Source organism: Podarcis bocagei (assembly GCF_964188305.1).
Source record: "Podarcis bocagei genome assembly, chromosome: 4".
NCBI lineage: Eukaryota > Metazoa > Chordata > Lepidosauria > Squamata > Lacertidae > Podarcis > Podarcis bocagei.
The window spans coordinates 1,547,807-1,688,807 of NC_138128.1; the positions used below are offsets into that span (position 1 = coordinate 1,547,807).

Below are 141,001 nucleotides of genomic sequence, written 5' to 3' on the forward strand. Positions count from 1 at the left end.
TACGACAGGACTCCTACCTGCCACCAGGTGAAACAAAATGGAAGCCCAGAACAAAAGAAGACCCCAACTTTTATTAATTACTAATCCCCCAAAATACACCCCTAAGACTACATCACAACTACATCACAAAAAGGAGGGGTTGAGGGAGGCGTTGTGGCGGTAACCTGAGTGTCCTGTCACCTGGCTGGTTCCTCCTTTCCCCCCTCCCCATGAGTACTTTCCAGGTGACAGAGGGGAGTTTGCAGTTTCCTGCCCCCAGAGGGAAGATCTGATCATTGTCCTTTGTTCCAGTCCGTGCTGAATCCACTCCCATATGCAAGTTCTTTGTGATCTTGATGGTCTTCTGTCTGGGACCATCAGGGTTGGCATAGCAACTGGGCAGGGCTCCTGTGGATGTGCTGGTGTGCTCAAGGGATTATGACTGCCCTGTATCAAACCTTACCCATTTTGTAGTCCTTCCTTCATGGAGTAAAATAAAAGTGGAACGGTGCAGATCCGATGTATGGTTGTTTTTCTATGAATTTATAACAGAAGCGTAGCGTATGTAGTGTGTGAGTGTGTGTGAAGTTTGTACAAACTGAATGATTGGGGGGGGGGGGCTTCCTGCGACAAAATCAAACTTTGAAAGGCTGATATTGTGGGATCAAGTTCATGAATTTTGCTGAATTAGACTAAATAGTTTTAATTGGATTTTGAATCAATTGTTCCTGAATTTCCCTTTGAATTGTGCTGTTGTCTTCCTTAGTGAGACTTGAAACCCACTATTTTGAATAATGCTTCTTATGCAGTAGGGGGCACTGGGGTTGAGCTTATGGAACCAAGGGGGCAGAAACCATACCCTGGTCTGGGGATTTTTTTTGCTCCTGCATTTAGAAAGAAAGAAAAAAGAAAACACACACACAGGAGGCCAAAAGAAAGAACAGCTCCGACACGTCAAAGATGGCACACAAGAAGGAAGTCACCCACGTTCTTGCAGTTCTGGGTCTGGTGACCAGATGGGCAGCTTCTGCAGTCAAGGGCTGCAGAATGGGCGCTTTCAGACTTACATCCCAGGATGTCTGCAATTGTCACTTAATGGAGGGCCTCAGAAGGTGGCAGGCTCCACTTTGTTAAGGAAACAATTCCGGGGTGAGAGACTACTCAAGAGCCTAGCTCAACGGGGTGCAAGTCCCCCGCGGGTCCATAAAGTCAGTAAAAGAAGGAAGCTCCAGCCAAGTAATTTGGAGCAAAACAGCAGTCAGTAGACCACGATGCTTATTGTTGCACAACAGGTCCCCCCAGGAGTAAGAACCCCGAGCAGGGGGCGTGTTGTAAACAAAAAATTGCCTTTTTCCCTTATGGGGTATCCAAGAGCCCATATAGAGTCCTTACATAGGTTCCCTATTGGTAGGAGAAGATAACAGAGGCCAACATAGAATATTGAGAAGCAAAGTAGCTAGTAAGCTTGATCTTTATTGAACTGTTGCAACAGGGTGCTCCCCTCAAACGCAGGAGGGAGGAGGAACCCAGAAAAATGGTGTGCAACGCCTTATAAAGACTTTTGAAATTGCCACCCTGTAGATCAAGACCACCCCCAGAAACATCATACATACATCACAGAAAAGGCAGTCTAAATAGAAATTTGAATGTTGTTTTTCTCCTGTCGTTGTTTATCTCCTGTCTGGCAGGTTACTTGATTGGATTTCCTGGGGAGCCTGGCCAGTCTTTCGTAATGATAAATACTTAGTTCCTGGGCCAGGTCACAGGCTCAGGCGACACCCTCTTTTAAAACTTCCCTCTTTCCCCCAGAATACACTTCGAGAGGCATCGCTGATACATCATCACTACATCACTGGCATGTCACATATGGGGAGGGGTGTACAAGGCTTACACAAGTCCAACATGAGGTCACTTTATCAAACCCCTTTCCCAACACCTCTTAAGTCCCTATCACCAAAAGAACAATAAACTCTTTCCATCTCCTTGCCCTCAAGACTTGCCTGGAGAGGGGCTTTCAGAACACTAGACTTGCTCAACTGCCTCTGGGGGTGTCTAGTGTTGCCCCCCTGGTCGCTCCCTGTGGGGGGGGGGCATGTCTATGCTCTCGCACTTGGGGAATTATGGCGGGATGCCCTGTTCCTGCTGCCTGCGTGACTTCCCGCTTCTTGGTTCGCGGAGGGAGGTGGAGCCCAAATTCACCTTTCTGCAAGGGTTAAAATGGCACTGGAATGAGGAGAGTCGGTTAAAATATGGATTTTCTACAAATTTATAAAGCTAGGTATCTTCCCTGAGCTGTCAAGTCGAAAGGATACACAGAGGCATAATATTTGTAACATTGCAACAAATTTAAAGATGTGGTCTGCCCCCCCATGTCATTTCCGTAACACCTTGAATGGGGTTTTTTAAGAGAGGCTGGATGCCCTTCTGTCAGGGACTCTTTAGCTGTGATTCCTGCACTGCAAGGGGTTGGACTAGATGACCGCTGGGGGAATCCCTTCCAGTTCATAGAATCATAGAATCATAGAATCATAGAATCATAGAATCATAGAATCATAGAATCATAGAATCATAGAATCATAGAGTTGGAAGAGACCACAAGGGCCATCGAGTCCAACCCCCTGCCAAGCAGGAAACACCATCAGAGCACTCCTGACATATGGTTGTCAAGCCTCTGCTTAAAGACCTCCAAAGTAGGAGACTCCACCACACTCCTTGGCAGCAAATTCCACTGTCGAACAGCTCTTACTGTCAGGAAGTTCTTCCTAATGTTTAGGTGGAATCTTCTTTCTTGTAGTTTGGATCCATTGCTCCGTGTCTGCTTCTCTGGAGCAGCAGAAAACAACCTTTCTCCCTCCTCTGTGTGACATCCTTTTATATATTTGAACATGGCTATCATATCACCCCTTAACCTCCTCTTCTCCAGGCTAAACATGCCCAGCTCCCTTAGCCGTTCCTCATAAGGCATCGTTTCCAGGCCTTTGACCATTTTGGTCGCCCTCCTCTGGACACGTTCCAGTTTGTCAGTGTCCTTCTTGAACTGTGGTGCCCAGAACTGGACACAGTACTCCAGGTGAGGTCTACCATTCTAGGATAAGGCCCATCTCTTTAAAAGGTGATAGATTGTTAACACGGAGAGAGTTACTGAGTGTGCTAATAACGTATTGATTTCACCTGGGCAGGAGAAGAACACATTTTGAGAGTCTTTGCCCTTCAAACCGCCACCTCCACCACCCAAGCCTGGCTTGCCTTGAAGTGGGGAGGCCCTCATCCAGTCACCTGCAGCTGTGGGGTGTAAAGATGGATGGTACCAATTATTTCACAAGAACAGCCGGCAGGACAAGAGAACAGATTGGGCAAGCTGGGTTCCCAAACAGCCTCAGCATCCTCCCCTGAGGGACTCAGCGCCAGTCGTCCCTCCCCTTTACAGCTGTCAAGAAAGCAGGGTGCGTGTACGGTGGCAATGAAGCAGAGAACCCTGGCAGCTTATTTAACTTGTTTTAGAAAGACGTGCAGCCCGTGATCCTATCCGCTGAGTGACAGCAGGATAAGAAGCCCCAGGGATGCAGATGCAGACAGACCTGCAGCTCAGAGGTTGCGCTACTGCTTTGCATGCAGCAAATCTAGCTGCAAGGCAGCATGCGGAGATCTGTGTTGATCACTGGAATACATTGTTATTTTTGCATAATTATATGATTACAGTGGTACCTTGGTTCTCAAACTAAATCTGTTCCGGAAGTCCGTTCCAAAACCAAAGCGTTCCAAAACCAAGGCACGTTTTCCCATAGAAAGTAATGCAAAACAGATTAATCCGTTCCAGACTGTTATGTACTGAGTTGAATAGGATTCAGAATGCAGCAGTCTGATTGGTCCTAGAACAATGCAGCAGTATGATTGGTCTGCAGGAGCCACCCAATCCAGCTCCAGGTGGAAGTGAATCCACAACCTGATTGGCCTACAGGAGAATCCTGGAATTAGCCAATCACGTGCGGCCCATTGTGTAAATAATGTATATAAAGCAAATACTTTGGGGGAACTTTCATTCCTCCTCACCACTATGACCCGAATAAAGAGCATGAAATCCACTCTCAACTACGAGTATATTTCACAGACTTTTAAAAACAAACCCTAAAAGATGAATTTTACTATTCAATGAGACCATTGATCCACAAAATGAAAACAATAAACAATGTACTGCAGCCACACAATCAGTCATACAATCAATCAATCAGTAGCTGAACTGGGTTCCACACAGTCACAAAAACGAAACAGAAAACTGCAAAAACAAAAAGGCAAAATAAATAGCGAAAACAGTCAGACCAGCATAACACTCAAATGAATGCTTAAAACGGAAGTGTGACACTCAAATCGGAAGTGTAACACTCAAAACGGGGCATATCAGCTTCCCAAAAAAGTTTGCAAACTGGAACACTTACTTCCAGGTTTGCAGTGTTTAGGTTCAAAGTTGTTTGAGTACCAAGGCATTTGAGAACCAAGGTGCTTCGTAATCTTAGAAGGGGGCATGGTTGCGATCACAAAAAGACCCGAATCTGCCTCTACACCAGTGCTTAAAGTTCCACGTAGAGAATCATTGTATCTCAGAGATGAGCAACTTCAAAGACTTGGGATAAAGTCTGGATCTTTGCTTTTCTTCACAAAAAATATACATGATCAAAAGGACAGCAAAATATTAGCCTTCCTCCTCCAAGTTATCTATGAAGCTGCCTTATACCAGGAATCTGCCCTTTCATCCGTCTACTCCGTCAGTGGCGTAGCGTGGGGGGCGCAGGGGGGGCCGGCCGCACCGGGCGCAACATCTGGGGGGGGCGCTCGCACTCGCAGCTCTCTGCCCCCTGCTAAAATCCACGGGTTAGGGGGCGCAAATTACTTGCCTTGCCCCAGGTGCTGACAACCCACGCTACGCCACTGTACTCCATGACACAAATCTTGGCTGTGACCACATTTGGAATACTATGTACAGCTCTGGGGGACTTGCCTAAGAGAGAGAGACATTGTAGAGTTGGAAAAGGTTCAGAAAAGTGCAGCCAAAATGATTTAGGCCGCAGGGGTCAGCAAACTTTTTCAGCAGGGGGCCGGTCCACTGTCCCTCAGACCTTGTGGGGGGCCGGACTATATTTTTTTGGGGTGGGGGGAATGAACGAATTCCTATGCTCCACAAATAACCCAGAGATGCATTTTAAATCAAAGGACACATTCTACTCATGTAAAAACACGCTGATTCCTGGACCGTCAAGGGGCTGCATGAGAAGGCTATTGGGCCGGATCCAGCCCCTGGGCCATTGATTTCAATGAGGCTTACTCTCAGGTGACTAGAATTTTCAGCCACTTAACTGACATTTCTGTAACTTAAATTGTATTCTGTAACCTCATTTCTCTCCATTTATGCTTCAATATTCAGAAGAGGCTTTTCGCTTCATTTTTCTGTTTGTTTCATTTCTCACTGTCTGTACAAACAGATAATACATTAATCCTGGTTACTATGTCAACAGCAAATCATTTATATTTGGAAGCGGTGTATCCAAAAAGCGCTTTACCAAGGAGAGCGAGGCAAGCAAAGGTTATTCCTACCAGATTCTCAAAATTGCCCTCTGAATTTTGAAGTGCAATATTCACTACCAGATACACCCTAGATATATTGAATTGCTGCTACTTGACATCCAGGGATGTTTGGTTTTTTTTATATTTCACTGTGTGATAGGAATTTTGAGGTCTTAGATATATGGTGATGTTCATAAGTGTACCAACCAAACACATACATAGATCAGCACAGGAAGATTGACCTGGAACCATTTTGATTCCTAAACTGAGCAAATGTTTTCTCTGCAAGGTCAAAATGGAAAAGCCTCCCCATTGTCTCTTTTCTCACAAATCCTGTCTTAAGGGCACATTTAAGATATGAATAGGGTGTGAGCCTGTGACCTGGCCCAGGAACTAAGTATTTATTATTACGAAAGAGGGGCCTGGCTCCCCAGGAAATCCAATCAAGTAACCTGCCAGACAGGAGATAAACAAGGACAGGAGAAAAACAACATTCAAATTTCTGTTTTAGACCGCCTTTTCTGTGATGTAGGTATGATGTATCTGAGGGGTGGTCTTAGGTTACACCCCTTCTGTGATGTATGCATGATGTTCCTGGGGGTGGTCTTGATCTACAGGGTGGCAATTTCAAAAGTCTTTATAAGGTCTTGCACACCATCTTTCTGGGTCTTTCCTCCCTCCTGCGGGTGAGGGGAACACCCTGTTGCAACAGTTCAATAAAGGCCAAGCCTACAGGCTGCTGTTTTGCTCCAAGTAATCCTGGTTGGTGTCTTTGTTTTTTGTCCAAGGGAGCCCTCGGATTTTTCCGTTAACAACAGGCTACAATGGAGTTTAACATTTGCAGAATCTGACCGCTGACCTGGGTGCTTTCATTGAGATTACTTATTATTATTATTTTTTTATTAAATAATATTTATTAATTTTCAACCATTTAAACACAACAAAACAGAAAGACAAAAAAAGAAAAAAGGATCCTCTTTTAAACTAACTTTCATTGAGATTTCTGCATTGCAGCCCTTCCAACTCTCCAATCCCATGCTTCCAGGACCTCCCTACTCATGTGGTGTCCCCTTCGACCTTCTACCAAAGATCATACCAAAGTTACCAATTCTCTAAAGTACACTTATTCTGAATTATTATGCAATGAATTAAATGTGTAATAAAACAAACCGGAATGGCTTTTGATTGAAATGGCTGAGATTCCTGCACCGCAAGGGGTTGGACTAGATGGCCCTTGGCCATTCTATGAAAGAAAGGATTAGAGAAATTCATGGAGGAGAGGGCTGTTGGGGGCTACAGCCACAATGGCCATGTTCTGCCACCATGTTGGGAGTCAGCAATGCTCCTGGAAACCCCAGGTGGGGAGAGTTGCTCTTGGGTCCAGAACTTGTGTCTCATTGGGGGCATCTCTTTGGCCACGGTGAGGACAGGGTGCTGGACTAGATAGACCCTTTTGGCCCGATCTGGCAGGCTTTTCTTACATTCCTTTTGGCATCTAAGAATATATTGATGTGTGAGAAGAGGTTTTCCCAGTAGTGATGTATGGAAGTGAGAGCTGGACCATCAAGATTGCCGAAGAATGGATGCTTTTGAATTCTGGTGCTGGAGGAGACTCTTGAGAGGCCCATGGACTGCAAGAAGATCCAACCTCTCCATTCTTAGGGAAATCAGCCCTGAGTGCTCACTGGAATGACAGATCCTGAAGCTGAGGCTCCAAGACTTTGGCCACCTCATGAGAAGAGAAGACTCCCTGGAAAAGACCCTGATGTTGGGAAAGATGGAGGGCACAAGGAGAAGGGGGTGACAGAGGACGAGATGGTGGGACAGTGTTCTTGAAGCTACCAGCATGACTTTGACCAAACGCGGAAGGAAGTGGAAGACAGGAGTGCCTGGTCCATGGGGTCACAAAGAGTCGGACATGACTAAACGACAACAAGAGAAGAAGAAGAAGAAGAAGAGTTTGGATTTGATATCCCGCCTTTCACTCCCCTTCAGGAGTCTCAAAGCGGCTAACATTCTCCTTTCCCTTCCTCCCCCACAACAAACACTCTGTGAGGTGAGTGGGGCTGAGAGACTTCAAAGAAGTGTGACTGGCCCAAGGTCACCCAGCAGCTGCATGTGGAGGAGCGGAGATGCGAACCCGGTTCCCCAGGTTACGAGACTACCGCTCTTAACCACTACACCACACTGGCTCTCCACCTAAAAAGCTGGGGGTCAGTCGACAAAGTCCTGCCTGCAGCGAAGCCTGCAATTTTTCTGCCACTGGTAGCCCCGGTCAGCATGGAAGGACCACAATCAGGAGTGGAACAGAGTCATAAATAGCACCTGACATGGCGAGCTCTGCATTGTGAGCTCAGTAAATATGTTTTTCTGGGGAGACAGCGAGAGCAAAGAGATGCCAAGCATTAATCTTGATGGAAGGTCCTTTTAGACCCAATGCATTAAAGAAATTGTTCAAGAATGTCTCATCCTTGGAAAAATATTGCTTCTGAGTGGCTGCCAATATCAGAGGGTGCCCCAGTAGTTTTACATCATGGAAATGATGGGGGGCGGGCGACACTTTCACAATGGCTTCAAAGGACTGGGTTAGGGTACTCATATAATGTTTTTTTTCCCCTTTACAAAGTTGTGTATAAACAGGCAGTTCCTTTTTTAAAAATAATCTTTATTAATTTAAATTTCACACATATATAAAGAATTTACAATCTCATACTACAAAAAGAAAATTAAAGAAAAATAATTAAGAAAAAAGAATAGAAGAAAATACAGAAAAAAGAAAGAAGAAAAAGCAGATTTACGTGCACAAAAAAACTTAATCTTGCTAATTAATACTCAAATAAACACTTAAATAAAAAAGACTTCTGACAAAACAGGTCTTCTAATCATTCTCATTGTACTGTTTATACTGTCGTTTTTTTCACACAGTTTTATATTCTTGAATATTGTTCCCGTCTACTCCACAAAAAACAGGCAGTTCCTAGTACAAAGTGAGGATTGCACAAGGAGGGAGCCAGCCGGGCTTCTCCAGGGAGGGAGTTTTAGAGTCTGAGAGGGAGATGGGATGGAGAGAAAGTCCTCTCCCAAAGATCTCAGAGCCCAGGAAGAATAAAAAGCCGCCAACAACAAGATTGTGCCGAACTGTTCAAGCACATGTAACTGCAGATTACCAGCAAAGCAGAAGGACCACCATGTAAGCCGATTTAAAAGGACAAACACGTATTAGAAACTTGTTGCAACTTCTGTAATTTTCTGGAATATTTGAGGAAGTGACTGAAATGCTACTGTATAAATGCTTTGCACTTTGTACCATGTTCAGAGCACCCATAGCACAGATGCGCGAAGCCATTCTCCTGATAGGCATGTCAGAAAAATAAAATACGCTGGTGTAATTTTAAAAATCATTATCTTGTGGTTAGATTTCCTTCTAACTAGAGATCCCGATGGGAACGGGCAAACTCTGGCAGGTGAATCGACACGGAGTTTTTGTTCCTCCTCACACTGTACGATTTATTCCACATCTCAGGCGCAAACCCTCTCCAGATTCCCACTGGGATCCAATGTGGCGTTCAGGAGAGAGGCGATGGCAATCTGCGAATTGGGTCCCTTTTATCAGCTCTTTTCTCGTTAGCTCTGCTCTGCAAAGGCCATTAGGATTATCACTCAGCCATTCAGTTCAAAATTAGCAGCGTGCAGGAAAAGAAGTTCAAAAATTAAAAAACTACCGCACTCTCCTCTTGGAGTGTTTGTAGGTGGTAATTCAGTTGTGCCGGGGGCTACATGGGTAATCAAGAGCAGAATTGAGCCTGTTGACATAATACAGATAGTTTTAATGGAATTCTCCACACCCCTCCTTGGTTTTGACTGTTTAACAGCTGCAGCAAAGCAACTTGCCATTATTGCATCTTCAATTAAAAAGACACCGCAGAGAGATTTCATGCAAAAAGAAGAGAGAATATGTTACCTAGGAAGAAAAAAGCTCTGAGCAGCTGGGAACAGGGGCAATGTTAATTAAGGCTGCCAAGTTTAGAAGGGGATGAGAAGGAGGGGATCCCTCTTTAAAGGAGAAAACACCAGATGTTTGTGTGGGCTGCAATGTAGCCATCCCAGCCCATGGTTTAAGGGTGTTGCGTGGTGGTTCAGGGCTGGGGGAGGCCCTTTTCTCCCCATAATTAAGAGGGAGAGCATTAGGGCAGGGTATCCAACTGCAGGGGGGGATAAGGGGGGAAGAGAGAAAAGCCATCACTGAGGATGTGCATAGCCAGCCTGGAAGATTTGCTCTCTATCATAGAACTATAGAGTTGGAAGGCAGACCCATGTCCTCTAGTTCAACCCCTTGCAACGCAAGAATACAACTAAATAATCACTGATAAAAAGCAGAGACATCACCTTGCCGAACAAAGTTCCGTATAGTTCAAGCTCTGGTTTCCCCAGTAGTGATGTATGGAAGTGAGAGCTGGACCATCAAGAAGGCTGATCGCCAAATAATTGATGCTTTTGAATTCTGGTGCTGGAGGAGACTCTTGAGAGTCCCATGGACTGCAAGGAGATCAAACCTCTCCATTCTGAAGGAAATCAGCCCTGAGTGCTCACTGGAAGGACAGATCCTGAAGCTGAGACTCCAAGACTTTGGCCACCTCGTGAGAAGAGAAGACTCCCTGGAAAAGACCCTGATGTTGGGAAAGATGGAGGGCACAAGGAGAAGGGGACGACAGAGGACGAGATGGTGGGATAGTGTTCTCGAAGCTACTAGCATGAGTCTGACCAAACTGCAGGAGGCAGTGGAAGACAGGAGTGCCTGGTATGCTCTGGTCCATGGGGTCACGACTAAACCACTAAACAATGTACACTAAGAGAGACTTTCAGTCAGGGCCGTCTTAAGCATACCCGGCGCCGTGGTGCAAAGATCCATCTGGTGGCCCTCCCCCTTTCCCAGAGTTGCTGACCTTTTTATAGGGAAGACAGCGCTGCCAGTGATGTGCCCAGCTTTGCAGGGCTGGGGGAGGCGGGCAGCGGCTGGAGCGCAACTCCTCTGGCGGGGAAGAGGCAGAGGCTGGACGCTGTGGCTCCTGGTTCAGCAGGCCGCTTCGTGCCACGGTGGCCACGGCAGTAGAGGCTCCGGGCACGGCATGGCGGAGGTGGGCGAGGGCGGCGAGCTGATGTCAGGAGGCGCCGCATCCAGCCTCCGCCTCTCCCCTGGCGCCCTCCAGAACTTGGCACCCTGGTGCCCTGCACCACTAGCCTCTATGGGTAAGACACCCCTGCTTTCAGCTTAATGAAGCCATGTGTGGAGAGCTTCATCCACAACTTTGCACAGCAGTGGAACCGGAGGGTTAATTCTCTCCCGCCACAGTGAATGCATCCTGACAGGTAGAGACAAAGCAGGGAAGAGAAATCCGTAGTTTTGGTTCAGCTTGGCTCACTAGACATTGTGGAGCAGGAGGAGATAAGATAAGGCAGACTCACAGACTCTTTGCTTTTAAAGTTTCTTGCTCCATCTAGAGGCTGAGCTTATCTTCATGCCATTTAAAACACCTCTATTAAAGAGGAAGGAGGAAGAATTAGGGCACTGCCCCTCCCGCTCCTTCAACCCACACATATTAGGGGTGAGTGGAGTGCCAGGGGTCAGGAGGGCCTGCCGGGATAAGCCATCCCATGCTCAAAGTGGACTGCCTTAAAATATTCAAAATTTGAAAGGCTGGCTACGATCTGAAGGAAAGTGGCTTAGATAAGGAGCTGGAAGGCAAGGCAGGAAGAGAAAAACCTGGGGTTTAAGATCAGCAATTTCGTGGTGTGCAAACTTTGGTAAAGCTTTGAACTTTGCACTCTCAACATCTCTGGAGCCAGCATTAAATATGGCTGGTAATTCTAGGATTAATTGCTTTCTAAACAGCACCCCCACCCCACCCCCGTCTGCCCCAATTAATCCTCCCCAGAACTGGTTCCAGGACTGAATGTTCAGAGCGTGCCACTCTGAGGCCAAGGAGTTCCTAGTCCTTCTACAGGTGCTTTCCGAATTGCAGAAATAGCAGTAATGAACCCTGCTAAGAGTCTTCTTAGTCAATATACTGGGAGTTAAGATTTGTTTGTTCAGAAAAAGCCCCCCAGGCAGCCTGCTCCCCTCACACACAGGAAAGGAGGAGGCCCCAGAACCCAGGTGTGCCCGCCCTTATATAGACATTTTAAATTGCCTGCCCTGGAGTCCAAGAGCACCCCCAGAAACACCATACATACATCACAGAAAGGGCGGTCTACAACAGAAATCTGAGTGCATTTTTTACCTCCTGTCTGGCAGGTTACCTGTTAATGGTCACTTGATTGGATAACCTACAAAGGACTCTGTAGGGGCTCTTGTGTTCCCCATAAGGAAATAAGGGCAGATTTTTGTTTATTACACTAGTAACTATCGAAAGCCGTCTCCTCCTCCATAAATTGTCTGAGACTCTTGATCTCAGGGTGATGAGTTTGAGCCCCATGTTGGGCAAAAGAATCCTCCATTTGCAGAGAGTTGGACTAGATGAATTTGGGGTGTGGCTGAAGGTCAAGGTGCTTGGAAGGGGATGGTGGGACCTTCTTCATGCTAGGAAGATGCTGCGCAGGCCTTCAGGGATGTGGAATCAGGTGGGCCTTGGGTCTGATCCAGCTGCAGGTCTTCTCCTATGCTCTTCGGTGTGGCCAGAGGCAAATGACTCACAGGAGGTGAGACACCAGCAGCACGGCAGCCAGGGGTTTCCTCGCACAGGCACCATCTTTCCATCCAGGCCAGCAAAAGGGCACAAAAGCACTTGAGTCTGCCAAACAGGGTCAGGGAGAGGTCTGGGGTGTCTGCAGAGCTGGACAGAGAGGACAGAGGCAAGGAGAGGGACATTGGGCCTGTGGTTCTCGACTCTGGCTTGCATGGTGCCCATATTGCCACCCAGAGCCAGCAGAGAGGCTGACACCTGCCTACATAGAATAATAGAATTATTGACCAGGGGTCAATCCAGTCCAGCCCCCGGCAATGCGGGAATCTCAGCTCAAGCATCCAGGACAGATGGCCATCCAACGTCTGCTTCAAAACCTCCAAAGGAGAAGAGTCCACCACCTTCTGAGGGAGTCCAGTCCATGGTCAAACAGCTCTTACAATTAAGAAAAAAAATATTTATCATGTTTAATTGGACTCTCCCTCCTTGTAATTGGAATCCACACTTTGTGCTCCTGATTTTCCCAAGCTGCAAATGTGCATATAATTATATCATAGGGCAGCAGCCGGCCCGGTCTCCCCCAAAGCCTTAAATCCTCCTGGCCAAAGAGCTCAAGTAATGGGCAAGGGCAACAATTTCTTCAGAAATTAACAGCCCAAAAAACTGGAGCCCTTTCACAAGAGGGCAAAGGGGAGACAGGCCCAGCTCATTTTTTCTTGCAAATTAGAGCCGTTTTGGTTATTATAACTGCCAGGTATTGATCCCTTCCCCGCCAGCCTCTTTAAGTGACAGGCACTTAGGAGGAGGTTATCAATCAAGTTGGCCAGGTTTCAGAGGAAAGGAGTGAGCTGGCATAAACAGGGCAGCCCAGGTCGTGGTGTGTGTGTGTGTGTGTGTGTGTGTGTGTGTGTGTGTTTTTGTGTAGAGCAACAGGGTTCCTGCACCTTCAACAGCTTCAGTTCAGTTTGAAGGGCAAGCTGCCTCCTTCTCTATCTCTCCTCCTCCTCCTCCTCTTGGGTTGCCATGGCTTTGCAAAGCCCCAGGAGCGGCTTTGTGTAGCCTGCTGGTTATGTCTCAATGGCAATCATTCATAAAGTTTAGTGTCCTTCAAGAACATCCATAAAATCGCCAGCACACGACCTCCCAGGACCAATCCATCATGCCCAAGCCATTAAGCTGAAGAACGTTAAAGAGAACCTGGCCAAGGATTTCCCACCTAGGCCAGGATCCTGTTCTCTCAGGGGCTAACCAGATGCCCCAGTGGGGAACCCATAAGCAGGATCCAAGCATAAGATCCCTCTTCCAGCACTGGGATTCAGAAGCATCACAGCCATTGTTAGCCCTCTCCTTCTCCATGAATTTGTCCAGTCCAGTTTGGAGGCCATTCTTGCCTCCCATGGCAGCGAGTTCCACAGTTTCATTATGCGCTGTGTGAAGGAGGACTTTAAGAGCATGAGAACACGAAAAGCTCCTGCTGGATCAGGCATGTGGCTACTGGACTACTGGTGGCAGAAGAATTTCAGGCTCAGCTGAAAGCAGGGTTTTGCAGCCTGACCCCCAACTTTTTGCCTGGTCAGTTGAAGATGAATGCATTCCTTTTGGCGTCTAAGACTGTAAGGCGAGCCTCCTGGATCAGGCCAAATGGGGCCCCTTGAGTCCTGTTTTCTCAGTGGCCAACAGATGCCTCAATGGGAAACTAGCAAGTAGATTCAGTCAGAAGAGCAACTCTCCATTCTTGGGTTTCCCCAGAAACTGGTATTCAGCTGCCTCTGACCCTGAAGGCAGAGACTAGCCATTGAGACTAGTAGCCTTTGCTGACCTCCATTAATTTGCCCAGTCCTCTTTTAAAGGCATCTAAGTTGGTGGTGTAATAAACATAAATCTGCCCTTATTCCCTTATGGGGGACACAAGAGCCCTTATAGAGTCCTTTGCAGGTTCTCCATCAGTCGGAGGCCAAGCAGAGACTATTGAGAAGCAAAGCAGCTAGTAAGCCTGATCTTTATTGCTCTGTTGCAACAGGGTGCCCCCTTCACACGCAGGAAAGGAGGAGGACCCAGAACCCAGGTGTGCCTGCCCTCATATAGACATTTTAAATTGGCTCTGCTCTGCCTCTGCAGTTGGAGGTAGCGATGCTTCTGAGCAGCAGTTGCTGGAAACCACAGGAGGCAAGAGGGTTGCTCTTGTGTTCAAATCCTGCTTTGGTTGGTTTCCCTTTTGGGCATCTGGTTGACTCCTGTGAGAACAGGATTGCAGGACTAGGTGGGCCATTGGCCTCATCCAGTAGGCTCTTCTTATGTTCATATGAGGGCACCGTTCATGTCCCAAGAGGGTTTTTCTCTTTGCTGCCAATTCCACCCACCTCTGGAGGGCTTTGGCGTCTGCACGGCCTGAAGCCAAATTCAGCTCTGAACCAAGCTCCTGGTGGTGCCAGGCGGCGCTACAGGTGAGAGACACATTTCCGCACCAGCCTTCTTGACCCCGCCAGTCTTTCAGAAAGCAATTGCTCAAAGGGATTTGCAATTGCATCATTCCAATTCATTTCAGCGGCTGATTGAGCTGCCAGAGAGGCTGTTTCTCAAAAAGGGTGGGCATCGCATCTCAGCGGAGATGAACCCCTGGCAGAGATGGGCTGTTCTCTCCTCCGTCCCACAGCCTAGATCAAGTCTGCTGGAGGGCAGCTGGCTAGCCTGCAAACCTTGCATTGATGCTCAAGGCTTTAAATTCCCCACCATGTAGAAAAGGCTTCTGAGTGGAAAATTTTCAGAAAGCAAAGCAGGGATGGGAGGAGTGACCATCCAAAATAGGGGTCAATTAATTTCTCAGTTTCGGTTTTGTCACTGTTTCTGATTCCCCCCCCCCCACCTTAATTCAGTTCTCTGTATTTCTGCAGCACTTTGCATTAAGCAAAACCAAAAACAACCTCACAAAAATTCACTAGTGATGTAGTATCATTTTTTCCTAATATACACAAGAGCACACTCCTGTCAGCTGAGTGAGGGCCTACAGAAGAGACCCCCCCCTTTGCTATCAGACAAAGAGCTCTGTGTGGCACAGAAGCCTGAATATTTCTTTTCCTGGTTGGTCCACTCAACTCTGTCCTCCAAGGTTTGGCGTTTTTCAAACCACGAATGTGTTTGCGCTGCCCATTGGCTTCTGTTCAGAGTCCCACCAGCCCCCTCTGCCTGGGCTGCAGCTGTCATTTTTCAAAACCGTGACAATCAATAGACTTTAATTATTTAGTGTCCCAAATAAAACGCTAACAGCCTCTTAATTGTTTCGGCTGAGCATTTTTGGAGGGACCTCTCGCATTTGCAAAGAGGAGCTTTCTCCCACACAGGCAATTCTGAATTAACACCAGGCTTTAAATGCCAGAGAGCTCCCTTTCTCGCCCCCCCTCCCCTCTCTCTTACAGCTAAATTATTATTTCAGACATTCTGGTCTCTAATATTTGCTCAGAAAGGATCCTGCGTTTCCTGAGCAGCTGCAGAGAGTGAATTTGAGCTGTAAAGGGCCAACAGAAGCTGAAAGCGCAGTTTAAATGTTCCATTTTTTTATTTGCAAAGCTATATTCCCCCCCCCCCAAAAAATGCATACTTCCCTGACTCTTTGCCTTCCCAGTGTTTTCCACATAATTCCATGGGAGCTGCAGTCTGAGGGCACTAGTTTGAGGAAGCACTATACAATAATCATTGGGATTTTTGTGTGCTCTTCTCATCCATCCTAGTTTGGCTTGATTTTGGGTGGCAATTTTCAAGCGTTCGTTCCACCCGATGTCAGAAACAGGCCTGCCTGCCTCCTGCCTCCCTTGAATTATTTGCTTGAGGAGCTTATATAACTCATTAATAATAATAATAATCAAGGGTAGAAGCGCTCAGAAAATAATCAGACCCATATATCAGAAGGTTGGAGTTAGGAACCCTTCACTTAGCGCGGAGGCTTCCTGCGACCGCACTTAATGAGAAATGAAATTTGTGCCAATAGGTAAGGAGCAACCCTCCTCACTCTGCTAAGAGCCCAGAACCACCTAGCTGAGATTTACTGCTGCCCCGTTTTAATTACATGCCTGTTCGCGATCAGCTGGGATGTGATTAAAAGGTGCAACCTTCCAATGGTTTGCCTTCACCCACGAAAGGCACACATTTCTCCATTGTCATATGAGACAAACAGGTGCCAAGCTTATGGCATAAATACCCCCTGCCACTACTTCAACCATGCACTGGGTTAAAATCCATCTGGGATGGTTCAAGGGGAAGGCGGGGACCATGTTTTGTGGGCTGCGGGCAAGACCTGTTTAAAAATGCCCTCATTGCAGTCAGCACTTGTGAAGAGAGGCCTGAGGTGCTCACCCTTTCCTTACATCTGTGGGAATGTCCAGGGTGGCAGGAGAGGATATATTGTTTAATAATATCCTTCCTAACTTTCACTAGCAAGTTCTATAACTTAGCAGAGTTTTACATTCCCCTTTTAAACACACAGCGGTTCGCTTGTTTAAACCTCTCAATATTAGATTCCTGGTAAGATCCCTGATATCCCTCTTAAAAGAAAGGACAAACCACAATCTTGTGTAAAGTATATAAAAGAAGTTTACTCACACATTCAGTTCACAGATGGATCCCTGAAGGCAGACTTAGTTGCAAAGTATATTCATGTGGAACTACCCCATAATGGAGATAGTCTCTTTGTCCTCTGTTGGCATCTCTAGCTAAAAAGAGCTGTTGCTCCAATGAAGGAGGAAGTCGAAGAGAGGAGGAGGGCTGCGTGCCTTGTGGTTTTGTTACCTGCACAGGTAAGATCACGCCCACCTCTAGTCATATGCAAGAGGAAGGATGTCCCAGCCCAGGAGGAAACAGGAAGTTCCGACTGGCTGGAGCAAACATCCCCTTGCAAGGCCACTCTACGAAAACAAGGAATGTTGTACTTGACTGCTATCTCTGTATCATATCCCACAACGTCAAGGGGTCATATATCTCCTTGTTAGTCCTCTTCACAGGATAAAAGGTACTTAAGGGGCTTCCTGAGGAACGTGCAGGACTGGGTACCATAAGTGTTTGAGCAGGACACGTTTCACAGAGATGGAGAAGTAAAAAAAAGCTAATGCGATTCTAGGCTGCATCCACAGAAGTCTTGTGTCCAGATCAAGGGAAGTCATAGTCCCACTCTATTCTGCCTTGGTCAGACCCCCACCTGGAGTCCTATGCCCTGTTCTGGGTGCCACAATTTAAGAAGGATGTTGACAAGCTGGACGGTGGGCAGAGGAGGGGGACTGAGAGGATCAAGGGTCTGGAAACCAAGACAATGAGGAACAGTTGGGGATGTCCAGCCTGGATCAAAGGACACTGAGAGGAGCTATGAAAGTCATCTTCTGATCTCCATGAGGGCTGCTCCATGGAAGATGGAGAAAGCTTCTTATCTCCTGCCCTGGAGGGGAGGACCCAAACAAGGGATTCAAATGACAAGAAAGGAGATTCAGACTAACCAACGGGAAGAACTTTCTGAGAGTAAGAGCTGTTTGGCGGTTCAACATTTCATTTAAAACAACAACAACACACGCACGGATTCATGCAGAACGAATATTGTTCTTCTAGAACAGGCATAGGCAAACTCTGGCCCTCCAGATGTTTTGAAACTACAGTTCCCATCATCCCTAGCTAACAGGACCAGTAGTCAGGGATGATGGGAATTGTAGTCTCAAAACATCTGGAGGGCCAGAGTTTGCCTATGCCTGTTCTAAAAGCACTTAGGAAAGCTGGCCTGAAAATTCTAGCAGCTGCTTCAAGATCTGTGTTGCTTGCAAGAAGTCCACCATATACAATAATTGTCTGTATGTTTTTAGTATAGATCTGGAGAGAGTTTTAATTCTATTGTTTAGTTGTTTTTTTAATTATTGTTTCCCGCCCACCAATATTTTAATTGTTATTATTTCTCTGTAAGCTGCCTTGAGGTGATCATATAAGCTCTCCTTGAGGCCACATTTTCTTTTCTTTTTTGCCATTACATTTACATCCATGAGAGACAGGCCACTGCTGTGAAGAGGAAGAAGAAGAAGAAGAAGAGGAAGAGGAAGAATAGGAGGAGGAGGAAGAAGAAGAAGAAGAACTTATTGTTTCTCCCCTGCCCATCTGGCTGGGTTTCCCCAGTCACTCTGGGCAGCTTCCAACAAAAGATTAAAAATACATTAAATAAACATGTGTTGTGAACACACAACAGCATCACCTGTAACTTTGCAAGAGATCTGGGAGCATCTCCCTCCGTCTGTGCAATACAGCTCTGTCCAAGGTCTGGGAAATGTCCTGGGCCTCATCCACCATTGCAGCTGAAGCTGGATGCGAGACCTTTAGCTGCCCTTGGACTGACATTGTTTTCGGTCTGAGTCGCTGGAGGACAAGCTGGACTCCTAACGGATTGGAGTTGTGCAGGGGAACGGGCAGGAGGGTTGCACACACACAAGTCCTGTCCAATGACTTCTGATCCGTTACTGTGAGAGAGAGGCAGCGCGGGCGAGAGCAGAGCATTGCCACTGTCTCTGCTAATAAGGAGATTTTTCACGGTGCCACTCCTGAAGTGGAAGGAGCTGTCAAATGAGCCGCTTGACAAATAGCCGTGCCGCAGAGTCCCTTACTTTGTCATTGTAAATAGAGGCCTTGTGCAGGCTGCACGGTTAAGCCCCCGCCTAAGTCTCTCCTCCGCCTCCACTACAGATATTTGACAGCCAGGCATGGAAGCCATTTCCCGGCTAATTGAAGGGACCAGGTTTGCTCCAGGAGGAGACTGAGGTCCGCTGTTTCAGCACTGGGAAGTTCTGGGAGGGCTGGGGTTGAAATAGCAGAGCCGTTGGGCAGATAAAAATTGTACCCCATGTGAAATGATTTGGGAGGCTTTGACTATGATAGAGAAGAAAAAGGAAGGGAGGGCAAAAAGTACAAGAGGTTACCATATCTGGTGGCCCAACTCTATTATTGTTATTGCCCCAACTCTGTTCATTATTTTCATTGCCATGATCCTACGCTTTGTCAAAGGGAAACTCCCCACCAGAGTAGAAATCATATATGGAACAGATGGAAAGCTCTTCAATCTGAGCAGGCTGAAAGCAAAGAGGAAGGTTACCATAACTTCCACCATAGAGCTTCAGGATGCTGATGACAACATAGTGTGCGCACGCTCAGAGGATGACCTCCAAACCATCCTAAATATCTTAACAGAAGCTTACGAAAAGTTTGGCCTATCAGTCAACATCCAAAAAACCAAAGTGCTGCACCAACGAGCACAAAACAACCCCTCTGCAGTGCCATAAATCCAACCCAATGATGTAACATTGGAAGTGTTGATCACTTCTCCTACCTGGGCAGTTATCTTTCTACAAGGGCCGACACTGATGCCAAAATCCAGCATCGCCTGAGCTCTGTGAGTGCAGCTTTCTCCCGATTGAAGAGGGTTTGAGGACTGGGACAATCACAGAGAAATCAAAATGCTTGTTTACAAAGCTATTGTACTTCCAACCTTACGGTATGCTTGTGAAACATGGACCACTTATAAATGCCTTCTCCAACTCCATCAACGGTGTCTCCGAAAAATTTTACACATCACTTGGGAAGACAGGCAAACTAATACCAGTGTCCTGGAAGAAGCAAAGATCACCAGTATTGAAGCAATGATTCTTCAACATCAACTTTGCAGGACTGGTCATGTTGTGCGGATGCCTGATGATCGTCTTCCAAAGAAACCACTCTTTTCCGAACTTAAAAATGGAAAGCGTAATGCTGGTGGTCAACAAAAGAGGCTTAAACACTGTCTCAAGGCAAATCTTTAAAAATGTAGCATAAACACCGACAATTGGGAAACACTGGCCTGCGAGCGCTCCAATTGGAGAACAGCCTTGACCAAAGGTGTCATGGGCTTTGAAGACACTCGAACTCAGGACGCAAGGGAGAAACATGCCAAGAGGAAGCCACGCTTGGCTAATCCACACTGTGATCAACTCCCGCTGGAAACCTATGTCCCCACTGTGGAAGGATGTGTAGATCCAGAATTGGCCTCCACAGTCACTTACGGACTCACTTTTAAAACCGTGTTTATGGAAGACAATCTTACTTGGCTATGAGGGATTACCAAAGAAGAAGAATCTGGTGGCAATGTAAAATCATTAAAAAGACCTGGGAACAGACATATAAAGACTTGAAGAGAATGTGGGAAATGACACGGAAAGTATGGATAATTTAGAAGGATAAAAATTTGGATAAGTATTGATATGCAGGTGTAAATATTATCAGTAGTACCCATGGAAGGGAGGGGGGAAGTCAGGAGATTCAGAGTAATCTCAATATTTGGATTTTGAATTATATATATATATATATATATATATATGCTTTCGTAGATTTTCACGGGTACAGGAATGTAGGTTTTGGTGTCTTCGGGTGTCTTCCCGTGTAAGAGTTGGGGTTTCTAGGCGACGTTTCGACGAGGTCTCACTCGTCATCTTCAGGCTGGTGCTTTCGGCTTCTTGTTACTAGAACAGAGCAGGATCTCAGTGTTTGAGTTCCTATAAATACTGTTGAGGGGGTGTGGTGTATAGCCTCCAACGTTCTGGGCAGAGAGGAAGTTCCTAGGTTAATGTGCCTTTTCTTCTTTTGTTCATTAATTACTTGAGGGATATCTTGAGTGATTACTTGAGTGATATTCTGAGTACCACTTAGGAGGGTCATTAGGTGTGGATTAGTTGCTAAAGCTTTCGTGTCTTGACCTCTTGACCTTGTAAAGAGTTTTTCTGAGAAGATGGCTGTACTGCACTTAGTTGTGCTCTGGCTTGGCTTCGTGTATAGGGGCGAGCTGTGGTTTTGTGCCCTGTGCCAGCCAGATCTGTGTAGGGATTGCAGGGGGGTGCAGCATCCGGAGGTGCCACTATGGTTCTCTTTACCAACACATGAAAGAAACAGGACACGAAATTAATTTTGCAGATTCCAAATTGCTCTTTAACATGGAACATCACCACACCCCTCAACAGTATTTATAGGAACTCAAACACTGAGATCCTGCTCTGTTCCAGTAACAAGAAGCCGAAAGCACCAGCCTGAAGATGACGAGTGAGACCTCGTCGAAACGTCGCCTAGACACCCCAACTCTTACACGGGAAGACACCCGAAGACACCAAAACCTGCATATATATATATATATATATATGATTTGTTCACACCACTCAAGTTGGAGTTCACTTTTTATTAGCGAAAACCAGTGCTTCCCCCCAAAAAAAATAATGTTTAGGGTTACTCTCATTTCCCTACTCATATTGGAACACTGCCCCTCAATGCTGCCACACTGAGATTCACAAAATATTTAGGGGCATGCGTACCCCTGCATTCCCCCAGAAAAAAGCACTGGCGAAAACACAATCTACACAGACTTGACAGAGGGTCAGGCTTAAGGAGCCCAGCACCTTATCCCCGTGGATCAATTGCCGCGACTGAAAGTCCCTGCCTCCCCACAGCTGTCTAAGTCCCCTCTTCTCCAGGGCTTTCCCCAAGCAATCGGAGACTCTGCCTGCAGGCAGCCTGCCTTTGCTCCTCCCAGTTCATGCCTCTTCTGGTTCTGGGAGAGGAGCTTGTCGCAGCAGGAGGGGGAGACACCCGTGATTGTTCACCAGCCGGACTCCTCGCCTTACTCAAATGTGCCCACTTGACTGCTTCAGTCAACAGAAGTGGCTCTGTTACAGGCAGCACATAAGACCCGCTCCACATTTGTAGGAACTCAATATTTTAGTGCGGCAGCACCTACACCCTGGAACTCCCTGCCTATTGATATCAAGCAGGAGCCTTGACTGCACTCCTGTGGGCACCTGCTGTAAAAATCCCTGTTTAGACAAGCCTAGTTAAATCTATGGTTTTCCCAGTAGTGATGTATGGAAGTGAGAGCTGGAGCATAAAGAAGGCTGAGCGGCAAAGAATTGATGCTTTTGAATTCTGGTGCTGGAGGAGACTCTTGAGAGTCCCATGGACTGCAAGAAGATCAAACGTATCCATTCTTAAGGAAATCAGCCCTGAGTGCTCCCTGGAAGGACAGATCCTGAAGCTGAGACTCCAAGACTTTGGCCACCTCATGAGAGGAGAAGACTCCCTGGAAAAGACCCTGATGTTGGGAAACATGGAAGGCAGAAGAAGGGGACGACAGAGGATGATATGGTGGGACAGTGTTCTCGAAGCTACCAGCATGAGTTTGACCAAACTGCGGGAGGCAGTGGAAGACAGGAGGGCCTGGCGTGCTCTGGTCCAGGGGGTCACAAAGAGTCGGACACGACTAAACAACAACAACCAAGAGGTTTAGAAAGCTACTGGGAGTTTGAATGTTTTTAGGCCATTGTTGTTGGCTGGAGAACTGCATCACAACATCTGGAGACAAGGGGATTTCAAAGGACGGCTCTGCATTGCATTGCATACGGTTTTAGAAAGTGTGAATTAGGCCGGTTTGCCTTTAGATGAATTCAAGCTGACTTTCTCCCTGCTTATAGCAGCTTCCCAGCTCCACCTGTGCACTCTCAAGCACATGGAGAGAGAGAGAGATGGGTTTCAATACCTGATAGCTGTTATCTATTTGATGCGCTGTTTAATATACTCTTGCAATGCTTTCCTTTCCTGCCCCAGAGCCTCCGAAATCTGACTTGCTATTTTTTTAAGCAATCTGATAAATAGATGCACCATTCTTCAGCTCCTTACAGAACAGAAGCTTAATATCCCTCCTTCCTTATATTCCAATTCAGATGAGGAAGAGAGGGAGAAAACAGGCCATTATACGGGATATTGCAGTGGCAGTCCAGGAGGTGGTTTGCACGGCTTTGACTTTCGTGTCCAAAGAGTTGCAGGAGATTATTTTCTCTCTTTTTCTGGAGGTGGGGCAAGTGATGAGCTTTGGTGGAACAGAAAGAGAGATGCCTTGAAAGCATTAAATTAGCAATATGTGGGTTGGATTATACTGTAGACATGGAGAGCTTTGAAACAAGTCTTTTCATTTTAACCTTCTGTCTGGGGGCAGGCATCTCATTTTGCAGATGGGGAATTGAGGTGTGGAATCTGGATATTTTAAACAGTTTACCTGTTCGCTTTGTTCACAGAGGACGAGATGGTGGGACAGTGTTCTGGAAGCTACCAGCATGAGTTTGACCAAACTGTGGGAGGCAGTGGAAGACAGGAGGGCCTGGCGTGCTCTGGTCCAGGGGGTCACGAAGAGGCGGACACAGCTAAATGACTAAACAACAACAACAAAAATAGAGGTCTTCAGGCAGCCACCCCCCTCCCCGTGTGTGTGTGTGTGTGTGTGTGTGTGTGTGTGTGTGAGAGAGAGAGAGAGAGAGAGAGAGAGAGAGAGAGAAAGAGAGAGGGGGGGAGAGAGAGACAGAAGGACAGACAGACAGACAGACCAGAGACATGTCTGCAGCCTCTTCATCCCGAGAATGGAATAATTTGTCCCCTGTAGTAAATTCCATAATGAAGCGATGAATCACCAGGAATAAATCTGCACTATTACAAGTGGGTGAGGACAAACTGCTATTGATTTACAGCCTGAAAATCCTGTGAGTCTTCCTGTCACAGGAGGGGAAGGAGGTGTCCTGAGTATTTGGTGTCAACACCTGCTTGGTTTTTAATCCAACTTTTCTCTTCGTTTTATGGCATGCGCATAATCATTAGGGAGAAGCTGGCCCTCTTCCGTGTGGGGAGAGAAATCTGGTTCAGTGTACATTTTATTGCAAATGAAAAAGGTGGCAGAGCAGCTTTTGAACGGGTTGCAGTGGGGGTGGGAATCCGGCAGGAGCTGAGGAGGGTCCAGTTTGGAATATATCCCTCCCACCCTCAAATGAAAATTTAAATGTGGGCGGCAGAGAATCATGCGTTTTGAGTGCAGGAGCCCAGGATAGCAATTCCGAGAGGCCAAAGCAGGGAAAGTGAAAATGCAAGGGACAAATACAGACAGAGAAATGCTAGACCCATGCAGGTAAAGGCAAAGGTAAAGGGACCCCTGACCATTAGGTCCAGCCGTGGCCGACTCTGGGGTTGCAGCGCTCATCTCGCTTTATTGGCCAAGGGAGCCGGCGTACAGCTTCCAGATCATGTGGCCAGCAGGACTAAGCCGCTTCTGGCGAACCAGAGCAGCGCACGGAAATGCCGTTTATCTTCCTGCTGGAGCGGTACCTATTTATCTACTTGCACTTTTGACGTGCTACGAACTGCTAGGTGGGCAGGAGCAGGGACTGAGCAACAGGAGCTTATCCCGTCGTGGGGATTCGAACCACTGACCTTCTGATCGGCAAGCCCTAGGCTCTGTGGCCAAAGCATGGAAAGTGAAAATGCAAGGGAGAAAGACAGACATGCTAGACCCATGCAGGTAGGTAAAGGTAAAAGGTGAAGGACCGCTGGACAGTTAAGCCCAGTCAAAGGTGATCAACTCCCACCCGGAAACCTATGTCTCCACTGCGGAAGGACGTGTGGATCCAGAACTGGCCTCCAGAGTCACTTACGGACTCATTGCTAAAACCGTGTTCATGGAAGACAATCTGACTCGGCTACGAGGGATCGCCAAAGAAGACCAAGTCTGTACCGATTTGCCAGCCTTTTGCTGGGGTAGTTGAGAGCAGAACCTCATCTGGAGTCCAAGAGCGGCCTCCATCAAACATGTTTCCAAACTCACGATCCCTCTTTATTGTATGGATTACAGCCTTCGCAGAGCATTTGTTTCCAATTTCCATCAACACTCTTGATAGCAGTGAGCAACTAAAAGACACTACAATCAGAGATTTAAGATGCCTCGGTTGCCTCCTAGTGGCAGCTCGTCTATACTTATTTTGCTTTGCCTTTTTGAGAATGTCACGCTGAGCAGTGGGCTTGATCCATCAGGTTCCTTGGCTACTCCTGCTCCAAATGGCCAGCCTGCCTGCACTCTCAAGGGTGTCATTGGGGCCTAGATCCCCTTGGAATGGTAGCACATATTCCTGGAAGCAAGGTTGCCAGATTTGGGGGGGCAAAGCTGTACTACCAACCTTACTGGTTGATGTATTACAGTATTTTAATATTTTTTTGGAAGCCGCCCAGAGTGGCTGGGGAAGCCCAGCCAGATGGGTGGGATATAAATAATAAATTATTTGTTGTTGTTGTTTAGTTGTTTAGTCGTGTCCGCCTCTTCGTGACTCCATGGACCAGAGCAGGCCAGGCACTCCTGTCTTCCACTGCCTCCCGCAGTTTGGTCAAACTCATGCTAGTAGCTTCGAGAACACTGTCCCACCATCTCATCCTCTGTCGTCCCCTTCTCCTTGTGCCCTCCATCTTTCCCAACATCAGGGTCTTTTCCAGGGAGTCTTCTCTTCTCATGAGGTGGCCAAAGTCTTGGAGCCTCAGCTCCACGATCTGTCCTTCCAGTGAGCACTCGGGGCTGATTTCCTTAAGAATGGTTTGATCTTCTTGCAGCCCATGAGACTCTCAAGAGTCTCCTGCAGCACCATAATTCAAAAGCATCAATTCTTCAGCGATTATTATTATTATTACTGTATGCTTGTGAAACATGGACCACTTGTAAACATCATCTCCAACTCCTCAAAAGACTCCATCGACAGTGCCTCCAGAACACACCACTTGGGAAGACAGGTGTACTAATGCCAGTGTATGGAAAGAAGCAAAGATCACCAGTGTTGAAGCAATGATTCTTCAACATCAATTTCGTTGGACTGCTCATGTCGTGAGGATGGCTGATTACTGTCCTTTACCAAAGGTGTCATGGGCTTTGGAGACACTCGAACTCAGGACGCAAGGGAGAAACGTGCTAAGAGGAAGGCATGCTTGGCAAATCCACACCGTGATCAACTGCCGCCCGCGAACCAATGTCCCCACTGTGGAAGGACGTGTGGATCCAGAATTGGCCTCCACAGTCACTTACGGACTCACTGTGAAAACCGTGTTTATGGAAGGCCATCTTACTCAGCTATGAGGGATGGCCAAAGAAGACGGCGACTCCTATTCAGTAGAAAGACAAAGTACTGTATTTTTCGCTCTACAGGACGCACTTTTCCCCCTCCAAAAATGAAGGGGAAATGTGTGTGTGTCCTATGGAACAAATGCAGGCTCCTTGGCTTCAGCAATAGCAATGTGAAGCCTCCGAAGCCCAGAGGGAGAGCTCCCACCGCGGTCCGGAGGCTTCGCGTTGCTTTCGCTGAAGCCGCCTGAAGCCCCTGGAGCACAGGGAACTCCCGCTGCGCTCCGGGGGCTTCAGGCAGCTATCCGCAAGCCTTTGGAGAGCAGCAGGAGTTCCCACCATGCTCCAAAGGCTTGCGGATAGCCGCCTGAAGCCTGGAGAGCTCTCCAGGCTTCACTTCACTGGAGAGGCGCTGCAGTTTTCCCTCTCTGCGTAGCGCCCCTTCAGCAAAGCGGAAGGAGAAATAGAAGGGGCTCTGTTTCTCCTGACGGTTTGCTGAAGGGGCGCTGAGCAGAGAGGGGGAGAATTTTTCCCCCTGTTTTCCCCCTCCTATGGTTCGGTGCGTCCTATAGAGCGAAAAATACGGTACATAAGAAACCAGAAGATTTCTGCAGGATCAGGCCCATGGCCCACCTTGTCCAGCGTCCTGCTCTCACAGTGGCCAACCAGATGTCTCAAGGGGAACCTGCAAGCAGGATTCGAACACAAGAGCCTGTGGTCTCCAGCAACTGACCTGCGGAAGCATTGCTGCTTCTATCTGTGCAGGCGGAGCAGAACTATCCTGGCCAGTAGCCATCAATAGTCCTCTCCCTCATTAGTCTAGTCCTCTTTTCAAGCCATCCAAGCTGGTGGCCATCCCTGCCTCCTGTGGCGGGGAGTTCCACAGTTTAGCTCTGCACTGTGTGAAGAAGTCATTTAAAACAATTCTGTCCTGAATCTTCTAAGTACTCAGCTTCACTGAATGTCCCCGAGTTCTCAGAGGGGGACTGGTAGGGGGGAATTCAGCCCATTTTGTCTGGGGTTGCATTCCCCTTGACGGCTCAGAGTCTGTTGCGTGTACTCTGCATTCATCCCTGGGAGCCCAGTTTTGGAGCAGAGTCCATAAGTGCTTTTGCACAGCTCACAAAGGTCACCTTTCCTGGATCTGACCACCTGAATCTGGTGTAGTGTAAGACACCTTCCCTAAATGACTTCAAGTCTTAGTGTCCAAATCAAGGGAAGTCATAGCATTGCTCTATTCTCTTTGGGCTAGACCCCACCTGGAGTTCTGTGTCCAGTTCTGGGCACCACCATTTTAGGAGGGTCTGGAAACCATGCCTGATGAGGAATGGTTGAGGGCATATCTAGCCTGGAGAAAAGAAAATTAAGAAATGACAGGATAGCCAACTTCAGATATCTAAAGGCCTCTCCTATGGAAGATGGAGCCAGTTTGTTTTCCGCTGCTTCCGAACCAATGGACTCAAACGGCAAGAAAGGAGATTCCAGCTAAACATCAGAAGAAACTTTCTGAATGCAAGACCCACTCGACAGTGGGATGAATTCCATCAGGAGGTGGACTCTCCTTCCTTGGAGGTTTTTAAGCAGAGGTTGGATGGTCAAATGTCAGGGATTCTTCAGCTGCGATTCCTGCATAGCAGGGGGTGGACTGGATGACCCCTAGGGTCCCCTCCAACTCTGATTCTATAATAAGGAAAACAAGCATTCTGTTCCCCAAGTTTGAATGCACCCCAGGACAGGAGCCAAAAGCAACTTCGACCAGGGAGAAGAAGTGGTGGAAGAAGACTGGAAGAAATTTAAAGACTATTTGCAGAAATACTGTAAAATTAATGAATGTTATAGGGACGTTGGATTGAAAATAAGCGGTATTGGTAAAAAGATTAACAGGAATATGTAAATACGGATTGACAATGGTTGGAAATATATAGCTATAAATAGGTTAAGATATTAAGTAAAGATAAATGATAGAGGGTAAGGATTTGCTGAATTAACTATTTGAACTGGAATACAAAAAGGGAGGTGTGAGGAGGTCGTGGAAATTAGTGAAAGAAAGATAAGATATTGAAATTGGACTGTGTTTTAAATGGTTTTTTGTTTTGTTTTGTTAGTTGTATGTTAGTGTTTTGTAGTTGTTTTTTTCTTTTGTCGTATTGTATCGTATTGTATTATTGTATGTTTTTTCTTTCTTGGTTTTTTGTAGTGTTGTGTTCAATTTGTTGGAAAACTAATAAATATTATTATAAAAAAAGGAGCCAAAAGCAGCTTCTAGGCCCTTGGTGGGGTCCTTAAGGAGGAGAGACCCCTTTGGCTGCACGGCATGTGTTAACATCCTCCCCATGTTCATGGAAGCAAGAAGAATTACTGACAAAAAAAGAATGGAGGATGAAGTTGATGGACTACGCAGAATTAGACAATTAACAGGAAGGATTCGAAACTTGTGGGATCAGAGATTCTTAGAAGACTGGAGTAAATATATGGACTATTTGGAAAGTAACTGTGATGAACAGATTACGCTAGTAGGACTGCAAGAAGTTCTGTAAGGTGGATTATTTGAAACATTGCAAGAAAGACTATGAAGAGAATTATTAGTTAAGGATAATTAAATGTAAAATAAAAATTAAGAAATGCATAATAAGTGATAAAGAATGGAAAATCATCAGAGGTGTTGACGGAAGTCTAAAACATTGTATAAGATGATAAGATATGTTGTATGACTGTTGGAACTGATATGTTAAAAAAATTAATAAAAATGTGTGTGTATACACACACCGTATTTTTCGCTCTATAAGACGCACCAGACCACAAGACGCACCTAGTTTTTGGAGGAGAAAAACAAGGAAAAAAATATTCTGAATCTCAGAAGCCAGAACAGCAAGAGGGATCGCTGCGCAGTGAAAGCAGCAATCCCTCTTGCTGTTCTGGCTTCTGGGATAGCTGCGCAGCCTGCATTCGCTCCATAAGACGCACACATTTCCCCTTACTTTTAGGAGGGAAAAAGTGAGTCTTAGAGAGCAAAAAATACGGTGTGTATACACACACACACACACACCCTTCCCATGTTCCTGAAGAGTGGAAAATGCATGGCGACTCACTTGCCAATGACAGAGCAACAGCAACATATGCACACACACACTGTAGATAAATGCCAATCCTTTATTTATTCCAACATTGCCATCTCCAAAGGAAAACACAGCCTCGAATCCTGCCCCAGCATTACAGCGCTCTTTCCAGTCTCTCAGCAGAGAACAGTGAAGATAGGAAGTCCACCACAACTTCCGCCAACCTGACGCGCTCCCAGATGTTTTGGACGGCAACTCCCAGTGCGGCTGCAGTGGCGGACGGGAACTGTAGTGCAAAACTTCTGAAAGGCAGCCAGGCTGGTTTTTGCTACTTCTAACAGATTGGAAGAACGTCGATGCATCGTCTGTGCAATGGCAAAGGAGAAGAGCAAAGGCCAGGAGTCTGCGAGGGCCTTGCACAGAAAGCAAGCCATGGAGAACAGTTTTCAACTGAAAATAGAAAGAAAACAGAAAGAAATGGGGAAGGAACGCAAAGGTCTGTAGTGCTTGGCTGAACTGGAAAGGCTTCATTCAGACAACCCTGGAAGCCCATGGAAATCTGCATCGGAAGTACAGCGGCAAACATAAAACCGTTTATCGGGCCCCGTTGCATTAGGCACATGCTGGTTTCTTCATCACGCATATGAGCTTTGGACCATGCAGAATCTTGAGAAAGTCCTTGTGTTTGACCTTAAGCCATCCAAGTGCCTTAGGGGGGGGGTGAGGGTGTTTCTGCACACAATGCAACAACCCCCATCGACTTCAGTGTGTGCTTCTCCCTTTGGCTTAAACTCACCACACCTTCCACAACTTTGCAAATGGATTTTACATTTAAGACAATAATTGTAGCAGTGGGCATTGGGTCAGAGAGCAGAGACACGCACCAAGCCATTGTCTCTCCAGCGGCTCCCCCACCCAAGCTGGAAAAACAATATATATATAACATTTTTTAAAGGCAAAATGGCTCATTGTACATCCAGATGTCTTACACACGCACGCCTCTGGGTTACAGGCGCTGTGCAGTATTGGTTTGGACATTTATGAAGTATCAAGATTTTAATTCAAAACGAAAGCTACAGTCGCACATTACATTGCCAAGCAAAACACAGCAATTGTGGGGGAATCGGGAACAGAGCTCACTGCCTTGACAAAATCTGTTGGAGAGATCTAGATCTTTTAATCAGCACTTTAAAAACCTGATGCACAGGAACTCTCCAGCTTTGCACAGCCTTCTAAAACGCCAGATCCCTTCAGAGGGTGTATTAAACAACCTCCCCAATTATTCCATTTTGCTCTCCTCTGTCCCAGGAAAATTTCCGATTTGACTTCTCAAACCCTGCTTCGAAAGAAAACAATAAATTTACAAATCTAGTAGGAAAGAGAGACAGGCGCAATAGATGTAGGGGGGCAGGAGCTGGTCCCCCCTTTACATTCAGAATCCAGGGTGCCAAAATCAGACAACACAACCTGGGAAGTAGGACAGGCTGAACCGCAAAACAAAGCCAAGCCAGATTATTGCAGGTGGGGTTGTCTTGTTAAGTGTGCCGTTTAGAAGCCTAGCTGCTGATGCTAGAGGTTGCTTCTACCCTAGTGATAAAGCCCCCCCAAGACTTTGCACACTCACATTTTTTGTGAGATTGCTCAGTTGCAGCCTGAAAAGGTTGGTTGGCTGGCATTGGAAGAGTGTGCAAAGAGGAAACCAGTAAAAACACCCACCCTGTCTCAAGGAGCAGGAAGCAACAAATTAAATAGTTGCGTGAAGTAGTCAGAGCTTTGCAGAGTAAAGCGCTGTTATTTTAGCGCAAGGCTGCAAACGGTTGAGGGGAAAGGGAAGCCTCAGCCGGGCCAAAAAGTCCTAGCATGGAAGCAACTTTAGGGGCGAGAAACCTTATAGCTCCTGGAAAGGGATGGGACAGGGTGGGCTCCAGCTTGGAATCTCCAAAGCCAAACCTCCACATGCTACATTGGAGAATGGCGGCTGAAGAGAAGCAGCTGCTGGTTATTCCTCTGCCAAAGAAGGTAGTTTGGGGAAAGGTACTACAGTACGGAAACGCGGAAGGAGGCACCGAGGCAGAACTCCCTGTCCGGGGACTCAGCTACAAATAAAATGCTTCAAAGGTGTTGTAAAGTGCAATATACAAAGGTGGCACTAGGTGGCGACAGAGAGCGAGGCAAAATCCAATGTGTTTTTAAAACAGAGCATTTTCACAGCGTTTTTTTATGTGTGTGTCGATTCCACCCGGGAGCTGCAGAAGAGGCAAGCCGCAAGCCGCCCTACATTTAATGCTGGGGAGGGAATGGGCAGCGGTATTGCTTGCTAACTGGGGGGGACTCTTGTCTTCAGGCAGAAGCAATGTAAGTGGCAGGTTTATGTGTGTGTGACATGGAACTTTGTGCTTTTAAGTGTGCAAGGTGGGGGGTCGCCTCCAACCAAAGTGGGGCCGGGAGGCACTTTGCAGCAGAAGCTCCTCCTGAGGTTCAGGTGTCCATAATGCCTCCCACTGTGCTCCACATATCTTGAAGGGGGATCAGCCACGGAGACCAGGAACCAACACCCCAAGGCGAAAGGGTCCAGCTCCCCAGCTGTGTGCAAAGTTCCCTGAGGGGTGGGCGGAGAGGTCCTACAATCTCAGCTAAGCGCCCCAATGCTACAAATCATGCCTCGCTGGGAACCCCGGGCCCAGCGGTGCCGGCTCTCGTTGCAAGCTGCAGCCAGGGAAGCTCACCTTGGCAATGAGACATGGGATGTGCCCAGGGAGACCCATGGATGGCATTTGCAAAGGGGGCAGCCTTTGCAAAGGGCACTTTCCTTTCTAGGCCTTTCATCCCAGGAGTGGGTAGGACAGGGGTTGGGAACCTAAGGCCCATGGGCCACAAGCGGCCCATGGACCCCCACTGCCCGCTCAGGGATCCCCGGCGCCCGCAGCCAATGGGAAGCTGCGCACGCCTCCTCTGCGCCTGAAGGAGCGCCAGAAATAGCATTTGCGCTTGCGTGCGCACACACTCCGGCCCACCGTGGCGTCTGATCCAGCAGCAAAAAAAGCTAATGCTCTTCTAGGCTGTATCTGCAGAAGTCTAGTGCCCAGATGAAGGGAAGTAATAGTCCCACTCTATTCTGCCCTGGTCAGGCAAACACCTGGAATACTGTGTCCAATTCTGGGCACCACAATTTAAGGAGGATGTTGACAAGCTGGAAGGTGGGCAGAAGACCAAGATGATCAAGGAAACTAAGCCTGATGAGGAGTGGTTGAAGGAGCTGGGTATGTTTAGCCTGGAAAAGAGGAGACTGAGAGGAGATATGAGTTAAAAGGTAAAGTAAAAGGACCCGTGACCATTAGGTCCAGTTGTGACCGACTCTGGGGTTGCGGCACTCATCTCGCTTTACTGGCCGAGGGAGCCGGCGTACAGCTTCCGGGTCATGTGGCCAGCAGGACTAAGCCGCTTCTGGTGAACCAGAGCAGCGCACGGAAACGCCATTTACCTTCCCACCTATTTATCTACTTGCACTTTGACATGCTTTTGAACTGCTAGGTTGGCAGGAGCTGGGACAGAGCAACGGGAGCTCACCCCGTCGCGGGGATTCGAACCACCAATCTTCTGATCAGCAAGTCCTAGGCTCTGTGGTTTAACCCACAGTGCCACCCGCAACTTAATAAATATGCAATTGTTACTGTTTTGAACTTTAATTACCTTCTTTAGTGGGTGGTGCAGAGCATTATTCTGAATAAGTCTTTTGAATAAGGTCTGAGGGCACCGGGGCTGAGTTTATGGAACAAAGGAGGCAGTGGCTCCAAAAGGCTGGGGACCCCCTGTGCTAGATGATGAACACCCCTTTGGACAAGCCAGTTTCACCTGCATGCCAGGGGAAACCATTTTGGAGCAACCGACTGGGAAGAAGTCTTGCACAACCTGCACGGAAAGGACCAGAGGACAGGGAACAGTGCCAAATTCAAGGAGGCTTGCTCAGGAAAAAAAATTCCTGCACGAAGGACCCCATTGTCTGCACTCACCCTTGCAAGAACCCAAATGTGTTTAGTGTATGTCTGTGCCCTTAAGAAGAAAGTCTTGGCCCCCAAACCTAGTCTTTGACAGGACCTCCCCAATGTTTCCCTACATTTTTTGGGGGTGGAGGCACCAGCAAGTAATCTGGGGACAGAGGAAGACCCTTTCTCCCTGCCACGATCCCAATGTCCAACCAGGGGGAAAACATCCAGAGGTTTAAGCATCTCTCCATTTCCTTTCCCTGTGCTGAGCGTTAACAGACTCATGGCCTCTGCTCACCCCGCAAGGGAAATGGAGAAAAGACCGCCATCCGAGAGATGTCCCCATGAAGATGCTTCATGGGAGAGGCTGACAAGACTTAGCAACGGAGGAAGAGACCCCAGTGGTGTGTGTACACAGGCAAGCTTTTGGCACCTGAAACAGCATTGTTGAACGCCGAGCAATAATAAATACAAGGTTTTGATGGGATGCAGCAACACGGGAGAAGTGGGAAATGGCAGCTTCATCAGTAAAAAATAAGAATCAACCAACCAACAACCGTCGACTATTCTATGTCATATAAAAATAAACCATATATTAAAAAAACCAACAACCAGACCATTGGACATGGCACGGTGGGAGATGGAGAACAGAACGGAAAGTCCCAATGTGTGTGTCGGTCGATTTGCTGCAAGGGAGAATTAACACTTTCTGACCAAAAAGGGGAATCAAGCCTAAAAGATCAGGAGGGGAGGGCAGGGCAGTGAAATCTAGGCCGGGACGCAAGTTTGGGAAGGAGAGGAGAGCCATTCCTTTAGAGGGGTTTTTCCAGGGTGTAGATGGTTCAGGTAGGTGGCCGTGTTGGTCTCACGCAGTCAAAATAAATCAAAAAATTGTCCAGTAGCACCTTAGAGACCAACTAAGTTTGTTCTGCGTATAAGCTTTCCTGTGCATGCATACGAAAGCTTATACCCAGAACAAACTTAGTTGGTCTCTAAGGTGCTACTGGACATTTTTTTTTTTTTTAATTTATTTCTAAGTGGTGCGTCTTAGGGCAAAGTGGGCAACCTGGATTCCCCCCCCCCCTCCTGCCCAAGGCACTTCAGAACAGCCTGCTATAGAGTGCTTTTTTAAAGTTCCTAGGCCTCATTGTTTCAGAAATACGAATGAAACCTGAAAGGCTGAAACTTCTGTAAATTAAGAGGAAAGTAAGTCTAAGGCCAGTAGCTAACCTGCTAGGCGTTTCAGAAGAAATGGGGCAATGCCGAAAGTATGTTCGGCAGTTGTATCTCATTCAGAATATGTCGAGAACAATTGTGCAGGAAAAACTCAGCCTGGAGCCAGCCTGAGATGACTCAAGTTTCTATGCATGTGTGAAGTTAAGGTGAGGGAACGCGTCTCTAGAAGCCGGTGAAATTTATACACCAGGAGACTGCCCTTTTGCTATGCCTGAGTAAAGCGGCCTTCAATATCACAATGGTGCGGCTTTTAAAAAGACCATCGACACCACCTTCTCATCTTCTCAAATCCATGTGACACTTCCACCTAGAAGGTGGAATTAACCATTTTTGTCTCCTGTTTGCATTCGTGCTAAAGAGGGAAGGAGAGAGAGAAAGAGCCAGAGAACATCTTGTTGGCAAATGGCAGCCTTGTGAACTGCAGGAGGCAACAAGGATGTAAGAGCAACTCCCCTGGATCAGGCCAACGGGGGTCCCCACCCCCCAATCCAGCACCGTCTTCTCACACTGGCCAACCAGCTGCACATCTATGCGTAGCCTGCAAGCCAGCCAGGAGTGCTGCGGCCCTCTTCAAATCTGCAATTCCCAGCAAATGGTACCGTATTTTTCGCTCCGTAAGGCGCACCGGACCATAAGGCGCACCTAGTTTTGGGAGGAGGAAAGCAAGAAAAAATTATTCTGAATCCCAGAAGCCAGAACAGCAAGAGGGATCTGGCTTCTGGGATACCGTGTGGCTGTTCAGGCTTCTGGGATGACCGTGCCAAGCCTCTTCAAGGCAGCGGGATGAAGGCTCCCCTGCCCGAAGAGACTGCGCACGGCTAAGGCAGAAGCCAGGAAAGGCGCGTCGCTGAAGGACTGCGCAGTTCTCCCTCTGTGCGCAGTGCCTCTCCTTCGCAGGAGAGGCGCTGCACAGAGAAGGAGAGCTGCGCAGCGCCCCTTCAGTGAAGCAGGAGGAGGAACAGAAGGGTCTCCTTCTGTTCCTCCTCCTGCTTCGCTGAGCGGGCGTTGCGCAGCTCTCCCTCTCTGCGCAGCGCCATTCACTCCATAAGACACACTCACATTTCCCCTTACCTTTTAGGAGGAAAAAAGTGTGTCTTATGGAGCGAAAAATATGGTACTCAGAGCATCTCCTGCGTTATGTCGACCCCTCTTTGAAAGCCATCTAAGTTCATGGCCACTGCTAGATACTGGGAGAGCCGATGCTCTGTTTCAAATTTGTGCTGCGTGAATACAGCGCTACCTTGGTTCCCGAACGGCTTAGCTGGTGGACAAATCGGCTCCTGAAACCTGCAAACCCAGAAGTACGTGTTCCAGTTGGCGAACATTTTTTTGGAAGCCGAATGTCTGTTTCGGCTGTCGGCATTGTTTCCAGAGCCAATCAGAAGCCATGCCTTGGTTTTGGAAGTTGAATGGACTTCCGGAACGGACGGAGTTCAAGAACCAAGGTACCACTGTAACCGCTTCCTCTTTGTCTGCCCTGAAATCTCCCAAATTTCAGTCAGAGGCGTTTGGGTTCTAGAATTACGAGAGGAGTGGGAAACCTCTTTGTCCCCACGGTCTCCGCAAAGGAGGGGAAATCTCCATCACACTTTCCCCCCATTAAAAGAGTCCCAAACACCATCGCTTTTCCTCGCTGGGGAGTCTCCCCTGTTCCATTTATCATGAAGGTAGTGGGCTTTCCTTCACGGGAGGTTTCTAAGCAGAGGTTGGACGGCCCACTGTCGGGGATTTTTTAAAGCTGTGGTTCCTGCGTTGCAGCGGGTTGGGCTGGATGACCTTTGGGGATCCCTCTCGACCCTACGACCCTGGGCTTGTTTCGGCTGCCCTCTTCCCAGCCCCACGAGATCCTCGCTGGGCAGTGGCGGCCGGAAGATGGCACTACGTGATCCCAAAACCGAAATGCGCGACGGGAGAGGTGGGCTGTGAAAAAGCTGCCCCACAAAAGCCAGATTTAATTGCCCTGCCCAGGAGACCGGAGGGAGGTCGCCAAGGGAGAAACTCAATGAACTGGAGAAGAGGCACTGTTTGTGGACGTCACGATGCTCAGGAAGGAGGCCATTCCCTGGGAGATCCTTGGAGGCTGGAAGGAACCCAGGAGATCTCCAGGAAGGATTCCAGCAAAGTTTGCTACAGAAGAGAGTCCGTATCAGCAAAAAAAATTTGCCTCGTTCGTCCTACTGCTTATAGTGGTAACCTGCAAATGAAAGAAAGAGAAATATTAACTTGCTTTCAGTCCCCTCGCTGTCTTGAGAAGAGCAACAAACCTTTCAGCTCTTGTGGAAAACAAAGATGCTATTATTTTAGTGCCGTATATCAACATGTTTTAAAAAAGAACGCAGGAACATGTTGCAGTTCTTAAAACGTCTTACATCTAAATTAACTGGGGCCCAGTTTTAACTTTTTGCGTGGCTTCCCTTCTGTACCTTTGTATTAAAACTGCTTTGATATCTGTATGAAACAGCAGTATATAAATATTTCTATAAATAAATTAGGTAAGCGTATCGGCAAGTTTAAATCAGTCCTTCCTGTTTAAAAGACCACAGAGCTCTCGAATCTCATTTCCCTTTCCTGCTTGCGGGTGAGATGGCCCGTGGCAGAGGCTTTCTCAAGAGGCCGACACTTCAAATTTAAATTTTGCAGCTTGCAGCTACAAGAATTTGCTGAAAGGGCGCAGTTAACAAATACCCTGAGAGGCAATTCAAAACAAAAATTTATGGAAAAGTGGGATAGATATAAAACATGTTCAAAAATACAGTAAAGTTTCGCTATCTATGCTAGCATTTGATTGACGTTGGAGTGAGACTGAGTTGAGGAATAAGACTAAGAGCACATATTGATATAGGAATGTATTAGATAATATGTAAAGAAACATACAATAGTAAGAGTACGTTCATTTGAGGGGGAGATTTGTTTTTGTTTTTTTCTCTTTGTTCTTTCTTTTTTTCTTTCATTTTCTTTCTAAGTATATAAAATTTGTATATAATTTTTGTAAACATTCTGGAAATTATATTATAGTAAGTCCTGTAATGTAATATGACGTTTACTGATGTAATATAAGAATGTTAACAAATAAATAAAATGCAAATTCAAATAAATAAATAAATTAAAATTTTGCAGCGGGACCTCTGTACCTCTCCGCAAAACCCCTGCGCAAGCGGCAGAAAGGAAACAGCTGCAGCTTATTCCTTCCTTGGGAAAGCTCCAAAGGTTACGGGGAAGGGGCGCAGCTCAGGCTCCGGAGATCTCGGGGTTCAATAGCCGCTGTTGCCCATGAGGGCCAAACCCTTGGGGAGCTGCTGCCAGTCCGAGCGGACAGCGCTGAGGGAGGTGAATCCCTGAGGGAGAGAGGAACTGCTGGCGTTGCAGTGGCCCTTCAGCCGGCCTTGTGATAAAGAGATCTGCCCGGTTTCGGGGGGGGGGGTGTTTGTGGGGAGGAGACTCTGGTGGTCCCTCCCTTGAGAAAGATCAGCATTTCCATCAGCACAGACTTTTAGTTATTAAAATAATATTGGGTTGGATTGGAAATTCAATTCAATTCAATTCAATTCAATTCTGTCTGGGTTGCCCCAGGAGGAGTGAGCTCCTTTGTTTCTGTTCTGCTTCCTGGTTTTCCATTCGGGCATCAGGTGGGCCACAGGATGCTGGACTATTATTCTGATTAATTAAATGTGTCTACTGCCCTTCATCCGTAGATCTCTGGGCTGTTCACAGCATGAGCATACAAGAAACCTGCCCCACCCCCAACAAAAATACATAATAAAAACAGGAAGAGAAACAGGTCAATAACCCACAGCCTCCCCCACAACACGTCTGAAAGGGTAGAATCCGTGACCAGGGAGAAGAGTCGGCAGAAGAAGACTGGAAAAAATTTAAGGACTATTTGCAAAAATATTGCAAAATTAAGGAATGTTGAATGATGCTGGATTGAAATTAGGTGGTTTAAAGCTGTAATTATGATAAAACGAGCTTCTTTTTGTAAGCAAGAATTTAAAGTTATAATAATTTAAGATGTTGGAGAGAAAATAAGGTGTTTCTTTTCTCTATCTTTTTCTTTTTTCTTTTTTTTTAAGCTGTAATGCTTTGAGATAAGGATTTGCTGTATAAACAATTTAAACTGGGAATACAAGAAGGGGAGGTATGAGGAGGTCGGGGAAATAGGTTATAAGAAAGCTGTGAAATGTATGTGTTTTTAATATTTTTATGTTTGTTTTTTCTTTATGTTTTCCAAAAAATTGGAAACTTTAATAAATACCTTTTTAAAAAAACCAACACGTCTGAAAGGGTATCAGATGTTCAATCTAGATGGGCCAACAGCACCCCAAAAATAAGCAAGTTGGAGACCGAAAAGGAGTGCCGCTATTCCCCCGAGTGGGTGGGGGCGCTGCCCCCCTCACCTTTATGAGAAGGCTCTGGTCTGGGTGTTTGATGCGCCAAGTTCTGCTGGCTTGTAAGGTTACAAAGGTGGTCCAGATCCTCAGAGGGTGGAGGAGGAGGCCTGGCAAAGAGAGCAGGGAAATGGTTTGGAAAAAGGATCTGTCGGCCGGCCTGCTCCCAAAAGGTTGACGCTGCAAAACCTTTCCCCCAAAGGGTCCGCTTACAGGTGGTTCTCCCCCTCACAACCACTTTTTAAAGTGTTTTAAATACCGTGTTTTTCGCTCTATAGGACGCACTTTTTCCCCTCCAAAAATTAAGGGGAAATGTGTGTGCGTCCTATAGAGCGAATGCAGGCTGCGCAGCTAAGCCCAAAGCCAGAACAGGGAGACGGAGCGCTGCCTTTGGAGCCTCCACAGCAGAACTTGCGCTGCGCTCCAAAAGCTTCAGGGATCTTTGGGGCTGGCGGTGGGGGAAAGCAGCGCTTCCCCCACACACCAGCCCCACAAGCTCGGGGGGGAGCGGCAAGGCTGCGCACAGCCTTTGCGCTGTTCCCCAACCTGCTCTTTGGGGCTGGTGGTGGGGGAAAGCAGTGCTTCCCTCCGCCAGCCCCAAAGAGCAGGTCAAAAAGAACCTGAAGCCTCCGGAGTCCAGCGGGAACTCCCCCCCCCCACGCGCTCCAGAGGCTTCGGGTTGCCTCCACTGAAGCCTGGAGAGCGAGAGGGGTCAGTGCGCACCGACCCCTCTCGCTCTCCAGGCTTCCAAGGCAACTCCCGCTGCGCTCCAGAGGCTTGTTTTAGAGGGGGAAGAACAAGGAAAAAAATTTTTCCCTGTTCTCCCCCTCCTATGGTCCGGTGCGTCCTATAGAGCAAAAAATACGGTACTTGTTTTTTGCAGGTCATCTTACTGATTTATTCTCTTTGTCAACTGCTTTGAGGGTCTCTGCTCCCCTGACCTTTACAATCAAGCGGCGTGTAAATTTTACGAAACAAATTTTATGAAGCAAACAGGACTGAACTGCCGTCTGCTAAAAATCAATTTCAGCCTCAGTCCATCTGTAAAAGGGGACCTAACACCGTGCACAGAAAGGACTCTGCGAAACATTCACACGATGCCAACGAAGCGCCAGCGGTTGCGCACGACACAATATTGTGAGCTGCTGGCAATCTGGTTGTATAGCTTGAGAGGGAAGCAGGGCAACTTTTTGCTGAGGTGAGCTACCCGCCACATGACGTGCGCTGCAGGTAGAATCTCCTCTGGCTCAACCTTCCTCCCTGCACTTAGAAAGCTAGGTGCCAGGGAGAAGGTGACTCCCTTCTACCTGACATACTTTTAAATCAGAACCAGCGAAGGCGGTGAAGGTCCTGTGTGAGTGTCTGGAGGCGGTTGGAGGATGGATGGCGGCTAACAGATTGAGGTTGAATCCTGACAAGACAGAAGGACTGTTTTGGGGGGACAGGGGGCGGGTTTGGGGGACTCCCTGATCCTGAATGGGGTAACTGTGCCCCTGAAGGACCAGGTGCGCAGCCTGGGAGTCATTTTGGACTCACAGTTTTCCATGGAGGCGCAGGTCAATTCTGTGTCCAGGGCAGCTGTTTACCAGCTCTATCTGGTATGTGGACTGAGACCCTCCATGCCCACAGACTGTGTTGCCAGAGTGGTGCATGCTCTGGTTATCTCCCACTTGGACTACTGCAATGCGCTCTACGTGGGGCTACCTTTGAAGGTGACCCGGAAACTAGAATTAATCCAGAATGCGGCAGCTAGACTGATGACTGGGAGCGGCCGCCGAGACTACATAACACCGGTCCTGAGAGACCTACATTGGCACCCAGTACGTTTCTGAGCACAATTCAAAGTGTTGCTGCTGACCTTTAAAGCCATAAACGGCCTCAGTCCAGTATACCTGAAGGAGCGTCTCCACCTCCATCGTTCAGCCTGGACACTGAGGTTCAGCGCCAAGGGCCTTCTGGCAGTTCCCTCCGCCAGAAGTGAGGTTACAGGGAACCAGACAGAGGGCCTTCTTGGTAGTGGCGCCCACCCTGTGGAACACCCTCCCTTCAGATGTGAAGGAAATAAGCAGCTATCTTCTTTTTAAAAGACATCTGAAGGCAGCCCTGTTTAGGGAAGTTTTTAGTATTTAATGCTGTATTGTTTTTAACACTTGATTGGAAGCCACCCAGAGTAGCTGGGGAAACTCAGCCAGATGGGCGGGGTATAAATAATAAATTATTATTATAATTACTAGTTTTCTATGTGCAGGGAGATAGATAACTGAATCACAAAACTGCAAAGTCCAACCCCTTAAAGCAGGCATGGCCAAACTTGGCCCTCCAGCTGTTTGGGGACTACAATTCCCATCATCCCTGACCACTGGTCCTGTTAGCTAGGGACGATGGGAGTTGTAGTCCCAAACATCTGGAGGGCAGAGCTTAAAGAGCCTTAAAGAGATGGAGATGAAGGAGACACAAACCAAAAAGTGCATTCTGTAATCACACCGCTATCGTGCCCTGCTTACATCTGAGGCCATTTGACCAGATGAGGCTTCCCCACCTGCACTCCTGGATCACTGATCGGGGATCCCTCTCACCTCGTTGGCTTGTCGCTTCTGGACCGGTGACCTTCGTGACCTTCCCTTGACCTCGGGCGCACCGATTCGTGTGAGTCGTGCTGGGGAGAGGAGAGAGAGGAGGGCGGTCAGCTCAGACCGGAACACGACAAAATAAAGTCCTCCTTCATGTGGCGCAGAGTTAACCTGTGGAACTCCCTCCCCCAGGAGCCAGCAAGGGCCACCAACTGGGACGCCTTTAAAAGAGGATCAGACTGCAGTGGCACCTTGGTTCTCAAACACCTTGCAACCCAAACACTGCAACCCCGGAAGTCAGTGTTCCAGTTTGCGTACTTTTTTCAGAAGCTGAACGTGCTCTGTTTTGAGTGTTACGCTTGCGATTTGAGTGTTACGCTGAGGTCTGTCTGTTTTTGCTATTTATTTTGCGTTTTTGCGGCTCTTTTGTTTTTGTTTTTGTGACTGTGGGGAACCCAGTTCAGCGACTGATTGATTGATTGTGTGACTGCAGTACACTGCTCATTGCTTTCATTTTATGAATCAGTGGTCTCGTTAGACAGTAAAACTCATGTTCAATTGCTGTTTTAGGGGTTGTTTTTAAAAGTCTGGAACGGATTAATCCCTTTTGCATTACTTTCTATGGGAAAGCAGTGTTCCTTGGTTTTGGAATGCTTTGGTTTAGGAACGGACTTCCAGAACGGATTAAGTCTGAGAACCAAGGTGCCACTGTAATTCCTTTGGCCTTGGGGATACTTTTAATAGATTTCTCTTTCCTCTTGGTTTTAACGTACCTGTGCAGGTTTGCTGTCTATTGGTTTAGTTGTAAGTTGCTTTGGGTTGCCCTGGGCAGATTAAATCAATCATCGTAGGAGAGCTCCGCACGGACATCTCCTCGCCCGGCAAAGAGAGACAAAGTCAACTCAGGACTCATCACCCACCTTCCAGTCTGGTTCCTGCCTCTTCTTCTCCAGAGAAGACTTTCCCCGTTCCTTGGCTTTCTTGTAAGCTTTCTTCTCCTCCGCCAGCAACAGGCGAGCTATTTCCTAGCGGAAACAGCACGATAAGAACGTTACAAGGATGCTTTGAAAGAGAATATGATGAAAATGATGTATAGATGGTATATTACACCAGTGAAATCAGCTAAAATGTATAAGACAAATAATAAATGTTGGAAATGTAAAGAAAAAGAAGGAACATTTTATCATATGTGGTGGGAACCTAAAAATGTAAAGAACTCCTGGGAAATGATATATAATGAGATGAAAAAGATGTTGAAATATACATTTGTTAAAAAAACCAGAAGCATTTTTACTTGGTATTATAGGTCAGGACATTAATAGGCAAGATGTTAAATTGTTTTTATATGCAACAACAGCAGCAAGAGTATTGTTAGCCCAGAAATGGGAACAAGGAAAAATTCCGACAAAAGAAGAATGGCGGACGAAATTAATGGACTATGCAGAATTGGACAAAATGACAGGAAGGATTCGAAACCTGCGGGACCAGAGATTTACAGAAGATTAGAAGAAGTATATGAATTATTTGAAGAGCAACTGTAATCAACAAATTACGCTAGTAGGATTACAAGAAGTTTTGTAAGGAGAAATATACAAAGTGTTACAAAGTAGAAAAAGATAGAGATATTGGTTATGAGTTTGAAATGTAATAGGGAGAGTAAGAAATGCATACTGAGAGATTAGCTTGGAAAATTTTCAGACAGGACTGATGGAAGTCAAAAATTTGAATAAGATGTAAAAGTATGTTTAATTACTGTTGAAAATGATATCTTAAAAAAACTAATAAAAATTAGATAGATAGATAGATAGATAGATAGATAGATAGATAGATAGATAGAATGTTACAAGGAGCTCGGCAGCTGGATTTGGCCCACGAGGGACCCACCTGGACCAGCATATTCACAGGGGCCGAAACTCTCCAGCAGGATGCAAGTGGAAGAGCCTTCTGCCGCTCTTGTTCTCCACCATGATTAAGGTAGGCTGGCTTTGTCCATGGAGGCTCCATTTAGGAATTAAAAGGAGCTAAGAAGAGGCCAGGCAGCTGGGCTCCTCCTCACAGTGGCCAGCCACTCCCACAAGGAAATCCCACAAGCAGGACCTCAGCCCCACTGCGCTCTCCCCTCCTGCAGAAAAGCTTTCGTCAAAGATGCTTCAATTTAGAATCCTGCATTGCAGGGGTTGGACTAGATGACCCCCGGAGTCCCTTCGAACTGTATGGTGCGACCGTTTGCAGCAACTGGCATTCAGAAGCATCGCCGCCTCCGGTCACGGGGGCAGAGCAAGTTGACCGCTTTACCCACCGCGAATTTGTCTTTCAAAGCCACCCGAGGGGCTGTTCCACAGTTTAACTACGTGTGGCTACAGGGCACAACCCAACTGGGCAACTGCTGCAGCCTCTGAACAAAACAGAGGCAAGTCCTTCGGCCACAACCACGGCCTCCCACACCGGGGGACAAGTTGCAGCGTTGGCCTCGGGGTTTGAGGCTGATGCAAGAGCGGGACTCCAACCACGTCCGTGGGTCCCCTGACTGGCTAGCTGAAAGCAAGACATTTGGGCCCAAAGGGGTCTAGGATCTGAACTGCTTGGGGGAGCGAGACAGGGACCCCTGTTTACACGCAAGAAAATGGCTCCCAATGGAGAACAAAAGTGGTAAGCCGGGATTCACCACCCTGGCAACTGGAGTGCAGAAAAGACCCACATGTGTCCGATTGCAGCCAGGTACGTTGTTAGGGCTGCGCTCCCCCTCCTGGCCCTAGACTTGCATCCGCCCAACCGCTCTGCCCTCCACGCACTTTCCATCGGCCAGAAAACTCTCCTGGGCGCCTCTCCAGCCTGCAGGAAAATGGTTTGTCTTCCCTGCACCACCAAAAACAAGTTTCTTGGGGAGCGGCGAAGCCACATGGAAGGCTGCAGGCTTCCCATCGAAGGCTGCCGACATTCCCACCTGCCTTGCTCCTCTCCCCCCCCGCCAGAGACCCTCGTAAGGCAAAGACTCTCATCTTCACATTTTTGTGGGGAATGTTCTTCACCTTTTGGGCAGCAGCATGGACACATTCGGGGTTTTTTTTTTACTACCGTTGAAATGCTTTCATCTCTTTCACTGCTTGCTTTTGCATCCCAGTTCAATTCTCATCGTTCACACCGTTTTGTATCTACACTGGTGCCTCGCAAGACGAAAAGAATCCGTTCTGTGATTCTCTTCGTCTAGCGGTTTCTTCGTCTTGCAAAGCAAGCCCATTGACGGATTAGCGGATTAGCGCTATTAGCGGCTTTCAGCGGCTTATCGGATCAGCTGATAAGCGGCTTAGCAGCTTAGAAAAAGGGGGGGAGGGGAAAAAACCCGCAGGAACTCGCAAGACATTTTCGTCTTGCAAAGCAAGCCCATAGGAGATTCGTTTTGCGAAGCACCTCCAAAACGGAAATCTCTTTCGTCTAGCGAGTTTTCCGTCTTGCGAGGCATTCGTCTTGCGGGGCACCACTGTACATGCATATTTACTGCAGAGAGCCTTTTTGGCTGAAAGGCGGCAGGTCAACAAAGAGTATCCTAGCACCACGACAACACAGGGGGGTCTGCCAGGACCCCTTCCCTGCATGGGGGAAGAAGGGTTTGGGTCTGGCTCTGAGCGAGGCCAGCTTTTTTTTGGGGGGGGGCAGTGCAGAGAGGCAGCCAATGGCAGGATGCAAAGGGGAGAGCTGTAGGCCGGCTCCCTGCGCAGAGATATTTGCAAGCCTGAGCTTGAACACAAAGGGGGGGAAGGAGGGGGATCAGTGGGAAGAGACTGGAGTTGGAGCTCCACTAAGAAGCGAGATCTCAGAAAGCCAGTTGCCTCCTCGGCTCCAAAGGCAGACACGCCCCATTCCCTTATTTGCATATGCAAATGCCTACCTCGTCCTGGGCGACCTGCGCTGCTCTCTTGTCCACGTGGCTGGCCTGAAGAGGAGACAAGAGGAAAAACAAGAGCTTTTATGAAACAAGAAACCCAGGCATGGTTGGTCAGCTGCGATTCTTTCCAGCTGAAGCCTTTTAGGACTTACTGGAGGTTTCTAAGCAGAAGTTGGCCAGTCAGGGATGGCTTAGCTGTGAGTCCGCCATTGCAGGGGTTGGACTAGGTGACCCACCCTCTGGCTGCCCTCCGGAGCAGCAGAAAACAAGCTTGCTCCAACTTCCATGGGACAGCTGTTTAGATATTTGAAGGAGGTTATGGTGCTGGTGAGTCAGGAGGAATTAAAGAACCTTTTAATGAGGGTGAAAAAGGAGAGCGCAAAATATGGTCTGAAGCTCAACATCAAAAAAACGAAGATCATGGCCACTGGTCCCATCACCTCCGGGCAAAAAGAAGGGGAAGAAATGGAGGCAGAGAGAGATTTGACTTTCTTGGGCTCCATGATCACTGCAGATGGTGACAGCAGTCACGAAATTAAAAGACCCCTGCATCTTGGGAGAAAAGCAATGACAAACCTAGACAGCATCTTAAGGTCACCTACTAAGCTTTATGGCTGAGTGGTGCATTTGAACCCTGGTCTCCCAGGTCTGTTGTCTTTGTCCATGGAGTTTTCTTGGCAGGGATACTGGAGTGGCTTGCCGGTTCCTGCTCCAGGTGGATCACGTTTGGTCAAAACTCTCCACTATGACCTGTCCATCTTGGGTGGCCCTGCACGGCATAGCTCATAGCTTCTCTGAGTTATTCATGCCCCTTCACCACGGCAAGGTAGTGATCCATGAAGGGGCAATGAGACATCACCTTGCCAACAAAGGTCCTTATAGTTAAAGCTATGGATTTCCCAGTAGTGATGTATGGAAGTGAGAGCTGGACCATAAAGAAGGCTGATCACCGAAGAATGGATGCTTTTGAATTCTGGTGCTGGAGGAGACTCTTGAGAGTCCCATGGACTGCAAGAAGATCAAACCTCTCCATTCTGAAGGAAATCAGCCCTGAGTGCTCACTGGAAGGACAGATCCTGAAGCTGAGGCGCCAATACTTTGGCCACCTCATGAGAAGAGAAGACTCCCTGGAAAAGACCCTGATGCTGGGAAAGATGGAGGGCACAAGGAGAAGGGGACGCCAGAGGACGAGATGGTGAGACAGTGTTCTCGAAGCTACCAGCATGAGTTTGACCAAACTGTGGGAGGCAGTGGAAGACAGGAGGGCCTGGCGTGCTCTGGTCCAGGGGGTCACGAAGAGGCGGACACGACTAAACAACAACAATCGTATTATTTCTGGAGCCTTCTCCTTTCCAGGCTAAACACCCCCAGATCCTTCAACCAATCCTCATCAGGCTTGGCTTCATGACCCTTGATCATCTTGGTCACCCTCATCTGCCCACCTTCCAGCTTGTTAACATCCTTCTTAAATTGTGGCGCCCAGAACTGGACCCAGTATTCCAGGTGTGGTCTGACCAGGGCATAACAGAGTGGGACTATGACTTCCCTCGATCTGGACACTAGATTTCTGTTGGTGCAGCCTAAAATCGCATTAGCTTTTTTGCTGCTGCATCACAGTGAAACATGTGCTGCTGAAACACTTAATGGTACCCAGCGCTGCTTGTTGTTACTGATTGCTGCTCAGTGCTCCAAACTCAGTCACTTCCACCCCCAAAACACTCTCTCTGTGTCTCTGGGATGAAGCCCAAATCCGTCCCACTCACCAACAGCTCTTCCTCCTGCAGCTTCCGGGCGATCTCTGCATCGTACAGCTCCTGGTCCTGGGGGGCTGCCGGGCGGCCTTTGTGGTAACTGGCATCCTTCGTCCCCCGCGTTTTTGTTCCTTAAGAGACGAGAAGCCACATTCCTCAGTCACAGAAGGGGAAACAATTAATGTGGCAGCTAAATTCAGAGCTACCCACACAAATAAAAAAATAGTTCTGCACCAAGGGACAGTGGTACCTCGCAAGACGAATGCCTTGCAAGACAGAAAATGCGCAAGACGAAAGGGTTTTTCGTTTTTTGAGTCGTTCCGCGAGACGAATTTCCCTACGGGCTTGCTTCGCAAGACGAAACGTCTTGCTAGTTCTTGCGAGTTTGTTTCCATTTTCTTAAAGCCGCTAAGCCGTTAATAGCCACTAATAGCCGTGCTTCGCAAGACGAAAAAACCGCAAGACGAAGAGACTCGCGGAACAGATTAATTTCGTCTTGCGAGGTACCACTGTAACGCAAATTACGAAGACTGTGTGGATCTGCTTATGTTCTGTGTGTCTTCCTGCTTTGGGGGACCAGAGGCTGCAAAAGGGGGCTGCACAGAGCCCTGAACAGATGCTTGATGTTGGTCCATCTATTCCAATTCAGAGCATCCCTCCAGGGACGCAGGCAGAGGCTTTGCCCACCTGCAACTTTCTCCATGGAACACACCTCCTCCTTAACTGACCTACGCTATCCCACCTTGGTCCAGAAGTCAGGGAAGGGCCGTAATCTTAGCGGCAGAGCCCCTGCCTTGCGTGCGGAAGGCTCAATCTCCAATAGCACCTCCAGGCAAGGCTGCAAACGCCTCTGGCCTAAAACCGGCCTCAAAGGCCCAGTTTCCTGAAGGAGCATCTCCACCTCCATCGTTCAGCCCAGACACTGAGGTCCAGCTCCAAGGGCTTCTGGCGGTTCCCTCCCTACGAGAAGCGAGGTTACAGGGAACCAGGCAGAGGGCCTTTTCAGTGGTGGCACCTGCCCTGTGGAACCTCCTCCCATCAGATGTCAAAGAGATACACAACCATCTGACATCTGAAGGCAACCCTGTTTAGGGAAGTTTTTAATGTTTGATCTTTTATCATGTTTTTAACATTCTGTTCGGAGCCACCCAGATGGGTGGGGAATTATTATTATCATTTATTATTATTATTATTTTGCCTTTTTGGACAGGAGCATGGGTGTGTTTGGCTTTTAAGGGACGGATGGGTTGTATTTCTAACGCTGCTTTTCATTCAAACAAACCCCAAAACAGATTATACACTACAGATAACAGTAAGGCATTATAGGAAGGCCCTGGACATAGTAAAAGATCCATCGCATCCTGGTCACTGTCTCTTCGAGCTCCTGCCGTCGGGACGGAGATACAGGACGATGAAGACAAGAACGAGTCGTCTTAAGAACAGCTTCTTCTCCAGAGCGATCTCAGCCCTGAATGGGAAGCCCGGACTTTGAAAGTCATCTAATCTCCCTTGCTGTTTTATACTGTATTGCTTAATTAGTGCTTTTATGGAGCAGTCAAGTAATTTTGTTGTCCCCGAAGGGGGCAATGACAATAAAGATATTATTATTCTTATTCTTAACACAGCAGCACGTGGCGAGTGCAGCATAAATCATATTATATATATATTTTTAAAATCACCAGCAAAACAACTGCAATCTTTAAACCACTATTAACAAACTGACAACTAAAACAATAAGCTAAACACCACAACTGCAGCGTGGGACTTATCATATGATTAACAAATCAATAAGGCCTTTATAAGTGATAAAACAGGGACGTGGATGGCGCTGTGGTGTAAACCACTGAGGCTCTTGGACTTAGAATCATAGAATCATAGAATCGCTGACAGTTCAAATCCCCGTGACGGGGTGAGCTCCCATTGCTCGGTCCCTGCTCCTGCCCACCTAGCAGTCCTCCCATCAGATGTCAAAGAGATAAACAACCATCTGACATCTGAAGGCAGCCCTGTTTAGGGAAGTTTTTAATGTCTGACGTTTTAATGTATTTTTAATCTTTCATTGGGAGCCACCCAGAGTGGCTGGGGAAACCCAGCCAAATGGGCAGGGTATAAATAATGATTTTGTTATTGTTGTTATTGCGGTTGTTGTTATTATTATTATTTAACCCAGGAGGGAAATGGCTGCCTGCCTGTGCTGACAATACTGAACTGCATGGGCCAGTCTGACTCAGCAGGAGGCAACTACCTGGGCGACTTTCTGCCCAGTTGAGAGGCTTCCAGATAGCTCAGTTGGTGGAACACAAGACTCCTGACACAAGACACAAAGAGCCCTGCGTTGCCAGGGTCAGACTAGATGGCCCTGGTGGTCCCAATTCTATGAATGTGTGCACACAATTGCAAGTCACCCGTCACAGAGAGTTATAGTACTCGAAACATGTGGGGCAGCCAGGGGTCTTCTGTGCACTTTGGGGTCTTTAGACAAATAAACGGAGGAGGGCTATGAACGGCTCCTAGCTACGACTGCTCTGCCCTGCTTCCACAATCGGAGGCAGCCGTGCTCCTGGATCTCAGCTGCCGGAAAAGGCAGGAAGGGAGAGAGAGGGCTCTCGTGCTCAGATCCTGTTTTGGGGTTTCCCTTTAGGGCATCTGGTCAGCTACTGTGAAAACAGGGTGCTGGCCCAGGTGGGCCACAGGTGCTCTCATGCGCTCAGGCTGCAGATGGCTGGGGTGGAAGATAATTTTAAAACTGGTCCAGGCAGGCTGGAGGGATTCGCTCCAACCTCCAGGAGCACCCGGGGTGCAGAAGGAACGCACAGTCTTAAATAAGTCCTGCCGGAAAGTACCATATTTTGCGCTCCATAAGACACACTTTCCCCCTCCTAAAAAGTAAGGGGAAAGGTGTGTGCATCTTATGGAGCGAATGCAGGCGGGAGACTCTGCTCAGCACTCCCTTTAAAGAGCCGCGTGGAGCGTGTGTGCGGCTCTATGGGGCTTTTCCCTGAGGAGGGAGAAGGGACTTCCAGGCTGCCCTCTGTCTCTTCCCACACCTCCCGGAAAAGCCAGCAAGAGCCACTGCCAGGCTCTGCTCAGCGCTCCCTTGTAAGAGCTCCCTTTCGTCCCTTGTCCCTCTTTGCTGGGAAGCCAGCAGAAGAGGCGCTGCGCAGCTATCGCTCTTGCTCTGCTGGCTTCTCAGCGAAGCGGGAGGAAGGAGGGAAGGGTTTAAAGCAAGAAAAGCGAGAGCCGCTTACATGCTCTGCGCAGCATATTTTTTTCCTTGCTTTCCCCCTCTAAAAACTAGGTGCGTCTCATGGTCAGGTGCATCTTATGGAGCGAAAAATACGGTAGCTCCGTAAGTGTGCAAAGAGGCCGATGAAGGGGGCTTCGGCGCTTCTTCCGCACAGCCCTGGCGAAGTCTCGGGTTGCAACAGGGAGCCAGCTATGATTAGCAGCAGCAGGAAGAGGATGCAAGCATCTGCTCACAGATAGACGGGAGCTATTTTCAGCCACGGCAAACATCGCAAAAACTGAAAGGGGAAATACCACCGAAAACAGCGTGCGTGTTGTTTGTGTGGAAAATTGCAAAGATCAATCCATCCGCCATGCACCTGCAACATGGGGGCGAGAAGAGTACCCACCCTGTGGAATTAACTGCCTGCCCTGTGGAACTCCCACCCGTCAGATGTCAAGGAAACAAGCAACTGTTTGACTTTTGGAAGACATCTGTAGGCAGCCCTGCGGAGGAAGACGTTTTGTTGTGCTTTTGAGATTTTGTTGGGATTCGCCCAGAGTTGTTCTTTTGACCAACCTACCTTGCAAGGTCGTTGTTCCAGCAAATACAGAGAAAAGCACTTGCTGAACACTCAGGAAAACCCTGCACAATGTTCAGACTACAACTCCCACCAGACCCTTTCAACACAGCTGGAAGGCTGGAGAAGGAGGCTAAGCATTGTCACTAAGCCTATTATGAGGATTTTAAAAATTAATGGCCAACTTGCACAGCCATTGCAAGGAGGAAGAAAAAGCTTTCTCCGTCCAGCTTCTCCATGTCATGAATCCTTTTACAAACTTCTACCTTACTGGCTCTGGGATCCCTCGCAATGCTGAACAGGATCCCAGCATAACAGCCACCAAGAGGACAAGACTCCGTCCATGCCTGCTCCAAAGTATTACTTGGAAAACCGGCTTTATTCTGCTGCGGGGTGCAGCCTCCGAGTCTTCGAATCAGTGCCGTTTCACGACCGCCAGCTGCTCTGGGCGGGGGCCTGTGTGTTTTTATCATCTGGGAAGCAGCTGCCTGAGTTTCAGCACAATACAAATGATGGAGGAGCGACAGAGGAGGGCATTAAGCAGCAGAAAACTCCCCGGCGCTAATGTTGCAAAACCATCCAAAGCAGAGCCGTTTTCAAGACATAGCGACCGATTAAAATGTCACTGCGGAACCAGGAAAAGCATCGCGGCAGGAATACGATTTTCCTAAGTATACCGTTCTAAGCTGGTTTGCAATCTGCTAGTGCTTGGCCTGAAGCGAATCTGGAGTCGGCATGGGAGCCAAGAACGCCTAATTTTTTCCTCCTGTGTGGAAAAATAAGGCCTGTTGCATCTTCCGCCCCAGTCTGACAGAACGGCCTTTGTTTTCAGGCTCAAGACTGTCTTCTGTTTCAGCTTGGAGGGAAAATGAACCAGGAAAGCCAAACAGAGACAAATTAAATTTGTGTGTATATATATATATATAATCTCAGAATGACGGAAGGTTCCTTCAGCTGGAATCTGACAGTTCTCCAGCACATATGAAATATGCAGAACATTACTAACGGGGCCAGAATTAGACTCTGATGGTTTGGTTTTTTAAAAAAAACCCACAGAAACGAATGCCGCACAAATTTGCACTTAACGTGTTCCTACCTGAAGCCAGAGACTTTCACGCAAACAAAGCTGGGATTCTCTACCCGGTGTATGTTTTGTGGGTTGCCTAAGCAGGAACCGTTTTATTTATTTCGTGAAATGTATACACCGCTCGAATGTCAAAAAGACAAGCAAACACCATCTCAGAGCAGTTTATAAAAAAAAGGTAAAAGCTATAACATCACCGCCGAGAAAAGCCAACAACAATAAACTTCGGAAAAGTTAAAACAGCAACAGGCTAAAATTAGAACCAAGCTTGCGTAAATTAAATTGAATTAACTTCCAACAGAACCAGAGGAGGAGAGATTTTGCAGGGGTGCCTTCACCAGAAATCAGTGCCCACCGCGGGCGCTTGTTACCTGGATCCTTACGGTGCTGGGCAACCGCTCCCAAGTCTTCCCCGCAGTGCGAGGAGGGAGAGGCGCTGGCCCCATTGCGACGTTCCCTTTCTCCGTCCCTCCTGCCGCCTCTCCGGGGTGCTGGTGCTTCCAGGTCCTGCAGCCTGGGGTCGCGGGAGGGAGGCCTGGGCGACTCCCGGTCCTGGCGGGGTAGTCGCCTGTGGCGATCCGGGTCTGGGGAACAGCTGCGGCCCAGCCGGTGCCTTTCCTCCCAGACGGCGCTCAGGTGTGTCGGCTGCGGGGAACTCTCTGAGCTAGGGGACTGCCTCTCCCGGGGCTTACGGGGCTGGCCACCACTCTCTAGATGCACCCTTTCATCTTCCCAGTCCAGCGGAAAAGGGGGCGTCCTGTGGCGACCCTCTCGGCTCCCTGGCCTCCTTTCTCTCCGCCCCATGCCGCTTCCTGCGTGGGGCTGGACCTCCCCGTCCAGCGCGAGCGAAGAGGGCCGCCAATGTCTTTCCTGGCTGGACGGCTTCCTTTCCCCGCGGTCTCCGTCCCGACGGCTTTCTTCCTCCGTGTCCGAAGGAGGCCTCCGAGGCCTCTCCTGGCCGCCCCAGTTCCTGTCCTGCCTCTCCCTCCGGCCGCCTCCGGCCTGCCTCGCTTCCGAGGAGCTTCCCAGGACTTCCAAGTCCAGCCCCTCGGACAATAGAGGGGGTCCCCGTCGGGGTTCTCTCGGCCTCTGGGGCTCCCTCTCACCGCTCTGGGCTCGGCGAGGTCTAGCCTTCTCCCGGGGGCTCCCGCACGAGCGGTCTGAGCAAGGGGTAGGGGGCGAGACAAACAAGCGAGATGGGTTAGTGACACACAGGTTAACAGCCCACGTAATGGCAAGCAAACGGGGGGGGGGCGGCAGAAGGAGGAGCAGCAGCAGCAGCAAAGGAAAGGCCGGGAGGCGCAGAGGCGGATGAGGAAAAGCATGCAAAGGAAGCAAAGCTAATGCTGCAGATTGGAAGCTGCCTTAATTAGAGTCCGATCGTTAGGAATGGCAGATGAAGATGATGGACTTTTTGGAGCTAGCCGACCTGACTGGAAGAGTCCGTGACCAGAAGGAGGAGGAGTACCAGGAGGAATGGATGAAATTCAAAGACTATTTAGTTAAATATGTTAAGATAACTTAACTGGAATAACTTGCAAATAATAGATAGTCTTAGGATTTAAATATGTGATGTTGGAGAAGAATATGTTTAAAGTCAAAATGAAAACAAAGTAAGATGTTAAGTCATTAAGTTAATTATATGAGAAAATTGGTTTTGGAAAAATGATATACACTGAAATTCAGCCGGGGGGATTTGAGGACGTCACTTAACAATGTTACTAAGATTGGATTAAGTATAGCTCAGATGTATGTATGTTTGTTTGTTTGCTCAAAATTTTGGAAAATTAATAAAAAATTGTGGGGGGGGGGGATACACAGAGTCCAATCCTTGGTCCACTAAGCCCCATACTGTTACTCTGAATGGCAAGGTCTCAAGCAGAGAGGGGGGTCTTCCACGGACCCACTGCCTCTTGCTTTGCGGGGGCAAGTTGGGCTAGATGATCTTTGGGGAGACTCTTCCAACTTTGCCATTGTATGGTTCCATTTGCTTTCAGGTAGAGACACAGGTGCTCTAACCCTGAGCTGCGGTCTCTCCCCGTGAGTCGGGGCTCTGGATTTCAGTAGACCTGAAGGAGCGTCTCCACCTCCATTGTTCAGCCCAGACACTGAGGTCCAGCTCCGAGGGCCTTCTGGCGGTTCTCTCTCTGCCAGAAGTGAGGTTACAGGGAACCAGACAGAGGGCCTTCTCGGTGGTGGTGCCCGCCCAGTGGAACGCCCTCCTACCAGATGTCAAGGAAAGAAACAACTCTCTGACTTTTAGAAGACATCTGAAGGCAGCCCTGTTTAGGGAAGCGTTTAATGTTTAATAGATTATTGTATTTTAATATTCTGTTGGAAGCCACCCAGAGTGGCTGGGGAAACCCAGCCAGATGGGCGGGGTATAAATAATATATTATTATTATTATTAATAATAATAATAATTTTTATTTCTGAGAGGGGTGGTGTTCAGGGGCTGCCCAGTGTGAAAACCAGGCTCCCCGCTGCCCTTTCTGGCTCACGGCTGGACCTCCATGGCAGCTCAGAAGGCACCCCAGGCCCCCTTCACCGGGGAGAGGAGCCATCGTTCAAGCCCTGCTCACAGGCTCAGGCTCCAGCGACTCCTTCTAAAGGGATCTCCATCCCTGGTGGCAGGAGAGGTGGGTGATGATGGCGACGCAACCAAAGGTGGCCGTATTGGGTTAGCAGGCTAATGTGATATTTTGAGTCCACTCTAGTCTAAGGAAGCATTATTAGTTCGCATGCAAAAGATGCTTGCGCCGGAGGAATATTTGGTGGGTTGAGGCTGCCTTGTTAAGAAGAAGCGCAAATCTAGAGGGAAATGGGAGGGGGGTTCCCTTCTTCCTCCACTTGGGTGGGAAAACCCACCACGAACTATGGAACTCCCTGCTTTGCAAGGGGTTGGACTAGATGACCTATGGGATCCCACCCAACAGGGCCGGGTGATATATTGATATATCATCCAAAACTGGTTTGAAGCCCATACAGTGGTACCTTGGTTCTCAAACGCCTTGGTTCTCAAACAACTTGGAACCCAAACACTGCAATCCCGGAAGTCAGTGTTCCAGTTTGAGCGCCACACTTCCATTTTGAGCGTTACACCGAGGTCTGTCTGTTTTTGCTATTTATTTTGTGGTTTTTTGTGGCTTTTTTGTTTTGTTTTTGTGACTGTGTGGAACCCAGTTCAGCTACCGAGTGATTGACTGTGTGACTGCAGTACATTGTTTACTGCTTTCAAGTGGTCTTGTTAGATAGTAAAATAAATGTTAAATTGCTGTTTTAGGGGTTGTTTTTAAAAGTCTGGAACGGATTAATCCATTTTGCATTACTTTCAATGGGAAAGAGCGCTTTGGTTTTGGAACACTTTGGTTTTGGAACGGACTTCCAGAACGGATCAAGTTTGAGAACCAAGGGACCACTGTATTGTGATGTGAGTTTCCTAATTTTGTGCAATGCAAAAATCACATTGTGGGGAAAACCGTGAAGCCTGCTAAGGCTACTCTCGATTCCTGCAGCCCATTAACTCTGCCACCTCAGCTCTCCCCTGTCTCGTGAAGAGGGCAGCAAATCGCAAGAGCGGGCGTCAGCAAAGCTCACGATGCAGGAAAAACCGCGAAGCCCGACGATGCCTGTGCATAGGTCCTTATTTCAGTCGTTGTGACATATCAATATATCGCGATGTTTAGCTGGTGATCTATTGCGATGTTGAAAACCAGATATCACCCGGCCCTACGCCCAACTCTGCAATTCTAGGATTCCCTCTCTCAGGAGGCAGAGATGGCCACCATCCCTGATGGCGTTAAAAGAGATCACGCTTGTGCTGGCAACGCATTGTTGTATCAGAGTAGCCACAGTGAGAATAGGATGCTAGACTAGAGGAGCTCCCTTTGGCCTGATCCAGCACTTTCCTCTTAGGTTTCTGAGCAGCAGCAAGCAGGAAGAGACCTCAACAAGAACTTTCTGCTCTCCCGACACACGCAAGCTGGAGGAAAAGAGGTTTGTGCAGATGTGCGAACGAGGGCAAGGTAGAGGCACCCGCCACCAGCAACCAGAAAGCAAATCAGCAATTTGGTGCCCACGGAAACCCTCAGGATCACACCGTGTTTGATCGCAAAAGCATTTCAGAGAAGAGAAGCCTCTGCAATTTCTTGTCTGAAGCAATCATCTTTCCAGAGACGACACATTTGGCGGTGATCAGAAAGGCAGTCCCGCAAGCGTCCCCGATTCAGGATCCGTCCGGCTCTCATTGCATCCGTCCTCCTCCAAAAATAATTGATTTTTCGTCATGCCAGAAACCTCCAGCGCTTTCCCAGAATAAAAGCGGGAGAACACACCTTGCCAGGATGGGGCACAGGGCGGCATCAGTGCCAAGGTCTGCGTTGGGGGGGGGGTTGGGCTAGAGGACCCCTGGGGGTCCACGCTATGAGGGGCTCCCCCTTACGGTTTCAACCCCCGCAGCGGCGGGGTCGGGAGCTGCGCGAGAGCCCCACATCCCACCTGAAGCACATCCCTCAGCCCCCAAGATGACCACCTGTGCTTCTCAAAGCAAAGCTCAGCTCAGAAAGAGGAGGGAACATCCTGCAGCCCTGGCAGTAGCAACAACAGGTCCACAGGCACACCGGAGGTTTCGGAAATTCAGCAGAGTTCAAAGAGTTGTTCAGTCCTGGCGGAGGCAGCTCTGGCGTCTGCTGCGATCCACAAGCAGACACAAAACCTCCCGGGCTGGAAGGCCAGAGGGCAAAGATGCAATGTAGAGCCTTCTGGGTCTGCGGTGAGGACCCCCAAACCACCTGGTTCTAGAGGACGTCCCGCTTACCTCTGCTTTCCGGGTAGTACCCCTCATCGTAAGTGCTCTTCTGCAAGGGCTCTGGGTGGGGCTTCTTCCGACGCTTCTCTTCCTGAAGCTCCTTCTGCTGCAGGATCCGAGCAATGTCCTAAAGGAAGGAAGGAGGTCAAACCCTGGCATTTTCGCAAAGAACGTTCTTGCCAGTTCTTTGGTGACTGGGAGCGGCCGCCAAGACCACCTAACACCGGTCTTGAAAGACCTACATTGGCTCCCAGGACGTTTCCGAGCACAATTCAAAGTGTTGGTGCTGACCTTGAAAGCCCTAAACGGCCTCAGCCCAGTAGACCTGAAGGAGCGTCTCCACCCCCATCGTTCTGCCAGGATGAGTCCAGCACTGAGGGCCTTCTGGAGGTTCCCTCACTGGGAGAAGCCAAGTTACAGGGAACCAGGCAGAGGGCCTTCTCTGTGGTGGCACCCGCCCTGTGGAACGCCCTCCCATCAGATGTCAAAGAGATAAACAAGCATCTGACATCTGAAGGCAACCCTGTTTAGGGAAGTTTTTAATGTTTGATCTTTTATCGTGTTTTTAACATTCTGTTTGGAGCCGCCCAGATGGGTGGGGGATTATTATTATTATTAATTATTATTATTATTATTATTATTATTATTATTATTATTATTATTATTATTATTATTATTATTATTATTTTGCCTTTTTGGACAGGAGCATGGGTGTGTTTGGCTTTTAAGGGACGGATGGATTGTATTTCTAACGCCGCTTTTCATTCAAACAAACCCCAAAACAGATTATACACTACAGATAACAGTAACACAGCAGCACGTGGCGAGTGCAGCATAAATCATATTATATATATTTTTTTAAATCACCAGCAAAACAACTGCAATCTTTAAACCACTATTAACAAACTGACAACTAAAACAATAAGCTAAACACCACAACTGCAGCGTGGGACTTATCATATGATTAACAAATCAATAAGGCCTTTATAAGTGATAAAACAGGGACGTGGATGGCGCTGTGGTGTAAACCACTGAGGCTCTTGGACTTGCTGGTTGGAAGGCTGACAGTTCGAATCCCCGCGACGGGGTGAGCTCCCGTTGCTCGGTCCCTGCTCCTGCCAACCTAGCAGTTCAAAAGCACGTCAAAGTGCAAGTAGATAAATAGGTACCGCTCCGGCGGGAAGGTAAACAGCGTTTCCATGTGCTGCTCTGGTTCGCCAGAAGCGGCTTAGTCATGCTGGCCACATGACCCTTAAAAACTGTCTGCAGAAGCGGACAAACGCCAGCTCCCTCGGCCAGTAAAGCGGGATGAGTGCCGCAACCGCAGACTTAACTGTCAGGGGTCCCTTTACCTTAAACAATACTAACAAAACAGCAACTAAAAATAAGCTAGATGCTATTAGGTTGCTACACACACGTTACCATTGACATGCTTCGAATTTCTATTGTTTGCATTTGTATTATTGCATCTGTTTATTCCTGGGGGATTTTTTAGCTGAAAGGCAGCATATAAAGAAACGAGAACACAATGTCACAAGAGACAAGGGGTTGTTGATCGGGCTTCCCAGGGGCACCTGAAAATTTCAGAGGGAGCATTGGACTCGATGACCCTTTCGATCCCCTCTGCAATGCAATGAAATTTGCTTTCGATTTACTGGTTCCTGCTGTTGCCTCCGCAGCAGCAAACACAGCTTAACGGACCCCTAACTCTCCCTGGCAGCCCTGTTCAGGGAAGTTTTTATTGTGTGATATTTTAGTGTATTTTTTGTTCTGTGGAAGCCGCCCAGAGTGGCTGGGGAAACCCAGCCAGATGGGCGGGGTACAAATAATAAATTATTACATTATTATCATCCCTGCACCTAGAAATATTCATTATTGGGGGCAAGTTCCTGGCAGCCTTGTTTTCGACATGCACGGCTGCAAGTCAAAAATCAACTTCTGTGTTCTGGCGATGGCTCTCTCCCCCTCTCCGCTTCCCTTTAAAGACGTGAGATCTGGCCGGAGATCAGTCACTTTCCTCCCTGCCCGCGACACCAAAGGGCTGACCTCATCGTCCTCTTCTTGGCGACGCCGCTGTTCTGCCTCAATGACCAGCTTGACTTGAATTTCCTGAGCTATCTCGCAGTCCTGCCTCTCCCTGGGAAGAGACAAAGGGGAGGGGGTGGCAGAGGGGAAAAGGTGAGGGGTGGGAGTCCGTGGGAAAAGAGAGAGAGAATGGGGGGGGGGAGAGAAAGGAGAAAATGCAGCCCAGGACCCCGGCTTCACATTGAGAGATGAGCGACCAAGACGGGAAACACTCTCAAAACAGAAACGGAAAAAACAACTTTTTCTTCCGGTGCAACTTTTGAACCCTTAATGCAGTGTTTCTCAACCAGGGGCCATATGGACTCCTGGCCCCCCCGGGATATTCTAAAGGGGGCACAGGTGAAATAATATAATTTATATAAAAATGATACAGTCAAACCTCGATTCTCGGACGGCTCCGTTTTGGAATGTTTCGGCTACCGAATGCCAAAAAGCTGGAAGTAAATGCCCTGGTTTTCTAACGTTTTTCAGTACCCGAACATCTGGCACGGTTTCTGCTTGAGTACAAGAAGCTTTTGCAACCAATCGGAAGCCACGGCTCTGCTGTTGAACGTTTGGGAAGTCGAACGGGCTTCCGGAACGGATTACGTTCTACCACCGAGATTTGACTGTAAATAAAACGTGTTCTATCTACAGGCAAAATAGCTACCTTTCTACCGGGTTTTGTGTGTGTGGCACAGGAAGGAAACAAGGTCGGAAGGGGGCCAAAGTCGCAAAAAGGTCGAGAAACACTGTTTTGGCGTATAGTTAAACTATGGAGTGCAGTTGGAGGCAGCGATGCTTCTGAATTCCAGTTGCTGGAATCCCCAGGAGGCGAGAGTATTGCTCCTGTGTTCGAATCCTGCACGCTGGTCTCCCACAAACATCTGGTTGGCAGCTGTGAGAACAGGGTGCTGGACTAGAGGGGCCGTTGGTCAGATCCAGTATGCCCTTCTTCTGTTGTGCCCATCGGCACCCCTGCCCCGTGCAATGTCTGAAGAGCTCCAGGTTAGGGAAGGCTGAGTTACAGGTACCATTTCGCTTTATGTGAACCTCTTTTTTTTAAACATAATTTTTATTGGATTTTTCCAGATTTCATTTTAATTCAATACACATATTCACAACATCTTATTTGCTCAAAGTGAGTTTTGACTTCCTTCTACCTCTCCTTCTGACATCCCTATAGCCTATAACATATCTTTCACATTCCCGTAATCACTTCTTTATCTATCACCTTAAGAAATCACGTTCTTATTTATAAATCAGCATCATAATTTCACATTACAAAACATTTCACGTTAATGCTACAAACGTTTTTAAATGAGTACAGTTTTCTTTCAATAAATAAATAAATTTACACCTTTTTTATTAATTTATTCATCAGTTAGCCCTAATAAGAATGCCTCTGGTTTTTTGCTAAAGTTATAAAGGTAAAGGTACCCCTGCCCGTACGGGCCAGTCTTGCCAGACTCTAGGGTTGTGCGCCCATCTCACTCAAGAGGCCGGGGGCCAGCGCTGTCCGCAGACACTTCCGGGTCACGTGGCTAGCGTGACAAGCTGCATCTGGCGAGCCAGCACAGCACACTGAAACGCCGTTTACCTTCCCGCTGGTAAGCGGTCCCTATTTATCTACTTGCACCCGGGGGTGCTTTCGAACTGCTAGGTTGGCAGGCGCTGGGACCGAACGACAGGAGCGCACCCCGCCGCAGGGATTCGAACCGCCGACCTTCCGATCGGCAAGCCCTAGGAGCTGAGGCTTTTACCCACAGCGCCACCTGCGTCCCTAAGACGCTAAAGTTATATTTTAATATTTTTTTTCATTCATTGTAAATAATATCCCAGAAAGCCTTGACCTTAGCACAGGACCACCACATATGTAGGAAGTTCCCTTCCTTATGTGAACCTTTTTCAGAAGAGTCGTTGCCTCCAACTGCAGCCACCCTGGCTAGCAGCCATCAGAAGCCCTCTTCTCCTCCAGGAATTTGCCCAATCCTCTTTTAAAGCCCTCCAAGTTGGTGGCCATCCCTGACTCCTGTGGCAGGGAGTCCCAAAGTTTAACTACGTGCTGCGTGAAGAAGGACTTTCATTTCCCTGTCCTGAAATGTCAAACGTTAACTCTCACAAGAAGAGATTCAGATGAGATTTCTACACTGCAGGGGGTTGGGCTAGATCAGGGTGCCCCAAACCTGGGTCTCCAGCTGGTTTTGGACTACAAATCCCATCATCCCTACTTAGAAGCAATGAATGATAATAGTAATAATAATAATAATTTATACCCTGCCCTTCCCGGTTCAGAAAACCAGGTTCAGGGCGGCTAACAACAAATTTAAAACACTTAATTCGATGCAACAAAAAACAGCATAAAATACAGTATAAAACGTGAATAACAATAAATTCAGAATTCAAAAATCAATTTAGGGGGAAATCCATCCAATAAACATTAGATGATCCCCAGGGCTAGCTGGCTAAATTAGTCCTATTTGGGCCAGCAAGGAGACCAGGGGAGAATTAGCTGTGGGATCCCAGACTAGGGAATCTTCATAAAAGGAGAGAGGGAGGGAAGGAAGGGGAATAAAAGATCAGGCTAAGTTGAAATTGAAAGCCAGGTGGAATAGCTCTGTCTTACAGGCTGGGCGAAAGGAGGTTAAATGCTGCAGGGCACTGGTCTCATGGGACAGAGCGTTCCACCAGGTCGGAGCCATCACTGAGAAGGCCCTGGCCCTGGTGGAGGAGATGTAGTCCAAAAACATCTGGAGACCAAAGTTTGGGGAACCTTGATTTGGATGGCCCTTGGCGTCTCTGCAAATGCCACAATTCTATGTCCACAAGTTCTAGCATTAAATCTCCACTTTATCCATGACATAAATGGTTTTTATAAACTTCTATCATGTCACCCCTTTTCTCTAAACTAAGAAGGCACAGATGGGAGTTGCAGTCCAGAACATCTGGGGGGCACCAGGTTGGGAAAGCCGAACTGTGGCAGAGTCTTCAGGGAGCAACGGGCCTCGCTTGGTTCTGCCCAGCTAAACCAGGGAGGGGGCAGCCCAGAGGCAAAACGGCCCCCGCATCCCGCACACTCACAGGTCTTTGTGCCGCTCCTGGATCCGGGCCCGTGCCTTGCGGTCCTCCTCTTCCTGCAGCTGCTTGGCCATCTGCAAGTCATACTGCACCAGGCGGTTGCGCTGGACATTGGTCGCCAAATGATGCTCAACTGCAAGAGGGCACAAGAACAGGCACGTTTAATTCGGCTGCGGGTCTGGGAGGACCAAAACACCCTCTTGGCTGCGCCCCAAGGGGGACCCTGCTCTCTCGCTGGCCCCTTCCGCAGGGTGGAGGAAAGAATTGTGGTTTCCACCCCCTTTTGGTTCCGCACCCTATAAAAAACATTATTCAGAAAAGCGGTCTGCGTGGAACCAAAACACAATGACGTTCAGAACGGTAACAGTTAAATGCACATCGCAGAACCCAGCTTCAACCGCCAGGCGAGACGTACTTTCCTGTTCTTGCAGGCTGTGGGCCAGAGTGTGATCCTCGAGGACGGCAAAATCCCGGCACACTGGAAGAAAAGAGAGAACGGAAAAAGTGAGGGAGGAGAGCAACTTATCATCCCAGAGCCCAGAACTTCTTCACAAGACTCAAGGAAGTCGATGGTACATGACTCCCGTTAAAGTTACAAAAATGTACAGAAGAAACTCTAATAAGTGCTGGAAATGTAAAGAGTTAGAAGGTGTGTTTTATCATATTTGGTGGAGCTCTAAAGTAATCAAAAACTATTGGGAAATGATTTATAATCAGGAGTCCCCAAACTATGGCCCACGGGCCGGATAAGGCCCGAGGGAACTTGTTTATCCGGCCCGCAGCGACCCCCGCCACCCGCTCTTACCGGCGCTGCACTGCTGCCCACTTCCGGGTTGGAGGAGCATCGAAAATAGCTTGTGCACATGCGCAAGCGTTATTTGTGGTGCACATCCGGGTTGGAGGAGGCCCGTGCACATGCGCACAAGCTGTTTCCCATGCTCCTCCAACCCGGACGTGCGCCGGAAATAGCGTGTGCGCACACTTATGGGCACGCGCTCCCCTGCCCTCCAGCCCACCACGCGATCGGCGCTGGAGCCACCGGCCCGAGGGGCGGTAAGTCTGCTGACCCCTGTTTATAACAAACTGAAGAAGATGTTTAAGATAACTTTTGTTAAAAAGCCAGAAGCTTTCTTGCTAGGTATCATAGGACAGGAATTGCCAAAAGAGCAGAAGAACAACGGCATCTAGGATATTAGTAGCCCAAAAATGGAAGGAAGGTAAGATACCAAAGAAGGAAGATTTGCAAGTTAATCTTATGGAATACACACAGAAATGCCAAAACTTACAGGAAGACTTAGAGACAACGACAATAGAGACTTTAAAAAAGACTGGGAAGCATTTGTGCTGTATCTACAGAAACAGTGTAAAGAATTTGACTTACTAGTAGGGTTTGAGTAAATGCTGACAATTAAGAAAATAAGTGGACGGTTAAGAAACAACAATATGGAAATTAATTAAGTGCAAGGTGTCATTTGAAAGGAAATTTGGTATCAAAATGATAAGAATAAAAGAGTGTTTAGCAAAAAAAATCATAGAAAGTAAGATAAAATTAAGCAGAAGTAGCATATATTTAAAGAACAAGAAGGGGAAGTTGAGGGAAGTCACTGGGTGGGGGGGGAATTCCCTTTTTTATTTTTATTTTTATGTGTCAAATGTGTCGAATATCCAATTGTAAAACCTAATAAAAAATTTAAAAAATAAAAAAGAAGACACAAGGAAGTAGGAACTGCAGAAAGAGGGAACAGGCAGCGTTCCCTTGCAACGCACAAATCTCCACTTCCCGCAAACACTGCAAGGAAGTCGCAAAGCGGAACATGCAGAGCCATTTCGAGGAACCAGGGGCAAAAGTTGATTTTTTAGTAACTTAAATCTAAGCAAAAGGAGCACTGATTTGCCCTTGGCACACATTTGGAGAAAGGCTCATCTCTTTAAAACGGAACAACCACCCAAAAGTGCCACAGTTTAAGAAGGGTACCGGCAAGCTGGGAGGTGTGCAGAGGAGGCCTGATGAGGAACGGTCGAAGGAGCTGGGTACATTTAGCCTGGAAAAGAGGAGGCTGAGAGGAGATGAGAGACCCATCTTCAAATATCTCAAGGGCTGCCCCATGGAAGAGGGAGCAAGCTTGTCTGGAGGGTAGGACCTGAACCAATGGGTTCACGTTGGTTGATTGGGATTGCAGGGGGTTGGACTAGATGACCCCTGGGGCCCCTTCCAAATTTACAATTCTATGAATCTCTAAGTTATAAGAAAGGAGATTCTATGCTGGAGGTGTAAGGATGGCATAGGGCCATAAATGCACATGTGGTGGGAATGCACAGCCATGAAATAATTTTGGAATAACATCTACAATGAATTAAAAAAAACTATTTAAGTTTTCATTTAAGAAAAAACCCTGAAACCTTTCTCCCGGGAATAATGTCACTAGAAATCAAAAAGAATATAGACCACTTTTTATGTATACAACAGTAGCAGCCAGGATCTTAAATGCAAAAAACTGGAAAAGTGACAAAACACCTACGATAAATGAGCGGCAGGTCCAAATGATAGAATATCTACAGATGGCTATGGTGACAGGGAGAATTAGAGGGTATCCAAAACAGAAAGTACAGAAAGAAAGGAGAATCTTTAAAGAATATTTGGAAAAGTATTACAGTAAGAAACATCTCCTGGGAGAAATAGAATGATCCTTGTAAAACAACAAACATAATGTTTTTCTGGACATATGATGAAAACAAAGAAATACAATAATTTGGAACTGTGTGTGAAAAAACTGTAGAAATAATAATACAATGGGTCTAATCAGAAGTCAAATATGTTTATTTTTCTTTGGGGTTTTTTCTTTTGTTTTTTTCCTTCCTCCTTTCCCCCCCTTCCCTTCACCCCCCCCCTCTTCTTTTTCTCTCTTTTTCTGCTTCCTTCCTTGGTCCTTCTCTTTCTGATACGTTATGGAAAAGATAAAGAGATAAAAGCGTATTATGAAAACCTCAGTAAGTTAAAAGTGATGCTATGTAATTTCCTTAGTAGTATTTATAAAATGTTTAAATGGGTTAATTGTCATGATTTGATGTAGCAACTACTGTGGGTTTTGTTTTGTTGCTGTTATTGTTGAATTCCAATAAAGTTTATAAAAACCAAAAAAAGAAGAAAAAGAAAGGAGATTCTGACTAAACACCAGGAAGGACTTTCTGAGGGCAAGAGCTGTCCAGCAGTCGTACAAAGACCCTCAGAGAGTGGTGGACTTTCCTTCCTTGGAGGGTTTTAAGCAGAGGTTGGCTGGCCAAATGCCAGGGATTATTTAGCTGTGATTCGTTCATTGCAGGGGGGGTTGGACTGGATGACCCCCCAGGGTCCCTTCCAACTCTGCAATTCTGCGATTCTAAATGCCCCCCCAGATTTTGTAGGCTGCCTTCTTTCCATGGGCAGTTTTGAAAAGGCACACCAGGTCAAAACTCACTTGTATTAAGATAAACAAGGCTTGAAAAATTGGATTACAGTCATACCTCTTGTTACGTTCAGTTCAGGTTACGTTCTTTCAGGATACATCCCATGGCGACCCAGAAGTAACGGAACGGGTTACTTCCGGGTTTTGCCGCTTGCGCATGCGCAGACGCTCAAAATGATGTCACGTGCATGCGCAGAAGCAGCGAATTGCGACCCATGCAGATTGTGTTCTGCTCATGTTGCAAACGGGGCTCCAGAACAGATACTGTTCACAACCAGAGGTACTACTGTATTAAGATTATAAGGTTATAAGGACGTGCGTGAACAAGTACTAAACAATGAAACCAAGAGGGAGAGGGGAGGGAAGTCAAGCAAAAATTCTGGTTTAATTTTTTTTATTATGCTGGTTCCCCCCCCCCCCCTTTTCATTATATATTGTTGTTTTCATGCTTACTTTTTATGTTAGCTTTTTGGAAAATTAATAAATTGTTATCAAAAAAAGAAAGAAAAGGCACACCAGGAGATCTGGTGCCTCACGCAGCTTCAAAGAGAAGCGTTCCACTGGGTAGTTATTTCTCTCTCCTGTATTGTGAAAATAAAATGAAAACAAACGCAAGAGGCCAAGGGAAGGAACAGCTTGAACAAAACTCCACACCAGCGATGGCACACCAAAAGGAAGTCGCCCACGTTTTTGCGATTCTGGATCTGGTGACCAGACGGGAAGCATCCAGTCACTAGCTGTAATGTGTGTCCTTTGGGGCTTACGTCCCAGGATGTCTGCAATTGTCCCTTAAAAATTAAAGCACCAGAACAGGATCTGGGGGATTCTCCAGATAGCCTGGAGAAAGCAAAGTTTTTCCTTTCTGTCTCCTAACACTAGAGAACAGGTTGACGTCGAACGAAACTGGACATTGGAAGATTCACGCAGAACATAGTTAAACTGTGGACCTCACAGTTGTGAGTGCCAAAACAGAATGTCTAGTTGCCACTGGGGGGGGGGTGTCAGCAAACCTTTTATTTATTATTTTGATAAGCGTGATTTAATCTGCAATTCACATGTGACACGTTTTTAGCAGAAATCGTTAATACGTGCTTAATTTGGTGCTGACAATAAAAATATCGGCACAGTGGTACCTTGGTTCTCGAACATCTCCGTCGAACATTTCAGAACCGAACGCCAAAAAACCAGGAAGTAAATGCTTCCCCTTTCAAATGCACCTTGGAAGTCAAACGGCTTCTGCCACGTCAATTTTCTCAATTGAATTTGCAGACCACCCTTTGCGCCTCAGGTTTCGAACGTTTCGGAACTCGGATGGTCTTCCAGAACGGATTACGTTCAAGAACTGAGGTACCACTGTACGATACTTCAGTTTTCAAAACACTCGTTGTTAAACTCCTTAACATATTGTCTATCCTGGACATATACTTTGAGGCTTCAAATCACAGAGATTTCAGTAATCCTTGAGCATCAGCCAGGAACAAAATACAGTGGTGCCCCGCAAGATGAATGCCTCGCAAGACGGAAAACTCGCTAGACGAAAGAGTTTTCCGTTTTGGAGGTGCTTCGCAAAAGGAATCTCCTATGGGCTTGCTTCGCAAGACGACAATGTCTTGCGAGTTCCTGCTGGTTTTTTTTCCTCCCCCCCCCCCTTTTTCTAAGCCGCTAAGCCGCTTATCAGCTGATCCGATCAGCAGATAAGCCGCTAAAAGCCACTAAAAGCTGCTAATAGCGCTAATCCGCTAATCCTTCAATGGGCTTGCTTCGCAAGACGAAAATACCGCTAGACGAAGAGAATCACAGAACGGATTCTTTTCGTCTTGCGAGGCACCACTGTAGGGCATCCAGACTTTTGGAGGTGCTCATAAATGAGAACCCTTCGGCGCAAAATGCGCCTGGCGCCCTGCTAATTTCGAACCCTGAAGGCAGTGATGCTTTTGAGTACTATTTGCTGGAAACTGCAGGAGGGGAGAGAATTGCTGTTGTGCTTGAATCCTGTTTGTGGGTTTCCCATAAGGGGCATCGGCTTGGCCACTGTGAGAACAGGATACCAGACTGGATGAGCCACTGGCCTGATCCAACAGTCTCCTCTTATGTCTGTTGTCTATCCTGACCAGCAGCTCTCTGGGTTTCTCTGCCAGCTCTAAGAGGCTCCTGGGATCTGAATCTGGGACGTTCTACATGCAATGTAGATGGCCCCCCTCTGAGCTACAGCCTTTTGCAGCAACAAGATAATAATAATAATAATAATAATAATAATAATAATAATAATAATAATAATAATAATAATAATAATTTATTATTTATACCCCGCCCATCTGGCTGGGTTTCCCCAGCCACTCTGGGCGGCTTCCAATCAAGTGTTAAAAACAATACAGCATCAGACATTAAAAACTTCCCTAAACAGGGCTGCCTTCAGATGTCTTCTAAAAGTCTGGTAGTTGTTGTTCTCCTTGACATCTGACAGGAGGGCATTCCACAGGGCGGGTGCCACTACCGAGAAGGCCCTCTGCCTGGTTCCCTGTAGCTTTGCTTCTCGCAGGGAGGAAACTGCCAGAAGGCCCTCAGAGCTGGACCTCAGTGTCCGGGCAGAACAGTGGGGGTGGAGACGCTCCTTCGGATATACTGGACCGAGGCCGTTTAGGGCTTTAAAGGTCAGCACCAACACTTTGAATTGTGCTCGGAATTGTACTGGGAGCCAATGCAGATCTCTCAGGAACGGTGTTATGTGGTCTCGGCGGCCGCTCCCAGTCACCAGTCTAGCTGCTGCATTCTGGATTAGTTGTAGTTTCCGAGTCACCTTCAAAGGTAGGCCCACATAGAGCGCATTGCAATAGTCCAAGCGGGAGATAACCAGAGCATGCACCACTCTGGCAAGACAGTCTGTGGGTAGGGAGGGTCTCATCCTGCGTACTAGATGGAGCTGGTAGAAAGCTGCCCTGCGCCTCCATGGACAGCTGTGAGTCCATAATGACTCCCAGGCTGCGCACCTGGTCCTTCAGGGGCACAGTTACCCCATTCAGGACCAGGGAATCCTCCACACCAGCCCGCCCCCTGTCCCCCAAAAACAGTACTTCTGTCTTGTCAGGATTCAACCTCAATCTGTTAGCCACCATCCATCCTCCAACCGCCTGTTGAAGATCAACAGGCAAAGGATGCACAAACAACAGGAGAATCTGTGCACTGGGAAACAGAGGCTGCAGGAAATGTAGACACTGATGCTTGATGAGGAACGAGACAGAGGTGTGTCTGGGCAGAGAATTTACAGCCTGGGCTACAGATCTCTCCCGTGATGCATGCGCTGTTGTTTGGTTTCGTTTCGCAAGGGAACAACAAATGTTTGTTTGGTTTTACAGCAGAAGGAACCTTGCTTAGGATGAATCTCCCAGCTTTGTCTGCTTTCTGCTCTGCTCAGGTATCTCCCAGGCATCGTTGGGTGGTGATGGAAGGCGAGTGGCAACTTCCGCACAACCAAGGAGGAGTCTGTTGGCACTTTAAGCACAAACATTTATTGGACTCCAGTTACAAGAAAGGAGATTCCAAGTGAACATCAAGGAAGGGCTTTCTGGTGGTAAGAGCTCTTCAACAGGCAACCTCAGAAAGTGGAGGGCTCTCCTTCCTTGGAGGTTTTTAAGCAGAGGTTGGATGGCCGTCTGTCAGGGATACTTTAGTTGAGATTCATATGGTGACAAGACCTCACCCCTTTCAGCACTCGTGCTGCAGCATTCTGCATTAACTGCAGCTTCTGGATCAAGCGCAAGGGAAGCCCCACATAGAACGTATTGCAGTAATCCAGTCTTGAAGTAACCAATGCAACTAACGACTGTGGCCAGGTTTTCCAGGTTAAGGAATCTTTCCATTCCTTCTTCCCTCAGTGGGCTCCAGTTCTTCCATAATTCGCAGGGGCAAACCAATGGGGCGGCTTTCCTCTATTAGACTGCGTGCGCACTGCTGAGCACCTTCGAAGCACATTTCTCCCCTCAAAGAATTCTGGGTCCTGTGGTTTGTTAAGGGCGGCTGCGAATTGGAACTTTGTGATAGATAATTTATTACGGCCGGAGACCAGCTTATAAAACACACTTGGGGGTACAGTCACAGAAGAAAAACAAACAATTAAAACAATGCACAACAATAAATTTAAAAACAATGTACAACAATAAACTACCGCAGGGAGTTGACCCAGAGTCACCCATGAAACCGAGTTTGGGGATTTTCTTCACAAACTAGTTTGGGTCGGGGGATGGTCTGCGCCTACAGATCTGTACACAGAATCTGGCGACCATCCGCGTCGTCTTCTGATCTTTACCTAACAGGAAAAGGTCAATTTTTTGCTTTTCCGGGAGGTCAGCGAGCCTCACCAGCAGGGGATCAATGGTCTCACTATGTGCCTCTTCATAAAAGGGACATCTAAAGAACAAGTGCTTTGGGTTTCCTATCTCCCCCAATGAACAGGCGCAAAGTCTCTGAGCATATGGGACTTTTTTAAAGGATCCTTCCAGGACCAGCGAGGGCAGAGCCGAGCTTCTGGCGAGTGTAAAAGCCCTTCTTGCATTTTTGGACACGAGAAAGAAGAGATATGCTGCCGGTGCGGCTATCTCTCTCTCGATTTCTCCAATTTTATAGTCAGGGCACCTTGAGCAGTCCTGTTGTCTCTAGGTGTCTATGATTCTTTGCCTGACTGTAGCTTTGGCCTGGCCCAACCCAAGGGCTTAGAAGGGCTTGGAAGTCTCTGGCATGTGCAAACTACAGTGATGCACGCGCTGTTGTTTTGCCTAATCGGATGCCTTCCCTATTCCTGCTTCCCAGCAGCAGCGCAGATCCCAACACCCTTCTCGGCCGCTGCTATCACGAGCTGGCATGAACTTTGCAAAGTGCAGATCTCCCAAAAGCCCCCTTGCCCATCCTTAAGTAGAAGAAGGCCTGTGGGGTGGCAAACAGGCAAGAGGCGGGAAGGAGAGAGCGTGCTTCAGCTTCTTGTTTCTCCCCCTGCCCTTCGCCTTCTCCCATGCCCTTCCAGGCCCTTTGTTCTCCTCTTCCCTGCACACGCCCCTTCCTTGGCTGCCGATGCTGACGCTCTCCCTCCCTGGGGAGAAGCGGCGCAGAAGGATGTGCAAGGAGGCACCAGGGACTGTTTGTTGCTTTTGGGGAAGGGGGTGGAGGGACCCGTCCAGGCCAGCATCCTGTTCTCACAACCAGACACCCGTGGGAAACCAGCAATCAGGATTCAAGCACCAGACCAACACAATCCTGTCCTGCAGTTCAGAATCATCGCTGCCTCCAGCTTTTGGGGGGCAGGGCAAAGTCATCCTTCCTGGTAGCCATCGGTAGCCCTCTCTTCCCCACAAATTTGTCTCATCCTCTTTTCTTTTTTTCATTGGAAATTTAATTTACAACATAACATAACCCCCTACCCCCCCAATACAGAAATCCACCCTCACTAAACGTGAACATAGCATACAATAAGCATAAAATACAACAATACAAACAACCAAATAAAAGACTTCCTTTATCCTGTATTTGGCCTCCTTATTTACTTCTTATAAGCTGTTTCCTTTATGAATAATTAAGATTTTTCTAATCATAACTTAAATATCCACAAAGTCTCCTGCAGACATTAATCGAAACAAGTCCAGGTATGTATTTTAGGGCACTGTTTTGTGAAGTATTCTCTGCATTTTCCCCATGCTTTTCGAAACTCTTGACTAGTGTGAGCTCTAATTGCCTCTGTTAATCTAGCCAGTTCAATATACTCTAACAGTTTGTCTTGCCATTACTTTTTTGTTGGCACAGTTTCTTTTTTCCAGTTTTTAGCAATTAGGATCCTGGCCACTCCTGTGGCATTGAGGAATATCTTCTGATCTTCTCTTGCTATACCTGTGTCCGTTATCCCTAGTAGAAAAGCTTCTGTATTTTTCATAAAGTTATACTTAAACATTTTTTTAAGCTCGTCATATACTATGTTCCACAAGCTTCTGATTTCTTCACAGGTCTGTCTCATCCTCTTTTCAAGCCACCCAAGTTGGTGGCCATCCCTGCCTCCTGTGGGAGGGAGTTCCATAGGTTAACTGCGCTGCGTGAAGAAGTCCTTTTTTGAAAATATGTCCCAACATTCAGATTCATTAGATGCCTATGGTGTCGAGAGAGAACAAGAAATCTTCTCTCCATCTACTTCTATCAGTTTCCTTTCAGTTCTTGGGGTCTTAAGTTTTAACGGCGATTTGGAAACCATCTGCTCTGGTCAGACCTCACCTGGAGTACTGTGTCCAGTTCTGGGCACCACAGTTCAAGAAGGACACTGACAAACTGGAACGTGTCCAGAGGAGGGCAACCAAAATGGTCAAAGGCCTGGAAACGATGCCTTATGAGGAACGGTTAAGGGAGCAGGGCATGTTTAGCCTGGAGAAGAGGAGGTTAAGGGGTGATATGATAGCCATGTTCAAATATATAAAAGGATGTCACATAGAGGAGGGAGAAAGGTTGTTTTCTGCTGCTCCAGAGAAGCGGACACGGAGCAATGGATCCAAACTACAAGAAAGAAGATTCCACCTAAACATTAGGAAGAACTTCCTGACAGTAAGAGCTGTTTGACAGTGGAATTTGCTGCCAAGGAGTGTGGTGGAGTCTCCTACTTTGGAGGTCTTTAAGCAGAGGCTTGACAACCATATGTCAGGAGTGCTCTGATGGTGTTTCCTGCTTGGCAGGGGGTTGGACTCGATGGCCCTTGTGGTCTCTTCCAACTCTATGATTCTATGATCCTTCTACACTGCAGTTTCAGCAAAACTTGCTCTTTCCTCCTCTGTCCATTTTTCAAGCCACCTTTGCAACTTGAAAACGAGGGTATCAGATGTGCGTTGATTTCATTTCCAGATGCACCCTTGGAAGCCGTCTAGAAAGTCGGGTCGGCCAAATGTGTTTCCCAAGATCCACACAGTGCTTCCCAGCCACCTCCCAGAGCCGACATATTTGGGAAGATGATGAAGAAGAGGAGTTTGGATTTGATATCCAGCTTTATTACTACCCAAAGGAGTCTCAAAGCGGCTAACATTCTCCTTTCCCTTCCTCCCCCACAACAAACACTCTGTGAGGTGAGTGGGGCTGAGAGACTTCAAAGAAGTGTGACTGGTCCAAGGTCACCCAGCAGCTGCATGTGGAGGAGCGGAGACGCGAACCCGGTTCCCCAGATTACGAGACTACTGCTCTGAACCACTACACCACACTGGCTCTTGGCTAGCTTAAAAGACTGTAGAGGGGAGAGGGCTGCAGGTGGCTCCTTGCCCCCTTTGGTGTGACGGAAGAAGAACAGTCGGAAGGGACCCCGAGGGTCATCCAGCCCACCCCCCTGAAACACCGGCTTGAATGCGAGAAAACCTCCCAGCCATTGACAAAAACGTAAAGCAAAATATTTAAATACTCATCATGACAAAAAGAGGGGTGCTCCAAAGATCATTAAAATCAACAGTAGCTAAAAAAAGAGGTAAAAGGCAGGGAACCTCAACACATCCGGATGGACTTGCCTAAACAAAAAATGTTATCGGCCGGCCCAGAAAAGGATCAACCTTGTGGGAGACGAAATGCTGGGAATACAGGGACCGGGGGCGCTTTCTGGGAACAAGAGTCATGGATTTGTGGCTTCACTGGGTGAGGGGAATGTACGGCTCTCGGCTCAACTCCGGTCTGGATATTTACCAAAAGGGGAAAAAATGTTCCCGCAGGAAATGCCTGTTAATTTTAAGCTCCAGTTCTTCAAAACAGAGGAGCGTTTAGAAACAGGCACTGACATTCCAGCAACGGACCACCGGAGGTCGTGGAGGAGCCCGTGAAAAGTCCTTCTCCCAAATCACGCACTCCAACTTGGTGCGCTCCAGATGTTCCTGGCCGTCCCAGCTGTGGACCAAGACAGGTTGCTGAAAGCTGCCATAACCTAAGGCCACAAGGAGAGGCTGCTGGATCAGGCCCATGGCCCTTCCAGTCCAGTGGGAAATCCTCAAGCAGGATTTGAACCCGAGACCCCTCTCCCCTCCTGCAGTTTCCAGCTGTGGAGGAAGGGCAGAGCCACCCGGGCTAGCAGCCATTGAGTGTCTATGGGCTACTTTTAAAATGAGGCTGCATTTTAAATTGCATTTTAACCTGTATTTTAAATCCCCCCCCCGATTATGTTTTTACTGTAATTTTACTGGTGTTAGCTGCCCTGAGTCTGGCTCTGGCCGGGGAGGAAGGGGTATAAATAAATCATCATCATCATCATTGTTATTATTATTATCATCATCTTCCACGAAACCCAACTAGCTGTGGCCAGGGATAGAAACTCAGGTATACAAATCAGGGGCCAAATGGCTCCTTAAACCTAGGTTGCAGTTGCAAAATTGGAACGTCTAGTTGCCATTTTGGGGCAAGACTTGTTTTTCAAAGGATGGGCTGACTGCGATTGATTCTCAGGTAAAGATCTGGCCAGTTCAGATGACAACCTTGAGCCGGGTTAAGAGCTTTGAGAACTTAAAAGAAGGAATATTGAGAAACTGAGTCACTTGATCCAGGGACAGTCTGCCTAGAGATCGGCCTTTTCTGGCCTCTTTTTCTTTTGCCTGTTGAAAAATCAATAGCATTTTTTAAAAGGAGTGGTCGGGAACATCCTTGAGTTGTTTAGGGGCCCCTTTTTGGGCTTCGGGAGAAAGCCAGCCGCTAAATCCTCATCTGGCTGAGAACAATCGGGAGCAAAGAGAACGGGGTGGAGAAAAGAAGTTCAGGGGGGGCTCTGTTTGCGGAAAAGTCCCTGGTTCAGTACTGGTCTGCCAAAGAATGGCAGAGTTGGAAGGGGTTCCCCAGGGGCCATCTAGTCCAACCCTCCGCCATGGAGGAAGCTGAGCTCCCATGTGGCGCAATATTTGTACAAGAAATAAAGCCACGCCATATAGATACAGTGCCGGATATACATATAAGCTAAACAAGCTCCAGCTTAGGGCCCCACGCTCTTGGTGGCCCCCAAAAAAATTAAAGGAAAAAACAAAACCTGGATGTACATTTCCAAAATATAAGACAAAAAACAAATAAAATATAACCTACATCCAGCAACTGTGTTTTGTGTTGTGTAGGCTCCTATGATGTAAGTCATAGGCCCCGCCTGCTAGCCTGCTCCCTAAAATATCCCTGGTTTGCTCCTTTCTACATTTAGGGTGCCTACATTCTGCATGGACTGGTATTTACTTCTTAATCATATTTCAGTTCAACAGTTACTTTGATAAAATACATATTTTGTTATGTGCAAATGGCTTTAGATACCTTTAGATACTTATTAGTTCAATAAGTGACCATATAACATATAAAGGTAAAGGGACCCCTGACCATTAGGTCCAGTCGTGACCGACTCTGGGGTTGCGGCGCTCATCTCGCTTTACTGGCTGAGGGAGCCGGCGTGCAGCTTCCGGGTCATGTGGCCAGCATGATTAAGCCGCTTCTGGCAAACCAGAGCAGCGCACGGAAACGCCGTTTACCTTCCCGCTGGAGCGGTACCTATTTATCTACTTGCACTTTGATGTGTTTTCAAACTGCTAGGTTGGCAGGAGCAGGGACCGAGCAACGGGAGCTCACCCCGTCGTGGGGATTCGAACCACCGACCTTGCGATCGGCATGTCCTAGGCTCTGTGGTTTAACCCATAGCGCCACCCATGTCCCTACATATATATAACATATATGCAACACAAAAAACAGGGACAATTTGTTGTTGACAAAGGGCAGCTGGACATAGAAAGGGCCCCATTATCTTCAGGAGATGAGGGCCTCATCAAACCTCAATCCAGCCTGTATAGATACTTTCAGCACACAAGATCCCTTTCCAAGAAGGGCGGTTTGCCAAAGCCTCAAATACCAGCTGTCCAGATAATGGAGATTAAAGGTCTTCCAAGGTTTTGCAATCCTTTGCGGGTGGGGAAGCGCGAAGCAAAGAGGGAACGGGAATGCAAGCTTGCAAACGGCTGGGGGATGTGCAACTTGCTTTCCCTGCCCCCCCCTCCCCGGCGATCCCACCCCCCCACCCCATGTCATCTTCCAGAGCTTGGACAAAGGAGGTCTTCGTCCTCTGGCACACGTCACGGACCTCCCAGCCAAAGGACGGCAAAGAAGAACGAGCAAACACAACAATCACCCAACCAAAGGCAAAAGCAGCCCCATTAGGAATGACTCAGGTGACCTTTACCCAAAGGCAGGGAAGGAGGGCTGGCGCCGCGCCACGGAGAATTGGCCAGGATTGGCAGCGGCTGGCGCGTGGAGGTTGCCCTGGCGACGGTGCCCCGCTCTCCACGCTCCGATTCAGTGGCTCTTGGCGTGTCAACAGATGCAGCCCTCTCCGTCCCCAAGAAGGCCAGACCCACAGCCCAGGTTACGCTGCCTTTTACCCTTGCAGATTTGCAGAGCTTTCATGCACTGTCTCGGCTTGTAGGAACTCGGCTGTTTTTTGTGCACTTTGGAACTCCCTGCCCCTTGATACCTGCATTCACGGTACTCTCTTCGCGCCTGCTAAAAACCAGGTTCTTAGAAAGTTGGTGTGGATTTAGCATTTAAACTGTTACACATTTCAAACCGCTGATGAAAATCTCTCTTGATATATTTTTCTTCCTTTTATTTTTCTGTAAACTGCCCCCCCCACAACCAACTAGTGCATAAATTTTGTGAAATACATAATTTCGATCCATGAAAACACCTGAGCCAGTCACTTCCCCCCAGCCCCATAAAAATGGCACAAGGCAGTTGTTAATCTGGAAAAGAGTTTTCCGTAAGTTCAAAAAAATCAGCCCCCTTGATCCTATAAAAAGCACAATTCAAAATAGCGGTTTGCACAACCCACTAAGGAAAGTAATAAAAGGTAAAGGGACCCCTGACCATTAGGTCCAGTCGTGGCCGACTCTGGGGTTGTGGCGCTCATCTCGCTTTACTGGCCGAGGGAGCCGGCGTACATCTTCTGGGTCATATGGCCAGCATGACTGAGCCGCTTCTGGTGAACCAGAGCAGCGTACAGAAACGCCGTTTACCTTCCCGCCGGAGTGGTACCTATTTATCTACTTGCACTTTGACGTGCTTTTGAACTGCTAGGTTGGCAGGAGCAGGGACCGAGCAACAGGAGCTCACCCCGTCGCAGGGATTCGAACCGCCGACCTTCTGATTGGCAAGTCCAAGAGGCTGTGGTTTAATCCACAGTGCCACCCGCGTACCTAAGGAAAGTAATAACGCAATATAATTCAGAACAGCAACAATTCATGGCACATTTACTCAAAGTCCAATTCAAGCTATTTAGTTTAATTCAACAAAACCGACAAACTTGATCCAGCGGCAACAGTTTTTCTAGGTCTGCTAAGCCAATTCCGGCTCCAGCGGCCTCTTGCTGCCCCCTGCCTCTTAGCACCCTCCCTGGTAACCCCACTGCCCTCCCCAGGGGGGGTGGTACCACCCACTCTGGGAACCACTGGTTAAAGCGAGGCTGGACCATTAGAAATGAAAAGACCCCGGCTCGAACCAGGGCCAAGAATTGAGGAAGGAGCAAAACTTTGAGAGCCACCTCGCTGCAGAGAACCCCCAAACTTGCTTCAATTGAGGAGGAACTTTGGTCACAATTCCAGCTGAGGTTCATCTGTCCTCTTCCTTTGCCCAAGCTGCAAAATGCAAGGGCAGACGCTGTCAAGCTGGCGCCCTATAGATACTTCAGACTACAATTCCCATCAGCGCCGAATGGGAAGCCCCTGGAGGGCACCATGTTGATCCTGAGACGGCTGACCATCACTAAATTGCAAAAAGCAGCGGCTTTGTGGGAGCTCCCCCAGAACCACCACTTTTCAAAGCAGCCCTAGCCAGCTTCTGGGCGCTTGGTGAGCTGTTGGCCTGTCTGAGTTTTACTGCAGGTGTTTTTGAGCAGGAAGCGGGTTCGAGAGGAAGCAAAGAAGGGAGCCAGCGGCAGGCCAGCTGGCCAGGCAGCCCATGCACCCATTCGCACAGCTGCTGAAAATTGCAGAAGCACCAGCTGCATGCAAACCTCCGTCTAGGGAAAGTGCCCTTTCCCGGTTTGCTCTCCCTTCCTCTTGCAATTGCAAAGGCAGTTTCGCCAATACGGCACTTCTGCCGCTGGGAGTGGCTGGGTAAATAACTAAGGGAGATCTGGGAAGGTGTTCTGGCGGGAGGAGAAAGGGAGTTTCTAGAGCTCCACACTGTGTGTGTGTGTGTGTGTGTGTGTGTGTGTGTGTGAGAGAGAGAGAGAGAGAGAGAGAGAGAGAGAGAGAGAGATCTACTCTCTTTCTGAGCTGAATGCTGAAATACAGGGAATTCCCAATTGCTCCTGCATTTTCCCCCATTGGGGACATTCAACCTTAAAATAAGAACATATGAAGGGCCTTCTGGATCTGGAATACGTAGAGTTTGCAAAGCTGACAGGAAAGAACCGGAATCAGCATTTCAAAAGAACTGGAGCAAATTCACATGATATATGAAAGAACATTGTAAACATCTGAAAACGTTTGCAGCTTTGAGTTGAAATGTTTTGTCATGAGAATAGAAGGAACTCGTTTACATTTAATAAGGGGAAATGTAAAAATAAGAGAGAAGGTAACAAAGTGGTTATAGAAATGCGAAGAATAAAGAAAATACGTACGGAAGTCAGAAAGAGGGGCGGGAGGAGGTTGACGCTCGGATGGAGCGATGTTTGAGTTTATTGATTTATGTATGGAAATTGTGGCTATGATAAAACTGAAAATACAGTAAGAATTATTATAAAAAAGAGCTTCTGCTGGATCAGGCCAATGGCCTCTCTGGTCCAGCATCCTGTTCCAGCAGCAATCAAGCAGATGCCGGGGGCAGAACTGAAAGCAGGATTCGAACACAAGACTCCTTAGTTTCCAGCAGCTGGACTTCGGAAACATGGCAGCCTCTTGACTGTGGAGGCAGAGGAAGAGCCACAGTAGCCATCGAAAGCCCCCTGTCTAAGCCTCCTTCAAAACCCTCTAGCTTGGAGCCCATGGCTGCCTCCTGCAGCAGGGAGTTCCACAGTTTAAGGATGCGCTGCGTAAAGAAGGACTTTCTTTGGCTTGCCCTGAATATGCCAATATTCAGCGTCAATTGAATGTCCACAAGTGCCAGTGTCAGGTCAGAGGGAGGAAAAACATTTCTCTGTCTGTCCACTTATTGCGTGCCACACATTATTTTATAAGAGGGGTCAGCAAACTTTTTCAGCAGGGGGCCGGTCCACTGTCCCTCAGACCTTGTGGGGGGGCCAGACTATATTTTGGAAAAATAATGAACGAATTGCTGTGCCCCACAAATAACCCAGAGATGCATTTTAAATCAAAGCACACGTTCTACTCATGTAAAAACACCAGGCAGACCCCACAAATAACCCAGAGATGCATTTAAAATAAAAGGACACATTCTACTCATGTAAAAACACACTGATTCCTGGACTGTCCGCGGGCCAGAATAAGAAGGCGATTGGGCCAGATCCAGCCCATGTTTTATAAGCTTCTATCATGGGCTGCCTCTAGGTTGCCCTTTTCTCAAAACCCACCCATGCGCAATGGTCGCGACCATCGAATGCCAACCTACGATTTGCACACAGATACAGTGGACGCTCGGGTTGCGAACATGATCCGTGCAGGATGAACATTCACAACCCGCAGGGTTCGCAACCCATGTTTGTGCATGCATGGATTGCGATTCGGGCCTTCTGCGCATGCACAAAGCGTGATTTAGCGCTTCTGCACATGCGCAACCGCCGAAACGCAGAAGTAACCCATTCTGGTACTTCTGCAACCCGAAAGAAATGCAACCTGAAGCGGCTGCAACCCGAGGTATGACTGTATTCCCAAGCGTGCCTAACCCTATCCCTTCTCCTGTTTAGAAAAAGATCTCCGCTAAGATACTTCCCTTTACACACATCGGCTTTCACATATGGGCACCTCAAATGCCATTTCTGTGCAGGTGAAAATCCAAGCCCCCCCCCCCCCAGCAGTGGGAAAATCTAGCCTGCCTCCGTCTCCCCCCTCCCCACTTTCAAAAGCAACCCGACCCTGACCCCACCCCTTGGCGCTTTCCCCACAGCTCAGAAACAGGGAGAAGACATCTCTCTTGCAGCATGAAAGGGAGTGCGCGGTTCTTTGTAGCAAGGCAGGCTTGCGATGTGCAGGAGGTTAAGATCAAGGAGCAGCAGCCTGAGCTCTGTGTGCTCTCGGTGGGAGTCCCCGGGGTCCCTCTGCGCAAGCCCCCTCCCCGCTTTCAGGGCAGACAACAGCCGGGCTTTGAAAGAGAAGCCCCGGAGGATAATAGGCAAGGGCCCTCCCCTCCTGAAAAGAAAATCCGGAGGCTTCAAGTCTGGCTGGGGAAAGGAAAATGGCAAACAAAAGGCCTAATCCTCTCTTGGTCCGCAAGCAAAATGAAGGTTGCAATCCTGTTCCCGGGGAGCAAGGAAAGCCTGCTGGATCAGGCCAATGTCCCACCTTGTCCAGCATTCTGCACTTGCAGGATTCAAACACAAGAGCCCTCTGCTTCCCTGCAACTGGTTTTGAGAAGCATTGCTGCCTCTAACTTAATAATAATAATAATAATAATAATAATAATAATAATAATAATAATAATAATAAGTTATTATTATTTGTACCCCGCCCATCTGGCTGGGTTTCCCCAGCCACCCTGAACATTCCCACAAACTCTACCACTCTAATCTTTTCATACAGAAGAACATGAGTTGGCTGGATCAGGCCAGGGCTCAACCAGATGCCACAAGCAGGATTCGAACACAAGAGCAGTTTTCCCTCCCTGTGGTTTCCAGCAACTGGGATTCAGAAGCATCGCTCCCTCCAGCTGTGGAGCCAGGCTGGCTAACAACCATGAATTTGTCCCGTGCTCTTTTAAAGCCATCCAAAATGGGGATCACCCCGACTCTTGTGGGAGGAAGTTCCATAGTTTAACTATAGTAATCATAATATATAATGTAATAATCATAAAAATAATTTATTATTTACACCCCGCCCATCTGGCTGGATTTCCCCAGCCACTCTGGGCAGCTCCCAACAGTATATTAAAAACACGGTAAAACATCAAACATTAAAGACTTCCCTAAACAGGGCTGCCTTCAGATGTCTTCTAAAAGTCAGAGAGTTGTTTATTTCCTTGACATCTGCTGGGATGGTGTTCCACAGGGTGGGTGCCACCACTGAGAAGGCCCTCTGCCTGGTTCCCTGTAACCTCACTTCTCGCAATGAGGGAACCGCCAAAAGGCCCTCGGAGCTGGACCTCAGTGTCCAGGCAGAACGATGAAGGTGGAGACGCTCCTTCAGGTATACTGGGCCAAGGCCGTTTAGGGCTTTAAAGGTCAGCACCAACATTTGGAATTGTGCTCGGAAACGTACTGGGAGCCAATGTAGGTTTTTCAAGACCGGTGTTATGTGGTCTTGGCGGCCACTCCCAGTCACCAAAGAACGGGCTAAATCGCACTTTGCGCATGCGCAGAAGCGCTGAATCGCAACCCGCGCCACTGCGGGTTGTGAACGTGCATCCCACACGGATCACGTTCACAACCCGAGTGTCCACTCTATTACAAACAGGTGAACATAATAATACAGTCATACCTTGGGATAAATATGCCTCAGGATAAGTATTTTCGGGTTGCGCTCCGCGGCGACCCGGAAGTAACGGAGCTTGTTACTTCCAGGTTTCGCCACTCATGCATGAGCAGATGGTCAAAATGACATCACGCGCGTGCGCGAAAGCGGTGACCCACGCAGACGCGTCTTACGTTCTATTCAGGATGCGAACGGGGCTCCGGAACGGATCCCATTCACATCCCGAGGTACCACTGTACGGAAACCTGCAGAGGGCTCAAGGCATTTAAAGGCCACCTTCCCATTCATCCACAAGAGCCCTGCAATGCAGGCCAGCAGTGTTGTCGCCGTATTGTGGCCGTGGCGGGAGGGGTGGAGACCTGAGACTGACATGCCTTTACGGCCACCAGATGTGCTCAGGGGGACGTGGTATTTAAACCAGGAACGTCTTAAGTTGCTGCTCACTGTTTTGGTCCCTGCTCCCCAGCGACACCAGCTGCGGGGGAACCTAGCCAACCGTCTCCTTCCGGAGGTGGCGAACTCTCCTTACTTGGAGGCTTTGGGTGGCCTCCTGTCAGGGATGCTTTAGCTGAGATTCCTGCATTGCAGGGGGTTGGACTAGATGACCTCTGGGGGTCCCTTCCAAGTAACGTCACAATTCTATGAACACCGTTATTTTTATTTATTTGGCCAAAGTCGTTACAAAGGAAGGTGCATGAAAGCAAAGCACATTGCCAGGCCAATTGTTATTAAAACTAGGTATGTTGTCAACTGAAAATGAGCTCCCCTGAAGAATTTAACTTCCCATCCCCACCAACTTCTATCCTTCAAATTGCCACTTGAAAGGTAAAGCGGGATGTGTTGCTAATGTGTGCAAAGAGTCCAGATCCATGGAAACATCAGTTGCATCCACCCAGACAGGTGGGCATCTTCACTTGGTCGCAATGTTTCTGAATGCCAGGTGCTGGAGAGTTGTGTTCGAATCCTGCTTGCGGATTTCCCTTAAGGGCATCTGGTCAGCCACTGCAAGAGCTGGACCAGATGTTTGGGCCACTGGCCTGAACCGGCAGGGACCTGCGATGTTCTCATTTGAAAAACACGCCACATGAAAGTGAGTCGCATCAAGGATTGAGCCGTCAGCGGTGTCAGACCTACCCCTTTGTGTGGCAGGAAATGAACATTTCACATTTGAAAACTCTCCGCAACGTCCGCCACAAACTCGGCCCTCGCCACCCACAAAAGGGTCGAGTCCATTTGTCCTGTCCCAACATGATTTATGCCAGACACTCTGCCCCAGCCTTGAACTCCAAAGCAATTAACCGGAACTCATCAATGCACATTCATTTCTATAGCGGTCACCAAGAAAGCAGTTGATTTCACCGATTCGCACAAACTGAAATAATAGTGCCACGTGCAAGAGCGAGAGAAAATGTACCTCTCGGATCATGATTTGAGCCTGATTTGGCAAAGGCTGCAATCCTTCCCACGTTTACCTGGGAGTAAAGCCAAGGCAACTCAGCAGAGCTCATTTCTGAGCCATGTTAGAAACTCAGATATATAAGCTAGGTACCAAATGGAGCCTTAAATCTAAGTCACAGTCACCACAACGGAACATCTGTTCGCTAGGGGGTTGAACTAGATGACCCTGGGGGGACCCTTTTTCCAACGCTAAAATTCTGCGATTCTACGATTACACTGGCTAACTGCAGCTTGCTCTTGCAATGATTCACTTGTCCCAGCGTGCAAGAAGGAGACACACACAGTGGAAATGGAAATGGTATCAACTATGATCGAAGGCAGAGGTTTTTTAAACTGTGGTTGCCAACCTGGTGCCCAGGTATCTCGCCGTAGTCACAGTTGGACCCATGCCAGTAGCAAAACGCGCCTGGCGCCAGGCTAATTTCTAACACTAAGCTTCGGCACAGCAGAGCGACCAACCTAGGTATATGCTTCCTTGCAACAGGAATGGCCAACTTTGGTGGGCTGTGGGCACCTCTGGGTTTTGGAGCACCAGCTGCGGGCGCCACCCCCCTGGATCCTTCCCCAATCCCTCCACGGGATCAGCTCCCCCACCCAGAGAAAGAGGCGCAGAGAGAACACAAACGCTTCGCTTTCCCAAGAGATCCAGGCAGAACCTGTGCCTTGGAAAGCACATGGACCTGAAAAGATGGCCGTTTTTTCAGCTTCCTCCTTTAGTCCTATGTTCCAGTTCAAGGGAGAAAAAATAACGACCCTTATTTCTTGACCAAGCAGGGTATAAAAGGGGGTTGTGGGTCAAAGGATCTGTGGGCACTGGGGGCATAATAATAATTTATCATTTGTACCCCGCCCATCTGGCTGGGTTTCCCCAGCCACTCTGGGCGGGTTCCAACAAAGATTAAAAATACATTAAAATGTCACACATTAAAGGCTTCCCTAAACAGGGCTGCCTTCAGATGTCTTCTAAATGACAGCTAGTTGTTTATTTTCCTTGACATTTGATGGGAGGGTGTTTCACAGGGCGGGTGCCACCACCGAGAAGGTCCTCTGCCTGGTTCCCTGCAACCTCGCTTCTCGCAGGGAGGGAACCGCCAGAAGGCCCTTGGTGCTGGACCTCAGTGTCTGGGCAGAACGATGGGGGTGGAGACGCTCCTTCAGGTCTACTGGGCTGAGGCCGGTTAGGGCTTTAAAGGTCAGCACCAACACTTTGAATTGTGCTTGGAAACGTACTGGGAGCCAATGTAGGTCTTTCAGGACCAGTGTTATGTGGTCTTGGCGGCCGCTCCCAGTCACCAGTCTAGCTGCCGCATTCTGGATTAGTTGTAGTTTCTGGGTCACCTTCAAAGGCAGCCCCACGTAGAGCGCATTGCAGTAGTCCAAGCAGGAGATAACTAGAGCATGCACCACTCTGGCGAGACAGTCTGTGGGCAGGTAGGATCTCATCCTGCATACCAGATGGAGCTGGTAGACAGCTGCCCTGGACACAGAATTGACCTGCGCCTCCATGGACAGCTGATCCAGTGAGGGAACTGCCAGAAGGCCCTTGGAGCTGGACCTCAGTGTACAGGCTGAACGATGGGGGTGGAGACGCTCCTTCGGGTCTACTGGGCCGAGGCACTGCGCCCACAAGCACCGTATTAGCGACCCCTGCCTCCAGGTACAGGGCGGTATATGAATTCAATAAACGATAAAAATAAAGAATAACACACATCCCATCCCAGAGTATTTGGAAGGGTAGAAAAGCCTTTCTTTGCTCCCATGCCGGAAGTAGGAATGGGCCAGGAGATAGGCTCCAACATTTCCTGTTTTGCAGGGGGTGGGATGGATGACCCCTGGGGATCCCTGCCAGCCCTACTATGTTATGATTCCATGATAGAAAAAAGCCACACACCTTAAAAAAACCAAGACACCCTGCATTTAAACCCTATTTCCCAACCCAAAGCGAAGAGGCAGCTCACAATAAAAAGAGGATAACACAGAAAATACAAATGATAAAATATAAAAGCACAGCTGCAAGGTCTGAAAGGTTAGTCAGCTACGTTTTTATCAATAAAAATGTGGTACAATTAATTTGGGAGATCCACCCCTCCCACAAGTTTATTTTTTAAAAAATTCAAGTACTTAAAGAGCCAGAGTGTGGTGTGGTGTAGTGGTTAGAGCGTTGGACTAGGACCAGGGTTCAAAACCCCACTTGGCCATGAAGCTCAGGCCAGTCACCGTCTCTCAGCCTGACATACCTCACAGGGTTGTTGTGGAGCAATTAAATGAGGAGGGAGAGAATTATTATTATTATTATTATTATGTCAGCCTGAACTCCTTGGAGGAAAGAGATTGGGATATAAATGCAATAAACAATGGGGGGAGAGAGAGTCTGAGGCCAAGCCCAGTTTTAAAAGACGCGTCCTCTGCAGGGGGGTGGACTGGAGGACCCTTTAGATCCCTTCTAATTTTACAATTCTTTTGTCCCCCACCCCTTTTTGTCTGGAATGGAGGGGAAGGTCTCTTCCCTCCTGCCCTGAGGCACAGAGGAAGTGGACCTCATGGGCAGAAACGAACGCAGAAAAATCCCTGCACCAAGAAAGGTAGCAGCTTGGGGGGGGGCAGGGGGGCCTTCTGCCCTTTGCCCCAGACACAGCCTGGACTGCAGCTCAGCGGTTACAGCAGCTGCTTGGCATGCAGAAGGAGGTGCCGGGTTCAATGCCCCAAGGGCAGCCAAGACAGCCAGGGGAAAACAGCTTCCTCCATAGATCAACCCTTTGCCCAGATTCATGAGGACTAGAATCTGGTTTCATTTGGGGGACCAGTGCTGCGGTGGGGGAAGCTCCGGAGAGAGCTGCTGCTGCCGGCCAGAGCAGGACTAGAGAGGTCCGAATCGGTGACAGCTTCCCGGGTCTCCAACTGCCCGGGAGATCCGTGGCACGTCTGAAAGGGGCTCCCCGTGTTCCCCATCGCAAGGGGGCGCGGTGCCAGGCAGACCCGCATCCGGCCCTCCAGGCCTTCTGCTCAACGAGTGCCACGGGGGGGGGGGGCATCCGGCATAGAGACCCACCGGCGGTAGAAACCCCCCCAGCCCCTCCTCCGAAGGGAGAAAGGATTAGATTCCTCCCCCAGGATTCCGAAAAGGGGGCGCAGCGGAGACCACCCAAAGGCACCTTCGCGACGCAGGGGACCTTGGGGGGGGGGAGGTATTCTCGGACGCCCCCCCCCAAGAGTCTCGCAAAGGGGTCTCCTCCCTCCCGCCCCGCCCAGGGTCTTGCAAAGGGGTCTCCCTTCCCCCGCCCCAGTCTCGAAAAGGGGTCTCCCTCCCCATCGCCCCCACCCCACCGAGTCTTGCCAAAGGGATCTCCCTCCCCCCCTATCTTCGAGGGTCGCAAAGGGGTCTCCCTTCTCCCCAACGCCGCCCCCCCAGTCTTGCAAAGGGGTCTCCTTCCGTCCCTCGACGCCCCCCATATCCCCAACGACCTCCCCCCCCCCAGTCTTCCAAGGGGGACTCCTTCCTTCCCTCGAAACCCCGCCCCCCATTCTCGGTGTCTGGCAAAGGGGTCTCCCTCCCTCCCCATCTTCGAGGGTCGCAAAAGGGTCTCCTTTCTCCCCACCGCCCCTTCCCAAGTCTTGCATGGGGGTCTCCTTGTCCTGACCCCCCCCCATTCCCGGTGTCTCGCAAAAGGGTCTTTCTCCCCAAACTCCCCCCAGTCTTGCAAAGGGATCTCCTTCCTTTCCTCGACGCCCCCCCCGTCCTCTCGCAAAAGGGTCTCCCTTCCCCCCCACCGCCCCCTCCCCAAGTGTTGCAAGGGGGTCTCCTACCTTCCCTCGACCCCCCATTCCCGGTGTCTCGCAAAAGGGTCTCCTTTCTCCCCAACGCCGCCGCCCCCCCCATTCTTGCAAAAAAGTCCCCCCCCCCAGTCTTGCCAAGGGGTCTCCCTTCCTCCCCACCGACCCCTCCCCAAGTCTTCCAAGGATGTCTCCTTCCTTCCGTCGGATTCCCCCCCCCCAATTCCCGGTGTCTGGCAAAGGGCTCTCCTCTTCCTCTCTCCCCCCCCCCCGCCCCAGTTTCGCAAAAGGGTCTCCCTCCCCCCCCACGGCCCCCCCGCCCCTTCTTCCCCGCCTACCTTCCTTGACTCCCGGCAGCTTGGACTGGTCGATGCTGATCTCAGCCATGTTGGCTTCGGGCGGCGCCGGCGGATCCTTTTCCCGGCGCCCCCCCCCCTCCAGCTGCTCTGGCCGCCGCCCCCGCCGGGAAGGGGCCGAGCCCCCCGCCGCCGCCTCGCTGCGCAAGCCGGAGGGCCCGATCCCCCGGCTGCAAGACGCCGGAGCCTTTCTTTCCTTCCCTGGGGTGGGGAGGTGTCCTGCGCGCCCTCGGGAAGGGGCTGCTTACTCCCGAGTAAGCCCGGGGGAAGCCCGGCGGCGGGGATCGTGGCCTCCTCCTCCTCTCTCCACCCAGGAGCTTCGGCGGGAACGAGCAGCCCTTGCGCCCGCGCGTAAAAGCGCAAAAGCGCACCCTCCGCGGGCCTTTGGGTCTCCTCGGCTCCGCTGCAAAGCTTGCAAAAAAAGAAAGAAAATAGCAGCGCTTGAACCCGAAAGGGGGCAGCGCCACTTTCCCTTTCTCCGCCTCCTCCTGCTCAGCCCTCCCCCGCGGAATGCTGGGAAGTGTAGTTTCGAGAGCTTCCATTATTGTGGGGGGTTTTTTGGCACAAAAGCCGCCCGTGCGCTTTCTCAGACGCTCCCGTGCGCGCCGCCAGATGTGCAACCTGATCCCTGGACGAGGGATTTTTCCTTGCATCTCCAATCAAAAGGAGCCCACCTGTTTCACAATAATCACCTGAAATCCTTTTATGGGGGGGGGTGGTATCCAATAAATCATTAAAAATAACTAACTGAGGTTCTGCCCCCCTGCCAACATTATGCCCATGCTCAGCACCCTGTTCCCACAATGGCCAACTAGATGCCCCAGTGGCAGGGGCGCCAAATATAGGGGGCTCTGGGTGCCTGAGCACCCATAAAAAAATTATTGTGGGGGCTCAGCCCCCCCCCCCACTGCAGGGTCAGGGTGTGTGTGAGACCAAAATGTATTTTATTTTAAAAATCATTGTAAACAGTTAAAATCATTAGTCGGATTGGAATAACACTTGGGAGTTTAATGGTGAATTTTGGACATAATGGAAATGTAAAAGATTTTTTATAAAAGATGCAGGAGAAAATGATTAACAATAGGACGCAGAAAGTGAAGGAGGAAAGTCCAGGAGATTCTTCTTTGGAATCTTGCTTTTATGATGTATGTTGAGTATGCGATTGTAAAAATTTAATTTGAAAGAGCAAATAAATTTATCGAAGAGAGAGAGAGAGAGGAACGCAGGAAGGGGTCCTGTGATTTCCAGCAACTGGGACTCAAAAGCATCGCTGCCTCTGACTGATTGTCTTCTTTTAATTAAGGCCCTCCAAGTTGGCGGTCCTCACTGCCTCCTGTGGCAGGGAGTTCCGCAGTTGCACAGTCGTGGGAATGCCCTCCTTCCCAGAGGTGTCCCCCCCCCCCCAACTTCAGAATCCCACTTGGGAAAAGACTTGGAGCCGTATGTGAAGAGAGCATTGGGAAACGGAGCTCATCTCCCTGCGCCCAGGAGTCTTCTTCATCGCAGCCTCTGCCATCCTGGTAACCCCGTAATAAGCCAAGCCAAGGGCATGATTAGGTGGTTTGCCAAATGACAGGAGGAGGATTTTTGTGGCTTCTGGGGCTGCTCTTAAGGAGCTGGGATGGCAGGTTGGCCGGCCTGCGTTGGCCACAACTTGCTAGCCTTATAATAGCCCTGGGCTGCGACGGAACTAAAAATGCAAGGCTGTTTCACACAGCCTGACACCTTCCTGCCAAAAGTCGTCTTCTGCCTGTCCTGGAGCCCTTAGACTCACAGCCTTTCTCTTTTTTTATATATAAAGATATTTATTAAATTTTCCAATTTTTTACAAACAAAGAAAAAAAACAGACATAAAAAGAAAAAAGTTAAAAACACATAAACTTCACAACTTATTTTCTCATAACATATTTCCCCGACCTCCTCATACCTCCCCTTCTTGTATATCCAGTTCAAATTATTTGTGTAGCAAATCCATATCTCAAAGCATTACAGCTTTAAAGACAAAAAGAACACCTTATTTTCTCTCCATCATCTTAGGCTATTATAACCTTAAATTCTTACTTATAAAAAGAAAACCATTTTATCATATTCCTTAATACCATTACAGCTAGAAACCACTTAGTTTCAATCCAACATCATTCAACATTCCTTAATTTTACAGTATTTTTGTAGATAGTCCTTAATTTTTTTCCAATCTTCTTCTGCCGACTCTTCTCCCTGGTCACGGATTCTGCCAGTCATTTCTGCTAGTCCCATACAGTCTTATCAGCTTCATCTGCCATTCTTCCAAAGTGGGCAATTCTTGCATCTTCCAATACTTTGCAGACTCACAGCCTTTCTCCACCTGTGGGTCCCCAGATGTTGTTGGACTACAACTCCCATCACCCCTAGCTAGGAAGGCCAGGGCTCAGGAATGATGGGAGTTGTAGTCCAACAACATCTGGGGACCCACAGCTTGAGAACCCAGAGGAACAGCCCCTGAGGAGGAAGCAGCAAAAGAGAGGAGTGAAGAACATGAGAAGAGCCTGCCGGATCAGGCCCATGGCCTGCCTAGTCCAGCACCCTGTTCTCACAGGGCCAACCAGATGCCCCCCCCAAAAAACCTGCAAGCAGGATTCGAACACAAGGCCACTCTGCCCTCCCATAGTTTCCAGTGCCTGGGATTCATAAGCACCGCTGCTGCCTCCAGCTATGGAGGCAGAGCCAGGCTGACTCATAGCCGTCTCCTCCTCCTCCCTGAATTTGTCTATTCCTCCTTTAAAGCCATCCTGGTTGGTGGCCTTCATTTCACCTTGTGGGAGGGAGTTCCATAGTTTAACTCTGTGCTCTATGAAAATGTCCTTTCTGTCTTTTTCTTCCTTTTTTTAAATTTTTGTTGGAAATTTTATTTATAACATACAATAAACCCCCCACCCTCCAAACAGAAATCCACCCTCATTAAACATGAACATAGCATACAATAAGCATAAAATACAACAATACAAACAACCAAATAAAATACTTCCTTTATCCTGTATTTGGCCTCCTTATTTACTTATTATAAGCTGTTTCCTTTATGAATAATAAAGATTTTTCTAATCATAACTTAAATATCCAAAGTCTCCTGCAGACATTAATCGAAACAAGTCCAGGTACTGTTTTGTGAAGTATTCTCTGCATTTTCCCCATGCTTTTTGAAACTCTGGTCTAGTGTGAGCCCTAATTGCTTCTGTTAATCTATCCAGTTCAATATACTCTAACAGTTTGTCTTGCCATTCCTTTTTTGTTGGCACAGTTCCCCCCCCCCCCCAGTTTTTAGCAATTAGGATCCTTCCCGCTCCTGTGGCATAGAGGAATATCTTCTGATCTTCTCTTGCTATACCTGTGTCCATTATCCCTAGTAGAAAAGCTTCTGTATTTTTCATAAAGTGATACTTAGACATTTTTTTAAGCTCGTCATATACTATGTTCCAGAAGCTTTTGATTTTTTCACAGGTCCACCAGACATGTATAAGTGTCCCCTCTGGAAAACGTCCTTTCTTTGATCAGCCCTGAATCTTCCAACGTTTGGCTGGATTGCTGTCCATCCTTTCTAAGTCCTATGACAGCTACAATAAACCTACCATTAAAATTATGGACCGGTCATTTCTTCGTCAAAGGGCAAATGGGCAAATTTAGCAAGGGAGCAAATACTCCCCCCCCCACTGTAACTATCTACCTGTTATGAAGTAATAAATAATTTTGATTAAGCTAAAAAACAAAACACATATATATCTAGGTATGTATACCTAGGTAAAGGTAAAGGGACCCGTGACCATTAGGTCCAGTCGTGACCGACTCTGGGGTTGCGCCGCTCATCTCGCTTTATTGGCCAAGGGAGCCGGCGTACAGCTTCCGTGTCATGTGGCCAGCATGACTAAGCCGCTTCTGGCGAACCAGAGCAGTGCACGGAAACACTGTTTACCTTCCCGCCGGAGTGGTATCTATTTATCTACTTGAACTTTGACGTGCTTTCGATCTGCTAGGTTGGCAGGAGCAGGGACAGAGCAACGGGAGCTCACCGCGTCGCGGGGATTCGAACCGCCGACCTTCTGATCAGCAAGTCCTAGGCTCTGTGGTTTAACCCACAGCGCCACCCGTTTCACTAAAGGACGTTTACCAAAGATGCACTGCACTAGTGGCGGTGCTTGTCAGACTCAACAACGGCGCTTGTCATTCTCAATGGCGCCATGTATGCGAAATTAACTCTTACATCAAAATATTATGTTACGTATTGTATTGAGCTGCTACGCGGCAGCGCGGTGAGTCAATGGCACCTTTGACAGAACTGATGTTTCTCTTAAGTAGGTGCCTAAACAATACTTATAAGTTTAAGTGTGGTGGTGTTGCATACTTAAAGTACAAGTGTATTGTAAAGAAATGAGCAAATAAAGAAATTTGTTTCTTTTCCCTCCCTTCCTTTATAAACAAGACGTCAGCGTGGTGTCTGACATAAGCGTAATAAGGGTTAATTTGGGGGCCACACTAAATTTGGGGGCGCTGGCTGGATCTTTGCACCCCGGTGGCGCATTGACTAAAGACAGCACTGGTCAGGGATGCTTTAACTGAGACACCTGAATGGCAGGGGTTGGACTAGATGACCCTCGGGTCTCTTCCGACTCTACAATTCTATGATTCTATATCTCATAGAATCATAGAATCATAGAGTTGGAAGAGACCACAAGGGCCATCGAGTCCAACCCCCTGCCAAGCAGGAAACACCATCAGAGCACTCCTGACATATGGTTGTCAAGCCTCTGCTTAAAGACCTCCAAAGTAGGAGACTCCACCACACTCCTTGGCAGCAAATTCCACTGTCAAACAGCTCTTACTGTCAGGAAGTTCTTCCTAATGTTTAGGTGGAATCTTCTTTCTTGTAGTTTGGATCCATTGCTCCGTGTCCGCTTCTCTGGAGCAGCAGAAAACAACCTTTCTCCCTCCTCTATGTGACATCCTTTTATATATTTGAACATGGCTATCATATCACCCCTTAACCTCCTCTTCTCCAGGCTAAAGATGCCCAGCTCCCTTAGCCGTTCCTCATAAGGCATCGTTTCCAGGCCTTTGACCATTTTGGTTGCCCTCCTCTGGACACGTTCCAGTTTGTCAGTGTCCTTCTTGAATTGTGGTGCCCAGAACTGGACACAGTACTCCAGGTGAGGTCTGACCAGAGCAGAATACAGTGGCACTATTACTTCCCTTGATCTAGATGCTATACTCCTATTGATGAGGCCCAGAATTGCATTGGCTTTTTTAGCTGCCGCGTCACACTGTTGGCTCATGTCAAGTTTGTGGTCAACCAAGACTCCTAGATCCTTTTCACATGTACTGCTCTCAAGCCAGGTGTCACCCATCTTGTATTTGTGCCTCTCATTTTTTTTGCCCAAGTGCAATACTTTACATTTCTCCCTGTTAAAATTCATCTTGTTTGTTTTGGCCCAGTTCTCTAATCTGTCAAGGTCGTTTTGAAGTGTGATCCTGTCCTCTGGGGTGTTAGCCACCCCTCCCAATTTGGTGTCATCTGCAAATTTGATCTCCTCCTCCTCCAGGCCTGCACATAACTTCTCAAAATTCATTTCCCCAAGGAGCTGGATTTGCAGGCTGGTGGGAGTCAGGCTTTTCCCAGGTCACGAGAAAAGAGTCATGCAGCCTTTGTGTGGGTTTCTGCTCAGTTGCAGGCAGGCAGGTTAAATGGGGAAGCCTCTCTCTTCCTCTCTCTTTCCATGTTGAAAGCAACATCCATTCCTCCCCACGGAACTTGCATGTTGGAGCTGAGATTCCTGCATTTTTGGGGGTTGAGCTAGATGGCCCCTGGGGGTCCCTTCCAACTCTACATTTCTATAATTCTGACCAGAATCTGTTTGGGGTCTTTATACCCTTCACTTTTCCTGGCCATATCACAACAGAACTTTAATTATCAGTCAGGATGCCTTGTCAAGTTCATCATTATCATTTTTTAATTAAAGGACGGACAATGTTTATTCCTCATGCTGGCCGTATTTTTATTAATCGTTCTCAAGCCTCTGCAAAATTGAGTCTCTAAATTCCAATGCATCTTAATTATAACTTGCTGCCTCTTACAGGAATGGCTTCTGCTGCTCAACATCCCCGTCTTACTCAAAATAGATCCATCTTTGCCGTTTTCTGCATACAAAGTGATAATATTAATTGTCGTGCCTGTTGCTCGTTTGCTTACTAAGAGATCTAGGGAGGTTTGGTTGACGCCTTCCCTGTTGCATTTCACACGAACTCGTGAGTTGCCTCTTTTTGCAGGCAGGGGAGGGGATAGGTTTACTAATTTCATAGAATGATAGAATTGTAGAGTTGCGAGCAACCCCAAGGGTCATCTAGTCCAACCCCTTGCAGCACAGGAATCTCAGAATTTAATTTAATTTAGTTTGATGAATTGAAGGAAGGGGGGGGAGGTCCAGAACTCAAATCTATTCATATACCTCTGTTCATTAAAAAAAAAAATCAGTTGTGCATAAAATCATACAACCAAAACTATACAAAGTCAGAAATCAGCTAACTATTGGGGGAAATTCTGGAAAAGTGACTTGGAATTTACAGCATGTTATTCTTTGAAGGAGAACTGTCTGAAAATGATTCACAGTTGGTATTTAACTCCGAGTAGGATGCTAAGATGTATAAGACTGAATTAGATAAGTGCTGGAGATGTGGAACATAGAATTCAGATGACAGATTGGGGAAGATTATGGGGGAAAGATATAAAATTTACGGCCTGTACTGCATTTAAAGAGAATTATATGAAAATGATGTACAGGTGGTATTTAACACCGGTTAAATTAGCAAAAATGTATAAAAGAAAAGAAATCAAGTGTTGGAAATGTAAAGAAGTAGAGGGTACGCTTTATCATATGTGGTGGCAATGTAAGGTTATAAAAGGTTTCTGGGAAACGATTTACAATGAATTGAAAAAAATGTTAAAAATAACCTTTGCTAAAAAAACCAGAAGCATTTTTGATATGAATGAATATACCGAAAGAATACAAGAATTTGTGTGTGTATCAGTGCAAATGAAACCATATATCCTAAAGACACTGCAGTCTCCACGGACCTTCATTCCAAGAAAACTGAACCCCAGGTAAATGCCGGGAACCCCTGGGGTCTCTCACCTCACAGAGGTTGGAAAGGCCTGGAACAATACAGAGGGCCCTGAAATTTATCAGAAACAGCCTAGCTATCAAAGGTGCAAATGACAGTTTATGGATGTGAGACGTCACAGCTTCCAAAATATATCAGAATCTGAATTTCAGAGTGGATGCCTGAGTTTTGCATTCTTGGTTGGGGCCAAGGCTTCTGCCAGGTATTCCAGGAAGTTCACACAGAAGAGCATGATGGGAATATCCACTCGCAACATCAGGAGGGGTGTTAATCAGTGTTCACCATGTCTAAAATACACCTCGGTCAGATTACCATCGGCCAAAGTGTTGACCGTTTTCTTTCGTTTTTTGCTCCGAACAGTCAAGCCTTTGTAATTTGAGAGCTCCTCTCCAGCCTTTCTAATGATAAAGAGTATTTTGTTTCGCTGTGATACGTTTCAAAAGCAATCAATGGGCTCTTGGCTGGCTTCACACAGATGCCTGCTTTATTCCCTTTGGCAGATTATTGTCATCTCCTTTTTTAAGTTGGGGGAAAATCACTATAGCAAATTAGCAAGGATGGCACCAGGGTTAGGGAGATATTGGCTGCCCACAAGTGCCCTGCAATTCAGATTGCATGTTTGTACAGCAGCTGAGCACCGCGATGCCAGATCTAAAGGGAGGAATATCTCCCTTTCCTTGCAGAACACCCCCTGGCAAAGCGAAATAAATGAAGTTGAGAGACTGAGAAAACAGCATCCTGTGGCGCCACCAGAGATGTGGGAGTGAATAAAAGCTAAATCAGTTTTTGAAGGAGATTTTGAAGGGTTGTTGTTTTGGCCGCAGCCATCCAAATAAAGGATATTTAAAAATACACTTCAGGGTCTATTTTAATTGAGAATCAACTTAAGCAACATTGTCACAAGATCAGTCAGTCGGTCATATCCATCAAGTGCTTTGTCATCTGACTAGTGCCAACCTTTGCCAACCTGGTGCCCCCCCCCCAGATGTTTAGGGTGAGAATTGTCCCGGCTGGGGCGGAAGGAAGTTGGCGTCCAAAACATCTGAGGTCTCTTCTCTTCTGAATCCCAGTTGTTGGAAACCGCAGGAGGGAAGAGTTGATCCTGGGTTCGAATCCTGCTTGCGGGTTTCCCATCATGGCCATCTGGTTGGCCGCTGTAGGAACAAGAAGCTGGACCAGATGGGCTCTCTTTGGCCGAGTCCAGCAGGGGTATTCTCATGTTCTAGAGAGTCTAACAACAACAACAACTTATTATTTATACCCTGCCCATCTGGCTGGGCTTCCCCAGCCACTCTGGGCGGCTTCCAGCAAAATATTAAAATACAGTAATGCATCAAACATTAAAAGCTTCCCCAAAGAGGGCTGCCTTCAGATGTCTTCTAAAAGCCTGGTAGTTGTTGTTCTCTTTGACATCTGATGGGAGGGTGTTCCGCAGGGCGGGCGCCACCACCGAGAAGGCCCTCTGCCTGGTTCCCTGTAGCTTTGCTTCTCATAGTGAGGGAACCACCAGAAGGCCCTCAGATCTGGACCTCAGTGTCCGGGCAGAATGATGGAGGTGGAGATGCTCCTTTAGATATATTGGACTGAGGCCGTTTAGGGCTTTAAGCCAATGTAGGTCTTTCAAGTTATGTGGTCTCGGCAGCTGCTCCCAGTCCCCAGTCTAGCTGCCACATTATGGATTAGTTGTAGTTTCTGGGTCACCTTCAAAGGTGGCCCCACGTAGAGCGCATTGCAGTAGTCCAAGCGGAAGATAACCAGAGCATGCACCACTCTGGTCCTAGAGAACTTTGAATTTTATTTAGGCAATAACTCTTGGAGTGCAGCTCCCGGCTCTGCTGAACCATCAAAGGCCTCCCCCAGCTGCCACCCAGGAGGAAAGAGACACAGATCCTGCGGGAGGCGAAGGCTCCATCTCCTGCCTTTGTTGTGTTGTGTTTTGTGTGTGTGGTTGTGGAAGACAACCAGCTGAGACTCCCCATCATGATTTCCCCTCTCAATGGTTCCCAAGATCAAATATTCTCCATAAGTTTTGTGGTGAACCATGAGCGTTTTCTTTAATCTCTCAGGACAGCCCCTGAGACTTGCTTCCTTGGACCACCTTGAAGACAGAATAAAACCAAACAAAGATTGCAATGCCAGGTATTTCTCTCTCCCCCCCCCATTCTTCTTTTTCTAATTTTTGTGTTGCACCACAACTCCTGGAGCCATATTATGATGCGAGTGGCGGGTGTCCTGCAAAACACTCCACACGCAAGGAGCTTGGAACATCTGTTCTCAAGATGCGGAGCACTGTTCAGCTACGGAAGCTGCTTCTGCAAGAGGCAGCGACACCCACACAAACGGATGGCTGTGAAAGACGACTGGACAAATTCATGGAAGAGAAGGCGACCAGGGGATCGTGGCTGCAATGGCTCACTCAGCCTCAACATTTGGAGGCAGCAATGATTCTGGGTACCAGTGGCTGGAAACCACAAGAGGGGAGAAGATGCTTGCTGGTTTCCTACAGGCATATGGCGACAGGATAGAACCACAAAATCATAGAGTTCAGCCCGGACACTGAGGTCCAGCTCTGAGGGCCTTCTGACGGTTCCCTCACTGTGAGATGTCAGGTTACAGGGAACCAGGCAGAGGGCCTTCTCGGTGGTGGCGCCTGCCCTGTGGAACGCCCTCCCATCAGATGTCAAGGAAATAGGCAATTATCTGACTTTTAAAAGACATCTGAAGGCAGCCCTGTTTAGGGAAGTTTTTAAGGTTTGATGTTTTATTCTGTTTTTAATCTGTTTGGGAGCCGCCCACAGTGGCTGGGGAAACCCAGCCAGATGGGCAGGGTATTAATTTTTTAAAAAATTATTATTATTATTATTATTATTAAAGCCTAAATCTCTCTCCATTCCACCAATATTGCCAAAGCTGAACCGTTAGGTAGAAAAAGCCTCTCCCTATTATTATTATTATTATTATTATTATTATTATTATTATTATTATTGAGTTGGAAGGGACCCCCAAGCTCCTGCAATGGCGGAATCTTAACTCTCAACTACCCTGATTTAGCTGGGCTTTTCTTATCTTTTGATGCCAGTTCTCATTTTATTGGCAGACATTCCACATACACAAAGCATGTTCTTTGGAGGAGCATGTGAGAACTAAGAAGACACCTGCAGGGTCCTATCCATCTGCCTCAGCATCTTCTGTCCAACGGGGCCCCTGAGATGCTTCCAGGAAGCTCCTTGTCAGGCAACAAACCCCTGCCTTTCGTTTTCTCCCCTGCATGTGGCATTTGTGTGGTTTGATTCAGAGGTTGAGGCTAACGCCCACGGATGGATTTGTCTTCGGTGAATTTGCCGAGTTGCGTCTTAAACCTCCTCAAGCGTTGCCTCACCTTGGGGCAGCAAATCCCACCAATTAATTCTGCTCTGCAGGCAAAAGACAGGACAACGCCAGGATCTGATTCTGTGTGCCAAAGCCAACCAGGCTGGCAGGTGGACCTGACTTCAGCACAGGTGATGGGACTGCATCCTGTGCCGTAGCTGAGGCCAGCCAGGTGGCTTAGGGAGCCGGGGGCAGCCTGCGCAGCACACCAGGTGAATTCCCAACTCCCTCAACCCTTCCTCATAAGGCTTGGTTGCTGCTGTTAGGATCGTCCTACGCTCGTGCAGGACCCTGGCAGAGACACATGCCCGACTGGCAAGTTCTCTCCCTCCTGGTCTGTCGTTCGGGAGCTTCAAAAGCTTTCTTCAGCCCGAACATCACAGCGACCAATGCCAACAGACATCGGCACACTTAGAGATCCGCAGAGTCTTCGCAGTTTGCGTAACAGACCTCAGCAACTCAGCATTTTGGCTAATCTACTTTATTTACATATAATACACTCAGAGCATTCTGACTTAGCTCCTTCCTCTTTCTCATCAGACAGCAAAGAGAGAAAGAACAAAGGACAACAGTCCCACTTCATGGAACACAGTAACATAAACATCCTGTCTCTGTCACGTCCCGCTCTGTGGAGTCAAAACATACACCCTCATGTGATAGACAACAATCCCATGACTGCAGTCATGGAGCAGGAATTTTAACAGCCGGACCCTTTGCTTGGCTGAATTGTTGCCTTCCCTCCCAGGACTGTTGTCCTAAGTCAGGCATGTCCAAAGTCCGGCCTGGGGGCCATTTGTGGCCCGGGGCCCGGTTTAAATAGGCCCCACAGGCAATTTGGAAAAAAATCAATCTGTTGCTGCTCCTGAGCACCTGCCTGCTGTTCTGCTGGCTCTCCCCTGGAGCCAACACTCTGCCAAGGAAGGTTAGTGGCAGGCTGGGCAGGCTGTGATTGGTGCGTCTCCGGTGGTGGCACTGCGTGATTGGAACCCGTTCTTCACCTCTCAATCCCGTCCATCGTTTCCGCTATTCCAAAAGGCATTTCTTAAGGATTGTGAGACCCTGCACTGTCCTAAAAAAAGCTCAACAATCAACAACTTTGGGGGAACAATCCTAAAACATGGTCAAGAACTTCAATCCTAAAAAAAGGAAAAAGGTCAACAACAACTTTGGGGGAACAATCAAATAGTCAGGCAAAATGTGGAGGAAATTTAAGGACTATTTGAATAAATATTGTAATATAAAAAATTAGAAATTACTGGAAAGAAACAAATAGGCCTAGGATTAAACTAAGTTATAATTAAATAAATGGGATTTAGAATGTTAAGAAAAGTGAATAAGATGGTCTATAACTGGAAATTGTTTTAGTTTAATAATGATATTGAAAAGCTGTTACTTTTAATTACAAGGAAACTCAGAAGGGAGGGATTTGAGGAAGTCAACCAAGATGTTTAAAAGGTTGGATTTGTGAAGAATTAAGTTTGTTGTTATTGTTTATCTGTTTATTGTTCCTTTTTCTTTTTTTCTTTTTTCTGTTTTTGTGTATCATTTTGCTTTGTGGTTTGTGTTATCATTGTGGAAAATCTAATAAAACATTATTTTTTTAAAAAAAATGTCAGGCAAAATGGTCGGCCCTCACACATATTCACGTCATCAAATCTGGCCCTCTTTGGAAAAAGTTTGGGCACCCCTGGTGACGTTGTGTTATAAACACAGCTAATATGGAGAAGGAAGAAGGATAGCCAGCCACATATGACACGTTATGCTTTATTTGAACATGATGGAGTTTATCCAGCTCTTCCATCGCTCTAGAATAAGGAGCATCTCCAAGGACATAAGTCAGGAAAATACAGAGCTATTCTTGGAGAGAGAGAGAGAGAGAGAGAGACTCAATCAACAAGGACAAAGTATTGTCGTTCCCCCAAACACCAGTTTCTTTTTCCATTTGCGACATGTAAGATTTCAGTGGTTAAAATAATGAAGGCAGTTCAAGAGAAAATACGGCGTTGCAGGAAGCAAAACTTCAAAGCTGAGGAAACTGGCACCATCTGGAAAGAAGAGTCACAGGACCCCTGCTCTGCATGCAGAAGGCCCCAAGCTTCAGTCTCCAGCATCGAACCAAAAGAGACAGTTCAGAGTTGGAAGAATCAGTGATGCTCTGTGTGCCCACGTAAAGCAGCTTTAAGGAGGGCGTGAGCTGCGATTCCTGCACTGCAGGGGGTTGGACTAGATGACCGGGTGGGTTCCCCCTTCCAGCGCTACAATTCTGTGATTCTAAGGAGAGGAGAGGGGAAGCGGAGAATGAGAACAGGGCTGAGAGCCAGAGAGAGAGAGAGAGGCTGTCGAAAGAGATGAGGTCAGAAGGCAAGGCAGATTCCTAAGATTCCACATGGTGTCTGTCATGGTCGTAAGCCGTTTACCAGATAGACAGGACTTGCTGCGGGGGAAGTTTCTCTCTCCTCCCCCCAACTTGGATCACTTTAAAAGATGATGAGGCAAATTCGTGGGGGAGGAGAGAGCTCCTTACCTTTCCTGCCCCGACCTGGCCACAGTGATCTATGCGATGGTCACCTCCAGGCTTGACTACTGTAATTCACTCTATGCGGGGCTGCCCTTGAAACTGTCCCAGAAACTCCAGCGAGTGCAGAATGCTGCAGTGAGGCTCCTCACGGGGTCCCTACCATGGGAGCATATTCACCCAGTGCTTTTCAAGCTGCACTGGCTCCCGGTGGAGTATTGGGTCAGGTTCAAGGTGCAGGTCTTGACCTTTAAAGCCCTTTGTGGCCTAGGACCCTCGTATTTATGGGACCGCCTCTCCTGGTCTGCCCCGCAGAGGACCTTAAAGTCCATGAATAACCATAGTTTAGTGGTCCTGGCCCCTTAGGAAGTCACACTATCCTCCACCAGGGCCAGGGCCTTCTCAGTGGTGGCTCCAACCTGGTAGAATGCTCTGTCCCATGAGACCAGGGCCCTGCAGGATTTAACTTCCTTTTGCGGGGCCTGTAAGACAGAGCTATTCCACCTGGCTTTCAGCTTGAACTTAGCCTGATCTTTTATTCCCCTTCCTTCCCTCCCTCTCCCATTTTTATGAAGATTACCTACTCTGAGACCCCACAGCTAATTCTCCCCTGGTCTCCTCGCTGGCCCAAATAGGACTAATTTAGCCAGCTAGCCCTGGGGATCATCTAATGTTTATTGGATGGATTTCCCCCCCCCCCCATATTGATTTTTGAATTCTGAATTTATTGTTATTCACGTTTTATACTGTATTTTATGCTGTTTTTGTTGCATCAATTAAGTGTTTTAAATTTGCTGTTAGCTGCCCTGAGCCTGGTTTTCTGAACCAGGAAGGGCGGGGTATAAATAAAAAATTATTTATTATTTATTTACTGGTCTTGATGGCTGGGCTCTGCTTCCACAGTTGGAGGCCGGGAATGCTTCTGGGTACCAGTTGCTGCAAACGCAGGAGGAGAGAGGGCTCTTGGGTCCACATCTGGTTGTTCCCTGGGAGAAGGCAATGCTGGACTCAAGGAGATCTTGGCCTGACCCACTAGGCGCCTCTTAATGCAATTACCTGCAATTGCTGCTCAGAAGCATTTCTGGGTGCCTCCACATGAGAAAATCCCCACCAGCAGGACCCAGACGGGGAGAACTTTAGGAAGGAAATGCCAGCCAGGAGGTTGCGCTTGGATCGTAATGATGGGGAAGGATCATAGCTGTCAACGTTTCCCTTTTTTTAAGGGGAATTCCCTTATTCCGAATAGGATTCCTCGCAAAAAAAGGGAAAAGTTGACAGCTATGGGAAGGATGCTAACTTTAGCAGAGGTCCTGAGCTGACCTGGGATGGAGGACCAGTAACCGGGTGAAAAGGGGTTTTGTGTGTGTGTGTGTGTGTGTGTGTGTGTGTGTGTGTGTGGAAATAAGAAGCTTTACTCTTTAATGTTGCTCCAGAGTCAACAACACCACCTTGCTATTTTGCTGCACTGCATTCTAATAGCCCTTATTAGGTTGACAGACTCCCAAAAGTCATTTTTTTTTAAAGTGGCATGCAAATGAAATTGTTATATACATATAAACAAACAAGCAGACAAACAGACAAAAAAACCACTTTCTGTTCCCTTATTCAGGAGAGCAGAGCGTCAGCTGGAAGGAAGTCTGGTCTAGTGGGCAGATCCTGCTATAACGAGAACTGGAGGCATGTTTCTTCTGCTTTTGTTTTAGGAGGCCTGTTTCTGAACTGCAAAGTCCCTGGGAGTGGCGGTGGGACTGGCAGAAGTGCCTTTGGCAGTGGGAGGTGTTCTGCGGAGGGCGTCCACGAGGGCGGGCAAACCTGTAGGGGGAAAAGTAATTGGGGGGGGGGAGAGAGAAAAGAAACCCATAAGAGGAGCCTTGTAGCTGGATCAATGAGCTCCCGAACAGCTTGAACAGCTCTTGCTGGAAGTCACAGGAGGCGAGAAGAGGGGGTCAACCAAGACGTCCCCATTGTAAAGCCCCCAAGCTGGACATGCGCACAACCTCCTCCCAGTTAGAGCTTTTCAAGCTGGAATAAGGAGGTTTGAGGGCCCCTCTTGGCTGTTTTCTTTTTAGCTTCTTGTGGGTGTGCCCTGCAATATAGAAGCCCTGTTAGAATTCCTGTTCCGTGTTTGCAGTCATGGGATTGTTGTCTTTCACATGATGGTGTATGTTTTGACTCCACAGAGTGGGAAGTGACGGAGGCAGGATGTTTGTGTCACTGTGTTCCTTGAAGTGGGACTATTGTCCTTTGTTCTTTTCCTCTTTGCTGTCGGATGCTAGAGAGAGAGGGAGCCATATTGCAGTGCTCCGTGTGTGTTTATATGTAAATAAAATAAAAGGTAAAGGGACCCATGACCAATAGGTCCAGTCGTGACCGACTCTGGGGTTGCGGCGCTCATCTCACTTTATTGGCTGAGGGAGCTGGCGTACAGCTTCCGAGTCATGTGACCAGCATAACTAAGCCACTTCTGGCGAGCCAGAGCAGCGCACAGAAATGCCATTTACCTTCCCGCCGGAGCGGTACCTATTTATCCACTTGCACTTTGACGTGCTTTCGAACTGCTAGGTTGGCAGGAGCTGGGACTGAGCAACGGGAGCTCACCCCGTCGTGGGGATTCAAACTGCCGACCTTCTGATCGGCAAGTCCTAGGCTCTGTGGTTTAACCCACAGCTCCACCCGCATCCCTGTAAATAAAGTAGATTAGCCAAAATGCTAAGTTGCTGAGGTCTGTTACACAAGCTGTAAAGACTCTGCAGATCCCTAAGTGTGCCGGTGTCTGTTGGCATCGGTTGAGTGATGTTTGGGCAGAAGAAAGCTTATGAAGCTCCCGAACGATCGACCAGGCGGGAGAGAACATGCCAGTCGGGTATGTGTTTCTGCCAGGGTCCTACTCAAGAGGAGGATGAGCTCCTGACCAGGCCATCTGTCATGGATGCTTTAGCTGAGATTCCCGCATCGCAGGGGGTTGGACTAGATGACACTTGAGGTCCCCTCCATCTCTACACTTCTATAATTCTATAAGTCTCCTCCCCAGGGCGAAGAAGGGGACATGCGTGAGAGCCTCACCCCTTGCGATGCCCTATGCGCAAAACACCCCTTGCCCACCTGGAGAGTGCCAGGGTTGCAAAGGCTGCCCTACAGGAACGCGTAATATTTGTTACAACCATTCGCCCAAGTCCTTCCTGCATTTCTCACACCAGGAAGAGGTGAAATGCTTAAGGTTTATAAAATGATGCCTGGCGTGGACATTGTTGTAGGCGCCATCTATGCAGGGCCATGGGGGCCCAGGCACCCACAAATTTTCAGTGAAGGGGCTGGGCGGCCCCCCAAGTTCTACGAGGCAGTGTGCACCCTCTGGAACACACCTGGTCATTGTCATGCACTTTGGAACTCCCTGCTTCTTGACGTCACGCCTAGGCCTGATATCAATACCCAGCTATCCCAACTGTTCCTTGGTTTCTGTTTTTGGGGGACAGGAGGAGGGCTGGTGTGGGGGACTCCCAGGTCCTGAATGGGGTCACTGTGCCCCTGAAGGACCAGGTGTGCAGCCTGGGAGTCATTTTGGACTCACAGCTGTCCATGGAGGCGCAGGTCAATTCTGTGTCCAGGGCAGCTGTCTACCAGCTCCATCTGGTACGCAGGATGAGACCCTCCCTGCCCGCAGACTGTCTCGCCAGAGTGGTGCATGCTCTGGTTTTCTCCCTCTTGGACTACTGCAATGCGCTCTACGTGGAGCAACCTTTGAAGGTGACCCGGAAACTGCAATTACTCCAGAATGCGGCAGCTAGACTGGTGACTGGGAGCGGCCGCCGAGACCACATAACTTGAAACACCTACATTGGCTCCCAGTACATTACGGAGCACAATTCAAAGTGTTGGTGCTGACCTTTAAAGCCCTAAACGGCCTCAGTCCAGTATACCTGAAGGAGCGTCTCCACCCCCATCGTTCTGCCCGGACACTGAGGTCCAGCACTGAGCGGCCTTCTGGTGGTTCCCTCACTGCGAGAAGCCAAATTACAGGGAACCAGGCAGAGGGCCTTCTCGGTAGTGGCACCCGCCCTGTGTCACGCCTTCCCACCAGATGTCTAAGAGAACAACAACTACCAGACTTTTAGAAGACATCTGAAGGCAGCCCTGTTTAGGGAAAATAAAATAAAAAATCCTTCCTGTAGCACCTTAAAGACCAACTAAGTTAGTTCTTGGTATGAGCTTTCGTGTGCATGCACACTTCTTCAGATACCTGAACTTTCGTGCATGCACACGAAAGCTCATACCAAGAACTAACTTAGTTGGTCTTTAAGGTGCTACAGGAAGGAATTTTTTTTATTTTGACTATGGCAGACCAACACGGCTACCTATCTGTAACTGTTTAGGGAAGCTTTTAATGTTTGATGCATTACTGTATTTTAATATTTTCTTGGAAGCCGCCCAGAGTGGCTGGGGAAGCCCAGCCAGATGGGCGGGGTATACCGATAAATAAATAAATAAATAAATGAATAATAATAATAATAATAATAATAATAATAATAATAATAATAATAATAATAGGCTTCTAGATCCTTGATCATCTTGGTCACCCTCCCCTTCATGCTCCCCAGCTTGTCAATAGCCTTCTGAATTGGGCCAGAATTGGGCCAGAGGCGGATATGGGGCAGTGTGACTGTCTCACTCGTAATGGGCTCAGATCTGAGAGGGGGCTCTTGGGGGGGGGGCTGCAACAATGATGTAAAATGGAAGGCAAGAGGCAGCAGTGGTGGTGGAGGGGCTGAATTTTGGTGTCGCAAAGGGTGCCTCTGAAATCCGAAAGCCCCAAATTCGCCACTGACTGCACCCAGCACTCCAGGTGTGGTCTGACCAAGACAGACTAGAGTGATGCCATGACTTCCCTTGATCTGGACACAAGACCTCTGTGGATGCAGCCTAGAATCGCATTAGCTTTTTTTTGCCGCCGCATCACGCTGTTGGCTCATTTGAAGGAGGCGGGGAAGAAACCGATACACAGAATAATTCCCAACCCCCTGGAAGCTGCCTATCTGTTGGAAGCCGCCCAGAGTGGCTGGGGCAATCCAGGGATAATAATAATAATAATAATAATAATAATAATAATAATAATAATAGGCTGCAGCCAAGGAACAGGCCCTGCAAGTCCGCTTTTATCTTACCCACGTCTGCTAACCTCTGGTGTTGCTCAGACGGTTCACTCCGATCCGGTCAAGGGGGATTCCAAACCGTCTCTTTGGAATTTCCACAACTTTCCTGCGGAATGAGATGCAATTAATTGGGATATCCCAATGCCCCTTTGTTGCATAAGCTCCATCCTAACCGCCCCCAAAGTGGTGCCCTCCAGATATTTACCCACCAGCCCCAGCCAAAACAGTCAGGTGGCTGAGACGACTCTTCTGCAAGGAAGTTCTGTGTGCAGATGCTTATAAAATTATTCATGGCCTGGGGGAAGAGAATAGAGGGTGGTTTTCTCCCTCATGGTACGAGAACCAGTGAAACCCAGCGAAGCTGAATGTTGGAAGGTTTAGGGCAGAGGAAAGAAAGCCCTTCTTTACTCAGAGCATAGCTGAACCCTGGAACTCACTTCCGCAGGAAGCAATGATGGCCTGTAACCTAGATATCCCTCCCAGCCATGAATTTGTTCTTTTCAAACTATGGATGGCTCCTAGCCAGCCTGGTTCTTCTCTGCCTCTACAGCTGGAAGCAGTGATGATTCTGAATCCCAGATGGTGGAAACCACAGAAGGGGAGAGTGTTGGTCTTGTGTTCGAATCCTGCTTGCAGGTTTCTCATTTGGGGCCCCGGCTGGCCCCTGTGAGAATAGGAGGCTAGACTAGGTGGGCCGTGGGTCTGATCCACCAGCCTCTTCATGCAGCCTTATACACGTTAGAACTAGTGCAATGAGTGCTAGGATCCAGCATGCGCAAGACCTCTGTTTCTTTTGCAGGGCCCGACAAGAACCAAAGTATCACAAAGTGTTCCAAGTGGAACTGGAACGCATTTGCGACTGTCACTTTCATGGGGTTTCCACAGAGCAAAGCTCATTGGCAGAGCACTTTTGGTGGGGATGTGCTCCCTCTTGTGGCCATCTCAAGCTACAGCAAGGCTCAATCTTCACTGTATGCTTGTGAAACATAAAGGTAAGGGGACCCCTGACCGTTAGGTCCAGTCGTGACCGACTCAGGGGTTGCGGCGCTCATCTCGCTTTATTGGCCAAGGAAGACAGCGTACAGCTTCCGGGTAATGTGGCCAGCCTGACTAAGCTGCTTCTGGTGAACCAGAGCAGTGCATGAAAACGCCATTTACCTTCCCACCGGAGTGGTACCTATTTATCTACTTGCACTTTGAAGTGCTTTCGAATTGCTAGGTTGACAGGAGCAGGGACTGAGCAACCGGAGCTCACCCCGTCACGAGGATTCGAACCGCCGACCTTCTGATGGGCAAGCCCTAGGCTCTATGGTTTAACCCACAGCGCCACCTGCATCCCTTTGTGTAACATGGACCACTTAGAATCATAGAATCATAGAATCCTAGAGTTGGAAGAGACCACAAGGGCCATCGAGTCCAACCCCCTGCCAAGCAGGAAACACCATCAGAGCACTCCTGACATATGGTTGTCAAGCCTCTGCTTAAAGACCTCCAAAGTAGGAGACTCCACCACACTCCTTGGCAGCAAATTCCACTGTCAAACAGCTCTTACTGTCAGGAAGTTCTTCCTAATGTTTAGGTGGAATCTTCTTTCTTGTAGTTTGGATCCATTGCTCCGTGTCCACTTCTCTGGAGCAGCAGAAAACAACCTTTCTCCCTCCTCTATGTGACATCCTTTTATATATTTGAACATGGCTATCATATCACCCCTTAACCTCCTCTTCTCCAGGCTAAACATGCCCAGCTCCCTTAGCCATTCCTCATAAGGCATCGTTTCCAGGCCTTTGACCATTTTGGTTGCCCTCCTCTGGACACTTCTAAATGCCATCTCCAACTCCTCAAAAGATTCCATCAACCGGGTCTCCGAAAATTTTTACACATCACTTGGGAAGACAGGCGAACTAATGCCAGTGTCCTGGAAGAAGCAAAGATCACCTGTGTCGAAGCACTGATTCTTCAACACCAACTTCGTTGGACTGGTCATGTTGTGTGGATGCCTGATGATGGTCTTCCAAAGCAACTACTCTATTCCGAACTTAAAAATGGAAAGCGTAATGCTGGTGGTCAACAAAAGAGGTTTAAAGACTCTCTCAAGGCAAAGCTAAAAAAATGCAGTATAAACACCAACAATTGGGAAACACTGGCCTGTGAGCGCTCCAGTTGGAGAACAGCCTTTACCAAAGGCACCACGGGCTTTGAAGATGCTTGAACTCAGGACGCAAGGGAGACATGTGCTAAGAGGAAGGCACGCTTGGCAAACCCTCACTGTGATCAACTCCTACCCGGGAACCTATGTCCCCACTGTGGAAGGACGTGTGGATCCAGAATTGGCCTCCACAGTCACTTACAGACTCACTGTTAAAACCGTGTTTATGGAAGACAATCTTACTCGGCTACGAGGGATCGCCAAAGAAGAACAGCAAGACTCAGTCTTGCTTATTGGGGCTGATGAGATCCGTAGTTCAAAACAGCTGGAGGGCACCAGGTTGGGGAAGGACGATGGAAAGCTTTCTGCTTCCTTTGACGAATGGCTGCCTCCATTTGTATTTTGAGTATGACACAAATTAATTTACTTACGGTGCAGAAGTGTGCGGTGCATATTATTGCAAATTTGTTTCAGCATTGCAAGCCCCCTTCTGCTTGTCCCCTGCCTGGAAGACACGGGTCTGAGCTCCTTCCCACTAGTCCCATGCTTCCTAGACACAGTGGCTTTGCCTTTGCCCTGCTTCTCCTCCCACCCACCAAAACCCGCTCTTTAGCGCTAAATTGGAACAAACAGCAGTCTGCGAAAAGCATGATTGCCATTTGTTCCGATTCAGCACTAAACCATAGGGTTCCTGGGGGGAAGCAGCAGAGCATATGGAGGTTTGGGTGAGTCCTTCGTTGTACACACATTCTTGCTTACAAAACTACCAGCATCCATAAGGGAGTGCAATTTAAGCATGTGCAGAGTTCTTCCTGCACATAGAAAGCAACCTTTGGGTCCCTTCTGCAGTTCCATGACTCTGAGATCCAGTTCTTCCTCACAGCTCACCTCTGCTTGGCTTTCAGGTCCAGGGAGCCAGTCGAAAGCCTATCGAGAGGGGAGCCAAACCCCGAGAAACTCCGCTTCTTTTTTGTCTCGATGACATCATTTTCAAGGGACACCAGCTCGTCGAAGAGGAGAAGCTTTGCGACCAAGTCGGCAGCTGGCTTCTCCTGGCCAGACAGAGACAGGCGACCCTCACCCAGGGGAGAGGAAGGAGCCGAAGGCTGCTGCAAAGGAGAAAAGAATGATCTTCCAGCTATTATTTATGGATTACTATAATTATCAGTCAATGACAAACCTAGACAGCATCTTAAAAAGCAGAGACATCACCTTGCCAACAAAGGTCCGTATAGTTAAAGCTCTGGTTTTCCCAGTAGTGATGTATGGAAGTGAGAGCTGGACCATCAAGAAGGCTGATCGCTGAAGAATTGATGCTTTTGAATTCTGGTGCTGGAGGAGACTCTTGAGAGTCCCATGGACTGCAAGAAGATCAAACCTCTCCATTCTGAAGGAAATCAGCCCTGAGTGCTCACTGGAAGGACAGATCTTGAAGCTGAGGCTCCAAGATTTTGGCCACCTCCTGAGAAGAGAAGACTCCCTGGAAAAGACCCTGATGTTGGGAAAGATGGAGGGCACAAGGAGAAGGGGACGACAGAGGACGAGATGGTGGGACAGTGTTCTTGAAGCTACCAGCATGAGTTTGACCAAACTGCGGGAGGCAGTGGAAGACAGAAGGGCCTGGCGTGCTCTGGTTCAGGGGGTCACGAAGAGGCGGACACGACTAAACGACTAAACAACAACAACATCATAAATAGAATGAAGCACCAGGGCCAGATGGACTTTCGGCAATTTATTATAAAAAGTTCCAGGATACACTTCTTGAACTACTTAAGGACACCATGAATAGAATTTTGGTGACTGGAGTAATTCCCGGGTCATTTATTACCCTGATCCCTAAGCAAGATGGTGACTTAACAAAGACCAAAAAAAATTACAGACCTATTTCTTTACTGAACTGTGATCATAAACTATTTGCTACAATTATAGCTAACAGACTAAAAAAGACACTGACTGAGTCAGTCCACAGAGACCAAGTCAGGTTCTCACCAGGCTGATAAATGAAGGACAATATAAGAAATGTTATTAAACTAATAGAGTATTTGGAAGTGAGAAATGAAAAACAGGCCGCATTAATATTTTTAGATGTGGAGAAAGCCTTGGTCATTTTTGATTAAGGTGTTAGAGAAAATGGACATAGGTAATTCTTTCCTGGCTGGAATTAAAGTGATCTATATCGATCAATCTGCAAATACTTTAGTAAATAAAAGGGTTGTGTGGACCTGAGCTGTATTTGGGTTTAGTTGAGTAAAGAGTTTACTTCTTTGGCATCGGAGACTTATGACTTCAGTGCTGACCACCTGAGCTACTGACAACTTTCTCCTCTTCCGGGAATTTGCCTATTTCTCTTTTAAAGGCACTTTTAATTGTCTTTGCCTCTAGCATAGAGGAAAAAGGAGGATTGATGGCAGTTAAACTCTTCTTATGGTCTTTTCAAACTGCTTTTAAGAGCATTTAAAAAGAAAGACAGAGATTTTAACTCTGACCGCTCGAGGGCGCTTTGAAATAAGAAATCCCAGCCTAGGAGAACGTCTTCAGTGCAGAAATCTGGGCTTGCCAGAAACAATTGGGCCTTTTTTGAGATCACCACTTACCTCTTGCAATGCCGCTACCTGGAAAGTTGTCCTGGATTGCCACTGGAAGAGGGTGATGGCCAAGACGAGGTACCCAGCCGCTCGCTGGCAACGCAGCATCTGCAAAACAAAGCAGCGCCACAGTCCTTTGCCCGGTCCAGCCCCACACAGCTGGGTGCCCACTCCAAGCAGGGGGAAATTCAAGGGGTGTATTTATTGACTCAGGTATTATCAGCTACACTTGCACGGTGTTGCAGGAATTTATGTATAGGTGGGGGGGGGGGTTGCCCCTCCAGCAGATATCATGCACACGCAGCCCACTACCAAAATCAGCACAATCACTTTTGTGACTTTTGTGCTTTATTCCCCACAAAACACTTCATCACAGCTTCTTCCTATCTATTCAAAGGGCCTCTGCTGCACGATACCAAATGTCACAATTCACTGATCAATGTATCTGTGTACTGGCTCACTGGGAAAACTTCAGAAATTCATATAGACATGTGAGCTCAGCTCCTCAGCAGCCCCTCTGCCTGAGTGATAATCCCTGGCATCCTGATACCTGAGTGCCAGACACGTGGCCATTCCAGAAATAAGAAACCCAGATGAAGACAAAAGGGTGGGATTAACTTGGCTGGGAAACAGGGAAATGTAAATATCTCTTTTGTTTCACTGGAGGGGTGTTTGGTGGAGGGCAAGGGGAACCATGGGGCAGGGTCCAGGATGCTCAGATTCCTGCCACCAGACCTCCCCTTTCATGATGTATGAGTGATGTAGTTTGGGGGGTGTAACATGGGGGTTAGTAGCTAATAGAAGTTTCGGTTCTCTTTTGTTCTGGGCTTCCATCTTGTTCCACCTGGTGGCAGGTGGGAGTCCTGTCACGACAGTCTTCAATAAAGACCAAGCCTACTGGTTGCTGTTTTGCTCTGGTATTCCTGGCTGGTGTCCTTGTTTTTTGTCCAAAGGAGCCCTCAGATTTCTCCGTTAACGGTGGCAACCATCGAAAGAAGAAAGTGCCATATTTTAAAACGCAAAGCCAATAAAATGGAAATTTCTCCTTTCGGGTGGAGGAAGCGGGGAAATAAACTAATAATATGGTAAACCAGAAACGGTAACAGAAGAAGCAGAGATTATAACTTTAGAAAATCCAAGCTGCTCAAAATGCCTGGGTGAATAAAAATGGCCTTCAGCTGGCATCAAAGAGACGAGCTTTGCAGAAATTAAAGAGGAGAAAGGAGAGAGCAACTAAAGGTTAGGAAGAACTTTCTGGCGGTAAGGGACCCTCTGGAAGGTGGTGAACTCTCCCTCATTGGTGGTGCTTAAACAGAGGTTGGGTGGCCATCTGTCATGGATGCTAGAGCTGAGATCCCTGCATTGCTAGATGACTCTTGGAGTTCCCTTCCAACCCTACAATTCGATGATACTATGAAAATTCCTGGGTGAAGGTCCTGGGATTCTTCAGCAGAGGAAGCCATGAAGAAAGAGGTTTCTCTCTGCCGATAAAAGCTTTAGATAAAGTAAAGGTAAAGGACACCTGACCATTAGGTCCAGTTGTGACCGACTATGGGGTTGTGGCGCTCATCTTGCTTTATTGGCCGAGGGAGCCGGCATACAGCTTCCGGGTCATGTGGCCAGCATGACTAAGCCGCTTCTGGCGAACCAGAGCAGCGCACGGAAACGCCATTTACCTTCCCGCCGGAGCGGTACCTATTTACCTACTTGCACTTTGGTGTGCTTTCGAACTGCTAAGTGGGCAGGAGCAGAGACCGAGCAACGGGAGCTCACCCCGTCGCAGGGATTCGAACCGCTGACCTTCCGATCGGCAAGTCGTAGGCTCTGTGGTTTAACCCACAGCACCCTCTGTAAATCTAGAACCCCACTGCTGTGTTTTAAATGTCACAAAACAACCATACACACTCAGAATATATTTGTAGATGCTAAGGGTAGCCCCAAACCACCCCTGTAGTTTCTCCATCCCACTCAGGGGGTAACAAAATATGGGGAGGGAGGATCTTGGAACTTCTCGGTCATGGTGTTCTGGCAGAACTCTTTTCGATGGTTATGGCATCCTACAAAACTTTGACCAGTGAGCCTCGGCTGGCGTCCCTGTCCTCTGGCCCATCTTGCAGAGGCTGATGGGGATCAGACTCAGATTGTTCACATACCCACAATGGCTGCGTTCTGCCCCCAAAGTTGGGGGCGGCAATGCTTTTGAATTTCAGTTGCTGGAAACAGGGCTGGATTGAGGTTCGATGTGGCCCTCAGCTCCTGAAGGTCATGGGGCCCTTTTTATGTCCAGCTGTCCTTTGTCCACAACAAATGGTTGCTGTTTTTTGTGTATGCTGTATGGTTATTTATGGACCTCATAGGTATCTAAAGCCATTTGCACGTAACAAAATACGTATTTTATCAAAGTAACTGTTGAACTGAAATACAATTAAGAATAAGCACCGTATTTTTTGCACCATAACACTCACTTTTTCCTCCTAGAAAGTAAGGGGAAATGTCTGTGCATGTTATGGAGCGAATGCCTGCGGGTGGCGGGGGGGATCTGCTGCAGTCGTGAGCAGAGGATCCATGGTTCCCCTTCCTTCCCTCCTCCGTGGTTACAAAGCATGGATCCACATGGATCCTCAGGATTTTTGCATTGGGCTACTCCAAACTCACTGTCAGATCACATGTCTGTGGCCACAGCATGAACCACAAAAATCATATATCCACTATTTCGTTTAGAATATGTTTTTCTTGTTTTCCTCCTCTAAAAACTACGTGTGTGTTATGGTCTGGAGCGTGTTATAGAGTGAAAAATACGGTATATAGCAGTCCATGCAGAATGTAGGCACCCTATATATAGAAAGGAGCAAACCAGGGATATTTGAGTGAGCAGGGTAGCAGGCGGGGCCCAGGACTTACATCATAGGAGCCTACACAACACAAAACACTCAAGAAATATGTGTTTTATCCAAGTAATTGTTGATCTGAAATACAATTAAGAAGAAGTATCCCCCCCCCCAAGTTATATAGCTTATACGTAAATCCGGCACTGGCTAGAAACCAGAGCAGAGTGTTCCTCTCATGCTTGGATCCTGCTTGTGGGTTTCTCACAGCAACCTTTGTCACAGTGAGAACAGGTTCACAGAATCATGGCGCTGGAAGGGACCCCCGAGGGTCATCTAGTCCGCCCCTGGAATGCAGGAATCTCAGCTCAAGCATGTTGTTGGTGGTGTTTCCTGCTTGGCAGGGGGTTGGACTTGATGGCCCTTGTGGTCTCTTCCAACTCTAGGATTCTATGATTCTATCCCTGACAGATGGCAACCTGACCTCTGCTTAAAAAGCTCCAAGGAAGGAAGAGCCCACCACCTCCCGAGGAAGTCTGTTGAAAGGCTCTTACCGTCAGAAAATCTTTAGTCTTAATCTCCCTTTTGGTAATGCAGTACTGGATCTGCCATGGGCCTCATCCTGCAAGCTCTTCTGATGTCCTTCTTTGCCTTCCTCTACGGCCCCTGGCGAAGGGGCAAATCTCAGCAACAGAGTATACCCGCCGCAGGGGGGGTTGGGCTGGATGATCTCCGGGGGGTCCCTTCCAACTCTACAATTCTATGATTCTGTGAATCCCTGACAGATCTCCCGGTGAGGCTGGGAGCTCAGATAAGTGCAATCAACACGCAGCGGGTTGGCATGACGGTCTGACTCAGTATAAGACGGCATCTTGTGCCCTTTGAATTTTTATGCAGGTTTCTGCGCCGCCAAACTGAGAAACTGCAGCCTATCGCTGCGCAAGGAACCCACATCCTGATTATCTGCCTACGGAAGTGGGGGCGGGGGACGTAAAAATAAATGGCAAGGTTAAACACACACTTTTTTTCTTCACGGTGAAACATCTGTGCTGCTGTTCATTCATCCCGGCGAGCTAAAAATAAGCCCCTGTACGCTAATCAAAATAAACAGAGAGGTCCTGAAGTGCAAAAAGGCATCTTGACTTCAACACAATTCAGGTAACTCTGGGAGTGGAAGAGGTGGGAAAGGTAAACAGCCCACCTCTGCTTACAGGTTGCCAGGGGTCTTCAGCCTTGCCCTGCAACTAGCTGGTTGCACACATAATAATAATAATAATAATAATAATAATAATAATAATAATAATAATAATTTATTATTTCTACCCTGCCCATCTGGTTGGGTTTCCCCAGCCACTCTGGGTGGCTTCCAACAAAAGATTAAAAATGCATTAAAAGATCATTAAAAGCTTCCCTAAACAGGGCTGCCTTCAGATGTAGTAATAATAATAATAATAATAATAATAATAATAATAATAATAATAAAAAATTGTTGAACTATGGAACTCCCTGCTTCAGGAGAGATGGCAGCAATGTTTCTGAGTAGCAACTGCTGGAAATCCTGCAAATTATTGTCAGTCTGACCTTGTAGTCTTATAGTCCGGGGTCAGCTGCACACAAGGTTCAAATCATCCACTGTTAGATCTATATCTCACCTTTTCTCCAAGGCGGCTTAGACATTCCTGCCCTTCTCTCTTTTATCCTTACAATAACCCTGTGAAGTAAGCTAGGCTGAGAGATAGTGACCGGGCCAAAGTCACCCAGTGGACTTTTTGGCTCAGTGGATGATTTGAACCCTGTTCTCTCAGGTCCTAGTCTAGCCCTCTAACCACTAGGCAACACTGGTTGACTCTATGCAGGTCCAGGTGTGCTAAACTGACACACAGTCCTATCCGGTATCTAGGACTTTCTCCACTGAAAATTAAAAAAATTAAATTAAAAATTAAAAAAAAAACATCAGCTCTCCGACAGCAGTAGACTTCTAGAATTGGGAAGGCTGCTTTTGCCAGGTTGCCCCAGAAGTGGGCAGCAAGTCTTTTCCTTGACATCATTATTTTGGGATGGTTCATCCTCATTTTGAGAACAAAGCTGATCCAAAATGAATGAGGCAACATCACATTGTTACAGGAGCGCGTCATGCTTTGAAAGGTTTTAAAGCAGAGGTTGGGTGGCCATCTGACGGGGTCTTTTAGCTGAGATTCCTGCATCGCAGGGGGTTGGAATAGATGACCCTTGGGGTTCCCTTCCAACTTGATGGTTTTATGATTCTATGAAATATCCGACACGGAAGTTGGAGCAAGCTTGTATTCTGCTGCTCCACAGGGGAAGGCCCCAACCATTGCATTTCAATGACAACCAAGGAAAGTAGAATTTGCTTTCTGAAAATAAAAGACACCTGACATTGGAACAGGCTCCTTCTGAAAGTGATGGACTCTACTTCCTTGGAAGTTTTTGAACAGAGGTTGGGTGGCCATCTGTCATGGATCCTTTAGCTGTGATTCCTGCCTTGCAGGGGGTTGGACTAGATGACCCTTGGGGTCCCTTCCAGCCCAATGGTTCTATGATTCTAAGACCAACCTGGGCCCATTCAATCACCACAAGCTGAAGCTACACCTCTCTCCTCTTCCAAAGAAGAACCAGGGGGAAGCCAACCTGGGATTCTTCTTCTTTGGCCAGGTGAAAAAGAGCAGCTGCAGAGAGATTCCTTCCTCCTTTCCTTCTATTGGGAAAAGAGCTCACAATGTGCTCACATTACAGCCGTACCTTGGTTTTCGAACAGCTCAGTTCTCGGACGTTTTGGCTCCCGAATGCCACAAACCCGGAAGTGAGTGTTCCAGTTTGAAAACTATTTTTGGAAGCCGAGCGTCTGGCGGGGCTTCCATGGCCTCCGATTGGCTGCAGGAGCTTCCTGCAGCCAATGGGAAGTCGCGCTTTGGTTTTCAAACGTTTTGGAAGTCAAATGGACTTCCGGAACTGATTCCGTTCGACTTCCGAGGTACCACTGTACTGCTTTATAGTGCTGTGAAGTTGTTGTTTTCCTTGGTATTATTTTAATTATGATTCATTGCATTTACATCCTACGCTTTCCCCCAAGAAAATCCAGGGTGTACTTGGTTAGAGTGTCGGACTAGGACTAAGGGGACCCGGGTTCAAATCTCTTCTTGGCCCTGAAGCTCATTGGGTGTCCTTGGGCCAGTCACTGCCTCTCAGCCTCAGTTTCCTCACAGGGTTTTTGTGTAGGATAAACGAGGAAGGGGAGAACTGTTAAGCCACCTTGAGCTCCTTGGAGAAATTAACAGGATACAAATGTAATAATCATAATCATAATTCACATCTGCTTCATGGGCATGTAATGAACTTAGAATTGAACTATCAGCCCCCACTGAATTTCCATCCACTTTATTGAACTCGAGGGTTGGTAGGTGTTAATGACAGGAACTCTGAGATGGCAAGAATTTCAGCATTTTGGTAACTTCTGAAAATCCTTGTTTATCTCAAAAAAAGGAGTTGGCTGGTTGCTGTAGCAAAAGCCAACAGAGAAGGAAAAATAACCGCTATGTTGACGTGAAAAGGGCAATTTTGCTCTTATATCCCGGGAGAAAGATGAGCCACAAGTAGTTTGCTATTTTTTTTTTTTTTTAAAATAACGCTTTGATCCTGAGGGCTTACGAGAAAAGACATCTTGCAGAACGCAAGCGGCTGATGCCGCCAGATAATGGGCACCATCAATCACTTACTTAAACCCTGTGTCAGGATGTCCGAGACTTGAGAAAACACACTTCCTTTCGTTAACACTGGAAATGAGCCAAAGCAACCTGAGGTGGTTGTTTTTCTTAGAAGCTGTGACTTTTGGGCAATTTTCCAGCAGCTCTGGGGAAAAAAAGTTCCCTTTCTTTTTTTTTGTTAGAATCACCTTTGCTTGTCCTTGGCGATATCGCTGTGTGGCCAACCCTAACTGGCTAGGCTGTGCAGTGAATCCTGACTGGTTGGGATCATTCAGGTGGTTAATCCAGAAAGGAATAAGATGGGAATGAAACGATAGGAACATTAGAAAAGCCTGCTTGGATCAGGCCAATGGCCCAGGTAGTCCAGCACAGATTCCCCAGTGAGAAACCCAAAATCAGGATTCGAACACAAGAGCAACGCTCTTCCGTCGCATCCCGGCTAGTAGCTGTAATAAATGAAAATCTGCCCTTATTCCCTTATGGTGGACCAGTGGCGTAGCATGGGTTGTCAGCACCCGGGGCAAGGCAAGTAATTTGTGCCCCCTAACCAGTGGATTTGCGCCCCTAACCCGTGGATTTGCGCCCCCTAACCCGTGGATTTGCGCCCCCTAACCCTAACCCCCAGATGTTGCGCCCGGTGCGGCCGGCCCCCCTGCACCCCCCACGCTACGCCACTGTGGGGGACACAAGAGCCCTTTTAGAGTCCTTTGCAGGTTCTCCATTGGTCGGAGAAAAGAGAATACTGAGAAGCAAAGCAGCTCATAAGCCTGATCTTTATTAAACTGTTGCAACAGGGTCCTCACTCCCCATACACAGGAGGGAGGAGGAACCCAGAAGAATGGTGTGCAAGTCTTTATATAGACTTTTGAAATTGCCCACCTTGGAGTCCAGGACCACCCCCCCCCCCCAGAAACATCATACTAACATCACAGAAAGGGGTGGTCTACAACAGAAATCTGAGTGCATTGTTTACCTCCTGTCTGGCAGGTTACCTGTTAATGGTCACTTGATTGGATACCCTGGGGAGCCTGGCCAGTCTTTTGTAATGATAAATACTTAGTTCCTGACCCAGGTGACAGGCTCACCCTATTCATACACAGACATACCCTTAAGACAGGATTTGTAAATGACAATGGGGAGCTTTTCCATTTTCCTTCGACCTTGCAGAGAAAACGTTTGGTCAGTCTGGGAGCCAAAATGGTTTCAGGGCTATTTTCCTTTGCTGCTTCAGACATGTGGGTTATATATTTATGTACGTGTTTGCTTGGTACATTTATGAACATTTATTATATACAAATATTATATATTATACTTTCACTTTATAAGACGCACCAGACCATAAGACGCACCTAGTTCTAGAGGAGGAAAACAAGAAAAAAAACAGCAAGAGGGGTCGCTGCGCAGCAAAAGTAGTCATCCCTCTTGTTGTTCTGGCTTCTGGGATAGCTGCGCAGCCTGCATTTGCTCCATAAGATGCACACACATTTCCCCTTACTTTTTAGGAGGGAAAAAGTGAGTCTTATAGAGCAAAAAATACGGTATATAAGACCTCAATTTATTTATTTCATGGCCATCGATAGCCCACAGCTCCTCCATGAATTGGCCCAATCCTCTTTTAAGGGCATCCAAGTTGGTCCTCCTGCAGGAGTGAGTTCCGCAGTTTAACTATGCACTATGCGAAGAAGTCCTTTCTTTTACCTGTTCTGCGTCTTCCGACATTCAGCTTGGACGGCTGGCTGAGCCAACAGCAGCCAGAGATATCGAACAGGATCAGAAAGGGAAATATCATTGCACAAGGCTAAGTATTCAGGGGACGAAAATTCCTATTGGAACAAAAATAGCTAGGATCTACTCAAAAACCCGAATCTGGGTGTCAACACTTCAGGGCTCACACGAAGCTGTGGGCACATCTTGGCAAAAGTCCTCTGCTGAAACAGGGGTGGTGCAAGGTTATATTTGACTTTGCTTGCTTCCGTATTTATTTATACTATATTTAGCCATTGGCTCTTAAAATCAAGATTAGGTCCATTAAAGTGTGGCTGTGTTTAGGAGATTGTGGTGGTTGGATCAGAGGCCAAGAGAGAGGAGCAGCTGCTGCAGGGGTAAAAGGTGGCCGATACAGCAGGATTGGACCTAGAATCGTAGAACTGAAGGGTTCCCAGGGGTCATCTAGTCCAGCCCCCTGAACTGCAGGAATCCATTTGCTCCTTCTCCTCCCAGGCTACCCTCCAGTTTCAACAGCCTTATTGGGGTTCCCTTCAGACTAAAGGTACACCCAGTGAAGCTGAATGCTGCAAGGTTCAAGGCAGAGAAAAGAAAGGATTTATTCATGCGGCAGAGTTCAGCTGTGGAACTCACTCCCACAGGAGATAGCGATGGCTGAGATGGTTGTAAAAGAGAATTAGACCATTTCCAGGGCTATTGATGGCTATGAGCCAGGGGTGGCTACGCTCTGGCCTTTGCATGTGGAGGCAGAGATGCTTCTTAGTCCTGGTTTCTTGAGACCACTGGCCGGATCCTGCAGTCTCGTCTTACATTCTCAAAAGTGCTGTTTCCCAAAGCTGCCATCTACACCCCCCTTTGAGCAGAGATGACTCGTCCATTGTGCTCCAGCAACCTTTGGAATGGACTACTGCTTGGGTCAGCAAACTTTTTCAGCAGGGAGCCGCTCCACCGTCCCTCAGACCTTGTGGGGGGCCGAACTATATTTTGAAAAAAATATATGAACGAATTCCTCTGCCCCGCAAATAACCCAGAGATGCATTTTAAATCAAAGCACACATTCTACTCATGTAAAAACACACTGATTCCCGGACTGTCTGCGGGCCAGAATAAGAAGGCGATTGGGCCGGATCCAGCCCCCGGGCCTTAGTTTGCCTACCCATGGACTACTGCAACACAGTGGGGCTGCCCTTGAAGACAGTTCAGAACCTTCAGCTGGTCTAGCCTGCTAGCCAAGGGGACTTCCTGAAGTCATATAACTCCCACTGACTGCCGGTTAATTTCTCAGACGAATTCAAGGTGCTCAAATTAGTGCTTAAATCTCTACATAGGACTAATTTAGCCAGTTAGCCCTGGTGATCATCTAATGTTTATTGGATGGATTTTCCCCCTGAATTGATTTTGGAATTCTGAATTTATTTTTATTCACGTTTAATACTGTATTTTATGCTGGTTTTTGTTGCATCAATTATGTGTTTTGAATTTGTTGTTAGCCGCCCTGAGCCCAGTTTTCTGAAGTGGGAAGGGCGGGGTATAAATAAAAAATTATTATTATTATTATTATTATTATTATTATTATTATTATTATTATTATTACATTACTTGGGGTCCTAAATACCTGCAAGGCTGACTCCTTTCCTACAGACCAGACCAGGTGTTAAGATTAGTGAGGGTAGCCTCGCTTGGTTGGTTCTCTTACCCTTGGCAGTTCAAGGAGAAGAGATCCGATAGCCATCTTCAAATATCCGAAGGGCTGGAAGATGAAGCAAGCCTGCTTTCTGCTCCTGCTCCAGAGGGCAGGACCCGAACCGGTGGATTCAGATTGCAAGGAAGGAGATTCCAGCTAAACATAGGGAGTGCTTTCTGAGAGCAAAATACAGTGGAATGGACCCCTTTGGAAAACAGTGGACTCTCCTTCCTTGGAGGTTGTTAAGCAGAGGTTGGCTGGCCACTTGTCACGGATGCTTTAGCTGAGATCCCTGCATTGCAGTGGGTTGGACTAGATGACCCTCGGGGTCCCTTCCAACTCTGCAATTCTATGATTCTAAGAATAACGAGCAATGGACATGAGCAAAGACTGTCGGACGTGGGCTGAGTCTTTGTCTTGTTACTTTCATCCAGGTCTGGGTTCGAAACACCTGAGTCCAGGTGTGCGTCCCCCCCTCCTGTTTTTTAGTGTGGGAACTTATTCTGAGCTAACTTTTCGAAGTCTGCTTTCTCCTCTGAAAGTTCCCTGGAGAATGAATCAAAGGGGTGGGGATGACTTTATCGGCTAAGAAAATCCTCCTTTCCCTAAACGCTAAAGTCTCACTTCTTGTCCATTCTGCAAGCCGGAGAACACCATTATTATTATTTTCAGTAGCACAGGAACCAAGTTGTTGAGTCAACTCGCTTCTCTGGCATGTTTCTTTAGGGATATCATGTTGCGAAGTTATTTTATTATTTATGTATTGCATTTATATGCCGCCTTCTCCCCCAAAGAGCTCCAGGTGCTCTGTGCGGTACTTCTTCCCCTGTGAGGGAAGTTAGGCTGAGAGAAGGCGATGACTGGCCCAAAGCCACTGGTGTGTTTCATGGCTGAGGTGGGAATCGAACCCTTGTCTCCAAGGTCCTAGTCTAACACTCTAACCACTACACCACACTGCCCACACTGCATTTTTAAAATCAGCTGAACAAAGGCGTTTAATAATAATAATAATAATAATAATAATAATAATAAATAAAAGTAATATGATCTGCCGTTCCCTGCATTCAGACACCTCTAAGAAAAATGCAAACAGCCCATTCCAGATCACCATTTGACACGCTGGGATAATTTTGGTCCATGTCAGCCCCGTCTGAGAATTGCAGTGAGACACACAGCGTGCAGGTGGGGGAAGCCCCTTTTCACCCTCTGCAGACTTTGCATATTCTTGCTGGTTCTGAGCAGAACTTTTCAAAAGCAGCAGTGCTAGGATGGAAGCAAAAGCAAGACACACACACAGAGATGGCCTCTGCTCACTCACCTTGACTGGAGGAGGCTTGGAAGATCAGTCCTTCAAATCTTCCAAATAAACCCCTGGTCTTTCCAAGCTGGTTCCTCTTCACTTATCTCTGATGTTCACTTTTCTCTCGGAGTTTTTATAGTCTCTGAAGGCGCTCCTGCACTCCAATCCCTGCCTCTGCTCACTCTTACATCATTTCTCAAGATTTTCCACTGCTCCTCGTCTCGAATCCCTCTCTCTTTCGGTCTCCCTCCCCTCTCCACATGCTCATTTCTCCTGTTTTATTTATTGCTCCGATCAGGTCAATTAGATTATCGAGAAATGAGAACTGGGCGGGCTGGATCAGATTGGGGGTGTGCGGGTGTTTCTATCTCTTCCCGACAAAGCCCAGCTGGACGCCTCTTCTGGGAATCTTGCAAGTTGGGTGAGGGCCACAAAAATTATCTTCCTTGTAATCCGGGTAGAAAAAAAAGGCTTAAATCCCAAGAGAAAAAAGCAAGTGTTCTGAGCCCAGAGCTTTTGCAGGACAGAAGTTTATCAGATGGTGCACTGCATGGAGAAAGGGGATAGGGTAATGTTTTCCTTGTTCTCCCCTAACACTGGAACTTGTGGATCATTCAGTGAAGCGGAAGTTCGGAAGAGTCAGAACAGGTAAAAGACTTTTTCATGAAGTGCATAATTAAACTTTGGAACTCCCTCCTGAAGGAGACAGGGTTGGCCCCAGTGCCAGATTTACATATAAGCTAAACAAGCTCTAGTTTAGGGCCCCACTCTCTTGGGGGCCCCCAAAAAAATTAAAGGAAAAAAAACCCTGGATGTACATTTCCAAAATATAAGATTAAAAACCCCAAATAAAATAAAACCTACATACAGCAACGGTGTTTTGTGCTGCGTAGGCTCCTATGATGTCAGTCATGGGCCCCGCCTGCTAGTCTGCTCCTGAAAATATCACTGGTTTGCTCATTTCTTTATCAATTACATTGATGAAATACATGTTTTGTTATGGGCAATTGGCTTGAGATACCTATGAGGTCCATAAATGACCATATAGCATATATTCAACACAAAAAACAGTGACAATTTGTTGTTGACAAAGGACAGCTGGACATAGAAAGGGCCCCATGACCTTCAGGAGCTGAGGGCCTCATCAAATCGAAATCCGACCCCAACCTGGACGGCTTTAAAAGAGGATGAGACAAATTTATGGAGACAGAAAGGACCATTGATGGCTCCTAGCTAGCTATGATGGCTTAGCTCTGCCTCTACATCTTGGGGCAGCGATGCTTCTGAAAACCAGTTGCTGGAAAAGCTCAGGAGGCGGAAAGGTTCTTCTGCTCCAATCCTGCTTGCAGGTTTCCCATTGAGGCAGCTTGCTGACCACTGTGAGAACAGGATTAGACAAAGCCCCTTTGGCCTGACCCAGCAGCTAGGCTCTTACGTTCTTACAGAACCTCCAGGTTCAGTGGCACTCTATCCAGATTCCTTGGGTGGTTTGACAGCTGTGAGAACAGGATGCTGGACTTTACGGACCCCAGGCCGGATCCAGCAGGCTCTTCCCATGTTCTTACTATGGCAGATCAGAGTGAACCTTTTCAAATACAGTGGCACCTCTGGATGCAAACGGGATCCATTCCGGAGTCCCATTCGCATCCTGAGCAGAACGCAACCTGTGTTTGAGCGTGCACAGGTCGTGGTTCGCCGCTTCTGCGCATGCGCGTGACGTCATTTTGAGCATCTGTGCATGCGCGAGCAGCAAAACCCGGAAGTAACCCGTTCCGTTACTTCTGGGTCACCGTAGAACGCAACCTGAAAACGCTCAACCTAAAGTGTCTTTAACCCCAGGTATGACTGTCCGTATAGTAAAAGCTCTGGTTTTCCTAGTAGTGATGTATAGAAGTGAAAGCTGGACCATAAAGAAGGATGATCGCCGAAGAATGGATGCTTTTGAATTCTGGTGCTGGAGGAGACTCTTGAGAGTCCCATGGACTGCAAGAAGATCAAACCTCTCCATTCTGAAGGAAATCAGCCCTGAGTGCTCACTGGAAGGACAGATCCTGAAGCTGAGGCTCCAAGACTTTGGCCACCTCATGAGAAGAGAAGACTCCCTGGAAAAGACCCTGATGTTGGGAAAGATGGAGGGCGCAAGGAGAAGGGGACAACAGAGGACGAGATGGTTGGATAGCGTTCTCAGAGTTACCAGCATGAGTTTGACCAAACTGCGGGAGGCAGTGGAAGACAGGAGTGCCTGGCATGCTCTGGTCCAGGGGATCATGAAGAGTCGGACACCACTAAACGACTAAACAACAACAACATGACTGTCCCCCAGAGGCTCTGTGTCCTACTGGGGTCTCTTTTTAAAGCAGGTCTGCACTGCACCATCCCTTGAAACTTGGTTGGTCCAAAGGAAAGCAGAGCAAGACGTTTGGCGCCAGCCTGGCTGCAGGAGTTGCTGGAAGGAGGCATACAAGGCACCATCCAACCGCCTTAGGGACTCCAGATTGGTGTAGAATTTACTCCTTAGCCTTTTCTTCTCCCAAAGAAAACCCACAAGGCAGCAGAGGTTTAGCGCCAGAGTTTTCCTCGGTTTAAACGTTTATCCCAGCTGTGAAACAGAATAATAATAATAATAATAATAATAATAATAATAATAATAATATATTATTATTATTATTATTATTACTACCCCGCCCATCTGGCTGGGCTTCCCCAGCCACTCTGGGCGGATTCCAACAAAATATTAAAATACAGTAATGCATCAAACATTTAAAGCTTCCCTAAACAGCTCTGCCTTCAGATGTCTTCTATGTTCAGTTTCTATTAATTGGTTCTTGTGGGAAACTTGCAGATTCTAGCTTCACCAATTAACTCCAGCTGGTGTCAATTTACTCTTGGCAGAAAGCCCAGGTCTGCTTGACCTAGAAACTACTCACTCTGATTGGTTAACGAGCAGCACTCAACTCTGTTATCTAGGGATTGCTAGCACAGTTTGATGTGAGGTGTGTTAGGAGTTAGAAGTGCTGTGTATGGTTTTGAGAGAGAGAGAAAGAGAGGGTTTATTTGCTTTTTTTTGTATGCAGAAACTCTGCTGGTTTTATTTTTCCTTTTAATAAATCCTGTAAATAGTTCTTCTGAGTCTAGCTGACTAGTCATTACTGCCGCAACTAGCTTCCTCGCTGTGCAGGAAAACTCTGCTACGTTTGGGCTAAAGCCAATAGGGCTATGCCTGACACTCCAAAGTTCCATGAGGTTATGGGCAGTGTGCTGCCAGCCTGAGTTGCGGTGGTGTCAGCATCAACGGCGTTGGTTCCAGTAGTTCCAGAAGTTGTTGTTCTCTGGCTGGTTCCTGACCGTGGTGAGCTGGTGACGCAGCGGACACAAGGACAACAGCTGCAGCGTGTGAGTGCTGGGTGCTGTGGTTCCTGTTTTCTCTCTCGGTGGTCGTGAGTAGCTGGTTCCGGGTTCCAGGAACATCGCTCTCAAGATGGCCTCACAACCAGTTCAGATGGCTTTTGAGCGTCTGAATGACTCCAATTACTTGCTGTGGTCGGAACGCATGCAGGCAGTGCTGCAGAGGGATCGTCTCTGGCAAGTGGTGAGTAAGTTTCCTGCAAAGCCTGATGATGAAGACCTCGATAAAGACCAAAGAGCAAGGGCCACAATTGTCTTGGGGCTGGAAGATTCCCAGTTGCCGTATGTGAGGGGAATCAAGACAGCTAGAGGTGTGTGGCAAGCACTTAAAGAACTCCATGTGCGTGAGACAGCGGTTTCCAAGCTGTTCATTCGCAAGGCATTGTACAAGGCAATGTTACAGCCTGGGGTTACAATGCAAGAACACCTACACAGTTTACAGTTAAAGTTTGCTGCGCTCCAGGAAAGAGACTGTGCGTTAGACCAGCAGGAGAAGGTGGCTATTATTTTGAGTTCTCTCCCGGAAAGCTGGGATAATTTAGTTTTGTCTCTAGAAGGCATACAGGAGCATGATTTATCAGTCAGTTACGTTACTGGGCGTTTGATTGAAGAATGGCAGAAGAGGCAAGAAAGGTTGTTGGCTGCAGAGGCTTCTACAGGTGGGCGGTTTGAAAGGAGTTCTCATGCCGTGCCAGAGGTGAAGCAAAAGCAGCGTACTGGTGAGGAGTCAGCGTTTGCTGTTAGGCGTTGTTTCCGATGTGGGTCTTCAGCGCATCTAAAACGACAATGTCCGGAGTTGGTCAAGTCTCAGTTGCCGGTGCAGGAGCAGAGACGAGATCAGCAGCAGCAGCAGCGTAAAAGGAAATTCTTCAAACAAAAACAGTCGGCTCAGCTGGTGACCGGCGAGGTCAAGATTGCTGATGAGAAACAAGCGGTCTGGGTGGTCGATTCGGGAGCATCTCGCCACATCGTGAATTCAGATGAATTGTTTGTTTCCAAGAACTCAGCACAGCGCAGCCAGGTGGCTCTAGCAGACGGAAGTACTTCCGAAGTGATTTCGGGGGGTGCAGTTTTTGTTCCTTGTCTTCGTGAATGCCTGCAAAATGTACTTTGTGTGCCGTCATTAAGGAGCAATCTGATGTCTGTAGATTGTTTGCTAAAAGCTGGGTTTAAAGTGTATTTTGAAGGAGACAGTTGCATTATTAAGAAGGCTGGTGAGATTTTAGGCACTGCTAAGTCAGAGGGAGGCTTGTTTTGGCTTAAAGCAGGATCTCAAGTTGCAGCAGTAGTCAGTAAATCTCAGCCTGCAGTGAATAACAAAGCTATACATGACAACTGTGTGCACTTATTGCATAGGAAAATGGGGCATGCTTGCTGGAAAAGTGTACTAAAAATGTCCGAATTGGCTGATGGGGGTAATTTAAAGAGTTGTAACAAGTACCTTGATTGTAATGTGTGTAAAAAGGTTAAAACCCACAGAGTCTCTTACCCCAGAAGTGACAGAGTTAGTGAGTCACCGCTACAGCTGGTTCACATGGACGTAATTGGTCCATTTGCTGTAAGCAGGGGTGGATCGCGTTTTTCACTAACAATTGTGGATGACGCCACGCGTTATTCTTGGGTTTTTCCCATGAAGAATAAGGGTGACGTGTTCACTAAGTTTAAAGGCTGGGTGGCATCTGTGGAAAGATTTCTGTCTGTTAAACTCAGAAGGATTCAGACGGACAGAGGTGGCGAATTTATGTCAAATGCCTTTAGAGATTGGTTGCAAAAGCGTGGCATTGGGCATAGAAAAACGAACGTTTTTTCCCCAGAGGAGAATGGCGTTGCAGAGCGAAAAAACAGATCTTTACAAGATATGATGTTTGCCATGCTTGATGATGCTGATTTGCCCATGTCTTATTGGGGGGAGAGCATGCTCACCGCGTGTTATCTCCAAAATAGGCTCTTTCATCAAACAATAGGTACAACCCCATACTTTAAATTGTTTCAGAAAAAACCTTAAATTGACCATTTGCATGTGTTTGGATCAAAAGCCTGGGTATTAATTCCGAAACAAATGAGAAAGAAGGGAGATCCTAAGACCAAACAGTTAGTGTTTGTGGGTTACCAGGAGCTGGGAAAAGGTTTCCGCTTTGCTGAAGGGACAAATGGCATTGTGATCTCCAGGAATGCCAGTTTTTGTGAACATAGTGGCTGGGAGAGACTACATGCCAATACTGAGGTTTGGTTTGAACCTTCCCAGGAGCTTCATGACTCTGAAGGTAGACACAGAGAATCAGAGTCTGAGGGGGAGGAAAGTTCAGACAAGAGCTCTCAAGAAAGTGGAGTTAGCCAAAGACCAGTTGCTAAGCAACAAAAGAGAGGTCGTAGTTCTGAGGAGGAAAGTGGGTCAGAAGAAAAATTTTCTCCCAGAAGATCTAAAAGACAAAACAAAGGAGTGCCTCCGGTGCGTTTTTCCCCAGATACTGCAAATGTGCTTAGTGTAATTGCAGAACCCAAGAGTTTTCAGGAGGTGTTAAAGTTACCAAAAGAGGAGGCAGAGCGCTGGAAACAGGCAATGGAGGAAGAGATGTCCTCTCTGAATGAGCACAAGGTTTTTACACCAGTAGCAGCGCCTGAGGGGGCAAAGATTGTAGGCTGCAGGTGGGTGTACAAAAGACTCAGGCCCGGTTAGGACATATCTAGGGTTGGAAGTGTGCTGGGCCCAAGATGGCAGCTGTCTAATTAGTCAGCAGAACAAAGTTAAACAACTACTGACTACGTACAGGATGCAGGATTGCAAAGGGGCAGTGGTGCCTATGGATCCAGGTTTCATAAAAACACTTCATATAGATGAGAGTCCTGAATTTGAACACCCTGATGTATATCACTCTGTAATTGGAAGTTTATTGTATCTAGCACAGTGGTCCAGACCTGATATTAGCTATGCAGTAGGCATATTAAGTAGATTGGTCTCAAAACCCACACTAAATGCCTGGAAAGGGGTAAAACAAGTTCTGAGGTATCTCAAGCAGACAATTGGCTATATGTTACAATTAAATTCTTCAGAGGACGAAATGTTGAGTTGCTACTGTGATAGTGACTGGGGAAATTTGCCAGATAGAAAATCTGTCACAGGACTAGTCATAATGGTCGGTGGAGCTTTAATCAGCTGGCGGTCACGCAAGCAAGACGTTGTAAGTGTGTCATCAACGGAATCAGAGTATGCCGCATTGAGTGAATTGTGCAACGAGGTGATTTATTTCAAGCATTTGTTGGCAGATTTAAATGTAAATTGTGGAGAACCAGTACAAGTTTACATTGATAATCAAGCTTGTATAACCTTAAGTAAAACAGAGGGTTTCAAATCGCGTTCCAAACATATCTCTGTAAAATACCAAAATGTACGTTGCTGTGTACAAGACAATGTAATCACCTGTACTTATGTGTCAAGTGAAGAAAATGTAGCAGATGTATTAACTAAACCATTGGCAAAGGTAAAGAACAAGCGAATGTGCAAGGGTTTAGGTTTGCTGGAAAAATGATCTCCTACATAGGTGTATTTGGTGTTAATTGTTCAGCAGAATCTGTGAGGGGGTGTTCAGTTTCTATTAATTGGTTCTTGTGGGAAACTTGCAGATTCTAGCTTCACCAATTAACTCCAGCTGGTGTCAATTTACTCTTGGCAGAAAGCCCAGGTCTGCTTGACCTAGAAACTACTCACTCTGATTGGTTAACGAGCAGCACTCAACTCTGTTATCTAGGGATTGCTAGCACAGTTTGATGTGAGGTGTGTTAGGAGTTAGAAGTGCTGTGTATGGTTTTGAGAGAGAGAGAAAGAGAGGGTTTATTTGCTTTTTTTTGTATGCAGAAACTCTGCTGGTTTTATTTTTCCTTTTAATAAATCCTGTAAATAGTTCTTCTGAGTCTAGCTGACTAGTCATTACTGCCGCAACTAGCTTCCTCGCTGTGCAGGAAAACTCTGCTACGTTTGGGCTAAAGCCAATAGGGCTATGCCTGACACTCCAAAGTTCCATGATTCTAAAAGTCTGGTAGTTGTTTTTCTCCTTGACATATGATGGGAGGGTGTTCCACAGGGCAGGCGCCACCACCGAGAAGGCCCTCTGCCTGGTTCCTTGTAACCTCACTTCTCGCAGGGAGTGTACTGCCAGAAGGCCCTCGGAGCTGGACCTCAGTGTCCAGGCTGAACAATGGGGGTGGAGACGCTCCTTCAGGTATACTGGACTGAGGCTGGTTAGGGCTTTAAAGGTCAGCACCAACACTTTGAATTGTGCTTGGAAATGTACTGGGAGCCAATGTATGGTAAATCTTTCAGGACCGGTGTTATGTGGTCTCGGTGGCCGCTCCCAGTCACCAGTCTAGCTGCTGTGTTCTGGATTAGTTGTAGTTTCCGGGTCACCTTCAAAGGTAGCCCCACATAGAGCGTATTGCAGTAGTCCAAGCAGGAGATAACCAGAGCATGCACCACTCTGGCGAGACAGTCCATGGACAGGGAGGGTCTCATTCTGCGTACCAGATGGAGCTGGCAGACAGCTGCCCTGGACACAGATTTGACCTGTGCCTCCATGGACAGCTGTGAGTCCAAAATGACTCCCAGGCTGCGCACCTGGTCCTTCTGGGGCACAGTTACCCCATTCAGGACCAGGGAGTCCTCCACACCAGCCTGCCCCCTGTCCCCCAAGAACAGTACTTCTGTCTTGTCAGGATTCAACCTTAATCTGTGAGCAAACCACTCTAAGGAGGATTTTTTTGGAAAGGAACAAGACGAAGATTGTGACACACTTACTGCAAGTAAAATAATAATAGTCCAAATAAGAGACTATAATGGTGAGACACCTTTTTTTAAAGATCAAGATATATATTTGGTATCTCTCGGATGGCATTTCCACGGGGTGTGACTCATCTGGGCGTAACGGTGTTTTTCGAAGTTATCTTTTATTGTGTAGCCGTTTTTACAGCCCAGAGATAATTGGACCTTCCCCACACAACTTAAATGCCAAGCCTTCCCCAACACGACACCCTCGCACTTTAAAGAAATTTTAATGGCAGTACATCAGGACACCGAAACACAGACGGGGCCCATGAATTGGAGAATTAAGGCATAAAGGTGGAGATGGAGTCAAGAAGCAAAGAAATGCAGTACTGAATAATTCTGGTCTTTGCAAAGAACCATTAATTTGCACGTAGCCTGGAATAGTGTATCTTACAGCGATTAAAAAAAAGTAATGAATGTTGCCACCTGCCCTGGGTTTGCTTGGCAGTGAAGGGCAGGAATAAATTATACAAATAAAATATAAAATAAAATAAAATAGACAGACAAACAGACAGACAAATATTTGGGCAGTGCTGTGGCAGAGACGTGTGCATGATAGCGGTTCTCTTCCTCTGTACCTGGAGACAGAAATGCTTCATAAGAATATAGGAACATAAGAATTGCCTGCTGGATCAGGCCAGTTGCACATCTAGTCCAGCCTCCTGTCCTCACAGCCGCAAGCAGGATTCGAACACAAGACCAGCCCTCTCCCCTCCTGGGGTTTCCAGCAACTGGCATTCAGAAAATGGCTGCCTCTGACTGTGGAGGCAGAGCATTGACAGCAGGCATTGACAACCCTCTCGCCCTCCACGAATTTGTCCGATCCTCTTTTAAAGTCATCAAGGTTGCTGGCCATGCCTGCCTCCTGTGGGAGGGAGTTCCCCAGTCCAACTGTGAGCTGCGTGAAGAAGGACTTTTATTTAATCCACATAGCTGTCAATGGGACGCGGGTGGCGCTGTGGGTTAAACCACAGAGCCTAGGACTTGCTGATCAGAAGGTTGGCGGTTTGAATCCCCGCGACGGGGTGAGCTCCCGTTGCTCGGTCCCAGCTCCTGCCAACCTAGCAGTTTGAAAGCACGTTAGAGTGCAAGTAGATAAATAGGTACTGCTTTGGCAGGAAGGTAAACGGTGTTTCCGTGCGCTGCTCTGGTTTGCCAGAAGCGGCTTAGTCCTGCTGGCCACATGACCCGGAAGCTGCACCCCGGCTCCCTCGGCCAATAAAGCGAGATGAGCACCGCAACCCCAAGCTACCAGCACGAATCTGACCAATCAGAAAGTCGGCGGTTCAAATCCCCGCGACGGGGTGAGCTCCTGTTGCTCAGTCCCTGCTCCTGCCCACCTAGCAGTTTGGAAACACATCAAAGTGCAAGTAGATAAAGAGGTCTCCTTCCCTCCGGTGGGAAGGCAAACGGTGTTTCTGTGCGCTGCTCTGGTTCGCCAGAAGCAGCTTAGTTCTGCTGGCCACATGACCCGGAAGCTGTACGCCAGCTCCCTCGGCCAGTAAAGCAAGATGAGCACCGCAACCCCAGAGTTGGTCACGACTGGACCTAGTGGTCAGGGGTCCCTTTACCTAGCTGTCAACCTTCCCTTTTTTGTGGGAAATTCCCTTATTCCAGCGCCATTTCCTGCTGCTTCCCACTGCTATCCCGGATTGTTAGATATTCCGAAGACTGTCCCCGGGACACGTGAGGCTGCTGATCCCTTATTTTTAAATCTGAAAGCTGACAGCTATGTTAATCCACCCTGAATCACCCAAGGTTCAGCTTCAATGGACGTCCGTGAGTTCTTGTGTCGCAAGAGAGGGAGGATTTCTTTATCTACCTTCTCCATGCCATGCATAATTTTGAGAAACCTCTCTCCTGTCTGCTGCTCTCGAAACTAGAAAGTTCTGAATACCAGTTGCTGCAAAACACAGGAGGGGTTTCCCTGACGTGTTTCCCTTTTGGGGTATCTGCCAGGCCAATATCTAGGTTGTGGTCTCTGACCTGCCCCCCACCTCACCCCAAAGAGACGTGCCTCCTCACACTACCCCATGGGGGCCTTGGAAGCACCCCCCTGGCCAGCCCCAGAGGCACCATTCGCCTGGGGAGCTTGTAGCCAGGGCTGCTGCATCAAACAGCTGTGCAAGCCTTTGGGAGGCAGAGACACAAGAGGGCATCAGAGGGAAGGAAAGAGGGACAGAGGACAGTGTTGTCCGCAGCACCCCTGACCAGCAGTGCTGGATTTACGTATGAGCTAAACAAGCTCTAGCTTAGGCCCCCACTCTCTTGGGGGCCCACAAAAAATGTAAAGGAAAAAACCTGGATGTACATTTCCAAAATATAAGATAAAAAACAGATAGAATAAAACCTATATCCAGCAACAGTGTTTTGTGTTGTGTAGGCTCCTAGGATATAAGTCATGGGCCCCAGCTCCTCCCACAAATATCCCTGGTTTGCTCCTTTCGGCGGTTTGAATCCCCGCAATGATGGGGTGAGCTCCCATTGCTCGGTCCCTGCTCCTGCCAACCTAGCAGTTCGAAAGCACGTCAAAGTGCAAGAAGATAAATAGGTACCACTCCGGTGGGAAGGTAAACAGTGTTTCCGTGTGCTGCTCTGGTTCGCCAGAAGCAGCTTAGTCATGCTGGCCACATGAACTGGAAGCTGCACACCGGCTCCCTCAGCCAGTAAAGCGAGATGAGCGCCGCAATCCCAGACTCGGCCACGACTGGACCTAATGGTCAGGGGTCCCTTTACCTTTTTATATATAGGGTGACTACATTTTGCATTATGAATTATGAATAATTACATTTTGAATTCTGGTGCTGGAGGAGACTCTTGAGAGTCCCATGGACTGCAAAAAGATCAAACTTATCCATTCTGAAGGAAATCAACCCTGAGTGCTGACTGGAAGGATAGATCCTGAAGCTGAGGCTCCAATACTTTGGCCACCTCATGAGAAGAGAAGATTCCCTGGAAAAGACCCTGATGTTGGGAAAGATGGAGGGCACAAGGAGAAGGGGACGACAGAGGACGAGATGGTTGGATAGTGTTCTCGAAGCTACCAGCATGAGTTTGACCGAACTGTGGGAGGCAGTGGAAGACAGGAGTGCCTGGCGTGCTCTGGTCCAGGGGGTCACGAAGAGGCGGACATGACTAAACGACTAAACAACAACAACATTTTGCATGCACTGTTTGCATGGCAACATGTGCAAATGGCTTTAGGTACCTATGAGGTCCATCAGTCACCATATAGCATATATTCAACACAAGAAACAGCGACAATGTGTTGTTGACAAAGGACAGCTGGACATGTAAAGGGCCCCATTACCATCAGGTGCTTAAGGCCTCATCAAACCTCAATCCCACCCTGCTGACCATTTTTCAAGGCACCCCAGGGTGCCACATGGGTTGAAAACCTCTGCACTGCACAAATGAGTCCTTTCTTTAGCGCAGTCATGCATCAGATTGCACTGTCTCTCTTTCTCTCAGCCTCCTCAGTTACAATGCAGGTGATAATAGCACAGCGCCGGAATTAATTCCTGTGTGGCACTTCGAATTCTGGAAAAGTACTGTACGATTGCTATGTATTAATAATAAAAGGCCACAGCTTCTCTAGCCAGTTCTATGGGCGCCACATTAAAGGTCCAGCGAATGCTATCATGTTTTGAAAACGTACCATTCACCCTCCACAAATGCCATTCGCCTGAATTATGCGCCCGTATCTCGCCAATGCTCCTTGCAGTTAATGCAACTCTAGCACAGGCAGATCAGGAGCGCTGTGGACAATTATGGATGCCCTGTCTCAACAGGGGCATCATCATAGCACTGAAAGGGCACAGTAAAGGGTGTCTAAAATGGCAATGTGGGAAAGCCAGTGACAAGATTTCCAGTTTATTCTCTGTGCTCGTTTATGAAGTTTATGTAAAAGCAGCATGTGAAATGAACTGTGTTGAAAAATGACAATAGCTTTGTTATGTACTGAAGTTCTCACCCTGGGCCACCAGGGGGACACTGCAGATAGTTTTCACTCAGGTCCACATATGCAAATAAGGAATTGAAAGCTATGTTCAGTGATTGGATAGTTACAGAAAGTTGTTACTGTTGCTTTGTAGTTGAGCTCTATATAAGCAGGCTGACTGAACCCTTCAGTTCAGTTCTGGCCTGTGAATAAACAAGAGCTGTCTGAAGAATCGCTGTGTCGTCTGATACGTTCGCCCCACAACTTAACAAGCTTATTTACTCCTGTATTTTCTGGGACTGATATATTTCGGAGCAGGAATGGTTCCCACTCTTCCTGGGATCAAATTGTGCTTATTCCCTCTCCAACAGCCTATTGTCTGCCCTTGTAATTTCTGCCAGTGTACAGGAAATGCAAAGTTGAATGAAGGACTTTCAGTTCTTGAGACCATCTCTCACATGAAGACACATGACTCCAGGGCTGTTCACATGTTACATCCAGTGTGCGTACAGTCTGTGTACACAAATAGCTGAGCTGTGCACTTGTAAAGTTACTCACACGTAACGTTCAACCAGTGTTCAATCTGTGTACTTGTGCACACAACAGATGAGCTGTGGAAATCAAGATGTGTAAATCTTTCACGAAAATGCTTGTATCGAGACAGAGCGTACCTGTGTTCAGTCTAATGTGTTGACAAGCCTGTTCTAGCTCTCAAATAAATTTCAATAAAGAAATATTGTCGTTCCATATAGAGTGGGAAAACTGGATTTACCCCCCCCCCAATAAAACTTAAATAAATAGGTTAGAGCAAATGTTTTTTAACTAGTAAAGAGTTAGAAATTGACAGCTGAAAAATACACTCAGCTAAAATTACAAATTATCATTTCGTTAACTTAACTAGTTAATTAATTTCCACAAGGGATCTTGATTCAACTCATTGCCATGAAACTCCCTGGGTAAATTTGAGCCGAGAAGGGAAGTTTTACTCTTGTTTGCTTGAACATGCGCAGAACGCCTTTGGGTATCAGAGACCCGCTTGAAGAACATCAGGGAACATCAGGGATCCTGCACTCAGATCCTGCTTGTGGGCCGGCCACAATGAGAACAGGAGGCTGGACTAGATGGGCCTGATCCAGCAAGCTCTTCCTATGTTCTAAGCACAACAGCTAACAAAGTGGAATTATGTGTGGGTGGTCCACTAGATGTCCACCACTAATGAACTATCATTTTGTCAATGACATGTTGCAGAATACTCCCACGAGAAACAGAAATGTCAGCAACCCCAGCCCAGAAGAGCCCCAGACAATAAAAACCAAACCTAAAGGTAGGACATTTGTACCCCTTTCTACAATCAGGGAAGGGGGGCAGAGTAAGAATGACCCACCAGGAGGTCCCCATGGTTGCATAACAACAACAACAACTTATTATTTATACCCTGCCCATCTGGCTGTGTCTCCCCAGTCACTCTGGGCGGCTTCCAACAAAGTATTAAAATACAGTGGTCTGTTAAACATTAAAAACTTCCCTAAACGGGGCTGCCTTCAGATGTCTTCTAAAAGTCAGAGAGTTGTTTATTTCCTTGACATCTGATGGGAGGGCGTTCCACAGGGCGGGCGCCACCACTGAGAAGGCCCTCTGCCAGGTTCCCTGTAGCTTTGCTTCTTGCAGTGAGGGACCTGCCAGAGGGCCCTCGGAGCTGGACCTCAGTGTCCGGACAAAACGATGGGGGTGAAGACGCTCCTTCAGGTCTACTGGGCTGAGGCCGTTTAGGGCTTTAAAGGTCAGCACCAACACTTTGATTTGTGCTTGGAAACGTACTGGGAGCCAATGTAGGTCTTTCAGGACCAGTGTTATGTCATCTTGGCGGCCACTCCCAGTCACCAGTCTAGCTGCCGCATTCTGGATTAGTTGTAGTTTCTGGGTCACCTTCAAAGGCAGCCCCACGTAGAGCGCATTGCAGTAGTCCAAGCAGGAGATAACTAGAGCATGCACCACTCTGGCGAGACAGTCCGTGGGCAGGGAGGGTCTCATCCTGCGTACCAGATGGAGCTGGTAAACAGCACAAGGGCCCACCCCTCCCTCTCCCCTCCACCACCCGGCCAAGGCCGCAGGGCTGTTCTCTCCAGCTCAGCATTTTGAGATGGGCAACAGCCTTGCAGAGTCAGCTCCGGGGGCCTCCGAGCCAAATCTGGGCCCCCCTGGTGCTTTCTGCCACGGCGGCCTCCGCTGCCAAACCTACAAGGCCAAAGTGGATAACAGTCGAAAGGCATCCGTGGGTACTATATATATATCGGAGATAAGTGGCAGGAGGTGTTTGTGGGAGTCTCGCCTGGCCCTCGGCTGCTGATCTCACAGTTTGGGTTCCAAGCCCTTGCTTCCCCTCCGGGGGGAAAGGGGCAGGACTCTGGATTTTGCCCCTCTGCTTAAGTTACATTCCTGGGTAGCATTACCTATGCAGCAATCAGCGCAATTGCAGGCTACGGGAGCTCAGCCTCCCAGCCCTCGGCTCTTTTGTGGCGACAGAAATGGGGAATTAAAAATAGATTTACGGTGAGCTGCCCTGTCTGGATTGCACTGGAGACGTCAAGTTTTTCTGCTTCCCCGCCCTGTGCAACACACCCCCTCCCCCCCAAAAAAACTCATCCAAAGCAATCCCAGATTCCTAGAAAATGATTTTTCATAATTTGGGATGCTTTGGGAATAAGATTTTGCTTCAGAAGCTGTTTTTCCAATGGTCCTGAGCAGCACACCAAGGATGGCGTTGAGAAGGGGCAACTTTCCCCCCTGTGTAAAGGACATTTGCCAAATGTCACGTTACTCATTAGATATTCCCTAGGCACACTTCCAGCCTAGCTCTGGAACAGGTAATAATGAGGAATATTAGCTTTATAATATGGGCTTTTTAAAATAGATGTAGGTATAGACAAAGAGGATTAGACAAATCAAAGGAGCAGGAGGTCAACCGACACCGGCACACTTAGGGATCTGCAGAGTCTTCGCAGCTTGCGTAACAGACTTCAACAACTCAGCATTTTGGCTAATCTACTTTATTTACAGGGACGCGGGTGGCGCTGTGGGTTAAACCACAGAGCCTAGGACTTGCTGATCAGAAGGTCGGCGGTTCGAATCCCCACGGCAGGGTGATGTGCAAGTAGATAAATAGGTACTGCTCTGGCGGGGAAGGTAAACGGTGTTTCCGTGTGCTGCTCTGGTTCGCCAGAGGTGGCTTAGTCCTGCTGGCCACATGACCCGGAAGCTGTACGCCGGCTCCCTCAGCCAGTAAAGCGAGATGAGCGCCGCAACCCCAGAGTCAGACACGACTGGACCTAATGGTCAGGGGTCTCTTTACCTTTACCTTTAGATGCAGACAAAGAGGATTAGACAAATGAAAGGAGAAGGAGGTCAGTGGTGGTATATTCTGGTTCCACTGTTGAAGACAGTATGCTGTGATTCCTCTATTTCTGGGGGTTGGACTAGATGACCCACGGGACCCTTCTAACTCTACAATACTACAATATTTCCCTATTTCATCCAATTGGCTGCTGCTGTGTCTATTTGGGGCTCTTTCAGCATTTCCACAGAAGTTGAATAAAAGTTAAAATTAGAAGTCTATCAGAGAAAGCGGAGAGAGAGTCGTTTTCTTCCGTCTCTTAGAATTCATGGACACCCAACAAGACTGAACATTGGAAGACTCAAGAGAGCTAAAAGAAAAGGCTTTGCCATGTGTCATGGCACAGCATCCTGCAGGGGGCAGTGGTGGCCACTGGGCTGGATGGCTTTGAAAGAGGAGGAGGAAGAAGAGGAGAGGGCAGTTGATGGTGCTGGAGGAGACTCTTGAGAGTCCCATGGACTGCAAGAAGATCAGACCTCTCCATTCTTAAGGAAATCAGCCCTGAGTTCTCACTGGAAGGACAGATCCTGAAGCTGAGGCTCCAAGACTTTGGCCACCGCATGAGAAGAGAAGACTCCCTGGAAAAGACCCTGATGTTGGGAAAGATGGAGGGCACAAGGAGAAGGGGACGGCAGAGGACAAGATGGTGCCCTGGAAAAGACCCTGATGTTGGGAAAGATGGAGGATGCAAGGAGAAGGGGACAACAGGACGAGATGGTGGGACAGTGTTCTTGAAGCTACCAGCATGAGTTTGACCAAACTGCGGGAGGCAGTGGAAGACAGGAGTGCCTGGCGTGCTCTGGTCCAGGGGGTCACAAAGACTCGGACACAACTAAATGACTAAACAACAACAACTCTATTCCGAACTTAAAAATGGAAAACGTAATGCTGGTGGTCAGCAAAAGAGGTTTAAAGACTCTCTCAAGGCAAATCTTTAAAAATGTAGTATAAACACTGACAACTGGGAAACACTGGCCTGCGAGCGCTCCAGTTGGAGAACAGCCTTGACCAAAGGTGTCCTGGGCTTTGAAGACGCTCAGACTCAGGATGAAAGTGAGAAACGTGCTAAGAGGAAGGCACGCTTGGCAAATCCACACTGTGATCAACTCCCGCCCGGAAACCAATGTCCCCACTGTGGAAGGACGTGTGGATCCAGAATTGGCCTCCACAGTCACTTACAGACTCACTTTTAAAACAGTGTTTATGGAAGACAATCTTACTCGGCTACGAGGGATTGCCAAAGAAGAACAGCAAGACTCAGTCTTGCTTATTGGGGCTGATGAGATCTGTAGTTCAAAATAGCTGGAGGGCACCAGCTTGGGGAAGGACGATGGAAAGCTTTCTGTTTCCTTTGACGAATGGCTGCCTCCACTTGTATTTTGAGTACGGCGCAAATTAATTTACGTACGGTGCAGAAGTGTGCGATGCATATTCCCCACTGTGGAAGGACGTGTGGATCCAGAATTAGCCTCCACAGTCACATACGGACTCATTGTTCAAACCTTGTTCATGGAAGACAATCTTACTCAGCTACGAGGGATCGCCAAAGAAGAAGAAGAAGCAGCTCTGCCCTCCACAGTTGGAGGCAGCAACGCTTCTGGGTACCAGTTTCTGAAAACTGCAGGAGAGAGTATTCTAGTGCACGGATCCTGCTTGTGGGATTTGCACAGGCAACAAGCCAAATTGCTGTGAGAACAGGATGTTTGACAGTGGACAGTCTCCCTCAGAAGGTTGTGGACTCTCCTTCTTTGGAGGTTTCTGTCTTCTTTGGAGGTTTGGCTGTCTGTCTGTCAGGGAGCATAGAATCATAGAATCCTAGAGTTGGAAGAGACCACAAGGGCCATCGAGTCCAACCCCCTGCCAAGCAGGAAACACCATCAGAGCACTCCTGACATATGGTTGTCAAGCCTCTGCTTAAAGACCTCCAAAGGAGGAGACTCCACCACACTCCTTGGCAGCAAATTCCACTGTCAAACAGCTCTTACTGTCAGGAAGTTCTTCCTAATGTTTAGGTGGAATCTTCTTTCTTGTAGTTTGGATCCATTGCTCCGTGTCCGCTTCTCTGGAGCAGCAGAAAACAACCTTTCTCCCTCCTCTATGTGACATCCTTTTATCGATTTGAACATGGCTATCATATCACCCCTTAACCTCCTCTTCTCCAGGCTAAACATGCCCAGCTCCCTTAGCCGTTCCTCATAAGGCATCGTTTCCAGGCCTTTGACCATTTTGGTTGCCCTCCTCTGGACACGTTCCAGTTTGTCAGTGTCCTTCTTGAATTGTGGTGCCCAGAACTGGACACAGTACTCCAGGTGAGGTCTGACCAGAGCAGAAAACAGTGGCACTATTACTTCCCTTGATCTAGATGCTATACTCCTATTGATGCAGCCCAGAATTGCATTGGCTTTTTTAGCTGCCGCGTCACACTGTTGGCTCATGTCAAGTTTGTGGTCAACCAAGACTCCTAGATCCTTTTCACATGTACTGCTCTCAAGCCAGGTGTCACCCATCTTGTATTTGTGCCTCTCATGTTCTAGCTGAGATTCCTGCACTGCAGAGGGGTGAACTAGAGGACCCCGGGGTTCCCTTCCAACTCTCCAGTTTCATGATTCTGTGACTAGATGGGCCATTGACCTGATTCAGCAGGTTCTGCTTAGGTTCTTATGTTCCAAGGGTCCTGCACTAGGGGTCAATTCTCTGGATTTACATATAAGCTAAACATGCTGTAGCTCAGGGCCCCACTCTCTTAAAGGTAAAGGGACCCCTGACCATTAGGTCCAGTCGCAGACGACTCTGGGGTTGTGGCGCTCATCTCGCTTTATTGGCCGAGGGAGCCAGCATACAGCTTCTGGGTCATGTGGCCAGCATGACTAAGCTGCTTCTGGCGAACCAGAGCAGTGCACGGAAACACCATTTACCTTTAACGTGCTTTTGAACTGCTAGGTTGGCAGGAGCTGGGACCGAGCAACGGGAGCTCACCCCGTTGCGGGGATTCGAACCACGACCTTCTGATTGGTAAGTCCTAGGCTCTCTTGTTTAACCCACAGCGCCACCTGCGTCCCACTCTCTTGGCCCCCCCCCAAAAAAAAATAAAGGAAAAAAACACCTGGATGTACATTTCCAAAATATAAGATTAAAACAAATAAAATAAAACTTGCATGCAGCAACCGTGTTTGGTGTTGTGTAGGCTCCTATGATGTAAGTCATGGGCCCTGCCTGCTCACCTGCCCCCTAAAATATCCCTGCTTTGCTCCTTTCTATATATAGGGTGCCTACTTTCTGCATGGACTGGTTGCAGGGCGACATGTGCAAATGGTTTGAGATACCTATGAGGTCCATAAATAACCATATATTCAACACAAGAAACAGCGACAATTTGTTGTTGACAAAGGACAGCTAGACATACAAAGGGCCCCATTACCTTCAGTAGCTTAGGGCCTCATCAAACCGAAATCTGGCCCTGGGCAGAGGTTGTTCAAACACAGCGCCCCCTTTTTTGCTTGCTCCCAGCGCCTTTCCTCTCCTCCAGTGACCCATTCCCCCCAAGCACTGCACGGACACCTCAACAGTTCTGAGGAAACGCTCTCCGATCCAAATGGCGAGCGAGATTTGAAACCCAAACCCTGCCAGATGGCCCAGCCCAGTCGTTTCGCCCTTGCCAGCATTTTGATTGCGAAGTCTGCTGACAAGCGCCTTTTGAGGGCAGCGCCACGGTCGAGCCCCAGTTCAGATCTGAGTCCAAGCCTCATGAGACCAAAATAAATACAGGGTTATCTGAGAAACGCCTTTGCAGTTTTATACGTTTTTTTATTTTTGTCTCTCGTGTTCCAAACCCAAATGTGGACTAAGCACATCGGAGGATTTCTTGGAAGAATCTGCAAGAGAGGCCACTTTGTGCCCAGAATAAGGAGAAGGTTAGAGATGGAGTGGGGGAGATCATTCTGATCAATGATCTATTTATTCCTTTGCCTCACAGCTGTCCCCCTGGCAGGGACTCAAGGCGGGTTGCACAGCTAAAGCAGAAGCAGATAAAAAAACAGAGGCGAGGCAAAACATTCATTAAAAAAAAACCATTGTTCTTTCTGTTGTTGGCATCCATCAGCCTCGAGAATCAATGGAGTGCGCCTCCAGGGGTGAAGACATATTGCTGCGCTAACAGCACCAAAGTGACCTCCCTGGGGCACAACCCTTGGCAGGGTGCGTGGAGGTCCTGGGCTGCCCAGATGACAAGACCCCCCCCCCCTTGCTGATGTGGTCCAGAGGAAAGTAAAGGAAGACATTTGGCACCAGTTTGGCTGCAGAAGTTGCTGGAAGGAGGCGTACAAGGCACCATCCAACCGCCTTAGGGACTCCATTCCGGATTGGCATAGAATTCACTCCTTAGCCTTTTCTTCTCCTGAAGATATACGCAAAGCAGCAGAGGTTTTGGATGAGAGTTTCCCTGCTTCAAGACGGGCTCCCTTCCCAGGTGGACAAGCCCCATCACTTCCCTCTAGGGCAAAGGCAGAAACCACCTTCTTGATCGTTGGACCCACTCCTGGTCTCATCTGCTTCATCCTTCATCCAGCAGAGCCCGTCTTTGCATGCAAGGAAAGCCCCTAACGCATGGAGGGTTTGAGACCCATTCTCCCCTGCTTTAGCTGGCTAGTCAAGGCCATTTCCCATGGTGGAGCCCCTGTCGCTTGCTGACAGCTTCCAGGAGCCACAGGTGAGAGCTGAGTGCACAGGAGGGACCAAAGTTGGACAAACTACTCCAGAAGGAGCTCTATCTACCTACCTACCTACCTACCTACCCACCTATTTATCTATCTACCTC

At 47.8% G+C, this 141,001-nt stretch overlaps 2 protein-coding genes and 1 long non-coding RNA gene across 5 annotated transcripts; all 3 read right to left on the reverse strand.

Annotated features, from left to right (window-relative positions):
* Positions 1 to 29,287: 29,287 nt before the first annotated feature.
* Positions 29,288 to 32,240, reverse strand: LOC308585191. The gene is made up of 2 exons (XR_014007133.1): positions 32,110 to 32,240; positions 29,288 to 32,070 (listed from the first exon to the last, which is right to left on the reverse strand). It is a non-coding gene; the product is annotated as an uncharacterized lncRNA (long non-coding RNA).
* A 3,812-nt stretch (positions 32,241 to 36,052) lies between these two features.
* Positions 36,053 to 86,701, reverse strand: CCDC50 (coiled-coil domain containing 50). Of its 2 annotated transcripts, XM_081190321.1 has the most exons (12): positions 86,458 to 86,701; positions 62,276 to 62,338; positions 61,864 to 61,993; positions 58,765 to 58,855; positions 56,728 to 56,845; positions 52,283 to 53,071; positions 47,034 to 47,152; positions 45,274 to 45,318; positions 42,308 to 42,412; positions 41,394 to 41,473; positions 38,827 to 38,927; positions 36,053 to 36,626 (listed from the first exon to the last, which is right to left on the reverse strand). In XM_081190321.1, the coding sequence occupies exons 1-12, from the start codon at positions 86,504 to 86,506 to the stop codon at positions 36,607 to 36,609; spliced, it is 1,710 nt and encodes a 569-aa protein (XP_081046447.1). In that variant the 5' UTR covers positions 86,507 to 86,701; the 3' UTR covers positions 36,053 to 36,606. The 2 variants fall into 2 exon arrangements, with proteins under 2 accessions (XP_081046447.1, XP_081046448.1); XM_081190322.1 differs by lacking the exon at positions 52,283 to 53,071.
* Positions 86,702 to 98,735: 12,034 nt separating this feature from the next.
* OSTN (osteocrin) lies at positions 98,736 to 120,875 on the reverse strand. 2 transcript variants are annotated; one of them, XM_081190709.1, is made up of 5 exons: positions 120,655 to 120,875; positions 109,390 to 109,488; positions 107,684 to 107,904; positions 104,676 to 104,755; positions 98,736 to 101,314 (listed from the first exon to the last, which is right to left on the reverse strand). In XM_081190709.1, the coding sequence occupies exons 2-5, from the start codon at positions 109,486 to 109,488 to the stop codon at positions 101,202 to 101,204; spliced, it is 513 nt and encodes a 170-aa protein (XP_081046835.1). In that variant the 5' UTR covers positions 120,655 to 120,875; the 3' UTR covers positions 98,736 to 101,201. The 2 variants fall into 2 exon arrangements, with proteins under 2 accessions (XP_081046835.1, XP_081046836.1); XM_081190710.1 differs by lacking the exon at positions 120,655 to 120,875 and adding an exon at positions 112,760 to 112,895.
* Positions 120,876 to 141,001: the final 20,126 nt, after the last annotated feature.

Excerpts from the sequence above, each read along its gene's own strand:
- OSTN (XM_081190709.1), bottom strand. The coding sequence starts at position 109,488 with ATGCTGCGTTGCCAGCGAGCGGCTGGGTACCTCGTCTTGGCCATCACC. Across the intron at positions 107,905-109,389 it reads AGGTAGCGGCATTGCAAGAG|CAGCCTTCGGCTCCTTCCTC; the intron begins GTAAGTGGTGAT and ends TCTCCTTTGCAG. Across the intron at positions 104,756-107,683 it reads GACCTGAAAGCCAAGCAGAG|GAAAGTTGTGGAAATTCCAA; the intron begins GTGAGCTGTGAG and ends CTCATTCCGCAG.
- CCDC50 (XM_081190321.1), bottom strand. The coding sequence starts at position 86,506 with ATGGCTGAGATCAGCATCGACCAGTCCAAGCTGCCGGGAGTCAAGGAA. Across the intron at positions 47,153-52,282 it reads CCAGCACCGTAAGGATCCAG|GAACAAAAACGCGGGGGACG; the intron begins GTAACAAGCGCC and ends TCGTCTCTTAAG. Across the intron at positions 41,474-42,307 it reads GGCAGGAACCAGACTGGAAG|CACGACTCACACGAATCGGT; the intron begins GTGGGTGATGAG and ends TCCTCTCCCCAG.